The following is a 143,057-nucleotide window of genomic DNA, read 5'->3' as shown; positions in this document are numbered from 1 at the left end:
TCGTGAGTGCTTCCACGTCGGACTGGGGATGCCAAGCATGGGCGATGAACACGAGGGGGTGGACGACCGCACTCCGCTTCATCAGGGAACGGGTGATGCGACACCTTCACGCATTGTCCCCCCGACAGCACGGAATGAGAACCTTGCCCTCGGACAATTTCGACTACCGGACCTAGAACAGCTCCGTGAGCTTCAGGCCAAGGTTGAGCAAGATCAACTCCTTCTGCAACAACTCCGAACCACTCTCGAGCAGTAGTAGCAAGGCCGTAGTGACGGCAGAGGAGCCCGGCGATGGGCCCGCGACGTGCACCATCGCATCAACAACGACGAAGGGGACGATCGCCCCCCAATCTTCAATCACGCTAGCCAGAACGTCGTGGCTGCGGCGATGCTAGTGCGCGCGATGCCCGAGCCCTCCACCATGGAAGGACGATGAGTTCGCGGCGAGCTCCGGGATCTCCTTGAGACCGCCGCAGTACAGCAGGCAGAGAGTTCCGCCTCTCAGCGGCGTGGAGCCGCCTCGAACCTCCTCTCAGCACCATGCTGGCAGAATAGGGAGGCCGCGGTTCGTCCTGAGCCCGCTCAGGTGCCGGCAACCAATAGGGTCCCCCCGGTCCACGACCGCCTCGATAACCGACGCGAGGCACAGGGTGACCATGAGGTGGTCGGCCGACGACGGCGCCACGACAGTGAGGGGCCCGCCCGAGGCTACCACCCGCATCGGGGCGGCCATTATGACAGCGAGGAAGACCATAGTCCCTCTCCTGAACCACCTGGCCCTCGGGTCTTCAGTAGAGCCATCCACAACGCTCAGTTCCTAGCCCGGTTTTGCCAGCCGACCAACCTCACGAAATATAGCGGCGAGACCAACCCCGAGCTCTAGCTCGCTGATTACCACCTAGCTTGTCAGCTAGGCGGCGCGGATGATGATCTGCTCATCATCCACAACCTCCCCCTGCTCTTGTCAGACTCGGCACGTGCCTGGCTTGAGCACCTTCTCCCTCTCAGATCCACGACTGGCGCGACTTGGTTCAGATCTTCGTCGGGAATTTCCAAGGCACATACGTGCGCCCTGGAAACTCCTAGGACCTTAAGAGTTGTCGCCAGAAACCAGACGAGTCTCTCCAAGACTTCATCCGGCGCTTCTCGAAACAATGCACCAAGTTGCCTAGCGTCGGCGACTCAGAGATTGTCCAGGCTTTTCTCTCCGGCACCACCTGCCGAGACTTGGTCCGAGAACTAGGCCGAAACGTGCCGCGCTCAGCCACCGCACTCCTCGACATCGCCACCAACTTCGCCTCAGGCGAGGAGGCTGTAGGAGCCATCTTCCCCATGGACGATGCCAAGGGGAAACGGAGGGATGAGGCCCCCGAGGCCTCGGCTCCCCGCCTCCCCAAAAGAAAGAAGAAGGATCGCCAGGGGAAGCAGGCCGTCCTCGAGGCCGATATGGTCGTAGTCGTAGAATGCAAGAATCCCCGAGGCCCTAGGGGTCCCAGACCTTTCGACGACATGCTTAAGAAACCCTTCCCTTACCACCAAGGCCCGGTCAAGCATGCCCTCGAGGATTGCTCCATGTTGCGGCATTACTACACCAGGCTCGGGCCCCTCGACGATGACGCCAAGCAGAAGGGCGTCAGCGACCAGGACGATGATAAGGACGATGGGTTCCCTGAGGTACATAATGCCTTCATGATCTTCGGTGGACCCTCGGCGTGCCTTACGGCATGGCAGCAAAAGAGGGAACGCCGAGAGGTCTTCTCGGTCAAGGTGGCCACTCCCCGGTACCTCGACTGGTCTCGAGAGACGATCACCTTTGATCGAGATGACCACCTCGACCATGTTCCGAATCCCGGGTAGTACCCACTTGTTGTCGACCCCATCATCGGCAACACCCGACTCTCCAAGGTGTTGATGGACGGAGGCAGCGGCCAGAATATCCTATACGCCAACACCCTGGAGCTCTTGGAGATCGACCGATCGAGGCTCCGAGGCGACGTCGCACCCTTCCATGGCATCATGCCAGGGAAATGCACGTGACCCCTCGGGCGCATTGACCTTCCCGTCTGCTTCGGCACCCCCTCCAACTACCGCAAGGAAGTCCTTACCTTCAAGGTTGTCGGATTTGGAGGAACCTACCACACCATCCTGGGGCGGCTGTGCTACGCCAAGTTCATGGCAGTTCCCAATTATACCTACCTCAAGCTCAAGATGACAGGCCCCAGCGGTATCATCACGATTGAGTCCACGTACGAACATGCATACGACTGTGACGTCGAGTGCATCGAGTACGCCGAGGCTCTCGCCAAGGCCGAGACCCTCATCGCCAACCTCGACCAATTCAGTGGCGTGGCGCTTGACTCCAAGCGTCGCGTAGGGACATTCGAGCCCGTGGAGGCCATCAAGCTTGTCCCGGTCAACCCCGCCTGCCCCGACGACCGGGCGCTGAGGATCAGCGCCACCCTCGACATCAGATAGGAAGCTGTGCTCGTCGACTTCCTCCGTGCGAATGCCGACATATTCGCATGGAGTCCCTCAGACATGCCGGGCATACCGAGGGAAGTCGCCGAGCATGTCTTGGACATCCGGGCCAGCTCTAGACCGGTGAAGCAACGCATGTGCCGCTTCGATGAGGAAAAGCATAGGGCCATCGGTGAGGAGGTGCAGAAGCTTTTGGCGGCCGGGTTCATCAAGGAAGTGTCCCACCTGGAGTGGTTGGCTAACCCGTGTTAGTAAGGAAGAAAAATGGGAAATGGAGGATGTGTGTAGACTATACCGATTTGAACAAAGCCTATCCAAAAGTCCCCTTCCCATTACCCCGAATCGATCAGATTGTTGACTCCACTGCGGGCTGCGAGACCCTATCTTTCCTTGATGAGTACTCTGGTTATCATCAAATCAAGATGAAAGAGTCCGACCAGCTTGCGACTTCTTTCATCACCCCATTCGGCATGTACTGTTATGTGACTATGCCTTTCGGCCTCAGAAACGCAGGGGCCATGTACCAGCGGTGCATGACCTAGGTCTTTGGCGACCACATTGGGCGGACCATCGAGGCCTATGTGGATGACATCGTGGTCAAGACCAGAAAGGCCGGGGATCTCATCGATGACTTAAGGATAGCCTTCAAATGCCTTAGGGAGAAGGGCATCAAGCTCAATCCCGAGAAGTGTGTGTTCAGGGTCCCCCGAGGCATGCTCTTGGGATTCATAGTCTCCGAGCACAGCATCGAAGCCAACCCAGAAAAGGTCTTGGCCATAACTAGCATAGGACCAATCAGAGACCTCAAGGGAGTATAGAGGGTCATGGGATGCCTTGCGGCCTTGAGCCGCTTCATCTCACGCCTCGGCGAAAAAGGCTTGCCTCTGTACCGACTCTTGAGAAAATCCGAGCATTTTTCTTGGACCCCCGAGGCCGAAGAAGCCCTCGACAGACTCAAAGCACTGCTCACAAATCCTCCCGTCCTGGTACCCCTAGCCAGGGGTGAGGCCCTCTTACTCTACGTCGCCGCAACGACCCAAGTGGTCAGCGCTGCCGTAGTAGTAGAAAGGCAGGAAGAGGGGCATGCTCTACCCACCCAATGACATGTTTACTTCATCAGCGAAGTGCTCTCCGAGACCAAAACGTGTTACCCCCACATCTAGAAGCTGGTCTACGTCGTAGTCCTGGCCTGGCGCAAGCCGCGTCACTACTTCGAGTCTCACCTAGTGACCGTGGTATCGTCTTTCCCCTTGGGAGAGATAGTCCATAACCGGGAGGCCTCAGGCAGGATAGCCAAGTGGGCCATCGAGCTTATGGGGGAAACCTTGACTTTTGCGCCTTGGAAAGCGATTAAGTCTCAGGTCTTGGCCGATTTTGTGGTTGAATGGACCGACACCCAATTACCACCTGCCCAAGTCTAGATAGAATGCTGGACCATGTACTTTGATGGGTCTCTGATGAAGACCAGGGCAGGCGTGGGACTCCTCTTCGTCTCGCCCCTCGGAGTACACATGCGTTACACGATGTGGCTCCACTTCGCCGCCTCCAACAACGTGGCCGAGTACGAGGCCCTCATCAATGGCTTGCAAGTCGCCATCGAGCTCAGGGTACGGCGTCTCGACGACCGGGGTGACTCGCAGCTCGTCGTCGATCAAGTCATGAAGGAGTCGAATTGCCTCGACCCCAAAATGGAGGCTTACTACAAGTTGGTGCGTCGCCTAGAAGACAAGTTCAACGGTCTCGAACTAAACCACATCGCACGGAAGTACAACAAGGCCGCCGACGAACTAGCAAAGATAGCCTCAGCATGGGCTCTGGTCCCCCCAAACGTATTTGCCAGAGACCGTCACAAACCTTCCATTGACTACACCTTGGTAACGGAGGGGGGCCCGCCTATGGAAACCATGACGAGGCTCGATGCCCCCTCTACTGCCGAGACCCCCTCGACCGAGCCTGAGGTCATGGAAATCAACACCGAGCCTCCACAGACCGACCAGGACGCGGATTGGCAAATCCCATTCCTCGTTTGGCTTGATCAGGGGGAGCTTCCTAGCGACAGAACCGAAGCCCGACGGCTCGCGCGCCGAGCCAAGACTTACGTCCTCTGCAATGACGAATTGTACAGGCGAAGTCCCTCCGGCGTCCTCCAACGATGTATCACTGCTGAGGCAGGTCGAGCCCTGCTTTGGGACTTGCACGTAGGCGCCTACGGGCACCATGCAGCGCCTCGGATGCTCGTAGGAAATGCTTTCCGCTAAGGGTTTTACTGGTCGATGGCGGTCGCCGACGCCACCAAGCTAGTACGCTCCTGCGAGGGATGTCAGTACTATGCTCGACAAACACATCTCCCGACCCTGGCCCTCCAAACCATCCCCATTACGTGGCCGTTTGCCGTATGGGGGCTCAACATGGTCGGGCCTCTACAAAGGGCCCCCAGAGGCTACACCCATCTACTAGTATCAATCGACAAGTTCTCCAAATGGATCGAGGCTCGTTCGATCAATCGAATCAAATCTGAGCAGGCAGTGCTATTCTTCACTGACATTATCCATAGGTTTGGGGTTCCTAACACCATCATCACCGACAACGGGACATAGTTCACCGGCAAAAAGTTCCTGATGTTTTGCGACGACCACCACATCCGTGTCGCCTGGTCGGCCGTAGGACACCCAAGGACCAACGGCCAAGTAGAACGTGCCAACGGCATGATCCTACAAGGCCTCAAGCCAAGAATTTACAACTGGTTGAAAAAGTTTGGCAAGAAATCCCTCGCCCAAGATCGGAGCCGGCTGGTCCATGGCGCCGGTCTCCTCGGCGTCGACCACCTCCCGCACCCGGGAAGTATCGTCGGAGGAGATCGGATAGACCTCCGCCGCCCGGGCGCTCTCTCGTAACAACGGTGGACCCTGCACCAAGGGCACCACCGAGGCCTCTGCCACCTTCATCTCCGCCTCCTGGACAGATGGCCTCGCCGCCATCATGTTGGCCTCGATGGTCTTGGGGGTTCCGGCCTCCGCCATCGTGGCCTCGGTGGTCGCAGAAACATCAACCGCGACCACTGTGGTTTCTGTGGTCCTGGGCGCCCCGCCCTCCGTCGCCTCAGCCTCGGAGACGCCGGGGGCCTTGGAGACCAAGGGCACCCCGGCCCCATCTGACTTGTGAGCCTCGCCCTTGTAGGGCGGAAGCACTCCCTCCCCCGTCTATGTCGGGGTCGCCTCGGCGGCCCCTCCTTGGGTGGCCGGCTCCTTCGGGTCGGCCCTCGCCGACGCCGCGCCGCGTTGTATAGCGGCTTGTGCCTCCGCCACCCAGTGCGCGGAGGAGCCAGGGCTCACCTTGAGTGCCTTAAGGGGGCGCCAAGGGAAGCTCGTCCACAGGCTGCTTCCGACTAAGGAAAAAACACCTACAGGGTCAGCACAGGACCAAAGAGCGAACGGAAGGCGCTGCGACCCTACCAAAGATACACCTACCTCGAACGGGGCGGCAATCGCTTCACCACGGCGACCCTCATCCGCAAAGGTGGTGGTGGCGGCAGAGGCATCACCTCCATGTCCATCGGCGCCGGCTGGTCCTCAAAGGACCCCGGTGCCCCGTCGGTCCTCTGCGAGGGCAGTTGCGTCGCCTCTGTCGCCACTTGTACCACCATCGCCGTCGAGCCCACCGGGCTGACAGCGCGTTTGCCCAATGCCCGCGCCCCAGGCGTGTCGGCCTCGGCCCCGGAGCGGGCAATTGCCGACCCCGGGTCCGCTTCTCCTCCTCCTCCCGGCAGTGCCGGGCTGCTTGCCAACGCCTCAGGCACCACCTCCACTACGTCAGGGAGATGGTCCAGGGGACCTCGCCCCACCTCGCCCTTGTCATCCCTGTCCGAGGCCTCCATCGACAACAACGATGATGGGGATTCCTCCAACAGAAGACCGTCCTTCCTTTGTTGACGACGGTGCTTGTCCAGCTCCTCGCGCGTGAGGATCTTCTTCGTGCGCTTCGCCGCTTCGGCGTCCTTCCTCTTTTTCTGTGCATCGGCGTGTGCCCGGTTGACCACCCGCCACCTCGCGTCCTCGAGGATGGGCGGCGGAGAGGCGCGCACGTCCCTCATCCCCTACAGGAACGGCGAATGCGCATGAGAAGTAAGGAGAAACGGAGATGGCTCGGGGGCTACAGCAGCACACGACTTACCAGCGAGAGGAACCCTCGCGATGGCCGCATCGCGATGGGCGTCAGGTTGCCACCCCTTAGCTTCGCCTCTACCATCTCCCCAACTCGACGAACAATTTCCTTATCGGAAAGGGCAGAGGAGGACATCCGGATGCCCTCAATGGGCTCACCCGGCTTCATCTCGAACAGCCGCCGCCCCTGAGCCATCAGCGGTAGCACCCTCCGGTGGTGGAAGGCAGCCATGACCACAGCCACGGTAAGGCCACGGCCCCGCAGCCTCTCCAACCCCTCCAGAAGCGGCTGCAGCTTGGGCTGGTCGTCCTTCAGGATGCCGTACTTCCATCTCTCCGGGCAGCTCCCCACAATCCACCCAGTGTAGGGAGAAAGTCCTCCGTCGTCGTTACGGAGGTAGAACCAGCTCGTGTACCACCGGCAATTGGAGGACGCGAGCTGGGTCGGGATGTAGAGTTGCTGGCGGTCCTGGCGCACTTGGAGAGTGCAGCCACCGGCCCTTGTCGCCTTCCTCGTACCCGACGTGCCCGTCGGCTTAGTGGTGTGCCCCGCCCGGAATAGATGGAGCCACAACTCCCAATGGGGAGCAATCCCCAACTACCCCTCGCAGATGGCAACAAAGATAGCCGCCTATGCGATGGAGTTGGGGTTGAAGTTATGGAGCTCCATGCCATAGTAGTGCAGGAGCGCCCGCATGAACCGATCCACCGGGACGCCAAGGCCGTGCTCGTGAAAGGAGATGAAGCTCACGACATAGCCATCACGAGGCCTCGGCTCTAGCTCGCCGTATGGAGCAATCCACTCTGGCCTGGTGGGGTCCGTCACCGGACGAAGGAGTCCACCGTCGATGAGCGACTAGAGTGTCTCCACGGTGACATCGGAAGGATCCCAGGGGTCCGCCTCGACAACAACGATGTCGCCGGCCATGAGTGCGACGGAAGGATCAGATGCGGCGGTGAGTTTTTCTCTCTCTCCCACATTCTCACTTTTTCTCGCTTTTTCCTTGGCTCGCTCTTCTCCCTTCTTCTTCTCGGCACCCGCTGCTCTAGCGACGGCTCGATGGAAGTAGAACTGATGCAGGCAAGGCAAGGTGAGGAGGGGCGAGACTCTTCGAGTATTTATGCAGGGGGGAGGCGAAATGAACGGCTGATGAAATCGGGGAAGTCCCCCCCCCCGATCTGGCGCAGTTAACCATGAGCCGATTTTGCCGCCCACACGCCCACTTCATTCCCATTAATTGCGGGAACAGTTATGTCCCATCCACCATGTCACGCTCAGCCACTATGGCAGCAGGCATCGTTTCGTCTCCCTAGGAAACTGCCTCAAAAGGCGCGCCACCCATTGCTGAGCCAATGGGGAAGATATTCCCCTCGGCCAATTCCTTTCAGATGAAGGAACGAGGCTCTGAGCCTATTACGGTCCAGGGGTTCGAAGGCTGGGCCCCAAGGGGTTTCGACAGCCGCCCTAGGATAACAGAGTTAGGGACGACCGCGGGCGAGCCTATACGGGGCTGAGGCCCAAGCAAGCGAAACGCTTGGGACACCCTAAGTCATGTCCAAGACCGGCAGGAAGGTCTCTGAATGGGATCCCACCGCAGGGAGGCACCGAGCCACCGAGGCCTAGCGAACGGCCTCGACACCCACTAGAGATATCCTCCGGTACTCTTGGAGTGTGTCCCTGGACCGCTAGCCATCCCCTAGCGAACGGGGCATGGGCCTCCACTCGGACTTACCCGATAACAGCTCACCGGAAGTGCCAACGCTCGTGCCCACCGAGGGTAGCCTGGCACATTCCACCCCTCCTTCCGAGCGAAAAGGAAGCATGAGGGTCATACAAAAAAGTCAGGGGAACCCCCGACGGACCTCTCGCCCCGTGCAGAGGCTAGGGGGCTCTTCCTGCAAGCTTGCCGAGACCTAGCGACCCCGGTTCGCACTCGAGGGGGCTCGACAAAACAACCCCTCCTTCCGAGCAAAAAGGAAGCGCGAGGGTCATACAAAAAGCCAGGGGAGCTCCTGACGGCCCTCTGCTCCGTGCGGAGGCTAGGGAGCCCTCCCTGCAACCTCACCGAGACCCCACTACTAAGGCTCGCACCAATCGGATGGGGCCTCGGCAAACAAACCCTCAAGCACGAGGGGCGTATAAAAAGTCAGGGGAGCTCCCGACGGCCCTCTCGCCCCGTGTAGAGGCTAGGGGGCTCTTCCTGCAACCCTGTCGAGACCCAGCGGCTCTGGCTCGCACCCGAATGGGCTCGGCAAACAAACCCTCCATCCAAACAAAAAGGATATGACCACCCTCTTGCTCCAGGCGGAGGCTCGGGGGCTCCTCCTGCACCCTAGACAAAGACAAGCGATCTAGTCCGCGCTAGAGGTTTCGTTACAAATACGATAAAGGGCACCGAGCCCGTTACGATCCAGGGGTTTGAAGGCTGGGCCCTCAGAGGTTTTGATAGCTACCCCAGGGCAACAGAGTCAGGGACAACTTTGGGGCGAGCCTATGAATGGCTGAGGCCCGAGCAAACAATCGCTCAGGGCATCCTAAGTCATGTCCGAGACCGGCAGGGGAGTCTCTGAATGTGATCCCACTGTAGGGAGGCACCGAGCCACCGAGGCCTAGCGAACGGCCTCAGCACCCACTAGAGAAACCCTCTGGTACTCTTGGAGTGTGTCTCTAGACCGCTAGCCGTCCCCTAGCGAATGGGGCATGGGCCTCCACTCGGACTCACCCGATAACAGCTCACTAGAAGTGCCAACGCTCGTGCCCATCGAGGGTAGCCTGGCACATTCCACCCCTCCTTTCGAGCGGAAAGGAAGCCTGAGGGTCATACCAAAAGCTAGGGGAACCCCTGACGGACCTCTCGCTCCACGCGGAGGCTAGAGGGCTCTTCCTGCCACCTCGCCGAGACCCCCGCGACTCGAACTCGCACTTGTGGTCTCGGCAAATACGATGAAAACTCCTCACTCAAACATGAAAACGAAAAAAGCCCCTGGAGGAGTGACTCCACTCCTCCAGGGCCTCGGGGGCTACACCCGACGGGTGCGCTCACGCGCACCCACCGAAACCTCAAGAAACAAAATACAATCCCTACGGGAGCAACTGCAAACCAAGTCCCGATAAATCCTCAGGGAGAATGCACTCACCCTCCCTGAGGCTCAGGGGCTACTGTCGGGTACCATAAAAATGGGGTACCCCAAGCGTACACCACGAGAGGCACTAAAATCCCGTCAACGGCAAAGTTAGAGGGAAAGCCATGGGCTCATAACCAGCCCCGTCCGAACCCACCTAGATCTCTACATCACCTCTGGCCTCTCACGGGAGGTCTCGGCAAGGAGACGCAATCTCCGCCTCGCGCGAGGCCTCTTGTGGAAGGCTTCGGCAAGGAGCTCCGCCTCACGCAAGACCTCTTGTGGAAGGCCTCGGCAAGGAATTCCGCCTCGCGCGAGACCTCTTGCGGAAGGCCTCGGCAAGGAGACCAATCTCCGTCCCGCGCGAGGCCCTATCCTCCGTCTCGCGTGAGGCCGGCTTATCCGTCACCCGTCGCCCCCGCCTCGGCTGGTCTTCCCGACAGCACGTCATGTCCCATTAATACGTCAACCACTCCTGCAATCTCAGTCGGACGATGGCTCGACACCGTGGGATGGCCGACGGGACATGAGGTCGCATCAACGCCGTACCGGCTGAGACAGGGCGCGGCGGGGATTACTGGCCATTGTACTTTGACACTGTGCCCTGCGATCCCCGCCTTGAAAACAACACGACGTGGGCAGCCTAGCTGGGGTCATCACCGCCCTCGAACCAACACACCAGATCAATCGCTCTCTCCGGGCCTCGGCACTCTGCACCAAGGTCTCGGCTATCTCGGGATTCATGTCTGCCGAGACCCCCCACTACGGTGCGGCCTCGGCACCGACCGAGCCTCAGCCTTGCGCACAGTCAGTCCACAGCGACTCGCATGCTGACTGCCGCACTCACCCCAAGGTAGTCCTGGAGCTCCCATGACGCACAGGATCGGATGTGACCTACACGCCGCCCCAGTATTCCAAGAACGGACCACTCCAACGACCACGCCGCCATAGGAACAAGCTACAGGGCTCAGACACGCCGCCTCTGTTCGCACGACACCATATAGTTAGCACATGTACTATCCTTGTCCTCCCTTCAACTATAAAAGGAAAGGACCTGGGCCATTTAGAGGGAGGGGACGAAGAATAACACCCGGTAACACACACATTTCCCTGCCACCTAAGAGCAACGTCTCAAGCGACCCACTTCACTCCCCGTCGAGACCTAGGACTAGCTCCCTCTCTCACCTAGCTTGTAACCCCCTACTACAAGCACTTCGGTGCAAGGAATACAAGATCGATCTCTCAGACTGGACGTAGGGCATCGATTGCTTGAACCAGTATAAACCTTGTGTCTCTTTGCATCACCATCCGGGATTAGGGGCACGCAGTTCACATTTACTGGTTGGTTGAGGACCCCCCGGTCCGAAACACCGACAAAGAGGATCAATTAAAATTTTGAAGCACATAAGTAGGAGAAGCAAGCTCATAAACTTGATTGTTGCATTTATATGTGCATTACATATGTTTGCTTGCATGGCATAAGTTTTTTTTAATTCCATATTCATGCTGGTGTGGTGTAGCTAGATAGTAAAATGATTGATGTAATGAAAACTAGCATGCATAGGATAGCTAGACACTTGATTTGGTTTTACAAGTGGTGCTAGAGCCTTGTTTCTAATATTGATCTCACGAGGTATCTAGTGTCTTTTATTTTCAAGTGGTATCTAGCAAATCATGGTGCAAAGGATGGTGTTCAAATGGCAACTCCGATTGATATCATGCTTCAAATGTCCATTATTTACACCTTAGCATCATTTGGTAGCTATTACTCTCCCAAACTTCAAATCTATGCGTATGTGCAAGCTTTCAAATCCAAACTCTTAGCACATATGTAGGGGGAGATAATACTACCAAATTAGGTTTATGAAACTTGTCCATAACCTTTACACATGGTAATATGCTTGGGCAAGCAACATGAATCCAAGAAATTTTTATTAAACATCTTTATGAAAGGTTGTCATCAATTACCAAAAAGGAGGGATTGAAAGCCCTAGTTTGGTTTTGGATAATTGATGAAACCTATGGACTAATCCTAAGTGCTAAGTGTGTAGACTAGAGAGGATAGTCCATTCCAAGTGGTGGAGCAAGAGGATGATCATGGTGGACGGTGATGACCAAAAGATGATCAAGTGCTCTACTTGGAAAAGAAGAAAGAGAAAAACAAGAACAAAGGAGATCAAGGCAAAGGTATTTGTTAGGGTTTAAGTTTTGGTGATCAAGACACTATAGAGAGTGTGATCACATTTAGGATCGATAGCTATCCTATAAAGAGGGGAAATCTTCGGCTAAGCGGTTATCGAGTGCCAGTAGGTGACATGATTCATGCATTACATTTAGGGAACTAGTGTGCTAACTTCTAACCCTTGTAAAATGCTTTGAAAAATGCCAACACATGAGTACACAAGTTCTACACTTTGTGGTTAGCAAGTTGGAAGTAAGGGCTAAGTGGTTGTGGACTTAGAAAAAGAAAAATGGGTCACTGCACGTGACCGAACGCGTCCAATCAGTTGACCCAGGTGGCGCAACACTTGGCCGAGAAGGCCTATGTGTGACCGAATGCTGGGATCTAACACAGGCAGTGTGTCCGGTCAGCTGTCCAAAGGCGGCGAAGTGCTTGGAGGTGATCGAACACAGGCAAGAGCTCGCGACTAGACGCGTAGGGGCCGTGTCAGGTCGCAACTGATGTATGCTGGCGTCAGCACCGAGAGCACACAAAGAGAAGTGCTAGAGCGATCGGACTCACTGGCGCATCCGGTCGCCTAAGACCTGACGTGTCCAGTAATTGTTTTTGCGCTCTAGAACCTTACTGGAACAGATCGGACGCCACAGTGCGGTGCATCCGGTTACTTGTGCTATGTGTCCGGTCACTCTTTAACTTTGCGAGCGCATGGACTTGACCGTTGAAGATCGGTGGATGAGATTCAAAGTGCTTACACTTGGACGGCCGAGGGCGACCGGACGCTAGGGTGCATCCGGTCAGTGCGTCCGGTCAGCCAAGAGTGCCCAATGGCTCTTTGAGTCTTGGGGCTCTATAAATAGGAAGGTACCAGCTTGGGGCTCATTCTCTTGGCACTTTGACATACTTGACATCCTTGTGAGCCTAAGCAAACACCTCCCACTCATATCCATCATTGATTCATCATCATAGTGAGATTAGGAGTGATTCCAAGTGCATTTGCTTGAGTGATTACATCTAGTGGCACTTGGGGATCATTGTGCCTGCGGATTTCTTGTTACTCTTGGTGGTTGCCGCCACCTAGATGGCTTGGAGCAGTGGAGGAGCTTCGGCACATGTTGGTGATTGTTCGTGGCCAGCTTCGGTGATTGTGAGGGGTCTTGTACCATCTCCGGCGGAGAGCCAAAAGGTAACTCTAGTGGATTGCTTGTGTTATTGAGATACTTCACTTGTGGGTAGGTGCTTGCAGTGTCTAATTATGTGGATGAGGTTCGTGCAACACCTCTTAGCCGCCGAACCACCAAGTGTTGGTCGGCACAACGGGGACAAGCGTGTCGGCATGCACGTGAACCTCGGGAGAAAACCTTATGTCTCTTGTTTGATTGGAATTTTCCCTGTGAAGTGGTTGTCATCATATTGTGATTGGTTCATTCCTCGACACGGCGTTATAATCACCTTACTCACTCTATTACTTTCCTGCAAACTAGTTGTAGCAAGCTCTTTAGTGTAGCTAGAATTGAGAGCTTGCCTTATAGTTTAGTTTCATCTAGTGGAGCTCTTTAGTGTAGCCTTGTTGAGAGCACTTAGTGAGTAGTGACTTAGTCTCTTGTGTGACTAGAGATCATAGCAACTAGAATTCTTGGGTAGGTGACTTACAACCCTTATAGAGCTAGACCAAGTTGCTTTTCGCCGTTTGTTTTACTAATCAAATTACTCTAGTGTATTTGTAGAATTTCAAATAGGCTATTCACCTCCCCTCTAGCCATATTAGGACCTTTCAAGTGTTATCAGAGCTGCAGTCTCCTTTTGATTGAAGGCTTAACAACCCAGTGTCAAAAGATGGCTCAAGTTGTGTTCAACCATGTGAAAGGGTCGAGATGGTGACTAGAGGGGGGGTAAATAGTCCTTTTTGAAACTTAATCACGTTGGCTAACTGAAACAAGTGCGGAATGAAAACTATAGGTCTAGCCAAGACAACACCCCTCTATCTATGTTCACAAGCACCTTGCAAAGATACTAATCAAGCAACAAAGGTGCCGGGCTAGCTAGAGCTCTCCTAACCAATTCTAGAAGCAAGGTCACACAAACCTATGCCACTAGTACTTTAAGCAACAAGAGAGCTCCTACACATGCTAGTAAGCAAAAGCACAAAGCCAACTAAGCTCACTAGCAATGCTCAATAATAAGGCAACCAATGCCGAATTAGAGAGCGCAAATACTTAGCTACACAAACTAAGCAAAGTGACTAACAAGGTTACACAAACCAAATTAGCCACGCAAGGGAGCTACTTCTATGCTACACAAGCAAGAAGATAATTAGCAAGCTACACAAGCTAACTAATTATAAAAGCAACAACACAAGCTCAATGTATATAAAAGTAATTGCAAGCTTGTGTAACGGGAATGCAAACCAACGGGAAGAACAAGGTTGACACGATGATTTTTCTCCCGAGGTTCACGTGTTTGCCAACACGCTAGTCCCCATTGTGTCGACCGCTCACTTGGTGGTTCGGCGGCTAATTAGCATCACCCGCTAAGCCCGCACGTCGGGCGCCGCAAGAACCTACCTCGGAAGTGAGTGTAGCTCAATGACACGCTGTACTAAAGTTGCTCTTCGTGGCTCCCGCGGGGCGAGCACAATGCCCCTCACAAAGCACTTCTCCGGAGCGCCGCACAAGCTTCTTGAGGGCTTCCACGGAGACCACCACCAAGCCGTCTAGGAGGTGGCAACCTCCAAGAGTAACAAGCACCACCAGCTTGCAACTCGATCACCTAGTGCCACTTGATGCAACCTCACGATGCAATCGCACTAGAATCGCTCACTCACACAATCAGATGATCACTATCAAGTATGTGTGAGATGGAGGGCTCCTAAGCACTCTCAAGCATGGACACAAAGTCCCCCAAGGTGCTCAGCTCCAGCCATGGCCGAAGGCCACTTCTATTTATAGCCCCAAGGACTAAACTAGCCGTTACCCCTTCACTGGGCAACTATCGGGTCGACCGGACGCTCCGGTCGTGTTGACCGAACGCTGGACCTCAGCGTCCAGTCGCCCGATGACAGCCACGTGTCACTGCGTTCAATGGCATTCTTCCGATCTCAATGGTCATCTTCCACGTGACCAGCGTCCGGTGCACTCTATGAGACCTGGTCCTTTCTATCTAGGGTGCTGGTGGCACCGTCGGACTATCCGCACTCTATGGGAGGACACTCCGCCGGTGGAGTTACTTCACCAAGTTGATCCACATCAACTCCAACTCCATCTCCTTTGTAAATGTGCCAACACCACCAAGTGTACACCACCATGTGTATGTGTGTTAGCTTTTCACAATCATTTCCCAAAGGATGTTAGCCACTCAACTTGCCACGCCACTCGATCCTAGCGATGATGCAAAGTTAGATCACTCAAGTGGCACTAGATGACCGATATGCAAACAAGTTTGCCCCTCTTGATAGTACGGCCATCTATCCTAAACCCGGTCATCAACTTCTCTACACACCTATGACCGGTGAGATGAAATGCCCTAGGTTATACCTTTGCCTTGCACATTCCATTCCATCTCCTCCAATGTTGATGCAACACATGCACCAACATGATCAATAATGATATGATCCACTTCATATCATCACGTGATCATATTGGTTCATCGATCTTGACTTTACTTGCTCTTCACCGTTGCCATCGTCCATCGGTGCCAAGTCTTGCTCAAGCTTCACCGCCACACGGTCCATCACTCTAAAGCCTTCGACTTGCCCTTCACGCTTGCAACCGGTCCATCAAGCCAAGTCTTGTCTTGATCTTCTCCACCTTGATCACATGACTCAATGTCATGTCTCATGTACAATAAGCTCCTTCATCATCACATGTGCGAGCTTTGCAACATCTTCAAGCCATCTTCATCTTCATGGCATATGCTGCTTCACACACATGTACCTGTGGACTAATCACTTGTGTATCTCACATAAACACAATTAGTCCACCTAAGTTGTCACTCAATTACTAAAACCACACAAGGACCTTTCAATCTCCCCCTTTTTGGTAATTGATGACAACTCTACAAAGATATGGAAATTAAGCTCTTTTTGGATTCATGTTGCTTGCCCAAGCAATTTTACCTTGTGAAAATGATTTTGGACAAGTACCACGAACCTAAAATTGTAGTATTAGCTCCCCCTACATATGTGCTAGAGTGTTTGATTTGAAGCTCGCACATATGCATAGATTAAAAGTGTGGGAGAGTAAATACTACAAAATGATGCTAAGGTGTATAGAATAAACCTTTGAAGCGTGTACCAATCGGAGTTGCACTTTTAAGTTCATCCTTAGCACCATGGTTAGCTAGATATCACTTGGAAATAAAAGCACTAGATACCTTGTGAGATCAACATTAAAAGCAAGGTACTAGCATTGCTTGCAAAGCATACCAAGTGTCTAGCTATCATCCTATGCATGCTAGTTATCAAATCATCATTCAAGTTCTACGACTAGCATACACCATATAAGCATGCATATTGAATTTGAAAGTTTATGCAATGCAAGCAAGCATATGAATATGCACATATCAAATGCAATCAATCAAAGTTCATGAGCTTGCTCTCCCTACTTGTGTGCTTCTCTTGTCCAAGAATTTTGATCCATCTCTTTTCTCCAATGTTGCTCCCTCTTTGCCCATGTTCATGTCCAACCTCTATTTCTTTTATATCTCATCTCTCCCCTTGTACAATCTTAATCTCTCCCCCATTCAATCAAGCTTTCATATCTTTGTACAATCTCTCCCCCTTTGTCATCAATTTCCATAAAAGGTGTGCTTCTCATTGATGCAAAGGTATGCATTTTGGAGTAGATGGTTGAGGCTTGAATCTTGCATTTTTGATGGACATTACTTGATTGTTGGAATGACACCACTTGAAGATATCACTTGTAACTTATACCACTTGTATCTTGTGTAGGGCTTCTTGAGATACCACACATAAGTGATAGCATGGGTCATCCATTTGATACACTTGAGCTCTTGTAGGTGAGGGATGCATTCTTCATTTGATGATCACTTAAAGTTGAGGATCACTTGTGGAACCATCATCTTGCATGAATGATACTATGTATAGATACCAATTGAAAGAATCTTCTAGTATGGAACCACTTGTTTGATTTATCAATAAAGACCATTTCTTGAACATTTGCATTGTTGTCTTGTGCTTGTACTCTTATCACCATCATGAGCTTTTATGATTGACTTGAACTAAATTGATTTGCCTAAGCTTCCAAGTCTGGTTTGAACCAATGACAAGCTTCTTCACACCTCTTGCAAGGGTTATCTTGCCAATGTTGTACTTGTCACTTGTTAGCAATCTAAATTGAGTCAAGTACTTGGGTTTGCTAGCTCATGAACAAATTCATATACTAACCACTAGATCAAGTAATCATTCAAACAATAGTGGTAGGCTATGAATTTAAACATTTCATTTGTTATGCATGATCCTATGAAGCATGTACTATATGCACTAACCGCATACTAGTATGGGATGAAATGATCATGCACATTACAATGATACCTTTGCTATGTTGGAGTAGAGGATAGTCACATAGATTCCAATTCATTACTCCAATAGCAATGTGAAGTCCAATTATAAGCTTGGTGAAGACCAATAGATACCATGTTGAATTTCATTCTTCACCCATATGAGATGAATACCACTTATGATCACGTGCACTTTCTTGTTGTGGTTGACTTGCTTTATCTTTTGATTTTTTTGCTTGCATGAGAGCATCATTGTGAGAATTCCACTTGAAATATCATGACTAGCTCTCTTTTGGGTGTTGCTTGCTTTTCTTGATCAGCCCTTTTGATTGCTTCAACTAAGTATCTCAAATGTTCCTTGGATCACCACTTCTATGTTAGCCTTCCAAGTACCACACTTGGTTTACCTACACATAGGCGGCAAGCCCCCTACACTAGGGAGAAGTGACCTCTCTCCAAGAATCATTCTTGATACTCACTTGAAATGACTTGATTGATTGATCCTAGTGATGGACTTAACTTGGTGAGTAACCTTGATTCCTTCTTTAAGTCCTTTTATTTCTTCTTGTTTAAGTTTTTTTCTTTCTACCAAATGATTTCCAATAGTCACTAGAACTTAACATTCAACTTCATCTTGAGTTTGATCTTGATCTTCCGATTTGAGTACCAGATATGTGCAAAATACACTCCACAATCAAATGGCCTTGTACTCTTTTCTTGTCATGCTTCTAGATCATCTCAAAACCAAACTTAGGTACCTCAAATACTTGTAAACATGTTTCCAACTTGAGGACCTTTCAATCAAAGTGACTCTAGATCAATCCAATATTTGTCACTTTTTCTGATAGATTTTGTACTCTTCAACGAAATAAGCATATCTCTCAAAGTACAAATCCAAATACCACTAAATTTGGTGGAGATGTTCTTTACTAAGTTATTTAGCAGCTGTAAAAATTTGAACTTCATTTGACTTCTAGATTGCTTCCATATTTCAATTCTTCTACCACTGCTACATGCTGAAAACTGCTGCACTATAGCTGACAAGATCCACTCCAAAACCGAAGCATTTCTTATCCAATTTTCATGAAATTTCTATAGAATCTTATACCATAAGTCTAGAGCATGTACACCAATTTTCATGCCAGTCCAATAAGTTTTGATCACTCAAACATGGCTAAGATCACAGCTAGCTCAGATTTTGCAATTATAGGACAGATTTCAACAATTGAGCTATACTTCATCAAATGTGAATCAAACTTGATACTAACTTGTTTGAATACTTCCATAAGACATATCCATTCAAATCACTTACTAAATGTCATCTCATGAATTTATCCAACACAAATCAATCCAAACTTGATTACTAAGCAATTATCCATTTAATCATCTTATAGCAAGCAATATTGCATATTTATCCAATTCAATCAACTCATATGCACCCAAATGAAATGATCAATAAGAGATATACCTTGGTTAGCTCATGATCATCCAATTAGCAAGCTTCAACTCAAATATTTACAAGTCATCAAATATATCCAATGAATCACCAACAACTTGAAATTTTCACTTGTATGTTGTAGCATATTTGGACTTCATTCAATTTTCACTTGGCATTGGGTTTGGATGTGCACTAAGCTTCATGTCTTGACTCAACATATGATGAACAATGTGAGATCAATTAAATCAAGTCTCTAATGCCGATGGTACCTACAAACAATCATCCACTTTTTGATGGTACCCAAACAAGTTTGGGTCCTCTCAAGTTAGGAGCAACATACTTAAGCATGGCCTTAGTATGAATAGCGGGATGTTTTGCAATTGTAACCAATGAGGTACCATTGCCATCCTTCCTAAGCATTGAATCATCATCAATTGAAATAGGCTTAGGAGTGTTACCTAGGGGACATGAATGTGCCATGTGTCCCCTTTCCCGGCATGAGTAGCACTTTCTTTTTGCTTGAGCCTTCTCTTCTTTGCTCATATGGTGCTTCTCATTGCCTTGCCTCTCATGGATTGCTTGAGCCTTCTTCTCAAGCTTGGTAGGACACTTAGAGGCAAAGTGTCCTATATTTTCACACTTGAAGCACTTGATGTGAGCATAGACTTTCTTCTCATCTTCATTCTTGCTCATCATCTTGGCATCTTGAGTTTGCATTGGATGCCTTGCCTTTCCACCCCTTCTTGTTTTCTTCTTCTTTATCATCGAGTCACCACCATCTTCATGGTTGATCTTGATTTGAACTTGGGGTGTCTTCTCTTGCTCAACTTGTGGCTTTGGTTGAGGCTTCACTTGTTGCTTCACCAATTGCTTGGTTGGGCACATTGAGGTAAGATGACCCCAAGTGCGGCACTTGAAGCACTTCACATGCCTTAGCCTCTCTTCTTCTTTCTTCAACTTGAGCTTTTCTTCATTGGGGAAACCATTTGCAAGATGTCCCACTTCATGGCACTTGAAGCACATGAAATGAGAGAGCTTCTCTTGTTCTTGCTTCTTCATCTCTCTTTCATATCTTCTCTTGCCCCATCTTTTGCCCTTGATCTTGCTCTTGTTGAAGCCAATGCCACTTATGTCATTGCGGCTTTCTTGATGATTGACTTTGCTAGTCTTGAAGCCAACTCCACTCTTGTCACCAAAGTTTCTTTGAGTTTTCAACATATGCTCAAAGGTGACTTGAGAGTTGTAGCACCTCTCTAACTTATTGCTCAATTTCTTCACTTCATTTTTGAGCTCATTGTTCTCCTTCAAAAGGTTAGTCTCACAAGACATGGAAGTAGAACAAGCATCTATTTGTGAAGAGCATGGCATATCTAATAAATCATCACAAGAGGTGGATACATGCTTCTTGCCTACATCACAAGGGTTAGCAACAATTTGTGATTTATCATTTGACCCATGTGATGAGCTCTCATTATTTTTAAGTTTCTTTGTAAACACTTTAATGAGAGAGGCATGCTTTTCTAATAAATCATCATGCGATGCAAGTAGTGTCTCATGATTATCATTTAGCTCATCAAGTGAAGATTTATAAGCATTAAGTAGTTTCTTATGTTCTTCATAAGAGTTCTTTAGAAATGAGTTTTTATTTTCTAATATCAATGTTTTAGCTTTCTCATTTTCTAAAGACATGGTCATGCTAGCAAGTCTACTAATAAGCTCATCATATGAATCAATATGATCAACCACATCATCATTTGATACCTTGGTGTCACCTTATGACATGAGACAATGTGGTGATGGAGAAGAGCTTGTAGTAGCATCATCATCATGGCTTGAGCATGAACCATCATCTTCATCAAGTGTGCATGGGGTAGCATCATCACTTGCAACACTTATGGCATCATCATTAACCTTGTCAAGTGAACTTGTAGTTGATCGATCATCATCATCACTTGACAATGAGGTGGAGCAATCTTCCACAATCATCGAATTGTGGTCATGCTCAACACACTCATGTGCCTCCTTCTTAGGCTCATCATCCTTCTTGAATTTTCCATCATCCCATGTGGAGGAATCACTGAAGGTGTCCTTGATGGACTCCCATATCTCACGAGCAGTCCCCATGTAGTTTACTTGCTTCATCAAATCAAAATGTAAAGCATCCAATAGAAAACAACAAGCATGTGCATCAAATTCATAGAGGACTCTTTGAGCTTTGGTTAGAGTTCTATGATCCAAGACATGGGTGAGACCACTAGTGACAACCCACCAAAATTTAGGTCCCTTTGCACGAAAATGATCAAGCATATGATTTTTCCAAAGTGCAAAGTTAGTGCCATCAAAAATGTGATTCTCACAAACATCTAGCCCATTAGACGCCATCCTCTCGGGTCGGTAAAGACCACAAATGAGAGACCGGGCTCTGATACCAATTGAAAGGGTCGAGATGGCGACTAGAGGGGGGGTGAATAGTCCTTTTTGAAACTTAATCACGTTGGCTAACCGAAACAAGTGCGGAATAAAAACTATCAGTCTAGCCAAGACAATACCCCTCTATCTATGTTCACAAGCACCTTGCAAAGATACTAATCAAGCAACAAAGGTGCCAGGCTAGCTAGAGCTCTCCTAACCAATTCTAGAAGCAAGGTCACACAAACCTATGCCACTATTACTTTAAGCAACAAGAGAGCTCCTACACATGCTAGTAAGCAAAAGCACAAAGCCAACTAAGCTCACTAGCAATGCTCAATAATAAGGAAACCAATGCCGAATTAGAGAGCGCAAATACTTAGCTACACAAACTAAGCAAAGTGACTAACAAGGTTACACAAACCAAATTAGCCACGCAAGGGAGCTACTTCTATGCTACACAAGCAAGAAGATAATTAGCAAGCTACACAAGCTAACTAATTATTAAAGCAACAACACAAGCTCAATGTATATAAAAGTAATTGCAAGCTTGTGTAACGGGAATGCAAACCAACGGGAAGAACAAGGTTGACACGATGATTTTTCTCCCGAGGTTCACGTATTTGCCAACACGCTAGTCCCCGTTGTGTCGACCGCTCACTTGGTGGTTCGGCGGCTAATTAGCATCACCCGCTAAGCCCACACATCGGGCGCCGCAAGAACCTACCCTGGAAGTGAGGGTAGCTCAATGACACGCTCTACTAAAGTTGCTCTTCGTGGCTCCCGCGGGGCGAGCACAATGCCCCTCACAAAGCACTTCTCCGGAGCGCCACACAAGCTTCTTGCGGGCTTCCATGGAGACCACCACCAAGCCATCTAGGAGGTGGCAACCTCCAAGAGTAACAAGCACCACCGGCTTGCAACTCGATCACCTAGTGCCACTTGATGCAACCTCACGATGTAATCGCACTAGAATCACTCACTCACACAATCGGATGATCACTATCAAGTATGTATGAGATGGAGGGCTCCTAAGCACTCTCAAGCATGGACACAAAGTCCCCCAAGGTGCTCAGCTCTAGCCATGGCCGAAGGCCACTTCTATTTATAGCCCCAAGGGCTAAACTAGCCGTTACCCCTTCACTGGGCAACTGTCGGGTCGACCGGACGCTCCGGTCGTGTTGACCGAACGCTAAACCTCAGCGTCCGGTCGCCTGATGACAGCCACGTGTCACTGCGTTCAACGGCATTCTTCCAATCTCAATGGTCATCTTTTGACCGGACGCAATAGCTTCAACTGACCAGACGCAGCAACTCCAGCGTCCAGTCGTTTCCAGTAAGGTACCAGACATGATCGGACGCGTCCGATCACACATGATCGGACACAGCCTAGCGTCCGGTCACACTCCAGCTTCTGCATCACCATATGTCAGCCTGACCAGACGCACCCTGCCAGCGTCCAGTCACTTCCAGTGCCAGCGTCTGGTCGAAGACCGACACTGCATGCTCTCGGCCACCACTGACCGGACGTAGGACCCCAGCGTCTGGTCACCACGTGACCAGCGTCCGGTGCACTCTGTGAGACCCAGTCTTTTCTATCTAGGGTGCCGGTGGCACCGTTGGACTGTCCGCACTCTACGGGAGGACACTCCGCCGGTGGAGTTACTTCACCAAGTTGATCCACATCAACTCCAACTCTATCTCCTTTGTAAATGTGCCAACACCACCAAGTGTACACCACCATGTGTATGTGTGTTAGCTTTTCACAATCATTTCCTAAAGGATGTTAGCCACTCAACTTGCCACGTCACTCGATCCTAGCGATGATGCAAAGTTAGATCACTCGAGTGGCACTAGATGACCGATATGCAAACAAGTTTGCCCCTCTTGATAGTACGGCCATCTATCCTAAACCCGGTCATCAACTTCTCTACACACCTATGACCGGTGAGATGAAATGCCCTAGGTTATACCTTTGCCTTGCGCATTCCATTCCACCTCCTCCAATGTTGATGCAACACATGCACCAACATGATCAATAATGATATGATCCACTTCATATCATCACGTGATCATATTGGTTCATCAATCTTGACTTTACTTGCTCTTTGCCGTTGCCATCATCCATCGGTGCCAAGTCTTGCTCAAGCTTCACCACCATGTGGTCCATCACTCCAAAGCCTTCGACTTGCCCTTCACGCTTGCAACTAGTCCATCAAGCCAAGTCTTGTCTTGATCTTCTCCACCTTGATCACATGACTCAATGTCATGTCTCATGTACAATAAGCTCCTTCATCATCACATGTGCGAGCTTTGCAACATCTTCAAGCCATCTTCATCTTCATGGCATATGCTGCTTCACACACATGTACCTGTGGATTAATCACTTATGTATCTCATATAAACACAATTAGTCCACCTAAGTTGTCACTCAATTACCAAAACCACACAAGGACCTTTCACCATGTGGGAGGCAAACCACCGTTCTTTGATGGCACATGTTGTGATTATTGAAAGAGAAAGATGAAGATATATCTTGGTTCAATCAATGATCAAGTGTGGCATGTGACCGAGGGTGACTATGCTATTTTTGATCTCGACAATCTCACCAACCAAGACAAGACCAACAAGCAATGCAACATAATGGCTCTCAACACCATTTATAATGCCATTTATTCCAAGGTGTTTGAGCAAATCAAGGATTATGAGAGAGCTAGTGAGGTGTGGAAGAGATTGGAGGAGACCTATGAGGGCACACCAACGATGAAGAGTGCCAAGCTATACATCCTCAAGGACAAGTTGACAAGCTTCAAGATGAAGGATGATGAGAGCATTCTAGAGATGTTCCATCGATTGCAAGTGATTGTCAATTACTTGAAGGCTTTGGGTGAGAAGATCAATGATGATGATGTGTCTCATCGGTTTTTGATTTTCTTACCTCCAAGATTTGAGATGTTGAGATTGCTTATCATAAGAGGAGGATTGAAGCAACTAACCCTAACGAAGTACTATGTGATGTCATAACACAAGAGACATACCATGTGGAAAGGGAGGGGATTAACAAGGATGAGAAGAAGGAAGATGAAGACAAGAAGAAAAGTGTAGCATTCAAGGCTAGCTCATCTTCCAAGAACAAGGGCAAGTTTAAGAAAGAATCAAGTGATGATGAAGATAGTAGTGACATTAATGACGAAGCTATGGCTCTCCTTGTGCACAAGATGGGCAAATTCATGAAGAAGAATGGATATGGTGCAAGAAAGAGAAGAGGCAACTTCAAGAGCAAGGACTATGTGAGAAGATGCTACAAGTGTAAGAGCCCGGATCACATTGTAGCGGATTGTCGCTACAATAGTGACAATGATGAGGATGAGAAGAAGAAGCATAAGAAAGAAAGGAAGGAGAAGAAGGAAAATAAAATGACTTTCACAAAGAAGAAGAAGGGAAGTGGCTATGTAGTCACTTAGGATAGTGATGGCAATTCAGATGATGATGATGGCTCTAGTGATGATGACAATAAATCTATCAAGAAGGCACTAGTAAGCATCGCCATCAACAATAAGCCCTCTATCTTCGACACTCCATCGACTTGCCTCATGGCAAAGCTGTAGGGTCGAGATGGCGGACTAGAGGGGGGGTGAATAGTCATTTCTAAAATTAATCGCGTTGGCTAACCGAAACAAGTGTGGAATTAAAACTATCGGTCTAGCCAAGACTACACCCCCTCTATTTATATTCTCTAGCACCTTTCAAAGATACTAATTAAGCAACAAAGGTGCTGGGCTAGCTAGAGCTCACCTAATCAATTCTAGGAGCGAGGTCACACAAGCCTATGCCACTAGTACTTCAAGCAATGAGGGAGCTCCCACACATGCTAGTAAGCAAAAGCACAAAGCCAACTAAGCTCACTAGCAATGCTCAATAACAAGGCAACCAATGCCACATTAGAGAGCGCAGATATTTAGCTACACAAACTAAGCAATGTTACACAAACCAAATTAGCCACGCAAGGAAGCTACTTCTATGCTACATAAGCAAGAAGGTAACTAGTGAGCTACACAAGCTAACTAATTATAAGAGCAACTACACAAGCACAATGTATATGAAAGTAATTACAAGCTTGTGTAATGAAGACGCAAACCAACAGGAAGAACAAGGTTGACACGGTGATTTTTCTCCTAAGGTTCACATGCTTGCCAACATGCTAGTCTCCGTTGTGTTGACCGCTCACTTGGTGGTTCAGTGGCTAATTGGCATCACCCACCAAGCCCGCACGTCGGGCACCGTAAGAACCTACCCTAAAAATGAGGGTAGCTCAATGACACGCTCAACTAGAGTTGCTCTTCGTGGCTCCCATGAGGCGAGCACAATGCCCCTCACAAAGCTCTTCTCCAGAGTACCGCACAAGTGTCTTGTGGGCTTCGACGGAGACCACCACCAAGCCATCTAGGAGGTGGCAACCTCCAAGAGTAACAAGCACCACCGGCTTGCAACTCGATCACCTAGTGCCACTCAATGCAACCTCACGATGCAATCGCACTAGAATCGCTCTCTCACACAATCAGATGATCACTATCAAGCATATGTGAGATGGAGGGCTCCTAAGCACTCACAAGCATGGACACAAAGTCCCTCGAGGTGCTCAGCCCCAGCCATGGTCGAGGCCACCTTCTATTTATAGCCCCACAGGCTAAACTAGCCGTTACCCCTTCACTGGGCAAAACTCAGGACGACCGAATGCTCCGGTCGTATTGACCGGACGCAGGACCTCAGCGTCCAGTCAATGGATGCTCGCCACGTGTCGCCTCCATTCAACCTCAGTCACTTGATCTCAATGGTCAAGTGATGACCGAATGTAGCTGCTTAAACAGACCGGACGCAGCAACCCCAGCGTCCGATCATTTCTAGTAAGGTACCAGTAGCGACCGGACATGTCCAGTCGATCACGATCGGACGCAGCATCAGCATCCAGTCCTTCACCAACTTCTCTGCGTCGCTTACGTCACCATACGTCAGCCTGACCGGATGCACCCGCCAGCGTCTGGTCACTTTTAGCGCCAGCATCCGGTCAAAGACCGACGCCTGCGTGCTCACTGCTGCCACTAACCGGACGCAGGACCCCAACGTCCGGTCACCATGTGACCAGTGTCCGGTCCACTCTATGAGACCCTGTCTTTTATGTATAGGGCGCCGGTGGCACCATTGGACTGTCCGCACTCTACAAGCGGACACTCCGCTGGTGGAGTTTGAACCCATGCCTCCGTTCCTTCGCCGAGTTGATCCACATCAACTCCAACTTCATCTCCTTTGTAAATGTGCCAACACCACCAAGTGTACACCACCATGTGTATGTGTGTTAGCATTTTCACAAACCTTTTTCAAAGGATTAGCCACTCAACTTGCCACGCCACTCAATCCTAGCAACGATGCAAAGTTAGATCACTCGAGTGGCACTTAGATGACCAATATGCAAACAAGTTTGTCCCTCTTGATAGTACGGCCATCTATCCTAAACCCGATCATCAACTTCTCTACACACCTATGACCGGTGAAATGAAATGCCCTAGGTTATACCTTTGCCTTGCGCATTCCATTCCATCTCCTCCAATGTCGATGCAACACATGCACCAATATGATCAACAATGATATGATCCACTTCATATCATCACGTGATCATATTGGTTCATCGATCTTGACTTCACTTGCTTTTCACCGTTGCCTTCTGAAAGGTCCTAATGGCTAGAGGGGGGTGAATAGCCTATTAAAAAATTTCTACAACAACACTTAACAAACCAATTAGATAATTATGAGGCAAAGCAAGTGTTGCGCTAGCCTACTAAAAATGCAAGCCACCAACCACAGTTCTAGTTTATATAGTTTCTATCCACACAATAGCTATGACACAACACTAAGTTAGTGTGCTCTCAAAAGCTAACTAAAGAGCCACACAAACCAACCTAACAAGCTCTCACAACTGGCTACACTAAAGAGCTTGACAACTAGATTACGGTAATATAAAGAGAGTAGGCAATTTGTTTATACCACCGTGTCGAAGAAGGAGCCAATCAATCACAAGAATGAATACCAATGAAGACCAATCACCTCATAATCAAATGATGAATACAATAATTTTTACCGAGGTTCACTTGCTTGCCGACAAGCTACTCCTCGTTGTGGCGATTCACTCACTTGGAGGTTCACGCGCAAATTGGCATCATACGCCAAACCCTCGATAGGGTGCCGCACAACCAACATAAGATGAGGATCACACAAGCCACGAGCAATCCACTAGAGTTCCTTTTGGCTCTCCGCTGGGGAAAGGTCAAGAACCCCTCATAATCACCATGATTGGAGCCGGAGACAATCACCACCCTCCGCTCGACGATCCTCGCTGCTCCAAGCCATCTAGGTGGTGGCAACCACCAGGAGTAACAAGCGAATCCCACAGTGAAACACGAACACCAAGTGCCTCTAGATGCAAACACTCAAGCAATGCACTTAGATTCTCTCCCAATCTCACAATGATGATGAATCAATGATGAAGATGAGTGGGAGGGATTTGACTAAGCTCACAAGGTTGCTATGTCAATGTAAATGGCTAAGAGCGTGAGCTTGAGTTGGCCATGGGGCTTAAATAGAAGCCCCCACGAAATAGAGCTATTGTACCCCTTCACTGCGCACAACACGGGGTGACCGGACGCTCCGATCATATCGACCGGATGCTGGACCTCAGCGTCCGGTCACGCGATACGTGCCACATGTCCCCTCTCTTCAAATGTTGATTGCCCGATCTCAACGGTCAAGTGATGACCGGACGATGTAGCTCAAAGTGACCAGACGCTGAACCCTAGCGTCTGGTCGTTTCCAGTAAGCATCCAGAGACGACTTTTCATGCTCGACCGGACACACCCAGTGTCTGGTCACTCGGCGACTCCTCTATGCATGACCATGTCAGTGTGACCGGACGTAGCCAGCCAGTGTCCGGTCATTTTAGCGTCAGCATCTGGTCGATGACCGACGCTACGCTTCTTCAGCTGCTACTGACCGGACACGCCAGTCCTACAGAGACCAGCGTCCGGTCACTTACAGTGACCTCCATCTTTTCTATCTAGGGCATCGGTGAAGTTCCTAACCCTTGCTCAAATGTGTCAACCACCAAGAGTATCACCTTGTGCACATGTGTTTGCATATTTTCACAAACATTTTCAAGGGTGTTAGCACTCCACTAGATCCTAAATGCATATGCAATGAGTTAGAGCATCTAGTGGCACTTTGATAACTGCATTTCGATACGAGTTTCACCCCTCTTAATAGTACAACTATCGATCCTAAATGTGATCACACTCACTAAGTGTCTCGATCACCAAAACAAAATGGCTCCTACCATTTATACCTTTGCCTTGAGCTTTTTGTTTTTCTCTTTCTTCTTTTCAAGTCCAAGCGCTTGATCATCACCATGGCATCGCCATCATCATGTCATGATCTTCATTTGCTTCGCCACTTGGAATATGCTACCTATGTCATGATCACTTGATAAACTAGGTTAGAACTTAGGGTTTCATCAATTCACCACAACCAAACTAGAGCTTTCACCTTCGTCCATTGACGCCAAGTCTTGCTTAAGCTTCACTGCCACGCGGTCCATCGCTCCAAAGCCTCTGACTTGCCCTTCATGCTTGCAACCGGTCCATCAAGCCAAGTCTTATCTTGATCTTCTCCACCTTGATCACATGACTCAATGTCATGTCTCATGTGCATTGAGCTCCTTCATCATCACATGTGTGAGCTTTGCAACATCTCCAAGCTATTTTCACCTTCATGGCATATGTTGCTCACACATATATACCTGTGGACTAATCACATGTATATCTCACATAAACACAATTAGTCCACCAAGGTTGTCACTCAATTACCAAAACCACACAAGGACTTTTCAAAAGCCAAGGTAAAATATGATGTGAGTGATGATGATTGTGAAAGTAATGATTGTAGGAGTGATGATGATGAGGAGTACACCAAGGAGGAGCTCTTGGACATATGTAAGCAAGTACACACTTGCTTTGAGATGAAGAGAAAGGAGTGCAAAGAATTACGTAAGAAGGTCAAATCTCTTGAGCAATCCTTTGATGAGCTCAATGCCACTCATGAGAGGCTAATAAAAGCCCATGAGAAGCTTGTCAAAGCTCACTCCAATCTTGAAAAGGCTCACTCCTCTCTCCTCGAGCAAGTCAAGAAGGAAGAAGCCAAGAAGGAGCAAGTGATGTTGCTTCCACTAACCCTTCATGTGATGTGGGACTAACATATGATATTCTTGACGAATCATTTTATAAGTCCATTGTTGTTGCTTCCACTAACCCTTCTTGTAGCACTGCCACTTCTACTTCGCCTTTAAGTGATTGTTTCACTTGTGATACCTCCAAGAAGGAGCAAGTGATTGTGTCATGTGATATGGGACTAACATGTGATATTCTTGATGAATCATTTTATAAGTCCATTGTTGTTGCTTCCACTAACCCTTCTTGTAGCACTACCAATTCTACTTCACCTTTGAGTGATGGCTTCACTTGTGATGCCTCACTAATGGTGGAGAATGAGACCCTCAAGAAGGAGGTGAATGAGCTCACTCGTGCCTTAGGCAATGCCTATGGTGAAGATGCCGCTTGCTAAAGTACTTGGGTAGCCAAAGGTTTTCTCTCAACAAAGAGGGATTATGTTATACCCCTAAGAAAGGTAAGGCGGCCTTTGTCTCTCCCAAAGCTAGCTTTGTGAAGGGTAATGATTGGTTTTGTAATAGATGCAAGCAAGTTGGACATATAGAGCAATATTGCAAGACTAACAAGAATAAGAAACCTAATGTATCATCAATTAGATTTGATTCTTGTTACATGCTTGTTAAGGGTGCCAATGATGTGAACGCTAAGTTCATTGATACACCAATTGTGGGCCTAAAGAAGAAGGGCATTTGGGTACCAAAGACCTTAGTAATTAACCTTCAAGAACCCAAGCAAGTTTGGGTACCTAAAAAGAATTGATCTTTTTTTGTAGGTCAATTAAAAAGCCAGAGAAAGGCATTGGATGCTTGATAGTAGGTGCACACAACACATGATCGGTGATTTAAGAATGTTCAATTCAATCAACACAAATGATAGCAATGGGGTTGATAGTACCATATTTGGTGACAATGGCAAATGCAAGGTCAAGAGGCTTTGTAAGATTAGAATATCCAATGACTTGCATTCCAATGTGCTACTAGTAGAGAGCTTGAACTTCAACCTTTTGTCGGTAGCTCAATTATGTGATCTTGGTTTCAAGTGCATATTTGGTGTGGATGATGTAGAGATCATAAGTGTAGATGGCTCTAACTTGATATTTAAAGGATTTAGATATGAGAATCTATACTTGGTTGATTTCAATGCTAGAGAAGCTCAATTGTCAATATATTTGCTCACTAAGTCTAGCATGGGTTGGTTATGGCATAGAAGGCTTGGTCATGTTGGAATAAAATAATCAAACAAGTTGATTAAGCATGACTTAGTTAGAGGCTTAAAAGATGTCACATTTAAGAAGGATAAGCTATGTAGTGCATGTCAAGCCGGAAAGCAAGTTAGTAACACATATCCTAAGAAGAGCATGATGAGTACATCTAATCCATTTAAGTTGTTGCACATGTATTTGTTTGGACTAACCATTTACACTAGCATTGGTGGAAACAAATATGGATTTTTGATTATGGATGATTTCACTAGATATACATGGGTGTTCTTTCTTGTTGACAAGAGTGATGTGTTTGTAACCTTTAAGACATTCATTAAGAGAATTCACAATGAGTTTAAAACAACCATCAAGAAAGTGAGAAGTAACAATTGAAGTGAATTCAAGAATACAAGAGTTGATGATTTGTGTAATGAGTTTGAGATTAGACATCAATTCTCGATCAAGTACACTCCATAATCAAATGGCCTAGTTGAGAGGAAGAATAGAACCTTAATTGACATGACAAGATCAATGTTGAGTAAGTACAATGTGAGTCATTCTTTTTGGGCCAAAGCAATCAACACGGCTTGCTACTATAACAACCGACTCTATTGTCACCCATTGAAGGAGAAGACACCTTATGAGCTCTTGAATAGTAGAAAGCCCAATATTGCACATTTTTAGGTTTTTAGGTGCAAATGCTATATATTGAAGAAAGACACTAGATTGAGCAAGTTTGAGAAGAAACGTGATGAAGGTTTTTGTAGCACCCGGTTTTAAGAACAAAATCAGATACGCACCATATGTGAGCCTAGGAAGTCAATTCTCACATATAACTACAAATAAGCGTAATATCGAAAGACAATGCTCAATAAATAGCATACTTAGTATAAAGGATATAACCTTAGACAACAAACAGCGAAAAGATAACTCTGGTCTTTGGGTGAAGACTCCAATTCCACATGGACAACTGACTGATTGATTACAAGCCTAATTCCTCCAAACTCTAGCAATCTGGTACTCATCCAGGATTTTTATCCAAATATTTGAAAAATAAAGCAAGCGTAAGTACATGTCGTACTCAATAAATATAACATGGGGTTCATGAGGCTCAAAAGGTTGACACTAGTTTAACTGCGATTATCTTTTAATTGTCACAATTTTAACATAGGAGTAGCAACAAGTTTATCACAAGCCCATATAAACACATGATCAGGTAAATATAAATAATGAATAGCATAAACAATAATCATTAGTGAGCATCTTTATCATTAGTATCATCGGTGTTTATCATCTATTCCGTAAGGGTTCCAAGACCGCTCGTGACCGTGAGCACGACTGATATACCAGTTTTATACTCTGCAGAGGTTGTACACTTTCACTGTGAGTCGTGATTTATCCTTTCGCCCGAGATAGCTAATCTCTTAACCCACTTCCAAGGAAGATCGGCAGGGTTCACTATGAAGCCTTTCAAAGGTTCGTCTAACAAGTTAGGGTTATTAGATTCACTTGGCAAACAGATATAGAGCACTCCTTCCCGATGGCATAATGACACGCAGCCTATACACAAGGGGACAGAGGCCGCACTATACCCGATTCGGCAAGCCATTCTTACGCCAATAAAGTTAACCACTAACAAGCTAGAAAATGTCCTTATACTGAGCTAAAGTCAGAGTCATACAACCCTCACAGATGTACTGTAAGTCCCGAATGTTCGCTTACAGATAAGTCCCTAGAGAGAGGAATCTAGAGCACCATAAAAATAGCCCAATGCTCTAGCCCCCTTGTTTCATGTTGGTAAAAAACATCTTTTAATGTTTATTGCATATACCATTAGGTTATAAGATCATGGTCTTTAATTGAGCACTAGCATCGTACTACCCAATGCAATACTCCATAGGTAATAAGGTATAAGTTCAATTCTAGGAAATCCCTATCAAGGTGACACATGCAATATGAATTAAATGTATTAAAGTTGATAAGAAACAAGGATGATTCCACGCTATACTTGCCTTAAACTCTGATTCTTCTTCAAGTCCAAAACTTCAAAGGAACTCTTCTTGATTGACACGTAAAGCTCACCGACTGGACATGATCATAAAGCACCACACAAGCATCCATGCAATCATACACGAAGCAAATAATAGATCTAAATTAGAACAGTACACCAGACAATAAAAAGATTTGAAAACTAATCTACTCATTGCTACGAGAACACAGACATGAAAAGCACTCTAATCGGAGCTACGATGCAAAAGAAACAACTACCAAAAGATTTACTTCATAAAGAAAAAGAAACAACTACAAGCTTGATTTATTTTAGTTAAATAAACAAAATCATGGAGAAGTTATTAATTCAGATTAAACAAATCATAATTTAATTTAAAAGCCAAATTAAATCTAGTCATATTTTACTTATAAATATTGTTGTATATTTAAGCAAATTAAACACTAACTTTGCCAAATAAAAGGATAGGTGAAACACCTTTATTGCTTTTAATTATAAAGACGGTTGCATTAACATTAATCAATTTTAATTTTTAGCTTAGAAACATTTAGCATAGTAATCATCATTACTAACAGATAGATCACGTTGACCCACAACTCACGCAATTTGAATGGAACAAAACGTAATTCAAACGAATAAACCGTGAAGGATTAAAGCCATAGACATTATGAAAAGTAGATACGTACTGTACTTGCCAAATGGGAGCCTGTTGTCCTCTGGCCACTCACGTGCTAATGTGGATGCTATTTGCTTGTATAACTCAACAACGGAGCTAGCTGATGATTATTGGTGATGATGGTCAACAGGGCAGAACGCAGGATTGGCATCAGGCAGCTGACTCTGCACCAACAGTGGAGAAACACAGAAGAAGGTGCTGGAGTCAGGCGGTGACAAATGTACATGGAGAAGGTAACCGTACCGTGGTCTTTGGGCCTTGCCGTGAAGCCACCGGATAAGTTCTTGATGACGAAGACCAGAAGACAGCCGATGAGAAGTTCGACGGGGCAGAGTTCTATGCGGAGAGATGGAGACGACGTAGCAAGAAAGAAGAAAATATATAATTTACTATCTAGAGATTTTCAAACTAGGGGCTTCTCTTATGATAGTTTTAGTGTGCTTTACCTAAGAGGTTGATACATATTTAAAGGGAGAAAAACTCCCCACATCTATATTAACTAGTAATATGGTACTAATTGATATTGCACAGTTCACATTTATTAATGGACCTAAATAATTATTAAAGTCCATTAGTAAATAAATGCATGGGCCTTTAAGATTTATTATAATTATTGCACATGGGCTTTGAGAGTTGGTTGTAAAATGAGATATATTATTTATTTTCGAAATTAATTAATTTCACGAATAAAATAATTCTAGAAAAGTCCATAATTGATATTTATGTCACGAAAAATACTCTAAAACCTTTAAAAATTTGGGAAAAATTCCCAGAGACACTTTAGAACATGATGGACCCAAATAAAGTATTTGGAGCTCATGGAAAGATTGTTGGGAACTTAGAACATAAAGATTAAGTTGAAGGAGGTAGTAATTAAATTCCAGAAAAAAGCTGAAAATTCCTAGAGATAGATATTCGTCTCCTAAACGTATTTAAAAAAATACATTTTGCACATAGAAACATAAGGTGTGACCGGCATGAATGCAACAAACACGTTTCTAGCTTAAGATAAATTTTAATCTAATGAAAATTTATTATTTCCCCATGTTTTTCTGAGTATAAAAATACAAAATTAAATCATTTTAGCTCTATTTCAAGCGAAGCAAATTTTAGGGTGTTACAGTTTCTTGCTTGGTTACTCAACTACTAGCAAGGCTTATAGAGTTTGAAATTTGGCTAGTGGTACTCTTGAGGAGGTTCATGGTGTGGAATTTGATGAAACCAGTGGTTCCCAAGAGGAAGATGAGAATATAGATGATGTGAGAGACACTCAATTGGTCAATGCAATAAAGAATATGGATATTGGTGACATAAAGCCTAAAGAGGTGATTGATGTTGAAGATGACAAGAATCAAGTGCTCTCTAACTCAAATGTGCGACCTACTAGTTCTCATGATCAAAATCAAGCTAGTGCAAGTGATGATAAAGTGCAAGATCAACAACAAGTGGCTAGTTCATCATCTCAACCAAATAAGCAATTAAATGCAAGCAATCAAGTTCAAGTGCTTCAACCAACCAATGTTGCAAGAGATCATTCTTTGGACTCTATAATTGGTGATATGTCAAGAGATGTGCAAACAAGATTAAGATTGGCATTATTTTGTGAACACTTCATTGGTGATATCTCAAGAGGTGTGCAAACAAGATCAAGATTGACATCATTTTATGAACACTTCTCATTTGTGTCATCCATTGAACCAAAGAAGATAAATAAAACTTTATTAGATGTTGATTGGGTGAATGCTATGCATAAAGAGCTAAACAACTTCACTAGAAATCAAGTGTGTGAGTTAGTTAAGAGGCCTAAGGATCATAATATGATTAAAACCAAGTAGGTCTTTCAAAACAAGCAAGATCAAGATGGGATAGTTGTAAGGAACAAAGCAAAATTAGTGGCTCAAGGTTACACTCAAGTTAAAGGTCTTGACTTTGGAGAAACATATGCCCAAGTTATAAGATTGGAAGCAATTAGGATCTTGTTAGCATATACTTGTGCCCACAACATCAAGTTGTACCAAATGGATGTGAATAGTGCATTTCTTAATGGGTACATCAATGAGCTTGTGTATGTTGAGCAACCTCTCGGTTTTAAAGATGAAAAGAAACCCAACAATGTCTATAAGTTGAGAAAGGCTTTGTATGGATTGAAACAAGCACCAAGAGCATGGTATGAGAGATTGAGGGATTTCCTACTCTCTAAGGGATTCAAGATGGGTAAGGTTGACACCACTCTCTTCACCATGAAGCTAGGTAATGACTTGTTTGTGTTGTAAATCTATGTTGATGACATTATCTTTGGATCAACCAATCAAGATTTTTGTGAGGTGTTTAGAAAGATGATGGCAAGTGAATTTGAGATGTCCATGATTGAAGAGCTTAGTTATATCCTTGGTCTTCAAATCAAGCAAATGAAGAATAACACTTTTGTGAGTCAAGGCAAGTACATCAAAGACATGCTCAAGAGGTTTGGCATGGATGAGAGCAAAACTATTAGTACACCAATGGGGATAAATGTAAGCTTAGATAGTGATGCTAGTGGCAACATTGTGGATTAAAAGATGTATCAATCTATGATTGGAAGCCTACTCTATGTGACCGCATCAAGGCCGAATGTGATGTTTAGTGTATGCATGTGTGCTAGATTCTAAGCCTCACCAAGAGAGAGTCATTTGAAGGTAATGAAGAGAATATTGAGGTTCTTGAAGCATACACAAGATGTTGGATTGTGGTATCCCAAAGAAGCAAGATTTGAGTTGATTGGATATTCGGACTCCGATTATGCAGGATGCAAAGTTGAGAGAAAGAGCACATCAGACACATGTTAACTATTGAGAAGATCACTTATGTCTTGGTCATCAAATAAGCAAAATAGTGTAGCACTTTCAACCGATGAAGCAGAGTATATTTCGGTCGGTAGTTGTTGTGCTCAATTACTTTAGATGAAGGCTACTTTGAGTGACTTTAGAATCAAATTCAAACAAGTGCCATTGCTTTGTGACAATGAGAGTGCCGTGAAGCTCACCAACAACCCGGTTCAACATTCAAGAACAAAGCACATAGATGTCCACCATCATTTCATTAGAGATCACCAATAAAAAGAGGATATTTGCATTGAGAGTGTGGCCACCGATGATCAACTTGCCGATATATTCACCAAGCCACTTGATGAGAAGAGGTTTTGCAAGCTAATGAATGAATTGAACATACTTGACTTCTCAAATATGTGTTGATTCACCCCATTGTATGACATGCCTCTCCTTCGAGCAAAGCAAGGTAAAGTTGATTGACATGTCATTCATCCTTTGCTAAGGACTTGTTTAGTGCATCTAGTCATTCCTCACATGTCTTAGGCTCATTCATAAAAATCAAATGAATTTGATGCTTGTATGGTATCACTGTTGCTTGCTTAATTGAAATGATCTAGTGGTAGCATATGATATATTTGTGGGCTTGTGAACCTATTGTTTGATCTAGAAAATAAGCTATAAATGCTTAACTCAACATAGTACAAGATAGCTTTTATTTGGAGGTGTGAAGAATCTTGTCCTTAGATCAAACCGAGTTAAAAATCTTTTGCAAGTGATCTAGATTGAACCATATATGGGAAAAAGATCCTCACTTCACATGGTTTCATCCTAACATATCTAAAATTTAAGCTCACCTTTTGTGGTCATAGATGACAAAGGGGGAGAAGTAATTCACAAAGATAGTAAGAGATAGGGGGAGCAAACAAATGAAATAACAAAGTAAGGGGATCAATTAAAATTTTGAAGCACACAAGTAGGGGAAACAAGCTCATAAACTTGATTGTTTCATTTATATATGCATTACATATGTTTGCTTGCATGACATAAGTTTTTTTAATTCTATATTCATGCTTGTGTGGTGTATGCTAGATAGTAAAATGATTGATGTAATGAAAACTAGCATGCATAGGATAGCTAGACACTTGAATTGGTTTTACAAGTGGTGCTAGAGCCTTGTTTCTAATGTTGATCTCACGAGGTATCTAGTGTCTATTATTTTCAAGTGGTATCTAGCAAAATATGGTGCTAAGGATGGTGTTCAAATAGCAACTCCGATTGGTATCACGCTTCAAAGGTCCATTCTTTACACCTTAGCATAATTTGGTAGCTATTACTCTCCCAAACTTCAAATCCATGCATATGTGCAAGTTTTCAAATCCAACCTCTTAGCACATATGTAGGGGGAGCTAATTCTACCAAATTTGGTTTATGAAACTTGTTCATAACCTTTACACGTGGTAATATGTTTGGGCAAGCAACATGAATCCAAGAAATTTTTATTAAACATCTTTATAAAAGGTTGTCATCAATTATCAAAAAGGGGAAGATTGAAAGCCCTAGTTTGATTTTGGATAATTGATGAAACCTATGAACTAATCCTAAGTGCTAAGTGTGTAGACTAGAGAGGATAGTCCACTCCAAGTGGTGGAGCAAGAGGATGATCATGGTGGACGGTGATGACCAAAAGATGATCAAGTGCTCAACTTGGAAAAGAAGAAAGAGAAAAATAAAAACCAAGGAGATCAAGGCAAAGGTATTGGTTAGGGTTTAAGTTTTGATGATCAAGACACTATAGAGAGTGTGATCACATTTAGGATCGATAGTCGTCCTATAAAGAGGGGAAATCTTCGGTTAAGCGGTTATCGAGTGCCACTATGTGACATGATTCATGTATTACATTTAGGGAACTAGTGTGCTAACTTCTAACCCTTGTAAAATGCTTTGAAAAATGCCAACACACGAGCACACAAGTTCTACACTTTGTGGTTAGCAAGTTGGAAGCAAGGGCTAAGTGGTTGCAGACTTAGAAAAGGAAAAAGGGGTCACTGCATGTGACCGGACGCTGGTCTCGGCTTGACCAGACGCATTCGGTCAGTTGACCCAAGTGGCACAGCACTTAGCCGAGAAGGCCTATGTGCGACCGGACGCTGGGATTTGATGTAGGCGGTGTGTCTAGTCAGCTGTCCAGAGGCAGCGAAGTGCTTGGAGGCGATCGGTCGTAAGCGAGAGCTCACGACCGGACGCGCAGGAGCCATGTCAGGTCACGACTAACGTACGCTGGCGTCAGCACTGAGAGCACACAAGAGAAGTGCTGGAGCGACCGGACTCCCTGGCGTGTCCGGTCGCCCAAGACCTGACGCGTTCGGTCATTGTTTTTGTGCTCTGGAACCTTACTGGAATGGATCGGACGTCGCGGTGCGATGCGTCTAGTCACTTGTGCTGTGCGTCCGGTTACTCTTTAACTTCGCAAGCGCATGAACTTAACCATTGAAGATCGGTGGACAAGATTCAAAGCGCTGGGTGACCAGACGCTAGGGTGCGTCCGGTCAGTCCGATAGTGCCCAACGGCTATTTGAGTCTTGGGGCTCTATAAATTGGAAGGTACTAGCTTGGGGCTCACTCTCTTGGCACCTTGATATACTTAACATTCTTGTAAGCCTAAGCAAACACCTCCCACTCATCTTCATCATTGACATCATCATAGTGAGATTGGGAGTGATTCTAAGTGCATTTACTTGAGTGATTGCATCTAGTGGCTCTTGGGGATCGTTGTGGCTGTGGATTTCTTGTTACTCTTGGTGGTTGCCACCACCAAGACGGCTTAGAGCAGCGGATGAGCTTTAGCATATGTTGGTGATTGTTCTTAGCCGGCTCAAGTGATTTTGAGAGGTCTTGTATCTTCCCCAGCGGAGAACCGAAAGGTAACTCTAGTGGATTGCGTGTGTCATTGATTTACCTCACTTGTGGGTAGGTTCTTACGATGTTCAATTGTGTGAACGAGGTTCGTACAACACCTCTTAGCCGTTGAACCACCAAGTGTTGGTCGATACAACGGGGACTAGAGTGTCGGCAAGCACGTGAACCTTGTGAGAAAATCTTGTGTCTCTTGTTTGCTTGAAATTCTTCCGGTGAATTGGTTGTCATCATATTGTGATTGGTTCATTCCTCGACGCGGCGGTATAATCACCTTACTCACTCTATTACTTTCCCGTAAACTAGTTGTAGCAAGTTTTTTAGTGTAGCTAGAATGGAGAGCTGTCTTGTAGTTTAGTTTCATCTAGTAGAGTTTTTTAGTGAAGCCTTGTTAAGAGGTCTTAGTGAGTAGTGACTTAGTCTCTTGTGTGACTAGAGATTATAGCAATTAGAATTATTGGGTAGGTGGCTTGCAACCCTTGTAGAGCTAGAGCAAGTTGTTTTTCGCCGTTTGTTTTATTAATCAAATTGATCTAGTGTATTTGTAGAATTTCAAATAGGCTATTCACCCTCTTCCTCTAGCCTTATTAGGACATTTCAGCCGGCGGCAACGCTCCACCAGAGGACACGCTGGCGTACGCGGCCCTGGAGTGGGTCCTTATCGCGCTACTCTTGATCAACAGCCTGCTCGTGCCATCGTCGTCGCGTGGGAGCCATCACGGCATGGTGACACGGGCGCGACGAGCGAGCTCTCGTATTACGTGGGCACGACAGACGCGCGGGGAACAGGACGGAGCTCGACAGGTGTGTTGAACAGGAGCTGCATCCGGACGCGGACCAAGGTGCGAACGTCTTGGCGCTAGCGTACAGTTTATTTTTCTATGGCCATCGACTTATGCAAATCTGTATTGCTAATAATACGACCAAATCTGACATACACATACTAGTTAATGGTGTATTAAACACTTTACAATGTTGCATAATAATCTCTACGAGGAACCAAACATGAAATAATTGCTTGCACGACTCTTTTTTTTTAAGAAAAAATAATTGCACGATTGATCCAGGCTAACAAACACGAAATAATAATTGTACTACGCACGAGTCAAGACTGGCTCTAGGTTAATAATACAGCAGCACAACAGGCCTAACAAATTCCTTATTCTCCAGGCCCAACCCAAGAAATCTGTAGGCCCAATGGGCCAGTCTCACCTAACCCACTAAGCTAAAGATCCCCACAGGTCTCATCCGGAGTCGTCCCCCCCACTCCCTCGCCCAGCCACCGCGATGGCGCAGATCATCGACGGCAAGGCCATCGCCGCCGACGTCCGCCGCGAGGTCGCCGTCGATGTGGCCGCACTCTCCTCGGCCCACGGACTCGTAAGCACCCCGCTCTCCTCTGTCCGCCGCCTGGGAGTTCTTGGATCGGGGCGCCACGCTCGGGACTGTGTGCTGACGACGCCGTGCTGTCTCTCTCGCTCGCAGGTGCCGGGGCTGGCCGTGGTCATCGTGGGGAGCAGGAAGGACTCGCAGACGTACGTGAACATGAAGCGCAAGGCGTGCGCCGAGGTCGGCATCTGCTCCATCGACGTCGACCTCCCCGAGGACATCTCCGAGCCCGCGCTCGTCGCCGAGGTTCATCGCCTCAACGCCGACCCCGCCGTGCACGGTACCGCCTCCATTTCTTTTTTTTCCCCTTCCTTCGCCTTGCTTGCTCTTGGTCACTTGGTTGGTTGTCAGGCGTCCAGCATGGTACTCTGATTGTGTTGCGAATGTAGTAATCTCCCAGCATGGTACAGTATATATGTGTTATCTTTTGGAGCTGTCACTCACTACGTTGGGCATCACAACTTATGTATTCCCCCAGTTGGAAATTTGCACGGATAAGTAAGGGGAACAAATGGCAAAAATAAATATCACTCTAATGTTTTGTTTTGGTGTGATTTATTTCTTACCTGATGCTACAGCATTCTCCCATGAACTCGATTTGCTGAGCTTTTTTTTGATTTGCCGAGCTTTCAGTTTGTGTTCTCATTCTATTACACAACACATGAGACTTTGGTTGGCCAGTTCAGATACAATATTAGTTTCGTGCATGGAGAGCTCAAACATTGCATTATTTCGATTGTAAATGAGAATCCATAAGCTTAATGGTTTCCACAAAACTTGAACTTTGAGCTCTGTACATTGTCGATCAGATCGTCTTTTCATAGCTATGTAGACGAGTGTCATGCCATATGGAGAGGGGTTCTAAAATGAACTTTCCTACCTCCCCATTGGATTGATATATAGAATGGCAACAAGTTCAGTTTGCTGATGCTTGTATGAGGCAGTTCTGTTTCATTTGATTCATGCTTTGTTCTAGTTTCTTGAAATACTGACTATTTGATCATCATGGTTTCGTAGAATCCAAATCCTTGTTCCAAATTATGATGGAAAGCTAATTCAGTTTGTTTTCAGGAATCCTCGTCCAGCTTCCACTGCCTAAGCATATCAATGAAGAAAAGATACTGAGTGAGATCAGCATTGAGAAAGACGTCGATGGGTTTCATCCTCTCAATATTGGCAAGCTTGCAATGAAAGGCAGAGAGCCACTGTTCGTACCATGTACGCCAAAGGTATTGGAACAATTGGCACACCATTTCTCTACCCTTCAATCAACAACAACGACAACAACAAAGCCTTTAAGTCCCAAACAAGTTGTGGTAGGTTAGAGTTGAAATCCAGCAGAAGCAATCAAGGTTCAGACATGTGAATAGTTGTTTTCCAAGCACTCCTATCTAAGGCTAAGTCTTTGAGTATATTCCATCCTTTCAAGTCTCCTTTTATTGTCTCTACCTAAGTCAACTTTAGTCTTCTTCTGGCTCTCTTCACGTTACTATCCTGGCTTAGGATTCCACTACGCACCGGTGTCTCTGGAGGTCTCCGTTGGACATATCCAAACCATCTCAACCGGTGTTGGACAAGTTTTTCTTCAATTGGTGCTACCCCTAATCTATCACGTATATTATCGTTTCGAACTCAATCCCTTCTTGTATGATTGCAACATACGCATTTCCGCGACACTTATTGTTGAACATATCGTTTTTTTTGTAGGCCAACATTCTGCACCATACAACATAGCAGGTCTAATCGTCGTCCTATAAAACTTGTCTTTTAGCTTCTGTGGTACCCTTTTGTCACATAGGACATCAGATGCTTGGCGCCACTTCATCCACCCTGCTTTGATTCTATGGCTAACATCTTCATCATTATCCCCGTCTCTCTGTAACATTGATCCTAAATATCGAAAGGTATCCTTCCTAGGCACTATTTGACCTTCCAAACTAATATCTTCCTCCTCCCGAGTAGTAGCGCCGAAGTCACATCTCATATACTCAGTTTTAGTTCTATTGAGTCTAAAACCTTTGGACTTCAAAGTCGTCCGCCATAACTCCAGTTTCTGATTCACTCCTGTCCGGCTTTCATGAACTAGCACTGCATCGTCCGCGAAAAGCATACACCAAGGGATGTTCTCTTTTACGTCCCTTGTGACCTCATCCATCAATAAGGCAAACAGATAAGGGCTAAAAACTGACCCTTGATGTAGTCCTATCCTAATCGGGAAGTCATCTATGTCTCCATCACTTGTTCGAACACTAGTCACAACATTGTTGTACATGTCCTTAATGAGCCCGACGTACTTTGTTGGGACTTTATGTTTGTCCAAAGCCCACCACATAACATTCCTTAGTATTTTATCATAAACCTTCTCCAAGTCAATAAAAATCATGTCTAGGTCCTTCTTCTCCATATAACGTTCTATAACTTGTCTTATTAAGAAAATTGCTTCCATGGTTGACCTTTCGGACATGAAACCAAATTGATTCATAGAGACCCATGTTATTGCTCTCAAGCGATGCTCGATAACTCTCTCCCATAACTTCATAGTATGACTCATCAACTTAATTATCTGGTAATTAGTACAACTTTGAATATCCTCTTTATTTTTGTAGATCGGTACCAATATACTTCACTCGTCAGGCATCTTGTTCGATCGAAAAATATGGTTGAACAGCTTGGTTAGTCATACTATAGCTATGTCCCCAAGGCATCTCCACACCTTGATGGGATACCATCCGGTCCCATCGCCTTACCTTCTTTCATCATTTTCAACGCCTCTCTGACTTCAGATTCTTGAATTCTCCACACAAAGCGCCTATTGGTGTCACCAAAAGAGTCATCCAACTGAAAAGTTATGTCCGTATTCTCACCATTGAATAATTTGTCAAAATACTCTTGTCATCGATGTCGGATCTCATCCTTATTCACCAAGAGATGCTCCCTTTCATCCTTAATGTACTTAACTTGGTTGAAGTCCCTTGTCTTTCTCTCACGAAGCCTAACCATCCTATAAATGTCTTTCTCTCCTTCCTTCGTACTTAAATATTGAAGTCCCTTGTCTTTCTATACCCTTCAATAGAACACTTAATTTGTGTTGCTGTTTTCACTTGCGGTTACTAATCTTAGTATCGGTTTTTTTCCTAAAAAAAATCTTAGTACCGGTTTTTCCTTTGAAGGGATGCATGGAGCTCTTGTCAAGGAGCGGAGTCTCTGTTAAAGGTAAACGGGCAGTTGTGGTTGGTCGCAGCAACATTGTCGGGCTACCTGTATCCCTGCTCCTTCTGAAGGCAGATGCGACTGTATCTATTGTGCACTCACGGACCCCGGATCCAGAAAGCATTGTGCGCGAAGCTGACATAGTCATTGCAGCAGCTGGTCAGGCTATGATGGTATGTAGCTACCGCAACAAATTCTCACACTAAGATGCAATATCCAGCCATCCATTGCCCATTGCTCACTGAGTCACTGTGCTGTTTTATTGGTTGTCAGATCAAAGGGGATTGGATCAAGCCAGGTGCTGCGGTTATCGATGTTGGGACAAACTCTGTTGATGACCCTACCCGGAAGTCTGGGTACCGACTCGTCGGTGATGTAGATTTTGCAGCGGTGAGCAAGGTTGCTGGTTACCTAACTCCAGTTCCAGGAGGTGTTGGCCCAATGACGGTTGCAATGCTGCTGAAGAACACGGTGGATGGGGCAAAGCGGGGAATAGTCGAGTAGGGCTTTCATCTCAGTTCTCATTGCTGTACGACCTGTATTGCAAGGATGTGAACTGACTCAGAAAGTGTGTGTTGATGTAGCAATTTGTTCCTCATTTTGGCTGTTTCAACTACCCAAGAATAAGAATAATAGTCATAGCTGCTTTCCTGTTTAATAAATGCAATGGAAAAAAGTTTGCCGGCTTTGCTGCTGCTCCAAATTACAGGTGACACAAAGCTTATGATTTGAAGTTGAAGGGAGGAATGGCCAATAGGGTGGTGGGGGTGTTTATAAATGTAGGAGAAACACATGAAAAATGTCAGGATTCCAATTTCTAAGGATTTCGTTCCTTTGGTTCGCAGGAAAAGGGCAAAAGGCACAAGAAAACTAAAGGAAAAAATCATTTCCCTTTGATTCCATCCACTTGTACCTCATGGGAAATATCATGTACACAAGGAACAAGGACAAGCAAGGGATTAAGAGCTGCAGTTGACCACCTATACCTTAGAGCATCTGCAAGAGGACCCTATTTCCCTTCCTTAATCCTTGGTTTTTGGCAAGATGAGAAAAAATCTCTCTTCAACAACTCCTAATCCTTTCTCCTAAAATTTACGCACTTTACGCGGAGTCGCAGTCGTGCGGATACACGCGTATTCATCGATCAATTAAGGGCGAAAAAAGAATAAATAGTATGAAAGGGTTCTAGATGCAAATGTACAAGAGAGAAAGAATATATAAAATTGGTTAAAATAATTTAGAAATAGTATATGATTTCTGATATAAAATTGTCCTCTATATTTTAGGAGTGAATTATTGAAAACTATTGGAGATGACATTTTTTTTCTCCTAATATATTTTTAGGAGTTAGAAAACATAGACTTTTTAGGAGAAAAATTTAGGATACTCTTGGAAATGTTGTTATTAGGACAGGATACCTAAGTTCAATAAAGAAGTAACACACGGATTTTGTTCTTATGATTCCTGTACAATTCCTTAGATACCCAGCCAAACACATAGTCTTATATGATTCCTATGTTTTCAATTCCTTAGGTATGCATATGCATTCCTATCATATTTCTATGATTTTTCTATTTCTGTGTTTTCTCATTCCTACATCCTGCATTCAAAAAAAGCCTAAGTTAATATTTTTTTAACAAACAAACTAGAAGAGGCCAACAGTGGAAGGTAGGGAAACCGCCGCCCGTACCTGACTCCAGCAGCGAAAGGTCTCAGGCCTTCCTCCCACAAGATCCCAATGCTAGCATTAAGGTTTCTACAATTTCCAGAAGAAGACGACAATCAAAGTCAGCCTGTTCGGCTGGTATTAAAGCCGGCTACAACTGTTTTGTTGTGAGAGAAAAATACTAGCCGGCTACAGCTGTTTTGTTGTGAGAGAAAAATACTGTAGATTACAGCTGATAAGCCAGCTGATAAATTCAAGTGAACAGACCCTTTGTCCCCATGGACTATCACCTTCTATCACGGACTCTAAAACCAGACAAACTGTCTTCCGAAACTCTTAAAACTATTTAAATGACCTCTTTCCTTGAGTTAGAAGTGATTTTAAGGTGATTTCATCATTTTTAATTAAACAATTCTAGTAAACATCGGATAAGGTTTTTAAACTAAAAACTATTTCTAAGCTTCTAAAAGTTTAGAAAGATCCTAAAAATATGTTAGGACATGAGAAAGCCAAATAAAATATTTAGAGTTTGTGAAAATATATCAAGAAGTTTCTAGAAATTAGATTTAAAACTAGGAAAATAGAAAATATCCAAAAAATATATAGCAATTTCCAAAACATTCTAATCAATGCCTTACTGTGTTTAAAAAGCTTCCCACAAAAAAATGGGATGCAACCGGCATGAATTCATTCAACGGTGGTGTAAGTTGCATTCAATCTAGTTGCATCTCATTTTCTTTGTTGTGGAAAGTTTTAAAAATGCACTTATACATTGTTTAGAATTTTTTTAGAAATTTTCTAGATACTTTTGCATATCTTTCCTAGTTTTTTAGACCTAAATTTATTTTTTTGAACCTTCTAGACATATTTTCACGAGATTTAAATATTTCATCAAGGTTTCTCCTCTCCCAATATATTTCTAAGATCTTTCTTGAAATTTTTAGAAGCTTAGAAATATTTTTTCATGGTTTAAAATCTTATTAGGCATTTACTAGATTTTGTTATTGACATGATGAAATCACCTTGAAAACCACTTCTAATCAGGGTAGGAAGATAATTTTAATGGTTTTGAGAGTTGAGAAAGACGATTTATCAATTTTAGAGTTAAGAAGAAAACTTGAGCTACGACGATAACTCAGAGAGGCAAAAACAGACTTTTTTTTTTGACAACATACCCTTTTTCCCTTAAACCAGCCGCAGGACTCAAGAGGACGAGAGGAGTAAAAGCCAAGCCTAATAGCACAATAGCGGAATAGCCCAATGCCGGTGATGATCCTGCAGAACTAAAAAGGAATTGACCCGAGGACCGAGCGTAGCTCGGGTGGCTCGCTCGCCAGGTGTGCCAGCGGCCGGACGTGAGTTCCCCGGGATCGATAGTTGCGTGCTTCACGGGGTTTTTCTAATAGTAAATTTGTATGTCTTGTGTATCTGTAGCCTTACGTGTGGATGCATCACAATGGTCAGAGTGACGTATCCGTCACGTGCGAAGCCTGGAAGACTTCGAATATCTCTCAGCCACGTGCGGCCTCTTCGTATAGGTGTAGGTCTAGCTTGCGCACTAGGGTAGATGTATGTGAGTTTGTGTGTGTGGTGGTGTGAGTTGTGTGTGAGTTTAGATACTATGACTTGTATTTGAAGAGTTGAGGCATAAAAAAAAAGAATGGACCTCTTTGCGCAACCACATAGGGATTTTTTTAACGAGGAAACACAACCACATAGGTCCGTCCATCGTCGGGCATGAAATGTGCCGTGTAGTAGGCAGGCTTAAAATAGGTCATGCCCAATGTTTGGATTAACTTTTTTTTTCCATCGCAGCCCATTGTTTGTTTTATGATTTTTCGGCCCAAATATTTATTGTGTACATCTCAGAAATATTCAATGTAGCCCAGTCCGTTCACATGTATTTATGTTGGCCCATCACATACTAGACCAAGCTCATTAGTCACAATATGATCCGACAAAATTAGCAATGACCAAGCCCATATAAACAATCACCGCAACTTGTACAATTCACACACCCCAACCAATCATTATCACAAATTGATGATGATACATAATTTTTTCTAGCAGCCTAGCACAGCCTCACTGCCCGACCAAGGATTCTACTCCCTCCGTTCCACGTTATAAAATATTTTTTAACTGTATATGTAGAGGTAGCGTATGTCTAAATATATAACCAAAGCTAAGTATTAAAAAAAGCCAAAACGCCTCGTAATTTGGAACGTGGGAAGTAGAACATGGACTTCGGTCGAGCATTGAAGCTCCTACCAAATGCAAGAGCAGTATATTTTTCGCAGCTAGTAGAGGCTATCTCCTTAGCAAAACAGCCCGACCATTTAGTTGCAAGTGAAAAGGGCACACAGTATATCAAATTAACATCGAAGTGACTCCATTACTCAACAAGAGGCAAATGTTATTGGAATTCAGTTCGACAATGGGGCAACATACGTACGATTTTGATCCAACTAATTTCGGTAATGCTTCTTATAGGTCGTCTGTCCAGATGGACGGACGGACCCGTATAAGTCGCCCGCTCGCTTTGCGCCTCGCCAACGCCGTCCCCGCCCACGTCGCTTGCTCGCTCAGTGCACTACGCGCCTCTGCTCTAGGACAGACCCTGCCCTTAGCCGCGCCGCCCCGCCTCCTGCCCGCGCCGCGTGCCCCCGCTGGGCTCGTGCCTCCCATTGTGGCCGCGCTCCATCTGCCTGCCCCTGCCCCTGCCGAGGTCCGTGCCGCCACCGAGGTCCACACCAGCGTCGAGCTCCGTGTTGACGAGCCTCCATTCGTCCGAGCAGCAAGCAGATGTTACGCTGAAAGCACATGTTGCAATAGTATGTTTTAAGTGTATGTTGCAAGTATGGTATATCAATGTTGTAAAAGTAGATCGGGATGTTGCACATGTTGTAATGGCTATACACGTATGTTCCAAGTGTTTCATCTGGACGAATATTGCAAGCGTTTTATCTGGATGTTATATATACATGCATGTTGTAAACATATGTTTCAAAGTGTTTTCAGGTTTTTCATACGTATGTTTGCGAGTGTTTCTTCTGGATGTTGCAAATGTTTGCAATATTTTTTAAATGTTTTGCAGACGTTTTCGCAAGTGTTTCAGACGTTTATTTCAAGTGTTTCATTTGTCTTCTTTTGTATGTTGCAACTGCTGCATCTGGATGTTTCAAAAATAGATCAGGTGTTGCATATGGGATGCGCGTGGAAAGTAGCTAGCAGCGTGGATGATGTTCGGGGCGGCGTGGGCAACGTCCAGAGCAGCACGGACCCACAGCTGATGCGCTCCCTCGTAAGCCCGGTGCACTATATACTCGTCTAGAAGTCCGAATTAATTTTGAAGACCGCTCAACTAACCTGCTGCCCATGAGGTGCACGAGGTCTTCATCCCTTCAGTCTTGCGGTTGTTTCTTTATTTCTTTCTCATAAATAATAAATAATATAACGGGTGCGCCCTGTTTGCTGCTTTACAGTATTTTTTCTCTTAAGTATACTTTTTTGTTTTTCTTCCCAGTCAACAATCTCTTACGATATATCTTGTTGTAAAAAAAAAACAATCTCTTACGATAGATCGCTGATATTTTTTCAAACAAAAAACTAAAACGTGTACCATTTTTTAAAGTTATCTCTAGGATCAACTGACAAGAATTGAAGGTGGCGGTAACGTGGCTCTCGCCTCTCTAAACTCAGTCAGGTATGTCAGGTGTGATTGCCAAGGTCTCCCTTCTCGAGGCATCTATCGTCGATCGTCGTCGTCACTCTCGCTCACTTGCCGCCGAGACCACGATGGCGCAGGTCATCGACGGCGAGGCCATCGCCGCCGACATCCGCCGCGAGGTCACGGCCGAGGTCGCCGCGCTGTCCTCCGCCCACAGCATCGTAAGCCTCCTCTTCCCTCCTGCCGTCGGTGCGTTCTGTCTTCTTGACCTTGCATCGGGGAGTGACGACGCGGAGATGGCCGGTGCTCTGCTCGTGTCGCTCACTCCGTCACTCGCAGGTGCCGGGGCTGGCGGTGGTGACCGTGGGGAGCTGGAAGGACTCGCGGACCTACGCCGACATGAAGTGCAACGCCTGCGCCGACGTCGGCATCCGCTCGCTCCTCGTCGACCTCCCCGAGGACACCTCCGAGGCCGCGCTCGTCGCCGAGGTCCACCGCCTCAACGCCGACCCCGCCGTCCACGGTATGCGCATGCCGCCTCTCCTCCTTGCTTGATTTCTCTTCTTCTCCTCTGTTGCTGGAAGTGGCACTGTCTGGGTAGCATGCAGAAGAACACATATTCGGATGCTCCCATTGTATGCTTAATTAACGGCCTGAGGATAGTCGCCACAAAGCTCCCGGATCGATGGGTTCCAGAAACCGACACGAGTTCTTTTCTATTTTTTAGAAAACCATGCGGCGCATTTTATTGATTGGTCTTGTTCGCTGGTCTGGTTCAGCGAACCAGCCGGCTGGTTCTCCTCCGAAGATTCAGCCAGTTTGAGCCGCTACAGTGTTTTTCTCTCACAATAAATCAGTCGGAATAGTGTTTTTTAGCTAAGTTTCAGATCAGCGAACGGGACCCGAGCAAAATTACATCGTTCACTAATTTTTGAAAAATAATAAAACTAGGGGGCTCATCGAGGGTTCGCCGACACGAGTTCTTCTGTGTGCCTGGATTATTAGGGAGGGACCATGTTCCATTCAAATCCATTGAGCTGCAGAGGTACTCCCTCCATCCTTAAATAACTATCGTTTTTATTTTTCGAGAAATAACTTTGACTAAGTATATAAAAAATATTAATATTTAGGGTACAAAATTAATATCATTAGATAGATCGTTGAATTTATTTTTATAATAAATTTATTTAGAAATACAAATGTTACACGTATTTTCTCTAAATATAGTTAAATTTACGATACTAAAAATGACCGTTATTTAGGAATGGAGAGATCAGTCATTTTTGCTTACGGGTCTTGCCTACAAATCTACAGTTGATGGACATGGATAGAGTTCCGTGTCTCGAAAGAGAAGAGACGAATGAATGATGAGATGCTTAGATGGTCACTTCACACGGGGTGTAGTACAGTACTGTTCATGATGCTAGGGGCTGCAGTGTGATTTCTCTTGCTTCGACATCTAGTATCCTTGCACCTCGACCTCCAGGTCAGTCCAGTGGATTTGGTCCATCGTGTCATTGCCGAATAGGATTTTGGCCGAATGGGTAAGAAGTTGGATCACGTACAAGAGAGTAGGGGCCACGTTTGAACCCAGCTTGCTAGCTAATTATTAGCAACAGTAGACCCAAACATTTTTCTTCACAAAAAAAACTGGAGCTAATTGTTAGCTGACCGGGTGTTTTGGACTATTCCACAAACTCCACCGTAGAGCAGCTTCACAAAAAATTAAAGTTTGTGGAGTACCTCTTTAGGTGCTATCACAGCTCCATTCTTCTTCGAACAGAGTGCATGGAGCTGAAAGCGTTTGGCTAAAAAACATGGACCCAAACACCCCCTACTAATTAGCTAGCTAAAGTTTAGTCCTTGCTGTTTGGATCCAAGGGACTAATAGATAGTACAATTCCCACATAAAGACGTTTATGCCCCTTGGTCCCTAGCACACGAGGGAGGGACGTTTTAGACTTTTCCGGAAATGGTTGCTCCTATTAGTCCCAATTAGTTGGGTTTGGCCAACTAATAGACTGACAACTAGTCGGAGGCTTGAATAACAAAAAAAATAGCCTAGCTATTAGGCTACTTGTTTGGATCCTTGGAGTCTAAAAATTATTCAGCTACTTGTTAGTCATATGGATCCAAACATGGTCTCACAAGTGTTAAAAATTAATAGATCAAAATATGAAAGAACCTAAATGATGCCTAGAGTGGGGTGAATAGGCTATTTACGAAAATTCGACATGCAAAAATACAAAGCAATTGCAAATGGGCACTGCATAACCGATCTAGCCGGTTCGGCTGCTTGCTGTGCTAGAACCGGCCTAGCCGGTTTGGCTGCTTGCTGTGTAGAACCGGGCTGGCCGGTTTCCTCGGGGACCCTACAGCAAATATGTTAGATGCTGATTTTTGCCTCCTTTTCTTCCCCTCAAGTAAAACCAAGTGTTGAGGGATATGTTTGGTACAAGTTTGCCTTGCACAATATGTTTCTACAACCAAAAACACAACAACCGAGTAGACACAAATGGTGGCCCACAAGATAGGAGATAAATATAATGAAAAATGAGAGTGAGACAAATTAACCAAACAAAGGAGACGTGGCGATTTGTTTGACCCAAGTTTGGGCCTCACCAAAGTGAGCATTGTGGAAGCTGGTGAGGACCCGACAAAGGTCAACTCGTGGTCGGGTCCAAAACGACCTCTTTCCAACTAAGGAGTCTTGTTTCCTTTTTCGGTGGGAAGACTAGCCCTTACAAACTTCCGGTCGTGCACCACACTTGGTGACTCACCGGTGACTACTAAGGCCGCTTAGGAGCAAAGCTTCAAGAGTAACAAATGCCTCACATGAACTAGCTGTCATCGAAAGTGCTCAAGGGTTGCTCAACTCAGATTTTGCCCACACACACAATCTCACAAGGCTCAATTTGCTCTCCAATTCAATGGATGTGTCTAAATGCACTCGAATCCCACAAAGGGTGAATTAGGAGATCTATGTAGGCTTTGCTAGTTGTTATGGATGTGGAAAAGCTTAAGCAACTAGCCCAAGGTAGTGGGAGAGAGTTTAAATAGGAAACTTCCAAAAACTAGCCGTTGGGTTGTCTGGTCAGTCAAAACCGGCCTGGCCAATGTGGGAACCGGCCTGGCTAGTTCTACAGACCAACTAGCCGTTGGAGGACAGCCAAACTGGCCTGGACGGTTTAGGAACCGGCCTGGCCGGTTCTACAGCACTGCACACCTCCAAAACTCTCTCTCTCTCTCTCCAAAATTTAGGTTTTTTGCCTTGGGTTTGTTTTGAGCACTTCTAGGTTATAATATATTGTGTTGCATCCCTCTTGATAGTATGGCGTGCCTAAAGTTAAGAAATAGAAATTGATAATTAATCCCACTTGAGTTTGTCATCCTTCGAATAAATGCCGCTTCCATAATTTTGATCATTTGAGGGCTTCCAACACCATCCATGTATCGAGTTGAGTTTCCTTGAGGTGTGACTCTAAATTAATCAAACCATTTGATCAAGATTCCATATATCAATCAAAGTCACTCTTTTCAATTATTTGATCCTTCACATCAACATGACCTCCAAAGCTTGATTAGTACCTCGACTAAATGCAAGTACTTTCTTCTTCACCTTAGCTAGGTTCTTCGGCCGCCAAGCCGTCGCTTGCCCTTCATCTTTGCTTAGTACCTCGAAGCCTTTCCTTACTATCTTTACCTTCTCAAGTCATCAAGTCACATCTTGCTTTGAATCAACAATTAAGCTCATAATATATCTATTTCATTTGTATTGATGTCTTCATCATTTTGATTTTGATTGATCAAGCTTCAAGAGTGAGACCATTCCATATGCAAACCTCTATGTCTCATTTATAATTGATGCATATAAGCTTGTCAAATTATTTTGATAATATGCCTCGGGCTCATTTCTGATTTGTATGCCATGTGCTATATTTGAGCCCAAATATAATACAACACACTTAGGACTAAATACCTATGAATACCTACAAGTCTCATGTAACACATTAGTCCCTTAATTGTGTTGCCATTCAATCCACCAAAATCCACTTAGAGGCTAGATGCGCTTTCAAAATAGGACATAGGCGAGTAGTAAATGGGTGCCGCTAGGCTAAGCGTGGTGTCCGATGGTTTAGTGGATTAGCTCGGCGTGTAAGTTTTGGAACTACTTTGGATGTGAGTTTTGGTGATAATAACCACATAATTAGAGGACTAATGAGATTTATCAAGTTGTCAAACAGATAAGCAATCAATGAGGATACTAAGTGATTTGGTGGAGCCCCCAATTACAAAAGGATGTGGTTGTAGACTCAATGGATGTTTAAATTCATTTTATATTTTGAAATTGAGCTAGTTCATTAGCTTGTTTTTCCATAACCATCAATAGACGAGTATTATCCATTGTGGAGTAGTTTTTTTAGAAATGAAGTTGTGTCTAGCTCCTCTTGGGTTCCTAGAAAGTCAACTAGTTAAGTTCCCCTTCAGTTCCTTGAAAGCCTACATCATTAGTTTGCAATGATGTTAGTACAAGCCACATGCATCTCGTTTCGATTGACTGATTCGTGTCTATTCTACCTATATTTAATACTTATTGTTTGAATGCAAAAGAATCAAATCCTTGTTCCAAATTATGAAGGAAACTTATTGACTTTTGCAACTATGTGCTATCATTCCAGGCATCTTTGTCCAACTTCCATTGCCTAAGCATATCAATGATCAGAAGATACTAAATGAGATCCGTGTTGAGAAAGATGTTGAAGGGTTTCATCCTCTCAATATTGGCAAGCTTGCAATGAAAGGCAGAGAACCGCTATTCATACCATGTATAGCAAAGGTATATTGCTATTATTATTAATGAAGGCCCCAAACAGAGTCGTCCACGTAAATCCACAAGAAACATGCTAGAAACAAATCTTAGCAATTTTCATAGAAATCAGAAACATCAACAGCTATCAAGGTAGTCTCAAATATGATTGACAAAAACAATGATTCAATCCATTTGTTTTCTATAAAAATGCACATATTTTGCCATTATGAAAAATAATATAAAGCAACACCCTATATCTACATCTAAATTACTCACCGGTGTCACTATGAAAGATAAATTAGGCCCTAAATTCACATGTAAATTGTATGTCATTATAAAAGATAATATAAAGTAGGGGTAAGTCCTACTTTGGTCATCAAATTATTGATTGAGTTTATTTTCCTCATAAAACTCCAAAACTAGGAATCTTGGGCAAACAAAGTAGCAAAAAAGGACAAATCTGACATCTAGCTAGTTTCAAAGGTATTTCCATTTCCTAAATATCGACAATAAAATCTGGTTTGATCTCTAAAATTTCACAAGTGAAATTCACTTTAAATTATAAAACTAGTACCAGATTTTTTTTTCTTAAGATATAATTTATTGTCAGTGCTCTATTTGCATAATCTTACTTGTTTCTATTTCTAGTGTTTTGTTGCTCGCAGTTATGCCTATTATTTATTTAAATCGTCATTTCATCATTTCCTTTATGTTGTTTGCATCATTAGTTGATGGAAATATGTTTGAGCCCCTTGTTGTTATGAAACCTATTACCTAATCATATGATGAACATAAAATTAGTCTCTAACCATGAAAATTCTTAAATGGGATCTTCATGAATGGAGCATGCCATCAGGGAGGTTGGTGTCGTCTTCTAGATTTTCTATGCACTCAGCCATCCATAGGATTCTCTTAGATGATCTTAGGGTCTAATATAACGCAGAAAAGATAATTGAATTAAATAAAAAGCACAATTACAAGCAATAAAATACTAGGAACACGAACAAATAAGACACAAATAATTCCAAGTAAAGATGAACATGTAGATAATAGTTTTTTAGAAAAAAAATGTCATTTCCATATTTGTTTTGATTTAAACAAGTCACTTATGAATATTCGAGAGGAAACCAGATATTTTTTATTTCCAGAAAACGAAAAACCCACCTTTGAACTAGTTCGATGGCCAAATTTGTCTAGTTTTGATAATTCGATAGCCAAATGTTTCTGGTTTTGAAGTTTCAAGGACGGAAACAAACTCGAAATATAGTCGGATGACCAAAAATAGCCTTCTCACTACAAAGTAAGCTCCCTGAATTTGCATCTAGCATCTCAACCATTCTAAAACATAATGTAAACTATTCACCTCTGCTATTACAAAATATGATCTAAGCAACCTTGTAAATCCACGTCTAAATTACCAATTCTCTAGCATTATTAAAATATAAACTAAAATGTCTGATCAAATTTACTTCTAAATCATCTAATATTATGGTAAATCAAATAACCATAAAGTACGCCATTTTTTTTTCTGATTCCATTTGCGATTAGAATCGATTTTTTTTCTCCTTTGAAGGCATGCGTGGAGCTCCTGTCACGGGGCGGGGTCAGTGTCAGAGGCAAAATCGCAGCTGTGGTTGGCCGCAGCAACATCGTCGGCCTGCCTGTGTCTCTGCTCCTTCTCAAGGCCGATGCGACTGTATCCATTATGCACTCACGGACCCCTGACCCAAGAAGCATTGTACGCCAAGCTGACATAGTCATTGCAGCCGCTGGGCAGCCTATGATGGTATGTGCTATGTATGTACCTGCCCACAATTTGATGCTCGCAACATCCTGTAATGAGTCTTCTCTGCAGTCGAGTCACTGGTAAGTGGGTCTGATTTGGCAGAGGAGCCGGCATTGCTCACGGTTTCATGTTCTTGGTTTGTCATCAGATCAAAGGGGATTGGATCAAGCCAGGTGCCGCGGTCATCGATGTTGGGCACATAGTGACTGCAGCAGCTGAGCAGGATGTGATGGTATGTATATTGTCATAGTTTCGGTGCAATCCATCTCCCAGTGCTTACTGAAATACTGAGTCACTTGCTCTGTGTGCTCTTTTCTTGGCTGTTTTCAGATCAACGGCAACGGAGATCTGATCAAGCCAGGTGCTGTCGTCATCCATGATGCTGACACCGACTCTGTTGACGATGACCCTGCCGAACCTGTCGGCGATGTAGATTTCGCAGAGGTGAGCAAGGTCGCGGGTTTCCTGACTCCAGTTCCAGGAGGCGCTGGCCCCATGATGGTGGCGATGCTGCTCAAGAACACGGTGGATGCCGCAAAGCCGGGAACATGCAAGGACGATGCCAAGTGACTCATAAACTGTGTTGGTGTAACATTTTCTTACTGTTCCCTATTTTGGTTGTTTCAACTTAGCCAAGGATAAGAACAGTAGCCACACTGATGTCCTGGACTCCTGGTTAATAAATGCAATTGTAAAAAAAAAAGGGTTGCTGTTTTTGTTTTTTTTATTTCAATTACAAAAAGAATATAATTCACAACATGTTGCGGCCTGATTCATCAGCATATAACAAGGGATTCCAATGACCGTAGCAAGTGGTTGTCTGCCAACCCGACTGAAACATTCCCAGTTTATAAACTATGCTGCAATGTCATTCTCCCCCTAATTGATTTTTGCCTCAAATGGACGTCAAAAGATGATATCAACGCCTAAAAAAACTTTTGATTTCAATCAAGCATCAAAAAAATATAATTCACAATATGCCACGGCCTGATTCCTCAACATAATGCATTGGGATTCAGGGATTCGACTGTAACAAGTGGCTCCCTGCCAACCCGGCTGCAGTCTAAACTATAATGCTGCAATGCCATTCGCTTCCCCTAATTGATTTTGCCTCAAATGGGTGTCAAAAGATGATATCAGAGCAAGAAATTTCCCTTTTAGGGTTTAACTCAATCTCCTCTTCAGCTCTTGCACAAAATCCTTCCTATCAACCTCGTATTCCTGGTTGGCTTCAACATCCTTCAACTTCACAGTTCCTTTCTGCAGCTCAGACTCGCCGACCAGCACCATCCACGGAATGCCCGATTGCAAGGCATACTTGATGTGGTTCGCCACCCTGGTAGTGAGCTTGAACTCTGCCTTTATCCCAGCACTCCACAGCTCGCTCACGAGCTCGGCAGCTAGTGTAAGGTCCTTTCCCAGAATTGACACCAGCACCTCTGTCTCTGTAGGCCGGATCTTCTACAATTGAAGACAATTTTATTAAGTTGCTACATGTCCACTTGAAAGAAGGATAAAATGATAGAGCGCTCAACTACCTCATTTCTTTCTTTCTCCTGTTGCTCCATGATTGCAAAGACTCTTTCAATTCCAAGGCTCACACCAACAGCAGGGATTTGCTTTCCGCTAAACATACCCACGAGGTTGTCATACCGACCACCAGCCGCGATGGAGCCAACCTGTTGCCAAATATGATTAGTACAGGAATCAACTAAAATGGTCTTCAGCTCTGTGAAAGTTAGAAAAAGGGTGTGCGTAACTGCGTATGCGATGACAAATAGTAAAAAGACATCAAATGTTGAATACATCAATTGCCAATAGATATTTTTTTTTAAAAAAAACTATGTATGGAGTTGATGAATAATAACACTATGCTTTAAGAAAATCCAGAGTACTGAAGAATTAACTTGAACATCAATGTGCAGTGATAAGTAATTATTTCTAACCTGAGCTGCACCCTTGAAAACGGCTTCATATATGACACCTGTGTAGTAATCAAGGCCCCTGGCCAAACTTAAATCAAAAACTATCTTGTCTATTGCATTTGCTTTATCCAGAGCCTTGAATAATATCTCTAGCTCATTCAGTGCAGCAACAGACCCTTCATTATTCATAAACTTGCTGCCCTCCTTTCTCAACTCCGTCAAAACTTCCAACGGGGGTCCTCTAGTCTTCACTAAATTGCCAATTTCGTCTGCAGTTTCATTTGATATACCTTTCTCATCCACCTAATTTGAACACGAAAAACAGTTAGGACTATGGTCAACATATCTACAACTCATTAAGGCGGCATGATAAAATAAAAATATAATTAACCCTCAGCCAAAACCAATTAATTCAGATGCTTACCAGTTCCTTCTTCACCTGTTCGAATGTTTGTTTGTCCAGCTTGTCAATACTCGAGCAAACTGTTCTGAACTTTTGAGGAGGCACACCGCAAATCTCCAACATTCCATCAAGCAACTTTCTGTGATTTAATTTTATCTCATATGTGCCTATATCCAGCTGATTCAACAATTCAGTCAAAACTTTGATGACCTCAAAATCCGGTTCCATAGGTTCATATACACCAGCAATGTCGAAATCACATTGGTAGAATTCTCGGTACCTTCCCTTAGATGGATTATCTCTCCTATATACTTTCGCTATCTGGTATCTCTTCAGTGCACTTATGCTATTCATGGCAACATACCGGGCAAATGGAACAGTCAGATCATACCGCAAAGAGCAAAGCTCACCACCCTGCATGTTATTTTAACAGTAAGACATCAAACCATAATTATGAGGGCACCATCTAAGGAAAACACTGCAACAAATGAATAGGCTGAGTGCCCCGATACTGGCAATGATATCATTAGCCTTCTGCATAATCTATAGAATATAAAACAAGTGCATGACAAATCAAAGCACGAATATGAATTTTCTGCCAAGTAACACCTGTTCACCAAGCTAAAATGTGAGAGGACACCGAAACAATACCTGATCAGCCAGGTCATATATCAACTTTGAGTCTTCACCATACTTGCCCATAAGGGTTTCTCTCAGCTCAAATACTGGTGTATCAAGTGCAGTAGCACCATGCATCTTGAATACACTAGTTATAATTGAAAATGCTCGCTCCCTTATCGCCATTTGCTCTTTCCCAAAGTCACGTGTACCCTAACAGGAGTAAGCATAAACATTTAGAAAAATGAGGAAAGGGAACAACATTACAATCTGAATACTACTAATCAGACCATACAAATAAAACAGCACTATCTGCGAATAGTATGATTCTCACCTTTGGAATTTTAGGCAATCTCCTGACTTCATTGCTCTCAACAATCTCCTTCACCTTCTCCACAAGGGACTCCAATCCGGAACATTTGGGATCAAAAAGCGATGAGAGAGAGGTTGCCCACTCTGCAACCAACACAGAATTTACAGAAGCAACAGTACTTCCATTTGTCACATGGTCCCTAAGCAGCATCAGCACAGCAGAAGTACCCTTCCCCAAAGTTTTCTTCTTCTTGCTCTTCTTGTCACCCTTTGCTTTGTCCCCACCAGCCTGTGGCTTCTCAGTTGAACTGGCTGCTTCATTCTCAGCAGCAGCTTGTGGCTTCTCAATTGAACTGTCTGCTCCAATTACTGCCATGGCCACAGCTGCTTCCCAGGCAAGATAGTCCCTGAATTTGAGCAAGTGGTTGTACACCCCCTTCAAGACCGACACAGCATCTGAATCAATCAAAACCTTGTCAAGCATTCCCTTCAAATCATCCACGCTAACGCCACCAGTAAGCTTCTCCCGAAGCTCGGCATCAGCAATGCTCTCCGCACAGAGCCTTGCCCGGGCAACGCTCAGCTTGCACAGTGCCTGCACAGCTCTAGCGAGCTGCGTGGCCAGCACCACCAGTGCCTCCTCCTTTCCCTCACCGGTTTCACCGGCGTCCCTCTTCCCCAATTTCACGGGTGCGTTGAGCTCGATGCGTACTAAGGTGTGCAGCGCCCGCACCGCCTGGCGGAAGATCCCGTTCAGGGCGGGCACCTTGGCGAACGTGGCGGCGGCGGGGGCGCCCCCGGCGGCAGCGCCGACAAGCTTGGAGCCGAAGACGAGGACCTTGATGTCGGCGGCGACGTCGGCCTCATCCTTGGAGGAGAGCCCGTCGCCGGAGGCCGGCACGTCGAAGGCCGCGGCGGCGTCCCCGCGCGCGGCCTCGCACGACAGCGCGGCGACGGCGTCGGCGACGCGGGCCAGCGGCGCGGCGCAGCAGTCGATCAGCGCCGCGAGCGCGACGGCGGCGGGCGCGGACGCCGCGGCCACCGCGGCCTCGTCGCGGGATCCCAGCGGCAGCGCGGCGGCGAGGTCGAGCGAGCCCGCAAGGCGGGCGGCCGTGGCGGCGGTGACGAGCGCGGAGGCGGAGTCGGACGACGTGAGGACCAGCTTGTTCAGCAGCACCGCCGCGGCGGCGCGGGACTCGGTGGGCGCCAGCGACGCGATGGCGGCGGCGAGCGGCGCGGGGGTCTCCTGCGGCGAGGCCGCGCGGGTCGAGAGCGACTTTTGCGCGGAAGGGTCGATGCCCGGGGCGGCGAGGCCGAGGGACAGCGCGTAGACGGCGGCCGGCGACAGGGTGGCGCCCTTGCCGCCGAGCATGACGGTGGCGGCGGCGGCGGAGGTGGACGCCATTGTGGGCCGATGCTAAACCCTAGGGGAATTCCTTACCTGTCATTAAAAAAAAATGTCTTTTTTTTTTTTTTTTTTTTTTTTTTTTTTTTTGCCCTCCATGCCACTGCCGTTTGGGCTCTAACGCCGTCAAACTGCATGTGTGAAAAGTCGAAAATACCCTTAAGTCTAAATATGTCATTATTTTTTTAGCATCTTAACTACTTCAAATGAAAAAACTCAAAACTAGAAAGTTGTAGATCTCGTCGAGATCTATAATTTTCATATAAAAATTATCTTCATTTAATTCCAAAAAAAAATATGATTTGATATGATTAATATATTTTAGAAAAATCATATTTTTTTGCGAAATTAAATAAAAATATTTTTTATATAAAAATTATATATCTCGACGAGATCTACAACTTTCTAGTTTTAGTTTTTTCATTTGAAGTCGTTAAGATGCTCAAAAAAAATTAATGACATATTTAGACTTAAGGGTATTTTTGATTTTTCACACCTGCAGTTTGACGGCGTTAGAGCCCAAACTAACTGCAGTGGCATGGAGGACACAAAAAAAGTTAGAGTAGTGGCGCTGAAGACCGTTGAACTTTTCCAAGGACATACAGGGCATTGCGATCTTTTTTAATGACACACGAGGAATTCCCCCTGAACCCTAGTGCGGGAGGAGAAAAGGGAATCACGATCTGATCGGATGGACGGCATGGATGTGCTGTCTTGTTAAACTCTAGAGAGTGGAAAAACGTCACTCTTGCAGAATTACGTGGTGTCCAAGCTACCTGTTGCAGTTGTTGTTGTTGCTTTTAAAAAAAACTAGGTAGAAATTCCTTTGGTTGGCTTTCGATTCTTGCCCAACCAAAATCATGTCAAGACAAAAATTTTAGTCATTAATTAGTTTATTGCTCAAAAATTGACACACCAATATTTATGGCTACAGTTTTGGCAAATATCTAGGAACTTCTTATAAATCCTATAAGAGAGAAAAATGTTTTCCTATTGTTGTTACAGCACTCAACCAAATGCACACCTATCTAGCTTTGGCAAGTCTAAGTTTTGGCTTGTAGTTGGGCAAAAATTAATAGCAAGCAGGTCCTCTGTTACATGACAAATCTGCGCCGCGACCAGGAGGGAGCTCATAATTTGCTCATTCTCTTGCACACACTCATACCCACGGGCAGCTATTTCGTGAGCCACTCTATTACATAATATGGAAGTACTTGCGACAGGCTACACAGTGCGCGGAGCTTGGATGAACAAATAGGGGGGCTAACATGAAGCTAATACTAGTTCAACATGGTTGATTACATAAAGAAATGCTATAGCTCCTTGGTTCCCAGAAAACTCATTTTCTTGCCATACTTTACATTCACATGTATCGTACACGTAACAGGATCCTGATGAGAACCCACAACTATAATAACTAGAGCATGACTAGATTAACTACACTGTGACTAATGAGATGGTCTGGCAAAATCAACAATGCTCCTTTCCTGCCATAGAAGGAGCCCGCAACAAGCTTCCTAGCATCGTAGCATGAAAAAAAAAAGTAGAAGACACAAATTAAAATATTGTGAAATATGAAAGGAACATAAGTAATTGAAAAGGAGAAAAGGAAAAAATGTAAATGATAACACAAACACATATGCGCTCAAATGTAAGGTCCATCTTGTTCCCAACTGAAGACTCCGTAAAAAGCATAGCATACACAACATTGCTAGCTCCCAGATATTTATTTCGATTGATAGCATACTTCCTCCGTCCCAGAAAGGAAGACGTTATATGAGGTTAAATTTTCTCAACTTTGACTAGATTTATAGAAAATACATGCAACATTTATATCTTAAAATAAGTTTATTACGAAAGTATATTCAACGATCTATGTAATGATACTAATTATATATTATAAATAATTCTTTTATATATAATTGGTCAAAGCTAAAAAAAAAAAGTTGACTTTTCAGCAAGTGGGACAGAGGGAGTACAGATGATGGATCGTCAACGTAACCACTTCAACATGGCCTAGTCACTCCTTGGGTCCTTCCCTATGTCGCAAAGCAAAACACTACACCAATGGTTGTTGCAGCACCACCACACACCGCCATTACCTTTGCATGGTGCCACCAACATGAGAGGGAGGGGGGAGAGAATGAGACATAAAAAAACTCTTACCATAAAACTAAAGTCCTCACATTAATTTTATCATAACAACATGAAAGATGATACAATCTCCGTAATAGAATATAGTGTAAGCAGGACGGCCACCCTAGTGTGGCTATGCAGGAAGGTGGGCAAGCGGTGCACCCAGAGCTTCAACTCGTAGTGGACCGTTGCTCGGAGGTTTAGCGTGGGGATTTCGATCCCATGTTGGTTGAGGTGGAGGCATGCCTGGCCAAAGGACCACCTCAGGCAGGTCTCATGAGCCAGGCCGTGTCGGAGGTGGCCCAGGCGGTGGACCTATGCCTTTCAGGCCCAGACGAGTGCGGCTCAGGGCCAAACCTCACCAAGGCCCTAACTCTTGGAGCCGGAGCAGGCTGGGGGATCCCCACCCCCGGTCCAGGTCGACTTCCCCGCCATCCAGGAAGGGGCAGACGGAGGCGGCCCTGCCATTCCGGCTGCTGTTGGCACAACGCCTGACGCGACGGCCGTGACGTCGACCGAGGACTTCATCGCTGCATTCAAGAAGGCGCTCACGATGCTTGTCTTGTCGTCGCCTCCACGACTGCGGCTAACCCGGGTGGCCAGAGCGCGGGCGGGGGAGCTGGACGACTCGGAGCTCGTCCCCAAGAGGAGCGCTAGGCTTGCCGCCAAGATCAGGCATAGGGAACATAAGTCGGAGGCTCAGGCGTGGAAGGTGATGATGAAACGTTTGGGGCTCGAGGAGGTGGAGACTGTGCTACCTGACGAAACCTCCTTTGAGGAATTCCAAACTGCCTTCGCCCTCCCCTTGTTGTCGTCGACGCGGGAAGCCATGCAAGTTCTCTTCCTGGGCAGGAACCAACGGGCATAGTCGCTCGCTTTTTGTGTTGCCGATTTGGTCGCAAAGCACATTTCCTATGTAATTTCTCTTAGTTAATCCAGTAGCCAGGTGGCAAGGTGTGTGTTGTGTCACGCGCACGGTTGTACTGTTAACTGTTTTTCTCTTAATGAAAAATGGGTGAATGGCCCGATCGCGAAAAACATCCAAGTTAAAGCCCTTCTTTGCAACATTCGACTTTGTTGTACTGTAACGTGAGAAATCATCTATTTTAAACACTCAAATTCACCAATTGAAGCATTACAATATCAAATATTGCAACGGGAAGAAACAATGTATTTTGTAGATATATGAACATACATGAACAAATAAGAAATATAGAACAAATGGTAATAGTTACCAAAATAAATAAAAATAATTAATTCAACAGTGCAAGCGTTGCACACAATACTCACACGCGATCGATAAACTTGTAGCAACATTGTATATTTCTTGAAAATAGTATTAAGGCAAAAAAAAGCTCCCGCAACATAGAAAATGTGGTCAAAACAAGTTCTAAAATATATTTGCAATATGCATGCCATAGAATCTGCACACTTCTTGTAGACCTTTCTCGTCTCTATGTTGCGCCAACGGATCCTACACCTTCCGTTATCTGCGTCACGTGTGGTCACTGTCCCCTGTTTCCCCTCCTCTTGCCGTGCTCATTGCTCCGTGCTCATCGTTCGTATGCCTCTAATGGCTCCTTAGTGATGAGGAATCGCCACAACTAGATAGAGGTTCGCCGGATAACACCTATTATCTTTTAGATATAGGAAGAGTTAGAGAAAGTTCAAGCTCTTCCACTGGGAGGGAAGACTGGTGCAGAGAGACTGCACAAGAAACTAGAAATCGTGCGTGTGGTGGCGGCAAACATGCAGCGATGCACTGCGTCCCTAGAGGCAGGAGCTCCATGATTTTGGGGCTAGAGCAGTATAGGAGAAAGTATGGAGAAGTGGAAGAAAGACAACCAGTGGTAAGTAAATGAGGGACTATGAATGGATAAGTTTTTTATAGAGGCAGGCCAACGGACACCCGAATCCCAATATTATATATTAAAGTTTTGTAGCTTCGACTAGAAAAATCACTAAAATTATGTTATCCTACATAAATGAACTATATATTTAGAAAGTATTGCTCATAATGATTTAATTGTGAGGTTAATATGTATAAAATGTTAAATATTTATGGCCACGTTAAGAAAAATTTTGACCTAGAACAAATCTAAAATGCCTTTAATTTTCCTATTGGAGTACAGGACATTATCAATATATACTTGTGCTGGGCACAACACAAATCCATGCTTTGCTATGCTCGTGTAGCATTACCACTCTACTAATGGAATGTCTTAACAAGTTTGTGGTAGGCATCACAGTGTTTCTTTTTATATGCACGAGTGCAAGTATCTTACTTGGTACGTGATCAGTAAAAATAGGTTCCAGCACTTAACAATAAGTAATGTATCTTAGTCTAGTGAGATTAAGAAAAGAGCTGAATATCTACCGTGGCTCATGGCACAAAAATCCAGAAAGCAGAAAGTGACTCACGGCACAAGAATTCAAAGAGAAGAAAGAGGCCACCAAAACTATACAGGAGAAAAAAAAAAGTAAAGCCATAACGACATAACCGTGTGTATGGAACGCCCGCCTGCAAACATTTCCGTTACAAAAAAAAGGGGATATAATCATATAAATAAGGGTGTGCTTTGCCATATAAGCTGCTGGATACTCCGTAGGTTACATTGATTTAGGAAAGTTATATGCATGATCAAATTTTAACAATGTGGCGCAGTAATGCTGTGGATCGCAGAAATCCTAGCCTGAATTCTTTCATACTGACATTCAAGCAAGACATCATACTGCAGGGACATGCTAATATCTCTGTTGGTTTCATAATGATGTGAGGTTGGCACGGATATTCTAATTATTCGTGTCAGTTTTATATATATAAACCTCGGTATAAATGTGGCCACCTGTGTGTGCTTAACCATCACGATTGTTTATTTTTCATTGAACCGGATCTTTTCCTTCCACGCATGTGAGCATGTGGTGTAACAAAGGGCAAGGTAAACAGGATTAAAGAGAGTAGTAGTGCTTGACGACATTTTCTTTTACTAAAGTGTAGAACATATCTCCTCTCACAGAGTCACAGGTAGCGGTCCTTCAGTTTTTCTACTTTGATTTGATGCTTTGGGCTTTCATCAACCACGAGGTTTTTTTTTATTTTGTTCTTTTTGATAAATTCAGCAGCCACGAGGTTGGGTGTCGGATACCTTACTTGGAAGGATGATATGCTTACATCCTGGAAGAAGGACCAACCAGCTGCTCCAGACCTCAAACATACACCGACCATCTGTAGTGACTTTTGTTTCTCTGCTCCGATCCAAATTTAAACATTGATTCCAGCAAATGCCTGTAGCCTGATTGAGCGGAGAAGAGCAGCGAGAAGCAAGCATGGCACAACCAGCCACGGCGGCGGCGGCACCAGCACCGGCACTGGCACCGGGTCCAAGCCCAAGGAGAACAATACTCGAAGTCGAAGCCTTCGTGGCAGTAGCAACTACCCTGTTGGTTTTGCAGCTCATCTTTGGGTTCTGCAGGCGGCGGTCAAGCAGCATGTGGATCCAAGGACCTGTGTGGCTGGCTTACACACTCACCTTCCCCCTTGTCACCTACACATTCGGCCTCATGCAGTCGTCTTCGGCGAAGAGCCAGCTGTACCCCGTCTGGGCCATCGCCTTGTTCCTAGCTTCCGGGTGCACCAACTCCGTCACTGCCTATGATCTTGACGAGACCAAGCAGTGGAAGAAGCAACTCTTTGAGCTGGGTCAGCAGTACGTCTACTCTGGCCTCATCTTTCTGCTGCTCCATCCTAGCCGCATTTCTGTCCTCAATGAGCTCATATGGAATCCTGAAAAGTTCGATCCTATTTACGAGTATTGCTACATCCTTCTCGCCGCCATCATGATCACTAATCTGTTCAGAGTCATCGCCTGCTGGATGGCTACCTCCTCTGATCCCAGCAAAGTAGTCGCCGACTACATGAGGGACCTGCATGTTGATTCGGGAGGCTCTCGGTCTGAGTCTCAGCTGCTGCAGGGGTCCAGGACCAGGTCCGAGTCTGAGTCTGACCCTATCAGGATGGAAGGCGGCAGGTACCTTGTTCGGTGGTATGGCTACTTCCTCAACACTCACGGTGCCACAGGCCATGGTTACACAACTAAGCTATCTGAGGAGGATATCATCACCGTCGACATGATCTGGGAGAAGTGCAGTGATATGCTGCCCTTCGATCCAAGCGGCGGCTCGCAGTCGAAAGATGTGTGCCTCTCATTTGCCTTGTTTCACCTGCTCAAGCGTCGGTACTTTGGGATCAACTGCTATGAGGCCGGTCTCCAGAAGACGCGCGACTTCGTACTCAATGGGCTCCTGGCGTCAGAGGATGGCAAGAGAGCATTCAGGATCATTGAGGTAGAGCTGGCCTTCATGCACGATTTCTTCTTCACCAAGTATGCATGTGTCTACGAGAACGAGATTTTCTTCTTCGTTGTGTTCATCATGAAGGCCATACTAATCCCCATCCTTGGAGTATTTGTGCACCAGAACTTCTTAAGTCTCAAGACACAGAGCAAGATCATACCAGTGGGGACCACAAAAGCTGATACCATGATCACACTTGCCATTCTGGGGGCACTACTCATTGTGGAGGTATTGCAAGCCATGCTGTATTTGGCATCAGACTGGTCCTTGGTATCAATGGCATGCTACCATGTGAGAAAAGGACCATGCCAAGCTATGTACTCCCTTCTCCGTAAGCCGGTATATATGCTTAGAAAGCGAAGTTTATTCAAGTATTGGCAAGACAAGATAGGCCAGTACTCAGTAATTGAAGGCAGCCGTTGGCATAAACCTTCCCCGCCACAAGGGCAGCTACCCAAAGTAAATGTGCTTCTCTTCTTCATTGTTGCCAAGATTTATATGCTACTCACTGAAATTTCATGGAAGATTTGGACATGCCAGTACTGCCGTAGCATTGTGCAGGATGTGAAGCTGCCTGATACCGTGAAGCGTGAGATTGCTTCATCCCTCAAGTCCATTGCCGCCACTGGTCATCATCTAACAAACGGAGAAGCATCGTTGCGGCGGAATGAACTGTTCATCACCCCATTCAAGGAGACACTGAGAAGGGATGACTGGGACCTAACAGACACCATGCTGATATGGCACATCGCGACCAACTACTGTGAAACTGCAGCGGAGATCTCTAGCCATGGTAAACTCAGGCACTACCGCGAGGTTGCCACCACCTTATCCAGGTACTATGCATACCTCATGGCCTCTGTCCCGGAACTGCTCCCTGGTAACCCTACAGATATGAGCTTCACATTTGACAAGGTGATGCAAGAAGCAACAGTGGCTCTGTACCAAGGGCAGGAGGATATTCGCGAGCGTGCAATAGCAAACAGAGACATGCTGACAGAGGCTCTCAACCGCTCAAGACCATCAGACCAGGAGGATCACAATGACACTATATTCCTCAGAGGACTGAAGCTTGGGAAGGAGCTGGAGGACCACATAGATAACGAGGAGATCCGTTGGAAGGTGCTAGCCGAGTTCTGGGCAGAGATTATCCTCTACGTTGCACCATCTGACAATGTAAGAGGGCACGTCGAGCGGCTTGCTAATGGTGGAGAGTTCATAACCCACATCTGGGCGCTTCTCTCTCATGCAGGCATCCTGACCCGCCATCTCAGGCAACAGGAGTCATCCCAGCGATTCACTAGTTAACAGTCAGCTGAAGCTGCTTTCTTCTGACTGAAGAACAAAAGAAGATGGTGCCAGCATGAGTCCACTCTGAATCTTACTATGATGCATGTGTCCATTGTTGTGTGGGGTGTGTGTGCTTCCCGTGTGATTGCAGCAGGCTAGATTGTAGCTTCTCAGTGTTAGCTCTTTCAGTTGTGTGCTTCTGATTAATTATTCATTCACCTGGACTTGTCTTGTCTACGTAGTAAGAGTGGTGTTGGTTTTTGCCTTTGGATTGAAACCTTTTTGCCGTACCTCAAAATGCCTACAGTAGCTTGGAAGGCACGTGGAAAGTGGAAACCCCCTTGTTTCCCTGGGTTGTGAATCCCTGTGTTGCTGTTTGGGCAAAGGAACGGAAATCCTGGATATACCACAAAAGATTGTTTAATAAAAGTCAATAAAAAATCAGGAAAATTTGATACAATGAGAAACTTATTGCAAGGAACTTACTTCAACACAAAAGAAAATCAGTAAAATTCAATACTATGAGAGATTCATGAACATATTTGACATCAGATCATTATGCAAGAATCTTAAGTACATATAAAATGTAAAATGAGAAACTTATTGTAAGATAAGAAATCCATTGCAAGAAAATTATATGTGCTGAAGCCTTGGGCTCAGAAGTACCTACAGCACATATAAAACAGAGATCCTTCCTACTGTCACTAAAATGTCACTTTGTAAGCTACTATAACTTAATTCACACAACTAAAGTATGGAATTGAAGAGCACAGGTAGAGAAGTATAATTCGGTAGCATACTAGAAAAACTGGCGCGGCAAAGCCGCGCGCCAGCTTGGAGTGTGCCAGTGGTTGAATCACGTTTTGTTGGGTTAGTATACCTTCTTTATGTATCCCAGCAATGTTACTTTATAAGGGTAAATTTATAGGTCATAGTAATCCAAGTTGCATTATATCGATTAAAAACTGGCAATCGTAAACCAAGATTTTCTTTTGCCTATTGCCTCTTGGTAGAAGTGCAGCATTTGTGTCTTTTGAAGATATAAAGGGAAATTATTCTTTGATTGAGGGACTAAAATTTGTGTATCTTGTGAAGATTTAGGGACCTTATAGAGTTATAGTTTTTGTCATATTTTTCAGACTGAACAAGTTATGGATCTATTTTTTGCTGGAAAAACAAATATTCGAGTCTATAATTTGACTAAGCATAAAAATGAAGGATATACTAGTTATAAGTGTGTAAATCATGATGAGTACACCAAATGTGTGCAAACATACAGCATAATGGATGTTGAAGGCAGTGTGACAATGATCTTGTTGACTCCTATGTTCAAAACTATGAAATTACGTAAAAAAAGAAAATTATAGCATGATCTTTGAGTCCAATTCTTGCCCTTTTTTATGTACAGGTCCGGGTAGCTTAAGAACTTGCTTTCTGTATCTTTTGGGATCATGCCCAGATGAAAGGATAATTATGCATTGATGAGTGATGATATGAAACGAAAATTATGATAATGGAAAGTAAAATGAAAATCGTGATATGAAATCATAAATCGCTGGGCCTGATGAGTGATAATAAGACTGAGCAAGATACATATTCCTGCACCATCTTCGAGCTGACGGTCGTGATTTTGCATGGGTTTCATCTCTCGGGTGAAATTTTACCGAGGAAAACAACTGTCCGTAGCCCAATTTTTGAGCTTGCTTTTTAGATGATCAATTCGAGAAAACTTTTGTTCAATGCATTGATCTCTGAGGTTCTGCAATGTGAAGCAGAAGAACAAAGTGATGTGTGCCACTTAAATGAGATGTATTTTGCTGGAATCTTCATTTAACAAGGAATCTTTTTTCATACAGAACTATGCAAAAAGTATTGAAAAGGAGTACCAAGGGTTTCTTTCTTGTCTTTTAATATATGCATCGCCTACAACATTTCTGTTTCTGTTTTTGTGCAACAATGAAATATGATATATCTTGAATAGATTAGATGTTGTTTGGTCTGATGATTTAGTCTTTTATTTAACTTTAAGTGAGTGGGTGAACAGAATACATTTCAAGCGGTGCAAGATGTTAGCTGTTCTCCTAAAGAATAATATGGGGTTATGCAAAAAATAGTTCATCTAGGACTCTTTTCACAATGTAAACTGTTGCTGGTTCTGTCACTTAATCGAGGCATACTGAATTGGAAACACGAACCTGGAAAAGAATTAGTAACTCCTCAGGGGAAATACCTAATATAACAGGATTGATTTAAAATTAAAAAAGAAAAGAAAAGGGCATGCTTAGTGTCGAGATCACAGTGATAAGACTGGTAGTAATAAAACGAGATACATATGGGTACTTTTGTTCACAATAGATATTGCCTCATAATGTCATGTTCTGTTGTTTTCTGATAAATGCTTTTGTCCAATAGCAGTATTTCTTGGACCTCAATTTGGGCAATCAGGTCATGCGCGTGAGCTAATTCAGTTGTAGCCAGTGTCGATCTTGTCAGGGTTCAAGAGCTTTAGATGTTAATTGATCAAATTTTTTATGTAAGGATACAAATCTCACAGTTGGTTTTTCAACATCATTAGATCTTAACCCTTATATTTGATCAATAAAAATCAATGTCTTCATGAGAAAGTTTCTTACTGGGTTTAGTATGTGCAGTGTTGCCTGTACATAGACCACAATCTGTCTCAGCATCAACCTTAAGAAGAAATGTAAGAAAGAGTAATGGAGTTGTCATTTAAGCTGTAGAGGCAACCTAAGATAGTAGTAGGTCTTTTTTTTTTGCTATTTGCTGAAATCCAAAGAAAAGCAACAGTTAACCGTAGTCTGGAGGATAATACTGCACTCACTACGGACAGCATGCAACAAAATAATAGGGCCTGCACATGCATGTGTCAACTATGAATTTAGATCCACTAAAGTCATATACAAGAGCCTATTTTGGAAAGCATGGGCGCCGCCAAAATGTTAAATCTTCGCTTGGTTGGTCATACAAAACAGAATATAAACGTCAGATAGGTTGGCACATCGAGGATGGCCTCATAGCTAGGTTTGTGCCCTCTGCCGAAGTGAGCCTGAGACAGCTCATCACCTTGTAGCTAAATGTCGATGTTCTAAACGTATTTGGATACTCGTGGCCTCCTGGACTTCATACGCTCAGCTTTCCCAAGAGAATTGGAAAGGCGCCAACAACGTACATGATTGGTTTATGGAAAAGACAGTGTCAGCATATGAATATTTCCTTTTATTAGGATTTTTTTTGCGAAGGTATTAGGAATTTGGTTTATGGAAAGCAAAACAGAAATAACTCTGAGAAACATTCAGTCAAAAAAGTTGTTTGTGTGCAATTTCTCACCCATCGTAAACCAAGCACATTTGCTTGAGACATGTTTATTTGCCATTGGTCTTCTGCTAAGAAAGGACGCTGAATTCAAATAATTGAATATGTCAAATACACAAACAAAACTCGTTCTTCTGCAAAGCCATCTGTGTGCACATAATTTTTAGGTTCAAACTGGACAATCATCTCATAGAGACAAAGCATCAAACACTGCTATGCACATGTGCTTTGAATAGACAAGGTGGGTAGCAGGGGATGTACCTCGCAGTGTGCCGTCGTTCCTTGCCTGCATGTAGCAAGAAGGTTGTAGCAGCCGGAGACAGGCGCTGGAGGGGAGGAGACGCCAGTAGCATCGGTGAGGCGAGGGGCGACCGGCGCCAGTTCGTCGCGGAGGCAGTGAACGCAGGTGAGAACTCGGTGGCATCTCCTCCAGCGCCACGGCTGCGACCGACGTCTTCGCGCCGCTCTCCTCCAGTACCGCGGCCGCGCCCGAGCGGCGGAGGCGCAGCCCTCGTCTTGTCCCACGGCCGCCGCTGCGCGCCGGGATGGCCTGGACTAGAGTGGCCAGGGCCGCCGCGCCAGGGCCGCTGGGGCCTCCACCGGCGCTGGGAGGATCGAGGTGCGGGGGTCGCCCGCGAGCGGTCTCCTCCTCACCGGCTACCGCCGCCGCCAAACTGCGCGGGCACAGCCGGCGGAGCCCGTGGTCGCGCGGGTGCGCGAGGGCCCTAGCCAGGCTCCATCGCCACCAGCCGCTCTTCCCCTGGCGGAAATCGGCAGTGCCGAGCGCGTGCTCTTCTCTGCTCCCGTGGGGAAGAAGGGGAAAATCTCGTTGGTGCGAGGGTCGCACGGACGCACGCCAGACGGGCCGTGCGCATGGCCGGCGGCACGTGTCCGAGTTGACGGCTTAGCGGGACAGCCGGGGTTGACGGTGCCCGCACCCCGCCCACGCTGGGGCCGCTGGCCGGCGCCCGTGCCGGGAGGATGGAGGTGCGGAGGAGGCGGACTGCGGTGGGAGGACTGGAGAGAGACGCGCCACGGACAGACCGAGAAGGCGTCCACGAGCGGGTTCGCGACCGTTGACGGCTTAACGGGTGTGAGACCCGCTGCAACCCAGATCGAACGGTCCATATGGCGTCTTGGCTGGATCTGACGGCTAGAGGGTTTGCGGGTGACGTGGCCCGATCCGCAAGCCTGCTTTTAGAGGCAGTATTCCTATATACAGATGGGAAAATTTGGTGGCTCCAGTTGACATAAATAGCTGAAAAAATGGTTTGCATATTTTCTTTCTTCTGCACACCTGAGTTCAAGCTTATGTTCTCCTAATAGCAATTATGGTCCCTGAGATATCTGCGATTAAGATAAATTGACATACAAATTAACATAGTCTGATAAGATGTATTCAGATCTTAAACTTGAGAAACATATCCAAGGCGTTCGGCTGGTAAGGTCCCGGCTTATTTCAGCTTGTTTCAGCTTATTCTCTCTCACAGAATACTATTTAATCATTCAAAACCATCCAAAATGTACTGTTCAACTCACCATCCGAACACCCTCATCAATCCAACATATTTAGGTATGCATTGGAGTACATTGAACAATAACTTGAGCTTTACAGCTGCAGTTCAGAACTGCAACTTCAGTACAGTTTGCATTGCACAGCAGCAAGAAATGCAAGAGCGGACTGCTGATAGATCAATGGATGGCGGAGCCCACCATTCAACAGTTTGGTTAAAAGGGTACAGAAGAAGGCCAGAACTCCATATGGTTATCTGACTTTGAAGTACTGGAATGAATGCCTGCTCAGAGCTTTATGCATCCCTCTATATAGATTTCAATGAATCTGGGAGTTGTTCGCCTGGCAGCAGCATGACCAAGAAATATGTGAAATCCAGGAATGAATCAGCAACCAGAGTGGAGAAAAGAGCGATCCGTCAATGCCTTCGGCACGTGAGAGAATAAATGTAATCCAGTAATTTGCACACATATATTGCAGTTGATGAAAACCAACAGCACTTAACTGCAAAGCATCTTGTACCTGTGAAGAAGTATGATAGCAGAGATTTTGTTAGATTCACACAACACCAATATGGAAGCACCACAACCCAAAGATATTTTGTGAGTACTGCTGAAAAAAAAATATTGTGACCATGTGCAATGCAATGCAGCGCTACATGCCTCACCACATTTCTGAAATTCAAAGACTGGTCCATCACTTCTTGCCAAACTTTTGTAAATAACCACCATACCATGTGTGTCCACCACCTTTTGTATGTGCAGAACCTTGAGATGTTTGAACACACGGCAGCACCACAATGTCTGTACCAGTACTTCTGTTATGGAAACAACAAGCATCACTGGCAGTGATTTCTTCAAGACTTCAAGTGCGCAGCAGTTGCATAACTGCAGAAAGATGGGCAAGGAATTGGCCCGAGAATCCATCGCCCTTGATCACAAATGGCGCATGTGGTGTCCAAGTTCAACTGTCCATGGTCCTGTGTCAGGCAAGACTTTATGAGCATCATGTGCAACGGTGGCAAGACATGGCAAAACACCAACGATGACCATGTACCTGCGCTGCACGCGGTCGAGCGAGCAACCATTGTTGATGTCCAGTGGGAAGTCAGCTGTGTGTACTGAGCCGACGTTGCAGTAGGACTGCTTGCTGATGTGGTCAGCGTGGCAGTGAAGTGGTTGGGGCCATGCATCGAACACCTGGTGGATGAGTCGGTTGGGACACTGTCCTTGAAGCAGGAGAACGAGGTTGGCCGCCGGGTTTTGCTGGCATGACCCAAAGTAAAAGACTTGGGCCAACACACACTTGGGCTCGGCCCAATATGAAACGGGCACGCAGGCCTAAAGACAAACTCACTGCGCTATTCCTAATACTGGCCCATGGCCCTCTAATCGGTGTAGTAATGGCGTTCGTTCCTCAGACAGTTGGGAGGTGGACTTCATCGACGTCGAGGACGCCGACGCGTATGTATGGGCAATGTGTTCAGTGTCAAGTCATCAACAAGCCGCTCCAAATTTTACACTTCTCAAGCAAGAAGGTTTCAAAAGAATTATGGTTTTTTTATACCATAGGTAAATCACAGTTCTTGGAACTTGTAAGTTGGAACTACTATCAGCTTGTCTTGTCTCCAAGATACAACACTATATGATGTTATAGAATTTTTGCTGAATCTATGCGAGCTGGAAGAAGCCTCTGGCGATGGTGCCATTGGCTCCCCTGGGGAGGAACCCACCGGGGATCTGCTCGTTGCTCGAGCCGTAGAGGATACGGAGCACCTCCGCGGGCGTGCGCTGGAACCCGAGCGAGTCCTCGCCGGCGCCGAGGATGTTGCTGATGGTGCGCCGCTCCGCGCCCTGCTTCCGGTCCAGCACCTTGACCCCTTCGTCCTTGGCGCCGCACCCGGACATCCGGTTGCGCCAGTCGGAGATCCGGCGCGTGAAGTCGGCGATGGTGTGGCCCTGGTACGGCGGGACAGCCTCATCAGCGCGCTGGTACAGCAGCAGCCGGATCACCGCGTCCTGTCCGGCCTCCACCGCCAGGATGCTGGCCTGGAGGCGCTTGGAGGCGTAGCCCATCAGGGTGGGGCCGATGCCCATGGCGGCGGCGGCGGTGAAGTGCGGGAACACGTAGGAGGCGAGGAGGAAGTTGACGGGCCCCGCGTACGCGTCGAACGGCGGGTCGAGGCGGACGCCCATGGCGAAGCGGTCGGGGGCGAGGTCGATGGGCGGGCGCGGGAACCCGCCCACCGCCTGCCTGATGGCGAGGATGTGGCCCACCTCCTGGTACCCGAGCTCGGCGGCCACCTCGGTGGTCGGCTTTCCTGGCTCCCGACGGCCGTGGCCCGCCACCGGACAGGTTGCGGTCCAGGAAGTCCACGCCCCGGCCCAGCGCCGCGTGCAGGAACCACTCCGCCTCCACGAACTTGGCGTTCAGCAGGAACTGCAGCTGCTCCATGTCGCTCGGGTACACCGCCATCGTGCGGCACCGCGGGTCCTCGGGGGCGGCGGCCGCCGGAACGCTCGGCGCCGGCACCACGGTGGCCTCAGCCACAACGGCGAGAAGTAGGAGTGCGCCCGCTGCCAGGAGGAGGCGGTGGAGGGCGGCGTCGCGCGCGCGCGCCATGGCTGCCTGGTTCAGTGCTGTGGTTTGGCTTGCTGCTGCCTGCTGGGCTGGCTGGGCCTGGGCGAGGGAGGCCAGCTCGGGAGAGTAGATCATTTGTAGTGTGGGCCTGTCACCTGTGAGGTGGAAGTTAGTTAATTTTAGTTAGTGTGGGTTTAGGAGGGGAGTCGGGGTAGATTGCGTTCTGGCAGGCCATGAAATGCTTGTGTGGAGATTGTTAGGTAGAACCACATATGAAAAAATCTACGAAAATTTCGTCATATCGATGATCGATCTTTCAAAAAAAAACATCAAATCTAATACAGAGTAACAGAGTGGTGTTTAGTTGGAAACTTGCAACCATGCACTAGACCATTTTCGTTTTCCTCAAAAAACTTCCCACCGACGGGATTTCTTTTTTTTTTTCTTTTGTTTTATTTTTTCCCTGTTAGAACTTGCAGTGTAAATCAAGTTAATTCCCTTGGTGTGACTTGGGAGGATTTTATGCTTATATAGACACTTTTGGGCACTGGTGTGACGTGTCATTGCGTCGTAAAAAAATGGTGCAAGTGCTAGTTCTCTGTACCACGCCTTGTCTTTTTTGCAAACCTTTCTTGATCCTATTTCGTAGGAACTCGTTTTTGAAAATTACATGCTATTACTTCTTTTGATCATTAAAAAAATATAATTCTAGCATGGCAAAATCTACTGTTGGACATGTCAAGTGATGGCTCTTTGCTGGCGGACATCTATTTTCGAGCCTTTTGCCAGGAGACACGCTGGTTTCTAGAAATTTGGCCACTGGACACCGCGCCCTAGTTTAAGCCAGTTTTGGTGAGAGAAAATTTCGTTTTGGACATCGGGTGTCCTTGAGCCACACTTGGGTCCGTCCCCAACCTGGTCTGGCTGGACCAGGTTATAACGGTCGCCCCGAACCCGTCGGTTAGGTCAGGGTTTACTCGCGCGCCACTTTCCCCAATCTCGCCGCCGCCCACTCGACTCCGGTGCTCGCCGTGCCGCCGTCCACTCCAGTGCCCGCCGCCGCTGACACCTCGAGCCTCGGCCGTCATCCACCATGGGGGCTGAGGATCTGGAGCACCCCCGCGACCCGAAGATGAAGTCCCCCAGCACGAAGAACGTGCAGTGCCCTGGGTCTCCGCCTAGGGTTCATCAATTCAAATGGCTTAAGAAAGGGTGAGTTTTTTGAACCCATACTCTTTGGATTTATATGCCTGCGGATGCGTTAGAAAGCTTGCGGTTTGAAATCATTTAGTCTAGTTCTTTTCCTTTGTTTTGATTTAGGATGGATTCGATGTCCGCGTGTAGACTGGCGATTAGAGTACCTGCCTATGTAGAGCAAAGACCAGATGGGCTCGATGATTACCATGTAACTGCTAACTACATGCGTGTGGTAGACAAGGATAAATTCAATTGGATGGGGTTTCATGAGTTGCTTGGTGAGGAGATAGTCCATGGGGTGGATCAAAGAACTGCAGGTCACCTTCTTTGACAAAACCAAGGATGAGACAGTGCGCATAGACTCTGATTCTGCTCTGTTACATGCATTTGATGTGTATTGGGATAGTAGGAAGGTGCCACTGACAGTACATGTTGTTGACACTGGTCCTCGTTTGCTACAGTCTCAGTGTTCTAATGCCAATGCCTCTCAGTGTTCTAATACTCAGTCTCTTATTAGCACATAGGAGAGTCAGGTTAATTGTCTGCCACTAGCTATGATTTTGCCTGATGATAATGTAGTGCCTAATCCAGTAGATGATCCCAATGGTGAAGCTGTTGATAATCCAGAATATGTCAGTCATCCTGATCTTGCCGCTAATCTTGATGGTGATGGTAATTCTGAGGTTGATGCTAATCCTGATGTGGCTCCTAATCCACAAGGTGTTGCTAATCCTGATGTGGCTCCTAATCTTGATGATGATGGTAATCCTGAGGTTGATGGTGATGATGCTAAAGAGGATCATGCTAATGCTGATGATGACTGGGGACAAGCTGATGAAGTGGAGTATATAGTGTAACAAAACCGACCAATTATACGAGATTAAGTAAGAAAATCATCCGCCAGAGCAGACGATTTAGCAAACTTAAGCCCGTATAACCCGGTAGTCCGTGAAATCACGAAGGATTTCAAACCAACTCACATAACAGCCAAGATCGTAATAAGTTTAGCGGTTACCATCACATATTACATAAAAGTTTGCATCACCGGTACATCAGAGTTTAAACATAATTATTACAAAACGAGTTCAAATAGAAGTAGCGGAAGCCATTTGTTCAAAACCACACACACTCACACGGAGTTCAAATACTGTGTCCGCTAATGATCATCTCCAACAAAAGCATCAGACGAGATGAAAGGAATGACCATGCCCATGGTCCTAAGCATCACCCATCGCAGGATAAAGGCAGTTGATACAGTAGCCGTAATACATCAGCCCATCTGCAACAAGTGGGAATAAAACCCTGAGTACGAGAAGGTACTCAGCTAGACTTACCCGACATAACCAAAAATAAAGTGACACCAAGGATTATGAAGGGCTTTATAGTAGGGTAGCTGACTCATTTGCAAAAAGAGGTATTTTTTTAGTATTTCAAGAACCTTTCCAAAAGCATTAGTGTCAAGTTAATTATTATTAACCTGTCGACTACATTTGCACCTATACTAGAGCAAGCATGTGATTAAGCAAATAATGATAACCAATGATCATTAACAACTTTCATAATGTCATATTCATTATAACTGTCCAAGTGTTCCATCAACATTACTACGATGAAGTCACTCAAGTCAAGTGCTCACTATCCAGGAGCGATGGTGATTCATATCGATTCCTAACCAGCTGGTAATTTATTCCTTACACAAACCTCACTCACCCGCTAAAGTGAGGTATCGGTCACCGAGTCAACTATTTAGGAAAATCTTGAGTTTGCTAGGAACCACATGTACCCGGGGGCCGACCGACTGCCTTTCGGTCTTATCATCGCGCCCTCGTGTCCTACCACACCAGCTCTGGTACAGTGCGCTGCGGACAATCTACTCGGCCCGAATAATCTCCCAGCTTCACGGTCGAAAGGTACTTTATTCGGCCAGCTAAATGTAAGACATGCGTTCAACATGACTCGAGGCCCAACAACGATCGGTCCTTAATCGATACAGACAGAAAGCACTACAGTCCAAAACCTTGTAAGTCTCCGTCCGGTCTTAACTTCAAATTAACACTTAGTTATACCATGACTACATAGTTATCCAAGCAGATACAGGTAACCACCTATAGCTCGTAGGTGACAGAAAATCACCCGACTTCTACCGATCTAAACCAGCTAAGCATTGACTCGACTGCGGATACTAGGGTAACAAGGATATAGTAGAACAAAGGTAGATAAGGTATAATGCAGCAACGGTTGCAAACAACTCCTGAACGTAATGCATCAATTAAAATAAAGCATTAATTAATAATCGCAAACCGGGGAGAAAAATGCTCCGGGGCTTGCCTCTCTCGAAGGAGCTCGGGCGGTGATCGGGGCACTTCGGAAGTTCCTCAATGTCCTCCTCGTCCGCTTCGGTCACTTCCTGCGGCTGCACCTCGAGCTGCTCCTTGGGCTCCTCGGGTATGATGACCAGACTCTCGGTTTGCGATCCTGTATGATACAGGTGCGTAAGTGCTCATGCAAAAGGTGCATCGGAGGAAATGAACACAATGAATATGCTTGCATGCAAGGTAGTCAACATCATCAAAGAACATGTACTACAAGCACATGTCATCTACTGCATTCTCTTCTACTACTAAGATGCTAAGTCAACACATCTCATTAAATGCTTCAAAGATACACCAAAGCTTCACTAATTTCTTAATCATGCATAAAGCAACATTTGATTAAACCCTAATTAATAATAGGTTTGAATAGCAACATCTATTTTTATAGCTTAGAAAAATCTTAGAAAATTACCATAGCACAGTACTACCCTAAGTAGTCTACCATCAGATTTTTATGGCATTTGGATAAGTAGAATAGCCTACACAAAAATGACAAGCTTGGACCTAATTATGAACATGAAAATACTTTGTATTATGAAAAGTGTCAAACAACAGATCTAATATTTTTCCTATATTCTACACAGTAAATAATCACTGCACAAAAATTATCACATCCATGTTTTATACAAATTTTGCTCTCTAGCAAAAATAACAAAAATCAGCCATTAAAGGCACTTGAACTATACCTCATAATTTTTCTACAGGACATGCATGGCATATATTTTTCCTAGAAAGTCCATTACACAAGAAGAGTAACAAACTTAGAAATCATATTTTTCTGATCTTTCTATGATTTATTATGCCTTTTTCAAGAAAATGACAATTTCAATGATTAAATAAAACTCCATAGAAAAGTGTCACCAAACTGACATGCAATAATTTTAAACCCTAGATCTAGTCATGAGGATCACAACAAAATTTATTTCACCATTTTTGGAGCAAAAATGAGTACACAAACATTTTCCAAAGTATTTCTTTTCCCAAATAATAAAAGAAAAACCGAAAACATTTTTCCTATTACTACTGGGCCGGCCCATGAGAACGACTGGCCCACGGCCGCTTTTGGCCTGAGTAACCGAGCGAAGGGAAGGGGCGACGGCCCGGCTCGGGGCTCTGGCCCAAGGCCGACCTGGCCTAGCAAGGGCCGAGGCGAGACGGCCACGCCACGCCACGACACGCCGGCGCTGCAGGCGCCATGGTAGTGCGGCGGCTACCAGCGGGCCGACGGCCGTTGTCGGCCATGACCGGGCAAGGAGGAGCACACGCTGGGTCCACAAGAAGATGGCAAACATGAGAAAGTGACTCGAGAGGATAGAGAAGGAACGGAGAAGCCCTTTCCACGGCGAGGTTACGTGCGGCGGCGCCATGACCGACGGCGGCGAAACCGCTCAAGGTAGCCTTACCTTGCTCAAACGGTGACCCTGCAGCGAGCATCGGGTGTCGGAGAGCGAGGCGGAGTGACGTGCATGCGATTGTGGGCGACGATGGACCACCGATGGCCAATTTCGCCAGCGGAGCTGCGGTGGCGAGGGTGGCACGAGCAGAGCTCGGTGCGGGGCGAGGTAGAGATGCAGCGCGGGAGAGGAAAATGAGGAATGCTGGGAGAAGCGGAGCTACTGGGGCTTAAAAACAGGCAAGGCGCATGCTCGCGGGGGCCACGGGATGCCACTCGGCCGGCGTCGCCGGCATGCGCTCGCCACGCGGCGCGGCATGCCTGACGCGGTCGGACACGTCCGCGCGCGGGGGGGGGGGGGGGGGGGGAAGAAGACAGCGCGCGGGCGTGGGCTGGGCCGAGGCGAAGGCACGAGCGCGGTGAGGAGCGCTGGGCCGGCTTCAGCTGATGGGCCAAAAGTGAGGCGGCGGCCCGTTAAAAGAGATAAACAATTTTTCTAATTCCATTTTCAATGAATTTTCAAATATCAGTTTTCAAGTACCATTTTGAGCAAGAAAATGACTTCTTTTGAAAATGGCCCAAAAATAAAAGTTGCTTAGAATTTAATCCTCTACAACTTTGCTTTAGGGACCAACTAAAAATTTTGCATAGATTTTGAATTGGGAAGCAAAAGCTAAATAGAGAGGATTTTTTACCCTTTCCAATAATAATTTCAAAAGCATATTTTGTCAAAAGTTTGAATACAAACTTTGCTCCAAAAATTGTGCTAAATAATTCTAGATGATTTACAATTATAGCCAAACATGTTTTATTAACCTAGCAAGCATAATTAGGGCAAAAATAACTCTAAACAAGTGTATGCAACATTCATGTTTCACGAGCATATTTCATATGTTTCAAAGCATTGTTTCAGTTATTATTTACATGATTAGGTATGTATGATTAGGATGCTTGATGATGCATAATATGCATGATTTGTAGTGCCTAAATGCTTGCATAACACTGGGGTGTTACATATAGGAGTAGATGATGAGAATGAGAAGTAGAAGGATGTGCTCAATGATGATGGTGATGCTGACTGTGATTACTATCCTGACACTGACCTAGAAGATGATGACCCACTAGTTGTGGATGATGAGAGGGACTATGAGGGTGTGGTTCATGTCACTGACATAGATAACCCTAAGATAGCTCTTGGTGTTACTTTTGAAGATGGTTTCTGCTTTAAGAGATGTATCAGACAATATGCTGTGCTTAATGAAGTTGAACTTGCAGTTCCTTATAGTGAGTCATGGTGGTACAGAGCATATTGTAAGGCCAAGAGGTGTAGGTGGAGGATTCATGCATCTCAGTGTGCAGATGGCAAGACATGGCAGATATGTGTTCATTTTAGTGCTTATTTTAGATTTGGAAGTAGTGTTCAATTGTTGTATGCTAACTGTTCACACTTGTTTATTGATGGGTGCAGATTAAGAAGTTACCACACAAGCATAACTGTGCCAGCACAAGCAAAGTCAAGAAGAATTGCATGGCTAACAATCACTGGGTCAAGGATAGAGTGATAAACTAGCTTAGGGAAGATCCAACTCTTGGTGCTAAAGTTTTGAAGGACAAGTTGGAGGAGAAGTATTGTATCAAGGTGAGCTACTACGTTGTTTGGGATGGCAAGCAAATGGCCTTAGATGAGGTAATGGGTGGCTGGCAGGATAACTTTATACATGTGTTTTCTTGGAAGAGGGAGATTGAGAAGAGGAGTCCTAGTAGTGTTGTAGAGATTGAGTGGGAGGTTGTGAATAAGAAGAGAAGATTCAGTGGATGTTTGTAGCACTGAAGCCATGTATAGATGGCTTCCTCCAAGGTTGCAGACCTTATTTAGGCATTGATTCCATAGTTTTGATAGCAAGGTGGAAGAGGTAGTTAGCAGCTGTTGTAGGGATTGATGGCCACATCTGGATGTTCCCAGTGGCCTATGGAGTATTTGGCAGTGAAACCAAGGAGAATTGGGAATGGTTCATGAAGATGCTGCACAAGGCTATTGGTTTCCCACCTGGTCTTATTATTTCAACTAATGTGGGTATGTTTCTAGAAGTGATACATGAACTATTTCATTCAGTGTTACATTATCTGTTTCATTTAGTGCAGCCCTGACATTGTTTCTTTGGTTACTAACTGCAGGTAAAGGAATAGATAAGGCAGTTACCAAAGTCTTCACAAATGGTGTAGAGCATAGAGATTGCATGAGGCATATTGTCAAGATTTTCCAGAAGAGATTTAGGGGAGAAGTGTTTGAAAGGAACTTGTGGCCTGCATCAAGGTGCTACAAATAGACAACCCATGATAGGCACTGGAACGAGATGCACAAGGCATGCCCAAAGGCAACTGCATGGCTGTTGGACAATCACAAACAGCTATGGGCAAGGTCAAAGTTTAGCATAACAAGCAAATGTGACTATCACCAACAACATAGCTGAGACCTTCAACAGTTGGATCAGGGAGGAGAAGTTCTTACCAGTTGTAGAACTCATGGACAAGATAAGGCAGCTGATCATGGAGAGGTTTTGCACAAGGAGACAACTGGCATCCAAGTTGTCTGGCTTTAAGATTTTGCCTCATGTCATGAAGGAACTGCACAACAAGAGCAGAAATCTGAGGTACACCATTCACAAGAGTGGCCTAAAGGTGGGAGAAGTAGGAGTCAATAAGGACCTAGTCCCTTGGAGGTTCATTGTTGATCTAGACAAGAAAGAGTGCACCTATAGAGGCTGGCAATTAACTGGTCTGCCATGTGTGCATGTCATAGCTTTCATTGGCACAATAAGGGTTGATTTGGAGGACTATGTTGACCATTACTATTCCGTAGAAATGTTCAAAGCAGCTTATGCAAGTGTTGTGCCTCCTATGCCAAGCAAGGATGAATGGGAACAGGTGGATATTGGCTTCAAGCTCCTTCCTCCTAAATGCAACAGAGCAGCAGGAAGGCCAAGGAAGAGAAGGATAGTTGGAGTTGAAGAAGGTGGGTCAACCAGCAAGGGCAAGAGAAGGTGTAAAAGGTGTGGTGGATTTGGACACCTGCAGAAAAACCTACAATGAAACTGTTGCAGACCCTGATGCACCACCACCTACACATCCAAAGAAGAGAAGGACCTACAAGCCAAAAGTGGTTGAGATTATAGAAACCACAGATGATGCATCTAAGAAGAATAGGAAGGCCTCCTCCAAGGGGAAACAACCCAACAAGAAGAATAAGAAGACAACTCCTGCTGAGCCTACACCTCCTAAGCAATATGTGCAGTAAGTGATCCATCTGTTGCCATCATTTTTCTTAGTTTAAAGCCATGTGTAGTTCACAACATGTTCACATCTGTTATCTTGCAGGGTTCCAAGCTCCCCGGTCACTAGGAGGTAGGCCAAATAGCAAGTGGCAGGTAGCCTAAGGGCACTGACTAGGAGTCAGGCTTCCTCAATGCAGACATCCAGTCCAAGCGCCTACACTAGGAGCAAGAGGGGAGGGTCCTGATGCAATAGGAGCAACAACTAGACATAATAAAGCTTTTGACTTCTGTCCTTTTGAGCCACCTATGCTTTGGTGTCTTTCTGTGTGCTTTTGAGCCACTAGTGCTTTTGTGTGATTCTGTGAACTTGGCAAAACTTGGTATTGTAATGTGGCATATGAACTTGGCCTGCACTTGGTATTGTAATCTGGCATGTGAACTTAGCAGATGTTGGTGATGTACTGAACTTGGTATGATATTCTAGTGAACAGTTGAAGACTATTGTCAATTTAAGGCTGTTGTTATTGCCTGTATTCAAGTTTGTCATGCTCAAAATTAAACTGTTTGTCATGCTAAAAGTTCAAGACTTGGTAATGTATTCAAGTTTGTCATGCTAAAAATTTAACAGGGCAACAGAAACATAACTGCATTTCCTTCATTTCACAAACATTACAAAGCAAAGTTCATGCTTGGTTATACAATACCATGCACAAAGCAACAAAGCAAACAACACCTACAAACACACTGGCCCTAATCATCATCCTAACAACTCTCTACTCTCCACCTATTCTAGTCACAACATGCCTTTGAGCACATACAATATTGTTCAGGTTCAACAGAGAATTCTCCAAAGCCTTCAACGTGGCCATCAGTGGTGCAGCACCTATGCCATCTCTAGCGCTCACTGGCTTCCACATGAAGAAACTACAGTTCTCGCTGCCCTGTTCATGTCGAAGACCACAACAATAGGATGAACCCTAGATCCAATTTCAAAATGCCAAAATGGACCAACAAGAAATGCAAAAAACTCACCCAGTCACAATTCCTGCAAGTGTAGAACTGCTTGTTTGGGTTGTTTTAGGTTCTCGACGTGCGCTCCACCACCGTCGCCATGCGGCAGAAAGGGCACATCGGCAGAAAAGCACTAGTTTAGTTTTGGTGAATTGATGAAACTCTAACTACTAACCTATGTGTTCTAAGTGTATGTGAGATAGGTTGGTAGATATTCCTAGTGGTGGAGCAAATGAATGAAAATCATGGTGGTGATGGCCTTGGTGATAAAATGCTCGGCTTGGAAAAGAAGAAAGAGAAAAACAAAAAGCTCAAGGTAGAGGTATAAGTGGTGGGAGCTTTTTGGTTTGGTGATCGAGACACTTAGTGAGTGTGATCACATTTAGGATTGATAGCCATACTATTAAGAAGGGTAAAACTCGTATCGAAATGCGGTTGTCAAAGTGTCACTAGATGCTCTAACTCATTGCATATGCATTAGGATCTAGTGGAGTGCTAACACCCTTGAAAATGTTTGTGAAAATATGCTAACACACGTGCACAATGTGATACACTTGGTGGTTAGCACTTTTGAGCAAGGGTGGAGAAGTCGGTGAAGTGAAGGAGGTGATTGTCACTGGAAAATAGTGACTGAACGCTTCACTCGGTGTAACCGGACTCGAGGTCCCTACGTCCGATCATTATGGCAGAGAAGGGGCAGTTCGATCGTCGCGACCGGATGCTACATAGTAAAAGTGCCCGAACGTAGCATAGTAAAAGTGACCGGACGCGCAGGGCCTGCGTCCGGTCAGTGGCTGACGTACGCTGACGCGAGCATCAGAGCGAGGCAGAGGTGACTAGACTCATCGGCGCGTCTGGTCATACGTGACATGACGCGTCCGATCGAGTTTTATTGGCTCTGGATGCTTACTAGAGTCGTCCTGACACTGCACTGTGGTGGCGAGGAGCGCGTCCGGTGATTGTGTGTGCGTGCGCGAGGCTGAGCGGCACCGGCGCGTTCGGTCCTTGATGACGGCGCGTCCAGTCAGACTTTAACTGCGTGGGAAGCTAGCCATTAGAAATCAGCGACTGAGGTTTGATCGCGGGGACACGTGGCGCAAATCATGTGACCGGACGCTGGGGCTGGTGCGTCTAGTCGATCGGATATGTGTGTTCAGTTGTCCCGAATCAGCAGCAGTGAGGAGCCCAATGGCTCTATTTCGTGGGGGCTTCTATTTAATCCCCATGGACGACTCTTGCTCTCTCTCTTAGCCATTTTGCATTGACATAGCAACCTTGTGAGCTTAGCCAAATCCTTTCTACTCATCTCCATCATTGATTCATCATCTTTGTGAGATTAGGAGAGAATCCAAGTGCTTTGCTTGAGTGTTTGCATCTAGAGGCACTTGGTGTTCGTATTTCACTATGGGATTCGCTTGTTACTCTTGGTGGTTGCCGCCACCTAGACGGCTTGGAGCAGCAAGGATCGTTGAGTAGAGGTTGGTGATTGTCTTGGCTCCGATCGTGGTGATTGTGAGTGGTTCTTGACCTTTCCCCGGCGGAGAACCAAAAGGTACTCTAGTGGATTGCTCGTGGCTTGTGTGATCCTCATCTTGTGTTGGTTGTAGCGGCACCCTATTGAGGGTTTGGCGTGTGATGCCAATTAGCGCGTGAACCTCCTAAGTGAAGTGAATCACCACAACGAGGACTAGCTTGCCGGTAAGCAAGTGAACCTCGGTAAAAAATCATTGCGTCATCTTTGTCCAAGGATTTCATTGGTTGTCTTGTGATTGATTGATTGGCTTCATCATCTTGTGATTGGCTCATACCTCTACATGTCGGTATAATCATCGCCATCCTCTCTTGTATTACATTCCTAGTGTGTAAGCTAAACTCTTTAGTGTAATTAGTTTTGAGAGCTAGCTTTCGTCAAGTCTAGTGGTTAGTGAGGCTCTTTAGTTAGCTTTTGAGAGCTCACTAGCTTAGTGTATTGACTTAGCAAATTGTTTGCTTAGTGATCATAGTTACTAGAATTGTGTTAGGTGGCTTGCTCTTTTTAGTAGGCTAGAGCAACACTCGCTTTGCCGTTTAATTGTCTAACATATTTGCTGAGTGTTGTTGTAGAAATTTTCAATAGGCTATTCACCCCCCTCTAGCCATTAGGACCTTTCAGTCGCGCACGCACCCCCCGCCCGAATGACCGCCGCCGCCTCCGCCGCCGCAACCTTTACCGTGGAGATGGGGAAGGAGAAAGAGACTATTGGAGAGTGCCGTCGGTCTGAGGCGGTCGTTATAACCTAGTCCAACCAGACCAGGTTGGGGGTGGACCCAAGTGTGGCTCAGGGGCACCCGATGTCCAAAATGAAATTTTCTCTCTCCAAAACCGGCTGAAACTGGGGTGTGGTGTCCAGTGGCCAAATTTCTAGAAACCAGAGTATCTCCTGGCAAAAGGCTCGAAAATGGGTGTCCGCCAGCAAAGAGCCATCACTTGGCATGTCCAATAGCAAATTTTGCCTTCTAGCATAGTACCATATTAAAGTAACTTAAGTTTAACTAACTATACACAAAAATATATCAATATATGTATCATTAGACTTATATCGAGATTCAATTTCATATTATACTTACTATGTGTCATAAGCCACTACACCACAACACTAATATAGCGTCACATGTGTGTCGTTATAAATATACTATTACCGTTGAACTGTTGGTCGGTATAGCTGGTCCATGGATCAAGTGTCGGTAAATGTACATTTTGCGATAAACTATCGATCGGTATAGATACTTACCTATACAGTCGAAACTTATGATCGGGATAGATGAGTAAAGAGGACGAACTATCGGTCGCTATGAGCGGGTGCCACTGGCGCGCTCTGAAAATGAAAAAGGGCCTGTCGCGGGAAACTGAAAGTGAAACTGGCCTGTTCGCGGCCAAAGTTGTTCGGCCCAAATAGCCCTCTCCAAACCCTAAACACTTCGTCGCCTGCTCAATCTCCAGCTTTCCAGCCCCCGTCGCCTCCATTCGCTAAAAAAAGAAATCGCGCCTCCGTCGCCTACTACCGCCGCGACCTGGAAACTCCGTCCGCCGCCTCCAAGCTCCGCCGCAGCCGCCACATCAGCTCTAGGTATCCCACCCTCTGCCCCTCCCGGATCCCGCTCCCTGCAGCTAGCATTAATATTTTTATCTATGGGCGTGTTTGGATGGCGTCCAACACCCGCCACAGATCGCCGCGCCGCAATCATGACATGCCACTCTCGCCAAAAACCCATGCCACACATCGCCAAAGGTTCGGCAGCGCCCACACCGGCTAGTTTATTTTCGGTGCTCAACCTCGCCAACACCAACTATATCTAGTGGAGGAGGAAACGCCCGCCGCACTCGCTGCGCGGGCACAACTGTGGCGTGTGCGGTTGTGGCGGGAAGCAAACACGCCCTATATATTTGGTCAAACTTTAGATACAATAACAAAAAAAATTCACCTTAGAATTGCATTCTTCCTTGGACAGAGGTTTAGTTATTCAAGTGATCCAAATGAGCAGAGAGCAACTTTTTTATTCCCTCTAACAATTTCAATAATTGCTTGCTAAAACAAATCAAAACCAGGGAGGAACCGCATGTTACTGAGAAAAACGAGGGGATAAAGAGCGCCTAACAATGCTGATATGTGTTTCTGTAAAAAAAATGCTGATATGTGCGAAGTCACATGCGTCTCCAAGAGTTTTTTAATTTCTAAACTTAATTATTGCATGTAAATCCTTATATAGAGTACATTCTAACAAAGAATCCTCTATAAATATTTCTCTTCTTCAACATTTACCCTATCGCAGATAATATATAGGGTGGACAACATGACATTTCAAATTTGAGAGAAGGAGAGAGAGAGAGAGAGAGAGAGGATAATTTAGGATAGCACTAAAGCATAGGATGTTGAATAGGGGGACTGTTGGAGGGTGTTTATTTTTATTACACAAATCATAATTTTAGCTCTACGGAGATGAACAAAAAAAACTCTTGTTACGTTGTTAAATCTTTCTATAAAAGCTGGGTTTACTTCTATAAAAAAAATAGAAAAACTCTTAAAAATGCTCTAAGCACAAATGTTTGGAGAGGTCTACAGGGCTTTCACCGATGTACTCGAACGATATCAAGTTGTATGGTGGAGTGAAGAAAGGGAGGCAACCAAGGAGCTAAAGCGCTAACCAAGTCTCCTGCGGATGACGCGAAGGCCGTTTCTTGATGTTTATATGAATCATGATTCCCTTAATTCAACGTTACTCCCTTTGCTTATTGTATTTGATCTCGTGTTTGTGTAAATTTTGGTCAAATTACCTTCTCTATCTTTTATAAACGAATTGTAATGAATAACTTTTTTTTGAGGAATAATGAATAGCTGACTTGGCAATTGGGTGCAGTCAGTGACTTGGACAGGACGTTTTCTTCAATAGTGTTTCGGGGAAAAAAAATATCGTGAAGAGCAGATGCACCTCAACAGCACTGGGCCTAAATCTACTGCTGACCCAATCCACTGGGAGTCGTCGCTGCCGTGCATTCCAAGTCAAGTTTGGGCCTTTAGCTGTTGGACCCACCATCGAAGGCATCAGCATCAGCATCCATCCACCACGCCTCCGCCGCCGCCGTCGCTCCGGAGCCCGGACTGACCGCTAGGTTCTTCCTCCTCCTGCCGCCGCCGCCGCCTCCCAGACCGTTTCCTCCTCCGCCGCAGCCGCGATGCCGACAGTGAGCGTCGGCCGGGACCGTCTCTTCGCCGCCCTGGGTCGTACCTACAGTAAGTTTGACTTCCTCTGCTCAGTTCCTCCCCCAAAACCCCAGTTCTCTCCCCTCCGCGACAGCTCGTAACCAATCCTGCTGGCTGCAGCGCAGGAGGAGTTCGAGGCGCTCTGCTTCGAGTTCGGCATCGAGCTGGACGATGTGGTGAGCATATCTCTCCGCCATTTCCCGTCCGCTGTGCTGGCAGTGGCGTTGTCTGAATTTTGAGGGTTTTGGGGGTGTGCGTGTGCAGACGACGGAGAAGGCTATTATCAGGAAGGAGAAGCACCTCGAGGACGACGGCGAGGTGGACGGCGATGACGAGGTCATCTACAAGATAGAGGTCGCCGCCAACAGGTCAGCCGGTTTTGTTTTTCGAAATTGAATCAATGGTGTACTGTGTATCCAGGATTATGGTAACCGAACATAAATATCGGTCAATTACACCATTCTTGTGTACCAATTGAACATGTGTTATGCAATTTGAGACACCTAAAAATATCAGCTAAGAATCTGTAGCAGAGAAGCTGCATTACTCTAGTGTCGGCAATAGTATCCTCATGTGATGATTTAAATTTTACCTTTTGAATATTATTGGTTGCTGTAGTCTGTATAGTGATACATAGGTAATAGTTCCATTGTGGTTCTGTTCCCTACTGCTCTTCTGTGAATGGCGTATTTGAATGTAAGCATCAAATAGACTACACAATTTTACATAAATGCACAAAAGTAAGTCAAAGAAAACAGGTGCGGAAGCTGTTTTTGCCGCATTTGGCTGTAAGCAAACATCAAGAGGTATCTATTTGGTAGCTATTTTTTTGCCGCACTGTTGATCTGTTCTTTTAGTTCAAGTTGTTTGGTTCATGGAGATTTTAGTAACCGGGAAAGTTTTATCGATGTAGTGAGCTAAATATGAACCAATTTTTGTTTTGCTCTGTTTCTGCTGATTCGTTATTTCCTTGAGTTTGAAATCTAGTCCAATAAGCTTAATGTTGTATAAGGACCTGCACATAGTATAAAGTTGAGTTGAATTTGGACTTGAAATAGTTGAACTTCAGTAAAGCACATTGCATTCAGCATGCCAGTTTGCATGGATGGAACTTCCATCTACACAGAGAGTCTCTTGTCTGGCTTTTTTCTACCAGTCACCTCATTCTTCACTAATCTTTCACTTCCTGAACCGTTACCTTGTGTTAGTGGATGAGCTCTTAGTTTCAAAGTACATATTGAGATCTCAGCTTCATGTGTTTAATGCTCATTGCCAATGTATGCAGATATGATTTGCTATGTCTTGAAGGATTAGCAAGAGCTCTTCGTGTTTTCACGGGGACTGAAGCAAGCCCTGTATTCCAAGTTTCATCTACCCCTCGTGGTTCAATTCTTCAGATGCATGTTAAACCAGAGGTAGGTTCATGTTCTTTGGACTCGCAGTGCATTTCAAATAATGTCCTAGAAGAAAAACTAGATTTCTTCAGTTTTCCATTTCTAAGTAGTGCATTATGGGTAGGCTGTAGAGAAAATTGTACAGCGGCACTGTTTGGTGTATGTTATAACCTGGCAATGCTCTTGAATGCTCTTGAACCAGTTGATTCTTTTTGGATTTTTGGATATGGAATATTATGTCTCAGGAGTAATGGAGATATGATGTGTGAAACTGCCATTTTTATAAGGGGAAAAAAGAAGCAATTCGCTACTTGCATTTTCCATGCCATTAAATATGTATATATTTTTTTGGTGCACGCTCTTTGTAATGTTTTATTATTGTCCTGAAAACGATTATAGCTTGAAGCTGGGGCTGAAATGTCAAGACATTAACATATTCATGATTTTGATATTTGCCTGTTATTACTAATTCTAGAATCTATGTATTAACGGATTAGTGTTGTATTTGCTAATGTTGACGCTGATCGTATTCTCCAGAATGGTATTATTTATGTTCTTATTTTCTTCCAATGTAAGCCTTGATTTGCTGGGTTTTTTTTGTCAGACTTCAAAAATTAGACCATACGTAGTTTGTGCTGTCCTAAGAGGGGTAACTTTTGATGAAGCAAGATACAACAGCTTCATTGATCTTCAAGACAAACTCCACCAAAATATCTGCCGGTATAGCTTATCTTATTGCTTTTTTGCTTTTCATTGTATTGATATCAAGATTGTACTCAATACAATGATTAATTAACTCAGACTACTCCATGATGGATAACAGGAAGAGAACTCTCGTTGCTATTGGCACCCATGATCTGGACACTCTGCAAGGACCCTTCTCATATGAGGTAAAATTATCACAGTGCTGCAATAAGCTAATTTTGCAGCTCAATGTTGGGTATTATCTTATTCGCCCTGCGTTCATGGTAATCTCTGTCATGGACTTGCACACTGTTCCTATGTTTATGTGTTCCATGGATTTTTTTGTGCATCCAATTTCCCCCCTTTTGATGGGGCAAATGATTATGTCTCATGATATGTGCTTGTGGCCTTGCACTATCAAGGGAGCTAACTGCAATTACTTTTATACCATCGTATGGAAAGATAAATGCAAGGACATGCTTGGTGCCTGTTTCGTTTATTTTATTCTTTCTCCATTGAGGTGTAGAAGCTCCCTTCCACTGGTTTTGAATCTTATTTTTGCGAAATTTGAGTTTGTCTAAAGTCATTTGGCAGATTAAAGTTCGCCAAGTGTGTTGCCATCTTGGGGGGAATTTTAGAGTAAATCTTGGACTGTAATGTGTTCTATGATCTTAGTTGCAGAAAAGAGCCATCCTTTTTTCACCAGTCGAAGTTGACATGATACCTTATGGTCATAAGGTCTCTCAAAAGCCTAAATCAATCAAATCTTATTTTGTTTTGCTGCCTTTTTTCTTTGAAAGGAAATACAGCAGGTGAGGCTCCTACTACAAATTTTATTAAAATAACAGAGGCACAAATATACTGAACAAAAGGACGAAGCTAAAAGCGAGAACAAACGGAGCAGGGAACTAAACAAGCTCCTCTCAGGGGAGGACAGGGAAGGGAGTTAGGAAAGTGACTGGATCCAGTTTAGGAACATAAGCTAGTTGTCGTCATTTAGTCTATGAGATTGGAGTCTTCATCATCTGCGAAGTCCTTGTTTTGCTGCCTTGTTGGGGCAGATTCCTCATCGGGGAGTGGATCAGTGAGTGAGTGCCCCACTGAATTTGTCTACAGTGGGGCTTCAGGAATCATTTATGGCCATATCTGAGTTTTAGTGCCACTAGCCAAAAACATGTATTTTCCTTGAATTTTAATCAAAAGTCGGCTTCAAGCCCCTTTTTGTATGGATAATAGAAAACTCATCTTGGCCAGCTTATGAGAAGACAATTTGGAGGAAGTTTAAGCACTACTCCCTATGCTTTCGAGTTCATATTTGTTCTGAATGCATGGCAGCATGTACACATGAAGAGTAGTATTAACTAGTTTTTCACATAAAAGTGATAAGAGACTGTTATTTTAATAACATTTTGACTAGGAGAAGTAATAACCATTGGTGTATACTGCAGTCTGAATATCCAAACCAACTATTATAAAGAAACTATTTTTTAGCTTCTAGCATGGAGGAACCTTAAACAGTTTTAACTGAAGATTTGCGGCTTTATAACTAGCTTACAGCTGAATAATCTATTTACATTGGTCAATATTTTTGGTGGAGAAGATAGACTTAGGAATTGGTTGACTATGTTATATTTCATGCCATGCATATATGAACAAGCCTCTTAATTATAACATTTTTCGTTGTTAACCAAAGATATAACCATTGCTGACATGTGGCTGTATAAATACCACTGGTGTTTTCTCTCATTCTTTATATCTGACATTTGATTTTGTTTCTCTCCCTAGGCTCTACCACCACATGAAATCAACTTTGTCCCATTAAAGCAGGTAAAAGTAATTGATTTAGTTCAATCAGATGATTTTTATGTTATATTACTCGTTGTTTTCTGATCATTATTACATTTTTAGTAAGTTGCTGAGACGGCAACATTTTTGGACTCACTGTTCTAACTTTTGTCTGGTTCAGGAGAAAAGCTTCAGAGCTGATAAACTGATGGAATTCTATAAAGTAAGTAGCTACATCAGAGTGTTTGTTGTGTCATTGTGCACTAAATTGGGCCATGTATCAGGATGGAAAATGTTAATTTTTCTAGTTTTACACTTAATATCATAGGTTCTAGATGTTAATACTATTCTTTGGGTGCTCTGTGCCTTGTACTCCCTCCGTCCCTAAAAAAGAGTCGCTATGGGAATCGTGCTGGTCAAACTTTCTTAACTTTGACTAGGTTTGTAGAAAATGCGTGCAACATTTATATCTCCAAATAAGTTTATTATGAAAGTATATTCAACGATCTACCTAATGATACTAATTATGTACCATAAATATTAATGTTTTGTTAAATATATTTGGTCAAAGTTAAAAGTTGTTGGACTTTTTGGGAAGCGAGAATGACCCTTTTTTAGGGACAGAGGGAGTATATTTTTATTACTGACATCTCTTGCTTTGTGGCAGTCAGACATGAAACTGAAGAAGTTCTTGCATATAATTGAGAATTCTCCAGTGTACCCAGTTATCTATGATAGCAACAGGTAAAACAATGCCATGCTCTTATCATTTCATTTGTTGACCTCTTTCTTTCAAGGCCTATGATCTTTTCTAAAAGACTAATAATTACTAGAGAGGACAACAATAATTAAATCGAAAGATTCTGTTGGCACAGCTCTCTGAAAATTTGTCTATCTAGTTAAACTTCAAAAAACATTGTTCATTTTTCAAGGAAAAGCTGTCCTCTTAAATATATTCATTTTACTGATAAAGTGGCCCATGTTCTGTCATGAGTACCATGCTTTCTTTAACGTTTATGGTATAGAAACTGTTAATACTGGTGTCGCTGCATAGTTGACATTGCAATACTTTGCAGGACTGTATTATCATTACCTCCTATCATCAATGGTGCACATTCAGCTATCACCCTTGCAACAAGTAATGTCTTTATTGAGTGTACAGCTACTGACCTTACCAAAGCAAATATAGTGCTGAATACAATGGTGGGTGATGTTATGCTGTATTTTAGATGGGAACATGTCCTCTTTAAGAAGTTTAAACTTATTGTATTGACGTGCTTGTTACTTATATTTCTAGGTTACCATGTTCTCTGAGTATTGTGAGACTAAATTTGAAGTGGAACCTGTTGAAGTGATACATCATGATGGCAGGAAAACAGTTTACCCTGATCTTTCATGTTACAAAATGGATGTTTCATTATCTGACATTCTTGGGCCTATTGGCATCTCCCAGGACGAGAAACAGGTTCCTGCAAGTTCCTGAAAGTTTTAGCAAGGATGTTTTCAATCTGGATTAATAACTGTGCATCTGAAACTGTAGGTTGTCTGTCTTTTGAATAAAATGCAACTGCAAGCTGAAAGTCACTCATTGAAGGGGGAGCCTCGCATTTCAGTGTCTGTTCCTCCAACAAGAAGTGATATTCTGCATGCCCGTGATTTGTCGGAGGTATATCTGCTATTATCTAGCTGTTTCAACTGTTTTTGTAGGTATTTGTTTGCCGGCATTGTTAACTGGTATAATTTCTGTTTGGCTTCTACAAAGGACGTTGCTATAGCTTATGGATTCAACAATGTGCCAAAATCAAAGCCGAAGTGTATGACAATAGGAGGAAGGCAACCATTAAACAGGTTCTCAGATAAAATTCGTGCCGAGGTACTTTAGGTATTCGATATGTCTTTGTGGCATCTTGCTGATATTTGATGTCTTTGTGTTTCTTTTTCTTGTGTTTTTATCTGTTCATCAGTTGATCTTTACTGGAAAATCCTTTGTGGCCAGGTTGCAAGAGCTGGTTATATGGAGGTGCTCACATTTATCTTGTCTTCACACGAAGAAAACTTTGACATGTTAAACAGAACAGATGACAAAAGCAAAGCAGTCATTATCGCAAACCCTCGCACTTCTGAATTCGAGGTAAACTTTCCCTGTTTTTATCGTCATCCACCCTGGTGCTGGGTGCAGCCATCAGTCAGCTCTCCTATTTGCTGTCAATTGACTATAGTGCAAAGAATAGTGTAAATTTTTGGTTGATTGATGTGTTTCTTGCAAAACAAAAAAAGTTACGGGTGCGAAGGGTAACGAAGCTAGTCGAACCAATTAGGATCCGTTTAGGTAGCTGGAACGTAGGGTCTCTTATGGGTAAGTTAAGAGAAGTTAGTTGATACAGCGGTTAGGAGGCGGGTAAATATCTTGTGTGTCCAAGAGACTAAATGGAAGGGACAGAAGGCGAAGGACGGTGGACAATACTGGCTTCAAGCTTTGGTACACAGGGACATCTTCAAATATAAATGGAGTAGGAGTTTTGATTGATAAGAGCCTCAAGGATGGGGTGGTGGAGGTGAGAAGGCAAGGGGATAGGATCATATTAGTCAAACTTGTCGTTAGTGATATGGTCTTGAACGTAATTAGTGCTTATGCCCCCCAAGTAGGCCATGATGAGTGTGCTAAGAGGCAATTTTGGGAAGACTTGGACTGGCTTGGTTAGAGCGGTACCTAGTAGCGAGAAGCTCTTCATAGGAGGGGACCTTAATGGCCATATCGGTTCAACAAGTGCAGGTTTTGAGGCGGTTCATGGAGGTTTCGGTTATGTTAGTAGGAACCAGGAGGGAGAGGAGATCTTAGCCTTTGCTACGACTTTTGATCTGATGATAACCAACACTTTCTTTAGGAAGAGAGTCCCACTTAGTGACCTATAGGAGCAGGACATTCCTCTAGTCAGATCGACTTTGTTCTTACAAGAAGGGGGGATAAACGCGCTTGCGTGGATTGTAAGGTGTTGCCAGGTGAATGCGTGGTTTCTCAGCACCAGCTAGTGCTGGCTGACCGCTGTTTCCTGGTACGAGCTCGTAGGGTTAAACAAGCCAAGATTGCAAGAACAAAGTGGTGGAAATTAGAAGGGGAGGCATCAAAGGTCTTCAAGGAAAGAGTTATTAAAGAGGGCCCGTGGGAGGACGAAGGCGATGCAAACAACATGTGGGAGAAGATGGCAACATGCATTCGGAAGGTTGGGGCAGAGGTACTTGGAGCGACCTAAGGAAGGGGATGCGACTTGAAAGACGCTTGGTGGTGAAACGAAGAGGTGCAAAAGGCTATTAAGGAAAAGAAGGAATGCTATAAGCGCTTGTACCAGGACCGGTGTGCAGACAACATAGAGAAGTACAAGGTGGCAAAGAAGACTGCAAAACGAGCGGTGGGAGAGGCGAACGGGCGGGCCTACGAGGGTCTTTATCAACGTCTGAATACGAAGGAAGGAGAGAAGGACATCTATAGGATGGCTAGGGCTCGCGATAGAAAGACGAGGGACTTCAACCAAGTCAAGTGCATTAAGGATGAGAGGGAGCAGCTCTTGGTGAAGGAGGATGAGATCAGACATAGATGGTAAGAGTATTTTGATAAGCTGTTCAATGTGGAGAATGAGAACTCCACCGTTTGCTTGGACGACTCGTTTGATGACACCAATAGGCGCTTTGTGCGTAGAATCCAAGAGCAGGAGGTTAGAGAAGCTCTGAAAAGGATGAAAGTGGGTAAAGCGATGTGACCTGATGGTATTCCGATCAAGGTGTGGAGGTGTCTCGGGGATTTAGGTATAGTATGGCTCTCGAAGATGTTCAACAAAATATATCGATCGAACAAGATGTCGGAAGAGTGGAGAAGAAGCATATTGGTACCAATCTACAAGAACAAGGGAGACATCCAAAGTTGCACTAATTATAGGGGAATTAAGTTGATGAGCCACACAATGAAGCTGTGGGAGAGAGTTATAGAGCATCGACTGCGAGGAACGACGCGGGTATCTACGAACCAATTCGGTTTCATGCCCGGAAGGTCAACCATAGAAGCAATTTTCCTAATAAGATAAGTTATGGAGCGGTTCAGGGAGCAGAAGAAGGACCTACACATGGTTTTCATTGACTTGGAGAAGGCCTATGACAAAATACCAAGGAATGTTATGTGGTGGGCGTTAGACAAACATAAAGTCCCAACGAAATATGTTACCCTCATTAAGGACATGTACAACAATGCCGTGACTAGTGTCCGAACAAATGATGGTAACATAGATTACTTCCCTCATCAAGGGTCAGCCTTGAGCCCGTATCTCTTTGCCTTGGTAATGGATGAAGTGACGAGGGACATTCAAGGGGATATCCCTTGGTGTATGCTTTTTGCAGACGATGTAGTGCTAGTTGATGAAAGCCAGGCAGGAGTAAATAGGAAACTAGAGTTGTAGCGGCAGACCCTAGAGTTCAAAGGTTTTAGAGTAAGTCGAACTGAAACAGAATACATGAGATGCGACTTTAGCAACGCTGCACATGAGGAGGGAGAGGTGCGGTTGGAAGGTCAAGTGGTGCCTAAGAAGGATACCTTCTGTTATCTAGGATCGATGCTACAGAAGGATGGAGATATTGATGCAGACGTTTGCCATAGGATCAAAGCAGGGTGGATGAAGTGGCGCTAAGCATCTGGCTTTCTCTGTGACAAGAGGGTACCGCAAAAGCTTAAAGGCAAGTTTTATAGAATGGCGATTAGACCCACTATGTTGTATGGAGCAGAATGTTGGCCTACAAAAAGACGACATGTCCAGTTAATTTCACTTCCTAATAACAGCCGGCTGCCGATGATTGATTGATGTGCATGTTGTTCGCGCGCCAATGAGCTGTTTTCTGGTAGGACGGATGCCAATCCCTACGTGCTAGGGTTCGGTTCTCCAACATTCTAGTAAAGGTTGTATTTAATGAGTTACCATAAGGAGACCACAGTGCATTGCTGGAACCCCTTTTCCTTTGCTGAGCTGTGCAATAAAGCGTTGGTTCTTTCTGCACGTGTTAGGACTTAGAACGCTGATGTGATCAATGCAAATACGACTTCTTTTGTGGAGACTCTCCATGAAGCTTGTGGTGGATTAATAGCCTGTAGTTGCTCCAAAGTTTAAATTGCCTTGAAGGAGTGCATCAAAGGCTCAGAGCATTGTGGCCTTCGTAACGTGAAGAGAGGCAGAGGAAGACCGAAATTGACTTGGGTAGAGGCAATAAAAGGAGACTTGAAAGGATGGAATATACCCAAAGACTTAGCCTTAGATAGGAGTGCCTGGAAAACAGCTATTCACGTGCCTGAACCTTGATTGCTTCTGCTGGGTTTCAACTCTAGCCTACCCCAACTTGTTTGAGACTTAAAGGCTTTGTTGTTGTTGTCCAACAACTGAGTGTCGCGGAAATGCGTATGTTGCGCTGGATTTGCGGTCACATAAGGATGGACCGAGTTCGGAATGATGATATACGTGATCACGTAGGGGTAGCACCAATCGAAGAAAAGCTTGTCCAACATCGATTGAGGTGGTTTGGCCATGTCCAAAGGAGACCTTCAGAGGCACCAGTGCATTGTGGAGTCCTATGTCGAGATACCAACGTGAGGAGAGGTAGAGAAAGACCGAAGTTGACGTGGGAGGAAGCAATAAAAAGAGATCTGAAAGGATGGGATATACCTAGAGATCTCTGTTTGTTTAGGAATGCTTGGAAAAGCAGCTATTGACGTGCCTGAATCGTGACTAGGGGCTCATGTTGGGTTTCAACTCTAGCCTACCCCAACTTGCTTGGAACTAAAAGGCTTTGTTGTTGTTGTTGTCATAAACTAATTGCAGGATAATCATCTTTGCTGCGTTTATTTACTGATGCATCTTGCTGTTGTATCATGATTCTGCGTTTTCTGTTATTCTACGACTTCTAGGTGTAATTAGCCGTACATTATTGTAATCCTATCATTTAACTTTTGACTGTTCCTCCTTATCTGACTTCTCTGCCTTACCTTTCATTTAGTTCTGCATGTTCTACACAGGCAACTAGGGCCGGCATAATTAACCAAACCTGAGAAACAGAACCGAACTAACCCAGACCGAATCCGAAATCACAGAAACTGATTTTTTTGTCTTTATTTCGGCCTCAAGAACTAACTAAATGAATTAAGTCCCCGGTTTATTCGGTCTTAACCCGGTAACTGAAGAACCTGAAAAAAAAGCACTGCACATAGAAGCTGAGTAATGCATTCGGCCTAGCCCAATAACCCTCCCTTCCCAACCCTCTCTCTATAAGAGATATCTCACTCTGATTGCTCACCGCTTGCCCCCAATCCGTCCACTTCCTCCTGGTCACCCACAACACCCCACCTGTCCTCTCTAGCATCGTGGCACATAGGGACGAGTCAGAGGCGCCCGCACAGCTACGCCCCCCTCCTCCTGACTCGACTACTCGGTAGTGGCTCAGCGGGTCTGCCTTCTCCTGCCTGTGGCCCGCGCCTTCTTCTCTCACATATGTAGAGCTGTTGATAGGCGGCTGACTAGGGAGGCGACCTCCTCCCCAGTCCCCGAGGACCAAGCCAGTGATCATGTCTAGCTGCCGCTGGCCGAGGCAGCCACCTGATGTCAAACCTAGCTGACGGCAATGGCTTCTCCCTGCCGTCGGCAGATGATCTGTGCTTCATCCTTTGTTGATCTGTGTTTCATCATGCTCATTTGTGTTCACTTGCAAAATCTACTATTACATTACATAGGTGATTTTGTGATTTCTTTTTCGATGTGTGTATTGCTAGCTTGGTTAGTTCAGTCATGGCCGAGACCAAACCGAACTAGCTGAGACCAAATTTGCTTCATCTTGATAATTTTTAGAACCAATAGGTACCCAGTTTTTAATACCTGAAATTTGAGGAAAACAGATGAACCGAACCCATTGATTTGGTCTGACCGAATGTCCACCTACTGACAACTTATGTTTTCTCTCCATATTTGATTGCCAAGGAAATAAACATTGTTCTACAATGTCATTCATTTGCTATAATCATTCTTTTACTTGTTATCTTGTTGGTTTGTTATAATAATTCTTTTCCTTGTTACCTTGCAGGTTGTTAGAACTAGCCTGATGTCGTGTTTATTGAAAACACTGAAACATAATATAGACCATCCAAGACCTATAAAGGTACCTTTTGAAACGAAGCAATATTTATATTTGCTATATAAGTGATAAGGATATTGTCTATGGAATGTTGTGTCACACATAAAATGCCAACTAAAGAAGAAACAAGAAAAAAACTTCAAATTTCTCTTGCTGTCAGTAGTGTCATTTTGCCTGTTGTTTTCCTTTCCTTTCCTTCTTAACTGTACTCTCCTTCAAATACTACATTTCAACCATAGTATAAGCCCATTTAGGATTTCTTGATCAAACCTTTTAAATATAGACAATGAATATCTAAAAAATCAAGTAGTTTGGTAACATAAGTTTTGTGTTGCTAGATTAGTTATAAAAAATACTTTTTATAATGTATAGCTCTTTTTATTTGGAACATGTTATTTAGAATATTACCTGTCAAAGTGTCATTGGAGACCATGTGTCAGTGTTAATGGATTTTGGGATTAGAGAAAGTAACTATCTAGTCCTTCATTTTTACCCATGTCGACTTTAATTTATCAATACATAATCAATTTTAAATGGAAGAACTTTAATACAGCTTCTAGTGTTGGATATGCCCAAACAGTTACTGTTGCCATGGTTACGATCTTCCTTCTAGATGGAAATGTTCCCATGATTTTGATCTTTCAAATATTTACCATTGTAGATTTTTGAAGTTGGTGATGTTGTGATGCTGGACTCGTCACGTGATGTTGGTGCCTCTAATAATCGCAGGCTTGCAGCTTTGTACTGCAATAGGGTTTCTGGATTTGAGGTATACGCTTAAGGAAAAAACATCTGTATAGGCATGTATTTACATAGCTTCTATGTAGGCCTATGCTAACTTGATTAAATTGTCCAGGAGATTATGGGATTGGTGGATAGTATTGTCAAAGTTGTCAGAGCTCCGCATGTCAACTTTGGCGAGAATTACTATGTACCTACAGATGTAAGCATAACTTCATAAATTGTCTTGTATTTTGCTGTTGTCAACATTTATATACTGATTTCATTTCTTTAGGAACCTGAGTTCTTCCCGAAAAGACAATGTAAGATTGTTACAAGTGATGGTAAGCAAGTTGGCTACTTAGGAATTGTCCATGCTGAGGTACTTACTCTGCCTCGCTTTTGAATGCTGTTGTAACCTGTGCTGCTTAAGTACCATTAGTTTAGCTGCCATAGGAAGATTTCTAGGATGAAATGAATAAAGTTAGCACCATATTATATATTTCTTTTTGTTAGGTAGCACAATCTTATATGCTTGAATTATGAGCTACTCCAATTCCATAATTGATTTATACTAAGATTAAGAGATGGTACTGGCGAAATAAGAACTTAGGAACACAGTGATATTATCTGAGAATAAGAAAATATCATAACGTGGATACACATTGTGATTTGTTTTGCCAAATGTAGTAGCACTATTTTCCTAAATAAAAAGTGTAATAGCACTATTCCTTGAGTGCTAGTCATACTCTGCGTTTCTTGCAGGTGCTAAGGAAATTTGGCATTCCGGATCCCTGCACTTTCGTTGAGATGGACCTCGAAGCACTGTTGTAATGTCGTCAACCTAAAACAAAGGAATGCTTGAAGCTGATACCTGCGACATATTTGTTTTGTTAAGTAAACATGGATGTAGTACCAGCAAGAAGTGCATATTACCCAAGCTGGAATATCACAATGTACTTCTCAATTGCATTGGATTTTGCTACGGGAAATACCCTGCCTAATTTTTGTGTTAGGGACTATTTTCACTATGTATCCATTGTAAGAGTCCATTCCTGTCGAACATTCTATAAAAAAATGTACCTTATATCCTTTTGTAAACCATCGGATGTCCAAAAGTTATTTCTGCAACTCTTTGCACCTCTGCACATGAGATCACCATGATGTAAAGTAAAAAAAACTCGCCCTACGGTGGGCAGACAGCCCCGCAACTTTGTGCTTAAGGAAAGAAGACCCTCTCACGTAGGCCGAGAAAACCCCCGAACACCGTGTCCTGCCCTTACACAGGGGCCCGTTACCCTGTGAGTGGGTCGGTCCGTTGCCTGTGCTTTGGAAAAGTCGAGACAGACGAGGAGGTTTTTTTTGGTGGGTACCGGAAATTCTGTCCACAGCGGGCCTTGAACTCCGGTCGGTAGGCAGAGGCCTTAAGCCTCACCTTCTGGCCAGTCGAGCCGAAGCTCGTCTCCCACCATGATGTAAAGTAGCCTCAGAATATTAGACTTGTAGTATCTCCTGGTTGAAACACATTGGACAAGGTTCCCGTGAAAACTCTCTTGTGATTGTGAACGACATTAAAGTTTGACATTGTGTGTTTACATTGCAACTTTTCACGAATCCATGAGTGCTGATATTTTTTTGTCGCCCCCAGAGTCGGTCGAGTGAGGAAATGGGACACGTTTGTCCAGTATTTATCATAGAACTTTATGGTGCGTTTTTTTTTGTAAATACCCGAGCTTTCACAACATCAAATTAGTTTTTTATTGAATCCAATTGATGCGAACTCGAATTTTAAATGTTTATTTTCTGTTCAAGTGAAAAGTTGCCCACATGGTTCCTCCAATTGGCTGGGCGGCTTGGAGCAGGAGGAGAGTAGCCGTCTCCGCTCGTCCTAGTCACCTCCAACTCCAGAAGCTCCCTCTCATCACTCCAGACTCCAGAGCCCAGTCACCTGGCCTGGAAGCTCCATAGTTTAGACGCACCCCTCTGACACGTGTCACCTTCCCGCCACACGTGTCCACACGCGAGCAAGCCTCGCACGTATTTAGAACGCGTCTTGCGACGATCCTCCGGGCCGTCTGAGAGATCGATCGACTCGATCATCGCACCACCACCAAGCAACCCTCACCACTCTCATCGTGATCGTGTCAGCCATGGCGGCCGCCGCGCACGAAGCAGGCATCACCCAGCGCGTCGCCGCCAGTGGCAGCAGGGACGACGGCGCCAGCGACAGAGCGGCGGCGGTCTCGGGTCCCAACAAGAAGCCTGGCGGTGGCGGCCGCGCCAGCAGCAGCAGGCGCGGGCTCCGCTCGCTCGCCGCCGCGGTGTCCCTCTCCGCGGCGCTCACGGCGCTGTCCTTCTTCGCCGCGAGCCACTCCTCGCCGTCGCCCAAGGCCGCCACGGCATCAACGGTGGCGGTGGTGCGGGCGGGGTCGGTGGCGTCGGAGGCGGTGCTGGCGCTGGCGGCGTGGATGGCGTGGGCGGAGGGCGGGGTGCACGCGCGCCCGGCCTCCACGCTGCTCCCCTACGCCGCGCAGCTGGGCGCGGCCCTGGCGTGGGCGCTGCTCGTGGTGGGCCATGGCGCGACGCGCGCCGGCCTCGCCTGCTGCGCCGCCATGGCCGCGGCCGCCGTGGCGTGCGCGCGCGGGTTCGGCGCCGTGAACCCTGTCGCTGGTGACCTCGCCAAGCCCGCCGTCGCCTGGGCCGTCATCCTCGCCGTCGTCAACTACAAGATGCTCTGAGCTCTCTCTCGATCGAGAACTTGCGTGCGTTGTTCATGTCCGATCCATCTTGTGCAGCAGGCCTCCGCACCCTCTTCTTCTTGTTCTTGTATACTGTGTGACGCTTTCCAGCTACTTGCTCTACTACAAATGTACTCTTCTTGCCGTGTGTTAACATTACATATCCTCTGTTCCTTACTCTTGTGTGCATTACGATTGTGGTTTATATATATTTGGAAGAGATGGATGTATGCTGCTGACAAGCCATTCGATCAACGCAAGAATACAGCAGGACTGGAATCGCATCAGGTTGAAACATTGTCTCTTTATCGTCAGAAGAATCAGAGGGAGAGAGATACACAGACAGAGAGAGAGGCGATGGATCTGACATCTGAGCAAATTGGCAGCAGGCACACTACAGAAACAGAACAGAGGTCGGCCTCCGGTGCATGAGCATCGCCACATCAGAATGCAATGCATATCAGCGCACCAAAGCACGAATACAATGATAGTATGAATGTATGATACAAAACCCCAGTTCATCTTAGCTTTCGAGATCACACGACACACTGATCCACATGTACCTGGACCTTTTTTTTAGACTTTGGTCGTCAGCTATTTGGGATTTCGTTGTCAACATCTTATTTGCAGTATTTAAGTCAGGGACGCCAACAAACGAAACATATTTGAGGTATGATGTTCTTTTTCTTTGCTTGGTCCATCGAAACAAAAAATTGTCTATCTCCATCCAATCCAACATGTAAAAGTATTAAGTAGCTACTCATAAAACATTCATCTCTCTTAAATGTAGAAGATCCATCCCCTCTCCTATCCAAGATTTCAACCTCTCCTATATAATCTTATGAAGAGTATCCACTTATGAAGAGTATTATTAATAATCTTTTGGAGTACCCATAATAGAATAATATCACCTACTCCATAATAATACAAGATCTTCCAACCATTATAAAACTTCACTTAAATTATATGTAAATCTACTGCATTAAAATTTCACTTAAAAGTATTAAGTAACTACTCAAAACACGTACGGCTTGTTGCCAAGCTGCATCTGCATGACAATAACTATCCTGAAGATCCTGTAGAGCGTGGACCACCAAGCTGAAGCATGAAGAAGTCGACCAAGTCCATCTCGTAGGGTACAGCCGTCCGGTTCATTTGATCCTTGAACAGTGGCAGGAAGCAGTCCATGACCTTCTCCATGGTCTTGCTGTGGAGGTCGACGATGGAGACGGCGCTGCTCCTGTAGAGCAAGAGCATGGACCCCTTGCTCAAGTGAAACCACTTCTCCTTTGGCTGCCAGAGCGGGGGTACGTCTGGGTACGGCACCGCCGCTGGTATCGTCAAGGCGGTGCTGCGCTCCCACTCCCACGCCTCCTTGTTGGCCTCCGCATGGCCATGGCCATGGCCGGCTTGCTGTTGCGGACGATAAGTGGAAACAGCCACGTGCGAGATGTACACGCAGACGACCGCAAGGTTGCCGTCTCCGGTGACGCAGAGGAGCGGGTTGCCTCCGCCGCGGACGGGGATCCTTGTAAAGGCAAAGCAGACGCGCCCTCCTGCTCCTCCTGCTGCTGCTCCCAGCGGCACGCTGAGCTTGTACAGGCTGCTGCCATCATCTCGTCGGGGTCGGGCTCTAGCTCCCGGCCGCAGGGCGCGGTCGCCATCATCGCCACCCGCGGTGTCGTTGTCGTCGTACCCAGTGGCGGAGCCAGGATTTCACGGCTGGCTATTCCATGTATGAAAAATTTCCAATGCATATATGCAATAGTAATAAGGGGCAAAACCAGTACAAAATTGATCCTGATGCGCTGCTCAAGTGGTTTATATAATTTTTAGAATATATGTTGGGTAAAATATATTTGGAAAAATTGGTTTCATAGCATCCAAAGATGATGAGATTTGAAAAATACCACTCAAATATCACGGCCACGTGAAATACCACCGAAAAACAATATCTTACCTGAAACTACCATTCTGTCACGATTTGAGCTAACGACGTGAATCCACCGTTGCTCCTCCCTTATTCCCACGTGAGCACCAATGGAAATCCCACCCCTTTCGTCTTCCTCAGCTCTGGCGTAGGTCACGCTGAAAAAAACGCTTGCACGAGCAGCCGCTGAGTCAATCCGCACCACAAATTCCATGGTGGGTACCCCACTGGGTCAACAGGCCAGAAGGACATCTGCCCAAGGCTGTTTCTTTGCCTCGTTTCCATAGCGTCTTCTTTGAGTCCATGCTGCGCGGATTCAACTGTGGATTCAGGATGCCTAATCTTCGTGAGTGATTTTGCTCACGCTCGGCTGCCGCTGCTCGCGCCCAACCTGCTCGAGCTGCCGCGCGCTTATGCGCGAGCAGCCCGCCAGGCCACCCTGCTCGAGCCGCCGCGCACCGGAGCACGAGTAGCCGCCCGACCGCCCTGCTCGAGTTGCCGCACGCCTGTGCGCGAACCTCCGCTGGGCCACGCTACTCGAGCCACTGCGCGCCCACAAGCGAGACGCCGTCGGCGGCCACGCACATGAAGCGCCGTCGCAATGCACTGCTCGAGCTGCCGAGATGCCCTCCTCGATGCGGACCGCCCCGCACGCGCCAGCTGCTGCCGCCCCGCATCTTCCATGTCCGGCTCGAGTAACTGGGAGTTGGATTTTTTTGCCTTTATTAGATGGATGGGAATCGACGGTGTTGACGCTGTTACCTTCAAACCGGACGAAATGCTAGTTTCGGATAACGGTTCCATCTTTCAGTGGTATTTTACGTAACAGAGTTCTTTCAGTGGTATTTTCTGAATCTCGTGATCTTTCAATGCTATGAAACCAATTTTCCCAATATATTTTTACTCTGGTAACAAGGCACCAGGCAAAGTGAACCTGGTGTCGCCCCCGGTAATAATCAACGTTGCAAGAACCAATGCAACATTTCTTTAAAAAAAACACAATGCAATAAAAAATAGAAAACAAAACCTTCAATTCTTAAGAATCAAGAATGGATCTGGGGTCTTTTGTGTTCGCCATGCTATTGCATCAAGCCGGAGATGAGAAAAGTGCCGAGGGGGAGGGCCGGACGCCGAAGCCGAGGGGGAGCCTGCAAAGACCCCTAACCGCCGCCGCTGCCAGAGGAGTGCCGGGCGCAAGGCGCTGCCGCATTGGTTGTCGAGGCCCGACTACCGGAGGGCTCAGGGGGCGACCAAGCGAGGGCTGAAGGGCCGAGGGGGAGAGCCGACCTGCCGTGTCGTTGTGCCGCCGCCCTCCGGTCGATGCGAGCGACGGACGGGAGTAAGAGACAGGGACGGGAATACGGTCGATGTGTTTGTCTTTTTGAGTTCGTGGGCTGCTGCTACTAGTTGTTCTACTGGGCTTTTGGGCTACATATTTGAAACATTCAACAAACTAACATATTGTATCATTACACATGTATACGTATATTGGTGTTTGTCACAAAAATCATGGGTATTCCATGGAATACAGGGGCATACCCCTAGCGCCGCCCATGGTCGTACCGCCAGAGCCAGTGTGCCGCGCCGTGGTGAACGACGGCGGATCTCTGGCCCACCAGGGAGAATCTACAGCCGTTGACCAGGTTTAGGGTGGCGGGCGCGCTCCAGCTGCGCGTGGCGGCGGAGTACGAGTGGAGGGGCACCGCCCAGTTGGAGGTGGAGAGTTCCACGGTGGCGACGAGCAGCTGCGAGAAGGTGTAGCGGCTAGCGGTGGCGTTGTGGGCGTCGGCGGCTGTGATGATGGCGTAGCAACAGATGTCCATGTCAGTAGGGTTCGTGTCCAGAGGTGCTAGGAGGTGGCGTTGGCCCGTGACAGGGTTGTAGACGCCAAGGAGGAGGTGGGTGTCGTGGCGGCGGGGGACACGCTGCATGAGGACGATGCCGCGGCGCGCCGCCAGGGGCACGACGTAGTCGAAGGAGGAGGTGAGGGCACGAGCCATGGTGCCAGCGTCAAGCCCGAGCGGCGGCGACCGGCCACGGCCGGGCGCTGCCGGTAGGAAGGAGCAGGCCGAGGCGAGCTCCTGGGCGTCCTACAAGAAGAAGCCGAGGAGGCCCTGGGTTGGAGACGCTGGACACAGGAGGTCGCGGAGGAAGGTCCGATCGGTGAAGCGGGCAAGCCAGCGGCAGCATGTCGCGACGAACATGAACAGGTCCTTGACGGTGCCCACGCGGGACGAGACCTCTTCACTACTAGAAACAAACAGAGACTTTGCCAAGTGCAAAATTCTTTGCCGAGTGTTAAAAATCGGGCACTCGGCAAACAAGGACACTCAGCAAAGGACTTCTGAGTGCCACTCTCGGCAAAATCTCTACACTCGGCATAGGTTGCCCGTGAAACGGTGTTCGATCACGGCCTTCTTTGCCGAGTGCCTGCTGTTAGCCACTCGGCAAAGATTTGATTTTTTTTTAAAAAAATTCTTTGCCGAGTGCCCCTGGAACGGCACTCGGCAAAGATTTATTTTTTTTAATTTCTTTGCCGAGTGCTCCTTTGGATGCACTCGACAAAGAGGAGATTTTTAAAAAAAATCTAAAACCCTCTTTGCCGAGTGCCTTATGCCTGGCACTCGGCAAAGACACCCTTTGCCGAGTGCCATGCCCCGGCACTCGGCAAAGGTTTTTTTTGTTTTTTGTTTTTGGCCTCCAATTTTTTTGTGTAGCTCTTTTAAAGCACCAGGAACTTCTAGTTACAATTTGGGGATTTTTTGTGGCTTTTTGATATATTTAGTTACTTTATTTCGTTTACTTGAATTTTTCCGAAAAATAGAAATTTGAATTGCACGTGGTACGAATAATGGAATTTAATGATTCAAAAATTGATAGTCATGTTAGTGAGTGTTGTGAGAGGTCGTATCCAGGAACGGACCTGAAATTTCGGACATCTTGTTCACGAAACATGTCCGCGAAATTGCGTGTGAAGTGTTTTTAAATTCTATAAAAAGCAAACGAAGTCCGAAAATCATGAAACTTGTTGAGATGTCATGATATCATATGTGGAGGCTATGATAAAAATTTCAGAAGATTTCGTGCACGTTGTCACGTACGATGCTTACAAACCAGGACATCTCTACATGCGCGCCGTGCCCCCGGCCGGCCCTTCCCCCGGCCGCGCCGCCTGCTGCCCGCGCGCCCGGCCGCCCGCGCTGCCCGCGTGCCCTGCCGCCGGCCACGCCGTGCCCCCGGCCAGCCCTTCCCCCGACCGCGCCGCCCTGACCACGGCCTGCCCTGCGCCCCGGCCGCGCCCTTTTCCTGGCCGCGCCCTACCCCCAGCCGCGCCCCGTGGACCGCCCGCCCCGACGCCGTCCGTGCCCGACCCCGTCCCCGACTCCGGCGACCCCGACTCCGCCCGATCCTGACGCCGCCCGCCCCTACCCCGGCGCCCGTCAGGTATGCCTTCTCTCTTATTGTTATCGAGGTAGTGGTAGTTGTAGTAGTATTAGTTGTACTAGTGGTAGTAGTAGTACAACTAGTGGTAGTATTAGTAGTAGAATTAGTGGTAGTAGTAGTAGAAGTAGTGGTAGTAGTAGTACAACTAATGGTAGTAGTTGTAGCAATAGTGGTAGTAGTAGTATTAGAACCAATGGTAGTAGTAGTAGCAATAGTGGAAGTAGTAGTACAAGTAGTGGTACTACTTGGATATATTCTTCTGCATGGATTGATATCCAAACTACATGGCTTCTCTTGAGACATATGTGCTTGTCGGCCATCGTGCCGTTGTTTTTTGTAGGTTTTGGAAACCTCACCGTGCAGGGGAGGTTCTGCCGAATTTTTTTGTAAATGACAGTATTTTGTTCCATTTTTGTAGAGAAGAGCCCATCGGAGTTGAGTCAGAGTTCTCGCCACCGTGCCGGTCTACCTGCACCGCGTCGTCTCGCCACTGCACCGACCCGCCACGGCCCTGCTAGCCTGACTCCGCCGCCACCCTAGGTATAACCCCTCTTTTCGTATCATGGTCGTAGATCGCGTAACCCAGTTAGGCGTCTCCTGTTTGAAAGAGATACGGTTGGAGGTATGCAGATCTTTGCATATCTATAACCGTATCTATTTCAGATTGTCCACGCTTTTTGGACAGCCCGCGGATGCGTAGATGGGTTAGTTCCCATGTTTTGCTCTGGTCCAAGACAGAGTTTCGGCATCACCTCCCTGTTGTTCTCCAGATACGCACTCTTCTTTGGTAGGACGTGTATCTGGAGAACAGCGGGGAGGTGCTGTCGAAATTCTGTCTCGGATAGGAGTAGAGCATGGAAACTAACTTCATCTACGCATCTGCGGGTGAGATTAGGACCTATCCTCACCTATTAGACAGTAGGAACACCATGTAGATGCAATTGATGGTTACATTACTTGCTGATACATATGTTAGAGGATGGATGACCGTCAGTGGATGTACACGGGCTGGAGAAGTCAGAGTGATTACACCACGGAATGGATGAACAAGACCGATGCTTTCTTGAACAGTGCATTTGGCAACGCTGCTAAAGGACATTGCCTAGTTTTGTGTCCCTGCAGCAAATGTGGAAACAGGAGAAGGGTAAACAAGGTGGAAATGGGTAAACATCTTGTGAAGAATGGATTTACGCCGGACTACACCCGGTGGGTCCACCATGGTGAAGCCCATCGTATGAGAGAGGAGGTGGTGAGACCACGGGTGGAGGCTTTTGATGCTGATGCTAGGGTAGCAGACATGTTAGATGACTTTCACCAAGGACAGTTCGATGAGGGATGTGAGAAGGAGGAGATGGAGGCAGCCGCATAGGCGTTCTACGACATGATGGACTCGGCACAGAAACCCCTTCACGATCGGTCAACGGTGTCTCAACTGGATGCCATTGGACGCTTAATGGGGTTGAAGTCCGAGTTAAACTTGAGTCGACCTGGCTTCGATAAGATGTTGGCCATGATTGGCACCCTGCTTTCAGAGGGCCACATTCTACCAAAGAGCATGTACGAGTCACAAAAACTCCTTCGAGCACTTAAGATGCCGTATGAGCAAATACATGCTTGTCCGAAAGGGTGCGTCCTATTTAGGAAAGAACACGAGCATGCAAAGTTCTATCCAAAGTGTAAATCCTCTAGGTACCTAGAGGTAGACTCTGATGATGGCCAGAAGAGGAAACTTACGATCCCCATGAAAATCCTACGGTACCTTCCGTTCCTACCGAGGATCCAACGGCTATACATGACCGAGGAATCCGCGAAACAGATGACATGGCATAAAAATGGCAAACGGTACAATCCTAACAAGATGGTACATCCATCCGATGGTGAAGCTTGGATCCGCTTTAATGACAAACATCGTGACAAAGCAGATGAGGCTCGTAATGTACGTGTCACGTTGGCAACAGATGGGTTCAATCCTTATGGAATGATGGCTACCCCATACACATTTTGGCCCGTCTTCGTTATCCCCCTTAATCTCCCCCCTGGTGTCTCCTTTCAACGACATAACGTATTCTTGTCATTGATAATTCCTGAACACCCAGGGAGTAATATGGGTGTGTTCATGGAGCCCGTGTTTGAAAAATGAAGAGTGGCGCAGTATCATGCTATATGTGTTGACCAACCTTGTCGAGGTGCAACCATTCATTGGGTAAGTTCTGAATGAACTTGTTTCATTTCGCCGTATGTCCTTGTTTCTTCGTCCAACCCCCTTGTTTCTCGTTGGTACAGGGAATTTCTTCGTCAATCCTGACATGGATCAAGGCAACCTACCCCGCAAGAAAATGATACCCTTCTTTCAAGGGGTGCGGGAATAGGGAGCCCCGATTTCATTTGTTGGTTCAAACAGAAAGCCCAAACTGATGCGCCTATAAGTGATGAGTTGAGACAGGTTGCAAACGGCTGTGCCGTTAGGGTCAAGTCATTTACCGATTATGACGTGAATGGATATCATTTTCACACAGCAAGCTATGAGCAGAGTCGGCCCAATCGACAAACCACAAACAGCGGAGTTGTTACGCCCGACACTGATGGACTCGACTATTATGGAAGAATTGAAGAAATCTACGAACTATCTTTTTATGGTTCCAAACCTCTTACTCCTGTCATATTCAAATGCCACTGGTTTCATCCTGGTGTAACGAGACGGACCCCTAAGCTTGGGCTAGTCGAGATTCGACAGGATTCCGTCTATCTAGGAAAAGATGTCTACATTGTGGCTCAACAGGCCATCCAGGTTTATTATACGTCATACGCGTGCAAAGACACCGAGCATCTTAAGGGTTGGTCTATTGTGCACAAGGTATCACCATACGGTAAACTACCTATCCCAAACGATGAAGATTACAACTTCAATCCAAACACATATGATGGAGAGTTCTATCAAGAAGAGGGGCTACAAGGGAGGTTTGACATAGGCTTAACCGAAGAGATAGGAATGGAAGTAGACAATGAAAGGGATGATGACGAGGACGCTGGAGACGAGGTGCGAAATCTGAAGGACATACAAATGCTTGAGCGATTACATTTAGGCAATGACAATGAAGACAACATTCCTCCTTCGGATAGTGTTGATGAGTTGGACAATGTTGATAGTGATGACAAGACCTATGATCCAGCTAATCTCAATCATGAAGATTATTTCTAATACATGTAATACTATGTTTTTTGTAATTATGTTTTGTTCATTTTTGCACCTATTTCTAATTACGTCTTGTTTTTCTTTTTTATTGCAGGTGATTGAACAAAGATGGCGGGCGACCATCATAGGTCCGTGAACTCGATTTACCAAAGACCACGCCGACCGTAGGAGGGGGCGGAGGGGGCGGCAGAGGGATCGGGCAGGAGGAGGAGGAGGACCGCTAGCTGCAGGAGGGGGCCGTCTCCTCCCACGCCACGTGAGGAGGACCGCCAGCCACAGGAGGAGGTGGCACCCATGGACGAGTCAGACGAGGAGCTGGTTCGGCAGACGGAGGAGGAGGAGGAGGCGGAGGAGGAGGGGGAGGCGGCAGGCACGAGTTCCGCTTCCTCCAACTCCTCTTTGAGTGTCTACTTGCGAGGTCCTGCGAGCCTCCCACAGGTTCCGCTTCCTCACCAACGCCTAGTGATTCGCCCCAAAGGACAAAAGTAAGTAACTGTATATGTTATCACCACTACTTCATATGATATGATGAAAAAAACTAATAATTTTTCTTAATCACTTGTGCAGGAACTGGGTGGTTGTGTCGGGTGGTAGCGCACGGCTAGTCAACGACGTCCTAGGTCTTCTGTGTAGGCAACACTTCCCCGACATTGTCACGTACGCATCAAAGATGGAGCCGGCCTACTCGTTTGACCACTACGTCGTCGCCTTCGATGTGGAGTACCCCAACAAGGCAACGCGGGTGAAGGTAGAGTTTTGGGTAAGTCTCTCTCGCACAACATTGCTCAATACGTCGCATTCATTAGACTTTTCTTAAAATAATGAATGGATACATTGATTTTGTATGCAGACTTATTACAGATGCGAGGAGGGATTTGAGGCCAGGGCAGAGCAGGTGACTACCAAAGCCTGTAAAAAACTCATCACCAACATGCATCACGAGGTGCGCATCTAGGCCATCATAACCTACTACGGGTCAAAGCTTGGTGAGAGGAAAACCAAGAAAGACACAAGAGAGATGCAGCTGACCTAGGAGCAGTACCTTGAGGTAAATAAAGAACATCAATATTGATTCGTTTTGAGATTAAGTTGGTTTAATTTGATCTTCTTATATGTCCAATACTTGATGACGTGTAGATGATTCCCTGGTGGTGCCAAGCGTATCCCGAGTGCTGGGCGATGATGGTGGAGAGGTGGTTCATGGAGGAGTACCTCAAGATGCATAGGGATGCCTGGGACCATCGTTTGCTGATGCAAGGTCCAGCACACCATCAAGGCAGCCGCAACCTCGCCGGATACAAACAAGCATGGGTACGCGAATTGATTTATCTATTGTCACGCTCAGTTTTGCCTAATTTCTAATCATCGTCCTGTCTTTCTCGTAGTTGGCGTCACATAGTGGCCAGGCTTGCTCGAACTTCTAAGCATGGTGTATGGTCCACAAGGGCAAGGCGACATCCAACGTCTCCTTCAACCTGGAGGACCCGCTCGAGGCATACACGAACCCGAGCGTCCACTCCTGCATTAGTGAGTACACTGAGGTGGCGAGGTCGCTCCATGGGTCAAACCACGATCCGAGCACCTAGGACTTTGATGGAGAGGCCGTCATGAGGGCGGGGCAAGGCAAAAAGCATGGGCGGTTCTGGCTTGGCGACGGCGTCATCGACACGGCCTCTACTCCCTCTCTCTCATAGATCCAAGCACGGAGCATGAGCGAGAGCCCGGCCATTCGCACACGACCGACCGCTGCACAACACCGGGTCGACGCACTCGAGGTTATTCCTGTTTTACTAGTCATACATTGATCTTTATGCACCTTAATTAGCTTTGTATTACTGAAACATTAGAGTGAAATATTGCAGGCCCGGCTAGAACAAGAAATGAAGGAACGTCAGGAGCTGGGGGCCCAGCTAGAGGCCGAGCAGGCCGAGCGGCAGGCCCAGGCGCAGAGGCTGATGGACATTACGGATTTCCTACAAGGGCTTGGGCAACGTATGGGCTTGTCTCTGCCACCTGGGCTGTTGGTTCCACCTCCGCCTCCGCGTCCTGCAGCTGTAGCTACTCCTATGAGTATCAAAGTTTTTTACTTTCGCTTGTGCTTTGCTTGTATGGCCTCTATCATCCTAGATTAGCTATCAAAATAATCTTGTCTCACATGCAATCTTTTCTTCTTTGTGCAGTCTCCATCTGACGGTGGTTCAAATAATCCACCTCATGCACCTCCGAATGATGCATCTGGGCCTTCACCACAGTCGCAGTGGCCGAGATGAGTGCATGTTGTATTTTTTACATTTGTTGTTCATTTGGTGATAGACTTGTGATATACTTGTGATGCACTTGTGGACTTTGATGGACTTGTGGATTTATTTGGATGGACTTGAGCACTTATTATTATATATGTGATATATATTGTGATGGATGTGATATGGGCGGATGGATGTGTGGATGGATGAGATATATATGTGATGTATGAGATATATATGTGATATATGTTTATATGAATTTATTTGTCACGATGGAATGTAAAAAAAATTTAAAATTTGCCGTTTTGGGTCACTTTGCCGAGTGTTGCACTCGGTAAAGGACCCCTTTGCCGAGTGCAATGGTCACAGCACTCGACAAAGCTGGAAAAATGGGCGACCAGAAAACAGATTTTCTAGCTTTGCCGAGTGTTGTGACCATAACACTCGGCAAAGATTTTTTTTTAAAAAAAATTCAAACTTTGCCGAGTGCCGGCCATAGGGCACTCGACAAAGAAATTTTTTTTTAAAAAAAAATCAAAACTTTGCCGAGTGCCATCCATAGGGCACTCGGTAAAGAATTTTTTTTAAAAAATAAAACATCTTTACCGAGTGCCTTCCGGGTTGACACTCGGCAAAAAAATTTTGAAAAAAAAATAAAAAATATTTGCCGAGTGCCCTATGGCTGGCACTCGGCAAAGAATTTTTTTAAAAAAATAAAAAATCTTTGCCGAGTGCCTTCCGGGTTGACACTCGGCAAAGAAATTTTTTAAAAAAAGTAAAAAACATTTGCCGAGTGCCCTATGGCTAGCACTCGGCAAAGAATTTTTTTTAAAAAAAATAAAAACACTTTGCCGAGTGCCTGCAGGGTTGGCACTCGGCAAAGAAAATTTTCAAAAAAAATAAAAGCTCTTTGCCGAGTGCCTTCCGGGTTGGCACTCGGCAAAGAGTTTTTTTTTTTTAAAAAATCTTTGCCGAGTGCCTTACGGGTTGGCACTCGGCAAAGAAATTTTTTTTTAAAAAAATAAAAAATCTTTGCCGAGTGCCTGCTGGGTTGGCACTCGGTAAAGTGACCGTCAACGGGACCGGCACCGTGACGGCCGCTTTTCTTTGCCGAGTGTCCCCGGGGTACTCGTCAAAGCCTTTGTCGAGTGCCCAATAAAAGACACTCGGCAAAGAGGGCTTTGCCGATCAAATTTTTGCCCTGTGTTCTTTGCCGAGTGCCGCACTCGGCAAAGCCTTTGCCGAGTGCAATTTGGCCTTTACCGAGTGCCTCAGGCACTCGGCAAAGAACCTGCATCCAGTTGTGCTTGGAGGACGTGCTCCGGCAAAGCCGACATCATGTCCCTGCCCCCGCCCGGGCACCATCGTCGTCGTCTCTTTGCAGCAGCAACCGCATCCTCCGCCATGCCTCCTGCTCTCGCTATGTATGTTACTGCTATAGCTGTACGTACGGACGTGCAATGGTGCAGGCGGCGCTTATGGCCGCCTGGAGAAAGAACAAACAACTTTGCGTTCGTTTCGTTGTCGAGGGACGACGACGAGCTAGGTTTATATACACACACACACCAAGGACGGGAGCCGGCGGCGGCTGGGAATCTCAAGATTTTTCGAGATCGAGTCTCAGTCAAAGTTGGATTGGATGGACGGACCCGGGAAAAAAAATTCTGCCCGCATACTAATGGTCACCCGGGCGCGCGATGGCATCCACGTGCCCAACCCGAAGTATGCTCACGTTGCCGCGGTGCCGCCGCCCGCCCACCTCTCCTCCGAGCTCAGTTGGTGCCGCCCTTCGCGATCCGGACTGGCTTGCGGCGATGCAAGCTGAGTTTGACGCGCTACAAGCCAACGGGGACATGGACTCTTGTTCCATGGCCGCCACACGCCAACGTGATCACCGCATCGGCAAGTGGATTTTTAAGAACAAGCTTCACCCCAACGGCTCACTGGAGCTGCGAAAGGCACGGTGGGTTGTGCGCGGCTTCTCGCAATGACTGCGCGTTGATTTCTACCAAACATTGTCCCCAGTGGTCAAGCCGACGTCCATCCACACCATGCTCCACCTTGCCACATCGCGCCAGTGCGCCACTGGCCGGTACACCAGCTCGACGTCAAGAACGCCTTCCTCTATGACAACTTGGTGGAACACGTAGTCTATTGTCAACAACCGGCGGGCTTCGTCGACGACACTCGGCCAGACCACGTTTGCCTCCTCGTCAAGTCCCTCTATGGCCTCAAGCAAGCACTGCGGGCGTAGTTTCAACGCCTGGAGGTGCACCTTCGCTCCGTCGGCTTCCTCCCCACTGGCTTCGGACTCATGGTTGTCACTACTATAGAAAGGCTTTGTAGCAACGGGATGTTTTTTGTAGAGGCAGCTCCATCACCAGCTGCTCCTACAGTGGGCGTGCCTGGGTCCCGCTGGACCAGCCGCCCCTACAAATCAAACAGTAGGGGCGGCTAGTGATATGAGCCGCCCCTACAGTAGGCGTGCTCGGGTCCCGTTGGACCAGCTGCCCCTACAAATCAAACAGTAGGGGCGACTGGTGATACGAGCCGCCCCTACAAATGGGTGGATTTATAGGGGCGGCTCACTCACCAGCTGCCCCCACTGTTTGATTTGTAGGGGTGGCTCAATCACCAGCCGCTCCTATAAATGCTCCACGTATAAATGACTGCAACCCTCTTCTTCCTCCTAGGGTCACTTACTCTTACACGAAAAAAGGTTAGGGAGACCTTGGGCATCTCTAAAAAATTGCTCTACTAAGGGGGAGGTTTTTGTCTCAAATCTTTTGGTGAAGAGATTGTAGAAGGTAAGAAAATGCTATTCCGGACTTTTTTTTTAAAGTTTTAGTGGTTGGTTAGTGAGTAATTAGTGTTTTGCTTTCCTATCTCTTCTATGGTGCTTGAGCCATGTATGAAGGAAATTAGATCAAAGTTTTTAAGGTTCTAGGGTAAATTAGTTAGTTAGTAAAATAAGATTACACCCTTATTTAGTGGATTTTGCTTTATTTTAGTGGACTATTAGTTAGTTTTATGGATGTTTCATATACATCTAGATCTAGAGCTAGGGTTTGATTTTTTTATTATTAATTACATTTTTGCATGAAGGATAGTGTGTAAAATATTAACTGTTGCTAACCGTTGTCTTTAAAATTGTTTGTTATTGTAACTAAGAAATTAAAGTGGAGAATTAAATATATATTTTTAATTATTTATGGCTAAATAGGTCATTAATTATTCTCTAGAATGTTTTTTCATGAAACCGCTAGTTATATTTGTTCAAGTAATTATTAATTTGATTCATGTATATATATATTTGTGAATAATTAGTCCTTTATTTATTTTTCTTTGTTTGATGTCCTAAAAGATAGAGTACATGAAGTCTCAGATGTATGGTTCATTAAGGTACAAGGTAGGTTTCGTGAAGAAGTAGATAAATTTCTTGAAGCCGTAGAGAAGCATGCAAAGACATTGACACAGAATAAAAATTCAATTATTATTTGTCTGTGTAGCGATTGCAAGAACCATCTCGCATTCAAAGATGTGACGATCATTAGATCACACTTGATTATACGAGGATTTGTTAAGAACTACACAGTGTAGATTCATCATGGTGAAACGGTTGTTGACGATGTTGATCTAGAAGAAGATGACGCCAAAACTCTAGATTACCTGGACCAATATGTAGCAGCGCTTGGTGCACAAATGGCTAATGATTACCATGAGCAAGGTGGCCATGCTAGTGGTTGGGATGGTAACGGCAAAGGTGGTGCCAATAATGATGGTGGAGGACATGTCAGTGATGAAGATGATTTTGATTATTTGGAGGACATGCTTCGGTCTATTAGACCAGAGATTTTACTAAAGAGCCTGAAAGGTCTAGAAAATTTGGAAATGGTGAAAAAAGCATCGAATGAGACTATGTATGGTGTTGAAAAGGGTTGTTCGACACACTGGACAGTTCTACAATCTGTGCTTGAGCTACTCATCCTGAAGGCTAAATATGGCTGGTTAGACTGTAGTTTCAATGATCTATTGCGTCTCCTGTGATGGTTGCTCCCACAACCAAACTCAGTTCCCGCCAACACATACCAAGCGAAGAAGGTTATAAATCCATTGACAATGGGGGTTGAAAAAAATCCATGCATGCCTCAACCATTGTATCCTTTTTTATGGCGATACGTTCAAGTCACTAGATAAATGTCCCAGGTGTGGAGTCAGTCGGTACAAGAACAACGGCGTTTACGATAGGAAAGAAGTCTCAAGCAGAAGAAGGGTGGGAAAAAGGTGGTACAAGATTCTCAACCCCTAGAGGACACTCTATTAGGCAACGATGCAAAGCAGAGAAGAATTCTTACCTTGGTCATGTGGTACCTGCCAGTGCTCGACCTGCTTGAGGCGTATCTTTCTAAACCCTAAGGAAGCTATACTCATGACATGGTGGGATGATAAGCGCAAGGTGGGTGATGATGTGAATTGCACACCCGGCCAATGGTACTCAGTGGGAATGCTTCAATGCAAAACATAGAGAATTTAGTGAAGACTCAAGGAATGTACGGTTCGGCTTGAGCACCGATGGAATGAATCCGTTCAATGAGAGGACCAGCGACCACAGCACATGGCCAGTGATCTTGACCACTGTACAATATCCCAACGTGGCTGTGTTCAGAAGAGAAAGTACCTTCTCATCACTAATCTCATTCAAGGTCCGAAACAACCAGGCATTGACATAGATGTGTTGCTCGAGCCTTTGATGCAAGAAATGCAGAGGCTATGGAGGCATGGGGAGCCGATGTATGATGCGTTTAGAAAGGAGGACTTCATACGTAGAGCCATGGATCTTTGTTACTATAAATGATTACCCCGCGCTGTTTGCTTTGTCCGAATAGATCAAAGGGAAGACGGGATGCTTAGTACACTTGGATGGTATTACATGGGTGTACCTAGATGCATCCAAGAAGACAGTTTACCTAAGGTACCGATGCTTCTTAAAGGCAACTCACAAATACCGCAAGCAAGATATACTTCAGATTTTATGACAACAACCCGGAGAATGAACCTCCTCTAGAGAGATGTCAAAACGGGCTACACATATTCGAAATGGTGAAAACATACACTGTCGTCCTCGGAAAGAAGAATCCGGATGGGACGAACAAAGATAGAAGCACACCTCCTGTCACCGACGTACCTTTTAAGAAATAGTCGATCTTCTTTCAGTATTTGCCTTATTGGCTAGACTTGGAGGTCCCCATGCCATTGATGCTATGCACGTGCAGAAGAATATCTTTGAGAGTCTTATTGCTACCTTGATGGACACAGGCAAGACAAAGGATGGTATGAAATCATGGAAAGACATGGTGCAGCTAAATGTGAAGCCAGAGCTTCACTCGGTACTTGAGGGTAATAGGAAATACACTCTACCTGCTGGCTAGTTTTAACCTAACCCTGAAAGAGAGGAGGGCGATGTGCACTTTCTTGAGAGGGGTCAAAGTTTCCGACTAGGTTTTCAGTAAATGTGAAGTGGCTAGTTTCGATGAAGGACCTATCAATAACATGCTTCAAGGCTCACGATTGTCATGTCATGCTGACAGTGTTCCTACCTCTTGCAATCAGAGCTATAAAGCCAGAGTTTCTGAAAATGGCCATCACCCGTATGTGCTAATTGTTTTTGAAGATATCACATAAGACTGATTGGTAAAAAAGAGCTAAGTGACCTACATGATTTCAGTGGTGGAGACCCAAAACCAATTTGAGACAGTGTTTATCTCTCGCTTTTTTTGATATAATGCCACATCTCATCATTCACATGGTTCATCAGATAGAGGCGCTAGGCTCTTAGTACTTGCATAAAATGTGGTCCTACGAGCGGTTCATGTCGGTTCTTAATTGATACATGCATAATCGAGCATACCCAGAGGGCTCCATGATAGAGGGCTATAGTACTGAAGAAGTCATCAAGTGCTATCAATAGTACCTAAAAGGGTAGAAAGGGAATTGGTAAACCTGATTCTCGTTACAAGGGTAGGCTGGCTGGGAAGGGCACGAGGGGGAGAAAAGTGTTCATCGCTGAGGATTACAAAGAAGTGAGTCGGGCGCATTACAATGTCATGCAGAGTATAGAACTGATCGAACCAGTACATTGATGAATACTTGGATATCATTAGGGAGAAGAGTAATGGCCGCATAGACGAGTGGGTCATGAAACATCACAAGCAATGATTCACTACATGGTTGAAGGACCAAAACCTACCAAATGAAGAAACCACAAATGATATTACCATCAGTAGGTTGGCGAGGGGGCCATTGAGACAAGTCATATCTTGGCAAGCTTACGACATCAATGGGTACACGTACTATACCCACGCAAAGGATAGTACATGTGTGAACCAAAACAACGACGTTTCGAATAGAAGGTCTCGACAGATTGGGGCGAAAGATCCCATTCTTTGGCATCATTGATGACATATGGCAACTTGACTATGGAATGGGTATACGAATGGCCCTATTTCGATGCCACTGGATCAAACAACACCAAGCCAACGAGATCAGGTTGATAGTCGTGGACCTCGACAATCTAGACTACCAAGATGACCCTTGGGTGCTCGTTTCACGTGTGACACAAGTTTTCTATTTACCTGACCCGCAAACTAACCTCCCCCAAAGAAGAAGACAAAGCATGTGGCTGTCTCCGAGAAACAACACATTATTGAAGTTGGTGGCGTGGATGATGTTGAAGAGTACAATAACTACGCTAAAATGCAGCTATTCACAGACTTTTCTAAGAAGATCACTGCTGTGGAAAAGAACCTGCCCAAAGATAAATTGCCATGGGAATGAAAATGTGTCAACGGGAAAGTTGTTATAGGCTAAGATGGAGTGGACGATGTTTGTGTAAGTGTGTGAGACTATATTTATATATGTGTGTGAAACTATATTTATGTATGTGTGTGACTATCTATGTATATGTTGGATGAAGAAATGTTGTTTAAAGTAGTCATTTCTTGAAATTCAAATTTTGAAATATTCAAACAAAGTCACATGGACAAATGACCAATATAAAACTTGTAGATCTTGATGAGCTCCACAACTTTTATGTTCATGATTTTTTCAGGTGAAATCATATGCTCTTTCAATACGTTGTTTCAAGTTTCCACATTTTTGAATTTAAAATTTGAATTTTTCAAACAAAGTCAAATGACAAGATGACCAAAATAAATTGATAGAGCATGATTTTAGAAAAATTTAGGCAAAAAATCATTAAATTTGGAGTTAGTACGAGGGAGAAAGACCGGTTACAAGTTTTAGGCAGAGATTAAAAAAAGAAAACACACTTGTTCATGACACTTGTGATGAACAAGTGTGATTTTTTTTTAATCTCTGTCTAAACCTTGTATGTAGTGTTTCTCTCTCATACTAACTCCAAATGTGATGATTTTTTCTCTAAAATTTTCTAAAATCATGCTCTATCCAGTTATTGTGTTCTTACTACTATTATTTTGGCACTCTTTTCATGTGACTTCGTTTGAACAATTTAAAATTTTAATTTCAAGAAATGACAGGTTCAAACAGATTTTGAGACACAAATGATTTGAACTCAAAAAGTCATAAAAATAAAAGTTGTAGAACTCATCAAGATCTACAACTTTTATTTTGATCATTTGTTCATCGGACAAAGTGTTAATAAATATTGTTTACAAATCCATAAATCTCACATAGTTTATGAAACTATACGAGGGATATGTTGATTCGTGAACAATGTTTACTAACACTTTGTCGGATGAAGGAATGATCAAAACAAAAGTTATAAATCTCGATGAGTTCTACAACTTTTAGTTCATGACTTTTTGAGTTTAAAATATTTGGTGTCTAAAAATTTTGTTTGAAGTTGACATTTATTGAAATTTAAATTTTAAATTGTTCAAACGAAGTCACATGAAAAGATGACCAAAACAAAAGTTGTACATATGGATGAATTCTACAACTTTGATGTTTACAACATTTTCATTTTAGATCATTTACTGTCCTAAAATTCTATTCGAAGTTTTGAAATTCAAATTTTCAATTTTTCAAATATATTTTTATTTTTGGTAAAAGAGCCACGGTAAATTGAAAATTAAACTGAGTGGTGGCGCCAATGAAAAGACAAATGCATTGGTCGCTGAGTTTTGAATTTTGGCTGCCAGAATTTTCGTCTGATTACGGTCGCTAATGGAGTTTTTATCCTCAGTTTACAGGCGCGGGAAAGAATTCTGGGGGCGGCCGCGATTAGGAAGGAACGCGCGGATTAGAACAGGCGCGCGGATTAGGAAGGAGCGCGCGATCAGGCACTCCCAATGCAGAAACCACTATAGTTTCTATGGGCATTAATTATATTGTCACCTAAACATTTTGCTGATGTGGCAAGGTAGTTATTGAAGAGAGAGAACAAAAATCATAGAAACCGGGTCTAAGTTAGAAACCATGTCTACACGAGAACCAAGACACGAAGGGATGCGATTGGTAGCGAATGGAGAGAGAGTATATGTGATTGGATAAAAAGTTGTTCTGTAGAAACTATCCATTGGAACCATGGTTTCTATACATAGTGTCTATGAAAATTAATAGGTATAGAAACTATACGTAGTTTCTAGCATTGGGACTGCCCTCACAGCGTTAGACGGAGATTTACTCGGGGAAACAAATCGACGCTCGCACATTAACCATAATAATAAGGAAAAGCCCGTGGGCCATCAGCGCTCCTGGGTCTCTGCACGCAACGCTTAGGCCAGTCTCAATGGAGATGTCATGGGAGTGTCATGCAAATTAATTAGGGTGACACATCAGCAGAGGAACACTTTTTGTATGAAATGGTGAGGAGAGAGAACAAGTTCGTTTCATGGCCACGACACTCGCCAGCTCTGTTTCCAAGCTCTCGGTAACCCCACGACACCCACATTGAGAGGGGAGAGTTTCATCCCACATAATCAATCGATGCATATGATCCAATCATTATACAGTAATTAAATGCTTTACTTAGTTTTGGAATTGGTGAAATGAAACACTGCATTGTGAAGGCTAATTTCATTCATTGTTTTATCCCGCTCAAGCTGATGTGGCGTTTTGAAAATCGTGTAGTGAAACTAAGCATTGAGACTGGCCTTAGAGCAAGGCTAATAATACAGCCAGCTTGCTGGCGGTAAGGTTCTTTACAGCCTTCTCTCAGCCCACTCATATAGTAGCTAGCTCTTTACAGTTAATACATGGTCCACTTGTTTCTCTCACAGATTTTCTTGGTTCTTGTGCCTAAGAGCAAGTATAATAGCAGGCTGTAAGCCGACTAAATGCTGAGGTGGATGAGAGAGGGGAGAAGAGAGATGAGAAGCGAGATGTAAGCTTACCGCCGGCTTGGGCACAAAAACCAAGAAAGTCTGTGAGAGAGATAAGTAGGTCATGTATTAACTGTAAAGAGCCGACTACTATATGAGTGGGCTGAGAGAAGGCTATAAGGAATTTTACAGCCAACAAGCCGGCTATATTATTAGCCTTACTCTAAGCCGGCTGTAAGCTTACAGCCCGCTTCTCCTCTCTCTCCTCTCCTCTCTCCTCCACTTTAGCATTTAGTAAGCTTACAGCCTGCTATTATACTTGCTCTTAGGCGACGGATGCTTTTGAACGGAGGGCCTGCTGCTCTTAGGCGACGGATGCTTTTGAACGGAGGGAGTATCTGTCGGCAGCATTTTAGCATCTCCCTTAATTGCAATCGAAATGGTAGTTAATGATGCATTAAAATGCCTTGTGCAGCCCGCCAGTGCAGTGCTGTACGACCGATTAGTTCTCTGGACTCCTTTTTTTTTAATGTAATTAGTCAAACTGCATGATACGCGCGCCATGTGCTTCTCAAGATCGAGATCAGGATAGTTTAGAAGATCACGTGTCAGTGAAATCTACGATCTCATGGAACACGTTGCATTGTAGGGGTAGAAATAGAACCAAACGCTTAGGCACCACCTCAACAAGGTTGAATACAGACAGTGAAGTGTCCATGGCGCCGCTAACCACAGCATTAGCAGCAGTGGCTCTACTAGTGTCGGTGACGTCATCGCAGGTCACGGCCGCGGCATCACCGGCGGCGGCGATAGGGTTGCCGGGCTGCGCCACCAGCTGCGGCAACGTGAGCGTGCCGTACCCCTTTGGCATCGGCCCCGCCCACTGCTCCTGGCCGGGCTTCAACCTCACATGCAACACCACGGCTGGTCCCGGCGGCCCACGGCTGCTCATCGGCTGCGGCTGCATGGTCACGGAGATCTCCACCCACGACTCCACCCTGCGCATCCTCCGCGACGACTACATCAACAACACCTTGCCCGACGCAGTCAACAACACTGGCGGGTCCTACAAGGTGTCGGCAAGGAACGAGTTCACCTTCTACGGCTGCGACATGGAGGCGACGCTCGTCGGCGTCCTGGACAACACCTCCAGGGAGAGCGTCATCAGCAGATGCGCCACCACCTGCAGCGAATCGGGGCAGCAAGCCATATACGACGCCGATGCCAAAGCCGGCAAGCTGTCCAAGTTCTGCAACGGCATCGGCTGCTGCGCGGCGCCCATTGCCGGCGACAGCATGCCGACGAGGATGCACTTCACTCGGATCCAAGTCCAACAACCGATCAACACCAGCATCCAACAACCTCCGCCGGCCGTGCCCATATCTGCCTACATCGCCGAGGAGGGGTGGACCGAGGCGGTCCTAGGGCGCAAGATGCCCATAAGCGAACTGTGGCTGGGGTACCCCGTCGTTCCTGCGGTGGGCGGTCAAGCAGGGCCTCCCGGCGGTGGCAGCCGCTGTCGGCAGCAAGATATGCCCCGGGGATGTCGCCGGCCGCCTCTGCAAGAGCGAGTTCAGTGACTGCCGGCGGGAGAACCCGAGCGGCTACACCTGCCACTGCAAGAGCGGCTATGACGGCAACCCTTACATCACCGGCGGGTGTCAAGGTTAGCAACCGATTCTGTTACTGCAATGTTAAAAAATGGGATCATAAAGTTGATCCTGTTTAGTAACTCCCTCTCAAAGTAGAAGCACCTAACTAGTAGATAAGACTATTCAGCAAGATTCTACTAGTTTAACACAGCTATTTAGTGGAGAACACTATATATATACAGGACCGGTAAAGCTGAAAGAAAGCATGTTTTGGTCTTTGTTCTTTCCTTGCACCATTTATCCATGGTTTTCGTAGGGCACTGTCGTCTAGCTAGGTGTTACACGAATGACCACACATCTGATTTTCCCCCTTTTGAACCTTGTCGACTTGTGGTACCCGGTGCATTTGCCGCCAAATCCTCCACATCATCCTCACCTCGCTTATCCGTCTCTTTCTTGATGACCCTGCCACAAACCACGTATGTTCCCTGCCACCAAGCCTAACGGTGCCCCCGCTGCATTACAACCAACCTCCTCCACAGCCGGGTCAGCCTGATCATAGCCACCATCTCCCTAAACATGACACTAGTACATAATGTGACATTAGCCACGGAGTCATTGGCGATGTACTCTAAATGTCCGTCGTCAATGACGTCAAAGGTGATGGACAATTATACGCCCCGTCACTTATGACATGTCCTGCGGGGCCAAGGCAAGGCCATAGGCGACGGACAATAGGAGCATCCGTCGCAAATGTGTGCCCCCAACATTGGCGACGACCGACACCAGAAAATGTCGCCGCTTTTTCCCATTATTGGCGACGGTGGTAGCAACCACCTGTTGCCCTTTTTTCCGTGGGCACGTGCGCGTTCCCGAAAACTTTGAGTGGACAGGGCGCGCTCCCCATGTGCGTGGGGCCCACCGTTACTCCTATCCTTATCCTCCGTCTTCCAGTACCCCCTTTGCCTCCTCCTCCTCCTCCTCCTCTCTCTCTCACGGCAGGAGCCAAGGCGGCGACGGCGGTAGGGTGGCGGCGTCGCCTCCTCCGCCTAAATCTGGCGGCGGGCGGAGGGGGCGGGAGGCAAGGTGGCGGCGGTGGGGGTGGGAGGCAGGGCGGCAGGGCCGCCTTCTCCTCCCTGATTTGGCGGGGCCGCCTCCTCTACCCGGATCTAAGGGCGAGAGGTGGGTCGGCGGTGGCGGGAGGCAGGGTGGCGGCGGAGGGTGGCAGACCAGCGGCGGGAGGCGGAGCGGAGGCATTGCCTCCTCAGCCCAGATCTGGCGGGAGGCGGGGCGGTGGCGGCGGAGGTAGAGCGGTGGCGTCGCCTCCTTCTCCCATATCTGGTGAGAGGTGGGGCGGCGGCGTCGCCTCCACCCAAATCTGGCGGGAGGCAAAGCGACGGCAGAAGGCGGGGCAGATGCGGGAGGCTGGAGGTGGCAGCAGAGGCAGAGCTGCGGAGGCAAGGGCGGCGGGAAGCGGAGCAGCCACTGGAGGGAGAGCAAAAAAATGATTTTTTAATTTGAAATTCATCTTTGGCGACAGGCGTTGTCAATGTTCATCGCTATTAAGTGGGTCATTAACGACGGGCACATGCTCGTCGCTCGTCGCCAATGACTTGGTCATTAGCGACGAAAATTTAGCGACGACCATAATACCCGTCGCCAATGAGCCTTAGCGGCCGTCACTATTGACCTGTTCTGCACTAGTGCGGTACATTAAGGAGAAGGGAAGAGAGGAGGAAAAGGGGGAAAATATTAGATAGAAACCAAAGTTTTTGTGAATTGTGAAAGCAGTCATAAAAAGCATGTATAGAGGTATAAAATTCACAAATTGTGAAGTAAAAGATATGCAATGTCTTTGTCTTTTTGCTACTTCTTCATTTGACATTTGTTAATTTTTATCTCATAAACCAAGTTGGATTTGATCTTGAAATTTCACATATTTGTTCACTACCACCGCTTTCTACATGTAAAATTTTCAGAATTTTTTAAATTTCTAAACTTTGTAAGGGTTTTCATGAATCCACCGAAGAGCTGGTTTTACAAAAAAAATGAGGAGGGAGGGGTTGGGGAAAGGAAGGGCTAAAACACTCTAGTAAATGTTAGCAAATCAGTTTTTTCTTCTCTTTGAGATAGTGTCAAATTTGCAAGCGTTGGAAATTTCATTATTGTTGAATTCTCAATTTTTAAACGTTAACATCCAATAATTTTGCATTGAGTGTTGCAAGTTTTAGAGTATATATTTAAAGGGATTGGGAGAGAAGTTCCATGCAACTTTTTAATAGGGATATTTTTCTAATCAAATGTTCAACATTTGCCTGTTCTTATTGTTGGTTACAGATATCAACGAGTGCGAATTACCAGAGGTAAAAGGCGCTTGCTTTGGCGAGTGCAAGAATTTGGCTGGATCATACGAGTGCCGGTGTCCACGAGGAACCCATGGCAATCACACCCTGCCCAATGGCTGCGTCAAGTCGATCACATGTGAGATCAACCGTGACTTTTCATTTCGGAGTTCTTTTTCGTTTTCTTCTTGTGCTCTGGTTGACTCGAGGCCTGAATTAGCAAAGAGCCTAAATACATACTATCTCATATAATCCTATAATCCCAAAAAAAAGTGTATGAACGCTTTTTTTTTTCGGACAAAAATATATGAACGCTTTTTTTTCCGGGACGAAGGGAATACCTTATAGCCTGTTTCAGTTGCCTTCAGCTAGAACCCTCCAAACTATCTTCAAATCTTTCCGGAATTAATATCTAGATCGCCACTACAAATTATCGTCCAAAATTATCTACATTTAACTGTACTGTCCATCCGAGAAGTTCAATCATATCATTTATTATTTCCTCATTGTGGTATATCTAGATTCCATCGTAAACTACATAATTTAACTGAAAAGGCATCCTAGTGCTCTGGAGGGTGAAATTCATACTCTCTCCGTCCAAAAACAAAATCCATCTATTTTTGTCCTAAGTCAAACACATCAAGTTTGACCAATGGTATAGAGAAAAGCAATAACATTTACGACACCAAATAAGTACATTATAAAAATATATTTTATAATAAATCTAATGGTAATTATTTGGCGTCGTAAATATTAATAATCTTTTCTATAAAGTTGGTCAAACTTGAGGTGATTTGACTTAGGATATAAATAGATGGACATTTTTTTTCGACCGAGGGAGTATTATTGAAGGTGGCAGAGAAAGCGATTAACTTTGAGCCTTTTACCTATGTACCATTATGAAAGATGATCCTGACCTATAGACCACTAAAAAGTTTGAACGCACCTTGGTGCCTGTCGATGTTTCACCACCGATAGCCTGCCACGGGGTCCCCGGGGCAGTTGTTCGGGCCTCGGCGTATGCAGAACTCGACGGTTCACGCAAGAGACAGACGATTTATCCTGGTTCGGGCCCTCGACCGTGATCGAGTAATAGCCCTACGTCCGGTCAGCGTTAGCCTTTGCGTTCGATTGATTGAAATGTGTCCAATTGTTCTCCTCTGGGACCTTCTCCTACCTTGCCCTACCGATCTAAGGAGCCTTGCCTTCCTTTATATAGTCCAAGAGGCAAGAGTCCTAGTCGGCTTACAATGTAGGGTCCTAGTAGGATTACAGGGTAGTATTACTACTAGGATTATATGGGAAGAATCCTAGTTAGACTAGATCTTCTCCCTTCCTTGCGGGGTATCCCGTGGGTCCCGCATCGACAGTGCCACGACGCTAAACTTTCTTGCCTTCCACGCCATTCCGTCCATATTTGCCTCTAACGGTGTCAAACCACAGCGGAAAAAGTCTAAAATGCCCTCCGGAATTTATTTTCTCATTTCTTTTCTTCCTCACTTATTTTATTTTCTCCCTCTCCTCTATCCGATCGGATGGGCAGCTTCTGCATAGGTCCGCGTGCCTCCGTGCTGTCGTGTGTCCGTGAACTGGTCAGCGCCCATGGGCCACGCTAGCATGGCCACCCCGGCGGCGGCCACATCTAGTTCCGAGTTCTAGCCCACGGCGCGGTAGCGTAGCACCTCCACCTACGGCGCCCACCCGCGGATCACCAGCCCGCGCGACGCCGTGCCCGCCTCGAACCCGCCCGGCACCGCGGTGCCCGTCCTCGCCGCCCACACGAACGCCACCGAGCTCCATGCCAACGCGTTCGGCGATAGCTCCGCAGAGCCCACGCGAACGCAGTAGCTCCACCACGGACGCCGCCTACGCCGGTGATAGCGCCCGCTGTGTCCCGAAGCTGACGTACACCACGGAGTCGTCCGGGAACGCGTCCAGCAACACGGCCACCCACGCCACCGCCACCGCGGGCTTCCCACCGCGGTCACCCCCAGACGACGTGGCCACGCCGCCGGCATCCGATAGCAGGCCCACCGCGAACACTTCGTCGCCAGGGCTACACAGAGGGCGTGCGACATGGCGAGGTGGAGCACATAGGAGGGGGAGAAGGTGACGTGTGGCACTGCGCGGACCAGCGGCACGAGCAGCGCGGCGTTGTCGGATGGGACGGCGACGGTGACCGCGAGGCCGCGCGCGGCGAGCAGCTCCTGGGCGGCGCTGACGCAGCCGAAGAGCTGACCGGTGAGGGCGTTGAACACCCAGAACCTCTGCTCCTTCCACCACATCCGTAACGTGATCCTCCGCTTGTTAGCCTGCTGCCAACGCTATGGTGCGCGACCACCAGGGCACCCGCACGCGCCGCGCGGTGGCTCTCGGCGGCAGTGGCCCGTGGCGGCGACCACAACTCGGGGAACGGAGCGGCACACGCGCAGTGAGGCGGGCTAGGTGGTCGGCGCAGACGGCAGGGCAGAGACGGCGTAGAGCGGGCTCGCCACAGGCTTCCTCGTGCAGCGGCTGGAGCTCTGCTCGAGCACGGCCATGGCGGGCACGTGCGCGCAGCAGCGAACGATGGAGGACGGCTTCGGCTAGCAAGCGCTTGGCGAAGAGGAGAAGAAGGCGGAGCCGACAGCGGTTTTGGTTGGGGCCGAGGACGGCTACAGGCAGTGGAACACGGCGGCGCTGCGAGGTCTGCTCGCCGGCCATGGTGGTTGCGGCGGCGTTCTGTCGATCTCTATCCCTGAGCTATAATCGACCAAGGTAGGTAGTCCATCGGAACCCCCTTGCCCTCCTCTCCCTCCCCATGGTCTTGGATTAGAAAACGGTGAAGCTCTAGAGAGCTGCCATGGTGGTTGCGGTGGCGCTGCCATGCCCTGTGACTCTGCTCTCTCTCCTCTCCCTGTTGCGCGGCGGCGTGGTCACGGCGGCTTCACTCGCTCGCTCGTCTAGACTGGCCGGAGCACACGGTGGTGGGGGCACGCAGCCGGCGGCGGGGCGCACGGCTGAGGCGCCACAACCGCGGCGGAGATGGGCGAGGTCTGTGGCGAAGTCCACGTGGGCTCTTGTGGCGTGGTCGCGCGGGCAGCGGGCTCCGACAGCGGGGCGCGTAGGGGCACGACTGGAGCCGAGGAGCCACACACGGCCGGCGGCGAGCTACGCGCGTCCAGCATCGGGCTCGGGGTGGACTCGTCTCGCCGCGCACATCCGTCGCTGCCCTCGAGGTCGGCCACGTGCCGACGCTCGCGCAGGCCACGCCTGCCGAGCCACCGTCGTAGGCCTGTTTTTGGATAAGATGAAGGTAGAGGAAGATGACAGTATGAGGAGGAAGACGGTGACTAGGTCACTTACGGCTTCGCCCCACCGGCTAGAGAAAGAAGGGTATTGTAGGCATCATCAATGGTTGGGCCCGCATGTCAGGGCTAACGGTGGAAACCTAACAAAAGATGGATGGAATGGCGTGGAAGGCAAGAAAGTTTAGCGTCATGGCACCAGGATGCATTCAAACTTTTTAGTGGCTTGTAGGCCTGGAGCATCTTTCATAATGGCACACAGGTAAAAGGCTCATTAACTTTGATACCTCTGTCCAAGCATATCACATATATAATTCATTCCATCTCAGGAAATTCCTGAGATGCCTTCAAAATTTTAACAATTTCCGTTTATGCCATCAAAAATTTTCTTTTCCCTTCTATGCCATCAACTTAAATTTTCCTTCCTCTATATTCCATTATGTGTGTTTAGTTGTTAGTTCAATGCTACTCACTCCGTCCATTTATCTCCTTCATCTAAGCAAAAATATTTTTTCCAAAAGTCTCCTTCGTATTAGTCTGGGACCACTGGTTTGGCTTCTCGTACGTGCTGCGCATTTGGTGCTCATTGGCTGCTTCTTGTCTGCATTTATTGCTCCTTTGCTGTTTATTGGCTGCGACTCCTTGGCTGCTCCTTGCCTTAAATGCAAATCGGCGTTGTTTACTGCTCCTTGGTCATTGCGGATGGAGTATTTTAGTGAGGAAAAGACACTTTTACCCTGGAATATATATTGTTGGCTTATTTCCTTATATGCCATTAGATTTCGTGCATGCTAGGTAGTTGGAACTAAAGAAACACATACGCATCTCTATGTGAATAATTAGACTTGAATAGTTAATTTTCATACATCAATAATCAGACTTCATTAACTACAATAATAATAAAATAGTCGGTCCATATAGATTACGCAAAGCAAAATTAAGGGGGCCTCATAATGCATTTCCCATTTGGTTAACACGATGGCAATGAAAGTTGACCACATGTTTAGGTTACATATTCATACATACTGGACCTAAGCAATCAAGAGCTCCCACCGCATCACGCAACTGGAGCGCTTGACAGCCCCATGCGCCGACCGCTCACCCAAACCTTAGACCGCCGCCATCTGCTTGATTTCCTCAACTCAATTTATCTGTCGTCCTCACTGATTGGAGAAAAATTGATCGTTTTGGGTCGGATGTTAGAAGGACAAGCAGCCGCAAGGAGGACAAGTCAGCCATAGGCTGTGAATGAGGGCAAAACGAGAAAAAAATAACTTCTGGGTTGAATCTAATGGCGTTGTTTGTAGCAGAATGGAATTGAGTGGCATACAGGAGAAGATCTAAATTTGAGTTGATGGCATAAGGAAAATGATTTTTTTTATGGCATACAAGGGAATGGTCAAATTTTTGATGGCATTGAAAGTATTTCCTTCACGGCTGCCAGACAGCACTAAAGAACATAAAAAACTATCATAGTTATTACTGCTGCCAACCACCAGCGCTAAAGAACATCAAGAACTTCGGAATAGTTACTTGTTATATCTTAACACAACTCTGCCACATCAGGCAGTTATATTATGTGCACAAATAGTAGTCATCGAATTAATTAATTATCTATGCATAAATCGTTTACTCATATGAATGAAATAAAGAATTATGTCCGTTGAAACAACATTTTACCTTTTCAACTTATGATGAGCTAGCACATATCAAACTATTATTTTTCTAAGAAAAATCAGAGTATGGAAAATGTTTATGCGTGACCAAAAGAGGTGAAAATGTTTATATTGTGTGACCACATATAAAGTTTGCTGTAATTTTTTTGGCATAAATTTGTGGCATTTATCTAAATTTGATTAGTGGAAGTAAGTAATAGCAAATATTGCCTAAACATTTTCAGGTCTAAGCATTGGCATTGGGATTGGTAGTGGGGCATCCCTCATAGTTTTGGTTGCCATTTCGATATTCATGGCACATAAGTTGAAACATAGGCGGAAAGTGATGTTAAAACGTAAGTTTTTCAAGCAAAATCGTGGACAATTGTTGCAACAATTGGTATCCCAACAAGCAGATATTGCAGAAAGAATGATAATAACAGTGGATGAGCTAGCAAAGGCAACAAACAACTTTGACAAAGCTCGTGAGCTTGGTGGTGGAGGGCATGGTATAGTCTACAAAGGAATTTTATCAGACTTGCATGTAGTAGCCATCAAGAAGTCCAAAATAGCAGTTCAAAAAGAAATAGATGAGTTTATAAATGAGGTAGCTATTTTATCGCAGATCAATCATAGGAATGTTGTTAAACTTCTTGGTTGTTGCTTGGAGACAGAGGTTCCATTATTGGTTTATGAGTTTATTTCCAATGGAACACTTTATCACCATCTTCATGTCGACGAACCAAGATCAATATCTTGGGCCATCCGGTTGAGGATCGCAACTGAAATTGCTATTGCACTTGCCTATCTTCACTCGTCAGTTTTGGTCCCAGTAATCCACAGGGATATCAAGTCTAGTAACATACTTCTTGATGACACTCTGACATCGAAGGTATCAGACTTTGGATCTTCTAGGTACATCCCAACAGATAGAACAGGGTTAACAACAAGGGTTCAGGGGACTATAGGATACTTGGACCCTATGTACTTCTACACAGGTCGTCTTACCGAGAAAAGTGATGTGTACAGCTATGGTGTCATTCTTGTGGAGTTACTCACTAGGAAGAAACCATTTTCATATTTATCCTCTAAAGGTGATGGTCTCGTTGCACATTTTGTCAGTCTACTTGTTGAAGGAAATCTGGCGGAATTACTAGATCCCCAAGTTGTAGAGGAGGGGGGCGAAGAAGTGCATGAAGTTGCAATGCTTGCAGCATCATGTATCAAATTAGGAGGTGAGGACCGCCCTACAATGAGACAAGTGGAACATGTCCTTGAAGGCCTCCTTGCAACCAAGACGTATGGCAAGGATAATATGATTGTAGGCACAAACGAGGAGAATTGTATTTCTATGATGAAACAGACTAGTGAAGGACAAAGCACGGAGGAAACGAGCAGAAGCTATACTATGGAACGAGAGTTCGTGGATTCTGCAAGGTACCCTCGGTAGGAAGCTATGTGCACATACAAATATTATCGGACGTTTATTTGTGTCTTTTTTTTTAATGAGAAGTTTAAATCTTTCTTTCAAGGAACAAAAACAAGACAATAAGATATGTATTATTAATTAGCTTGCCGGTATGTTTGTGTGTGTTGTTTGCTTCGACTGTAACCTTTTTTTAATCATCATTGCAAGACTTTACGTGACAGATCAAAGTTGCCATCAAAGCTAACTTGTTGAATGTTACCCGCTTCCTAGTTAGGGTTTAGGTCCGTTCCAGGTGGCGGGATGCGGACTCTTAACACTTGTTCGGATTGATGTGTTCATGCCATGCTTGTTAGACTTGAAATGAACTAGTTACGAAATTCCTATTACCATCATGCTTTGTTTTTTCAAACTAGCTACCGAGCCTGAGCACTTTGCATTTGTAGGATGGTCAGCAACTTTTGCCACGTTTGTTGTGATTGGCTTTGTTCATCAGATCTATTGCTTCTTCTTTTAGTTGCATCTTCGACACACTGCACGAATCAATTATTAGTTGCTAATTGTACCACGTTGTTCTCCTTTGTGTTGTCTGTTGCCTCAGGTCTGTGGTACTAAATCTCCGTGCAAGGTGTTTATGCGCTGCCGCTGAACATTGCCCACACTGGCAGCGTCGTCCACATCTTCGTGCTCTCCACCTGAAGCCAGGCACTACAACCTCCGTTCAAAACGCCGCAAGCGTTTCGGAAAGGCAAGTCCCATTTTCCTTCCACAATCGTTTGTTTTTGCACTGCTACTACCATATTCTTTCCCATTTGTATTCCAACCATGTAAATAATTCCACGGAATTTCGTACATTGCATTAGATGTCAAAACAGCGAGCGTCCTGGGATGACCCAACCTGCACCTTGTTTCTTGACCTAGTCCAAAAACAGAAAGACCTATGTCACTGGGGCCATAACACCCCATCCACTATCGGGTGGTCTACCGTGCGTGACTTCAACAGGGCCACACACTGCGGGTATGACAAGAAGACGCTTCAGAACAAGTACAATGACCTGAAATGGGTGTATTTTAATTAGCGCGACGGTCAGACCCATACTAGCCTAGGCTGTGACCCGGTTACTGGTGAGGTGACTGCTGATCCTGCTTGGTATGGAGAAGGACCCGGGGTACTAACTTAACCCTTTTGGTAGCCTCTTTTCTAACCGGCTAGGTTCTCACTAACTCATTACTAACATGGCTATCACTGTATCACGTGCAGGAAAGTAGCCAAAAGGCTCGTGAGAGGTTCAAACGTCCACAATGATGTCAGCAACTGATCATGATTCTGGGACGCACCCCACGTGACAGAGGGGAGTTGTTTGCTGCAGGTGGCCATGAACCTGACCATACCCCCCCTAGTGAGAGCCCTCAGACTCCTCAAGACTTGTCGAACGAGCCCGTACATCCCCGTAGTGTTGGTCAGTCCTCCAAAAGATTCACTAGGGACCATTCCGTCGACAGTCCACGCAAGAAGAGTAGCAAGACTCATTCCATTGATGACACCATTGATGGCCTGAACGACGTTATCAGGAGTGCTAGGAAGCGCCAGGGCCGTGAAGACACACTGTACGTAGAGGAGATGGCCCAAGTAAAGGAGATTTTGGCGGCAGATGGTTACATCGAGCATGATGTAGTCTTCTTGCAAGTCCTGAATCTTTGCCTGAACAAGCATTGTCGTCGTGCGTTTCTGGCTGAACTGGGTGAAGGTGTCCTGGGACTTTGCTGCCCTCAACTCGAAGTGATGCTGATCATTTAGTTTGTAATGTTTGTTGTAATAAGAACCTTTGTCGAGAACTATTTTTTTGTTCTATGTTTGCGGTTGGAACAAACTGTGTGTGTGCAGATTGGAACCAAATCTATGTATTGGTTTCATGGAATGTCCTGTTCTGTTGTTGGACCTAAGGATGACAACTATTTCATTGTGCAGATTGGAACCAAATCAACATTATATTCATTAGGAGCTCATCCAAGGTGCCAATTGTGTCGAAGGTACGTTATGTTCAGTTGTTGGTGATTGATGTTTGTTAGTTCGCTTTGAAATATATGGTCTCATTTCGTTCTTGTTTCTATGGTTTGAGAACTTGCAGATGAGCAGTTCTGAGGACTCTTCAACTAGCGACAGTTCATTTCAGGGAAAGGAGTTGCTGGACTGGGTGTCCGCAGCTGCACTGCTGACAAAATTGAAGTACTTGCTGGAGAATCAAAGTGTTCTGATAAATCCTCCTTGCCCCATACCGAAGCTTACACGCGCACAATGGATGCAACAGATTCTGCATAACCCAACTACATGCAAGGACAACTTTCGCATGTCACGTGATGCATTCATGCAGTTGCATAACATGTTGCTTCCATATGGCCTGCCTAGTACAGCTAAGTGTGATTCTGTTGAAGCTTTAGGTATGTATGTCTGGACTTGTGCCCACCAGTCTGCAGCTAGAGAATGCAAATATAGATTTGAACGGTCCTTAGATACAGTTAGTAGAAAGATAACTGCAGTAGCAAATGTTATGTATAAGTGGGCACAAACAATTCTAGTTCCAGCAGATGGGAACTATGGACGAGTGAGCCAGACACTTAAGAAACATGAACTATGGTTTGATGGATGCATAGGTGCTATAGATGGCACTCATGTAGAAGTTGAGGTTAACCATGAAGCAAAAGCTGACTTCTTTAATAGGAACGGAGAAACATCAATAAATATTTGCGCCATTGTGGATATGGATGGCCGCTTCACCTTTGTTGGTGCCGGGAAGGCAGGGGCGTGTCATGACATGGCGGTACTATAGGAATGTCAGAGAGATGCACGGTTCCCACATCCACCACTAGGTTTGTGATGACTTCCAAATGAAATTCATGCTGCATGTGTGTAGGAAGTTGGCTGCACCTTGTTGCCAGTAAATGTTTAATGGCTTCAATTGATGTAGGTCGATACTACCTGGCAGACTCGGGATACATGTTGGAGGCAGGATACATGATGCCATTCCGTAACACAAGGTACCATCAGGATGAGTTTAGGGTACTAAACTTGAGTACGTTAGGCCATGAGGAGAAATTTAACTACATTCATGCGGGGCTGCGCAATATCATTGAACGTAGATTTAGGGTTTTGAAAGAAAGGTGACATATTCTGGAAAAGGTGTCGTACTTCAGAAGGGATAAGCAAGCGATGATTATCATATCATGCTTTGCAATGGATAATTACTTGTGGCTGCGTATGCATGGAGCTCATCCACCGATGTATCCTATGTCGTAGTGGGTGGAGGCGAATCGTGAAACTGCGATTGGTGTAGTGAGGGATTGGATCTCAACGGTTATGTGGGGTGCAGCATTACCTGCCTAAAGGTGAAGTAATGAACTTAGTTGAGTCTATCAATTGAAGTTAGGTTTGTCTAGTATGCAGTTGGTTTGACACTTGTACTGCCTGCAGGATGATGGACCAAGGCGGACGGTGTATGTGCAGCTGCGGATTGCACGTATCTGTGAAGTTTGCTTAGTGGCTTCTACGAAGTGCACTAGTTTTGTATATGTTACATATATGCCTAATTTGCTAACGCATTAGCTCTGTTGTATTCTTTTGTTGTAAAGAGTGGACAATGGACTGTCATGAGTTGTTTGTATGTAGGGAGAAGTGAAGGTTCATGCAATGTTTGCTATGAACTACAAATGGACTGTAAGTTGTTGTATGCATGTAGGGACTAGTTAAGGTTAATGAACTGCTAGGTAACTACTTGTGAGTTGAGTGTTATTACCATGTCACATGCATGGTTTTATTTGTATTGTGATTGCAATTGTGTTTTGAAGTACCAAAACTGCTTTGTGGGTTGGCGCCATGGTCGAATGGATGTTGTTGTTGGCGCCATTTTTTTATTTTGAATGAGCCGCTGCTGTTAAAACAATTCGAATTGGCTGGGTGCTGGCCGGTTCTTACTTATTTTGGACATAATTTCTGTAGGATTCTTCCTGTCCAAAATTTGCATTAATCTTTGTTCATTGATCTTTACAGATATTGGCAATCCGAGCACAAGTGGAAGAGATTGATATCGATGAAGAAAGTCTTGCTTATTTAGGCGAGATCGGACAACAGACATCTTTGAGGTTAGATTTTTGTGTTGTTCTTTGGTATGTTCCACGCATTCCATGGATTAGTTTTCAAATATGAGTTCAAAGACGCAAGTCCTTGGAAGTTAGGCATGTATCTCATTGATCTGCAGCCTGTTCGGCAGGGCTGGATTTTCTGGCTGGCGCTGGTGCTGGACCAGCCAGCCAAGCCGTTCATCCAGCAGCCAGCTAGCCTCAGCCATTTTAAATCGGCTGATTAGCTATTTCAAATTCAAACATAAAAAATGACGCCAACAACAACAATTCATACTATGGCTCCAAACTACAAGCCAATTCTGGTTCTTTACATCACATAATGAATCCTAACAACAAATAACAGCCTCCTACAGGCTAATACCAGTCCATGGCTAGTTCATAACTATCAATTCTCAAGCCTTCACTTGTCCTTACGTACATACAACAAATGCTAGTCCAATTGTGCAGTCCATACAACAACAGATTACAACATAGCACTACGGTTAACAAATTAGGCATATATGCAACATATACAAAACTTGTGGACTTCATCAAGCCACTAACCAAACTGCACACATATGTGCAATCTGCAGCTGCACATACACCGTTCGTCTTCATCCAACTCCTGCAAGCAGTACAAGTGTCACACAAACTGCATATACTAGAAACACCTAGCTTCAATTGAAGTACTCAAGTAGGTTAATTGCATCACCTTTCGACAGTCATCATGCACTCCACACAATAGTTGATATCCAATCTCTCACTAGACCAATATCAGTGTCACGATTGCCATCCACCCACTCCGACATAGGATACGACGGTGGATCAGCTCCATGCGTACGCAGCCACAAATAATTATCCATTGCAAAGCATGATATGATAATCATCGCTTGCTTTTACCTTTTGAAGTATGGAACCTTTTCCAGAATATGCCACCTTTCTTTCACAACCCCAAATCTACGATCAATGATATTGCGCAGCCCCGCATGAATGAAGTTAAATTTCTCCTCGCGGCCTAACCTCCTCAAGTTTACTCCCCTAAACTCGTTCTGATGGTACCTGCTCCATGTATCCCGCGTCTTCCAGGTAGTATCGACCTACAACAATTCAAGCAATTACACATTTAGTGCCAACAATATCCAGCCAAGTACCTACGCACATGCTGCATCAATTTTAATTGGAAGTCATCATGAACCTGCTAGTGGATGTGGGAACCGTGCATGTTTCTGACAGCCCTTTAGGACCGCCATGTCATGACACGCCCCCGCCTTCCCGACACCAACAAAGGTGAAGCGGCCATTCATATCCATAATGGCGCAAACATTTATTGATGTTTCTCCTTTCCTATTAATGAAGTCAGCTTTGGCTTCGTGGTTAACCTCCACCTCTATGTGAGTGCCATCTATAGCACCTATGCATCCATCAAACCATGGTGCATGTTTCTTAAGTGTCTGGCTCACTCGTCCATAGTGCCTATCTGCTGGAACTAGAATAGTTTATGCCCACCTATACATAACATGTGCTACTTCAGTTACATTTCTACTAACTGTATCTAAGGACCATTTAAATCTATATTTGCATTCCCTAGCAGTAGACTGGTGTGACAGAACCGCCCAATTTATACAAGATCAAGTACGGTTGTCCCCGCTAACACGTTGACACACCCATACTTTCACTCATATAAACCCGGTAGTCCGCCGAGTGTCCCGAAAGACCTCGGTAAATCAACATCACAACCAAGATCGCGTGATTAAGCAAATACACATCACATACATCGGGTTGCAGCGGAAATAATATTACAAAGGGGTTAACAAATAATAGTACAAGTTTGGGTTTCAAAACCGCTTAGTGAAAACAACATAGCTTTCAAATGATTACATTAATATAAGTTCCAAATATATTGCTAGCATAGTGACATTATCCGATAAAAGCATATAGATGAGAAGTAAGTATGGAATCACCGAGCCCACCGGTGGTTAGCCACCATCATCAACAGGTCGAGAACATCACCTGCAACAAGGTGGGATAAACCCTGAGTACTCGAATGTACTCAGCCAGACTTACCCGTCGGAAACCAAAACAAATGACACCAAGGATCATGCAAGGCTTTCTTTAGTGGGCTAGCTGACTTGTTTGCAAAAAGCATAAGCTATCATGAAGAAACCATTTTAAGTACTTTGCATCATCTTTATTATGGCCTATCCATCTAGGTAAGCACCTGTACTATAGCAATCACTTGATTAACCAATAACATCCAGTTACCAATTTAGATTTAGCATATCTCATACCATCCAGATAACCATCATTGTTCCATAATAATTACTACGATGCAGTAACTCGAGTCAAGTGCTCACTATCCAGGAGCGATGGCGATTTGAATCGATTCCTAACCAGCTGGTGATTTATTCCTTACACAAACCTCACTCACCCGCTAAAGTGAGATATTGATCACCGAGTCAACTTTCCAGGAATCTCGAGTTTGCCAGGAACCACATGTACCCGGGGGCCGACCGACTGCACTTTGGCCTTATCATCCCGCCCCCATGTCCTACCACACCTGCTCCGGCACAGTGCGTTGCGGGCAATCTACTCGCCCCGAAAAATCTCCCAGCTTCGCGGTCGGAAGGTACTTTATCCGGCCAGCTAAATGTAAGGCATGCGTTCAACATGACTCGAGGCCCAACAACGGTCGGTCCTTAATCGACACAGACGGAAACTAACAGCACCCCAGAACCCTGTCTGGTTGCCTCCAACTTTTTCCGTCCGGTCTCCAATTATCCATCACACATGGTTAATTCCAGGATATCATTCTTTCCATAGCTAAATTCTTCCAGTAACCACCTATAATGTAGGTGACCGGATATCACCGATCGCTACCGGTCTAAGCAAGGCTAAGCAGTTATTCGATCCTGACCTAACAGGGTAAAAAGGTAATAAGGTAGGCAAGGATAGTAATAAATGCATCAACGGTTTCAATTAACTCCTACAACTTAATGCAACAATATATAACTCATATATAGAAAGAATTGCTTTTATAAATTAGGAGACTTATAATGCTCCGGGGCTTGCCTGGGAGCCGACACAAGTCAGTTCAGTTAGCTTGCACCATCCTGGTGACATCTCAGATCCTAGCACTCGCTTAGTCCTTCCATCTTCGGGACAGATCCATCGAACACCGTCTTCGGGTTTGGCTCCAACATCACGTCCTTCACGTGGTTCACCTAGCGTACCTAGATGAGATGCAATATGCAAGTGCATAAATATGAAAAATAGTACCATGAGACACATCACAAAATAGCAAGCAAGACAAGCATAGTTTACACTAACACACTTAAGTACTTTGCGATGCTTAACTTAAACATCACACAATCTATCATGCTAAGATGGCAAAGAAGACGACAACACGAATCATGACACAAGTTTCCTAAGATCTCAAGTGCTCTAACTCAGTCATCATTTAAGGCCTAAGTCACACTTAACAATATACAAGCAAACACTATAATTGGAATATGCCAATTTCTGGACATGCAAATAGCAGCTACAAGATTTAGCTATAACTGGAGTTACACAAATCCAAATGACTTGCAAGAAGACATTATGGAAAGCTTATGAAATTTTCTACAATTCATCTTTAATCATCTTAGCATGATTCTCAAGTTAACTAAGTCAAATATATTCATTTACAGAAACTGGTCTACAATTGACAGAAAGCAGCCATTTCTGAAACCCAACTTTAAACAGCTATAACTCTTAAACTACTTGGCCAAATGACACCAATTTTTAATAGAAGCTAGATACATGAATTATCTACAACTTTTGTATAAACAAGTTTCACAACAAAGCACATTATCATGAAGAACTTTGCTAAGTTCCCAGATCTGTCCATAAACCACATCGGCAAGAAAATAATTATTAACTTATGTTGCAAATACATAATTAGGCAAAACCAACTTTACCAACATGTCACACATGACTAAAGAACACCATAAAACCTAGTGTCCATGACCAAATAAATTCTTTTAATGCATTTCTTAATTTATTTTAGATAATAAGGTGACTTAATGAACATATACCAAAAGTGCACAATAACTTCTACAAAAATTACAGTGGCTCACATATCCTCTCAATAGTCTACTGTACAAATTTCACTCCATTTGGATATGTATAGCAACCTCTATGAAAAAGACAAGTTGCTAAAGCAAGAATTCATGTGAGAGCAAGATAAACCAATAACTCACTCATACTTCATCCAATACTCATGAAATTTTTACCACACATCAACTATCACATGAGTAGCATGCCACAAAAATTTCACTTCATTTGGAGCCCTAGATCTACAGTTATGAAAAATAACAAATTCAACTAGCATTACAACCTTACTGCACAAATCTATTTTTACCGCAAAATATTTAAACTAAAACATGACATATTATAGATCCACTGCATAGACAATTTCACAAGGATTCCAAAAAGTCCTCATTTACTATTTACG

The 143,057-nt window shown here is 45.5% G+C and overlaps 8 protein-coding genes, 1 long non-coding RNA gene and 2 pseudogenes across 10 annotated transcripts; 7 read left to right on the top strand and 4 right to left on the bottom strand.

Annotated features, from left to right (window-relative positions):
* The first annotated feature begins 40,406 nt into the window (after positions 1-40,406).
* On the top strand, positions 40,407-44,467 carry LOC136512360 (bifunctional protein FolD 2-like). The gene is made up of 5 exons (XM_066506328.1): positions 40,407-40,559; positions 40,665-40,848; positions 41,640-41,797; positions 43,739-43,951; positions 44,052-44,467. The coding sequence occupies exons 1-5, from the start codon at positions 40,467-40,469 to the stop codon at positions 44,280-44,282; spliced, it is 879 nt and encodes a 292-aa protein (XP_066362425.1). The 5' UTR covers positions 40,407-40,466; the 3' UTR covers positions 44,283-44,467.
* A 4,772-nt stretch (positions 44,468-49,239) lies between these two features.
* On the top strand, positions 49,240-56,277 carry LOC136510203 (bifunctional protein FolD 2-like). Its single transcript, XM_066504743.1, has 6 exons — positions 49,240-49,332; positions 49,451-49,634; positions 53,791-53,948; positions 55,495-55,707; positions 55,856-55,902; positions 56,094-56,277. Exons 1-6 carry the CDS (start codon positions 49,240-49,242, stop codon positions 56,275-56,277), a joined length of 879 nt encoding a protein of 292 aa, XP_066360840.1.
* Positions 56,278-56,621: 344 nt separating this feature from the next.
* Positions 56,622-60,387, bottom strand: LOC136511708 (histidine--tRNA ligase, cytoplasmic-like). Of its 2 annotated transcripts, none has more exons than XM_066505744.1 (6): positions 58,988-60,387; positions 58,687-58,866; positions 58,057-58,449; positions 57,654-57,935; positions 57,246-57,386; positions 56,622-57,168 (listed from the first exon to the last, which is right to left on the bottom strand). In XM_066505744.1, the coding sequence occupies exons 1-6, from the start codon at positions 60,368-60,370 to the stop codon at positions 56,872-56,874; spliced, it is 2,676 nt and encodes an 891-aa protein (XP_066361841.1). In that variant the 5' UTR covers positions 60,371-60,387; the 3' UTR covers positions 56,622-56,871. The 2 variants fall into 2 exon arrangements, with proteins under 2 accessions (XP_066361841.1, XP_066361842.1); XM_066505745.1 differs by having other exon boundaries at positions 56,622-57,165.
* Positions 60,388-65,833: 5,446 nt separating this feature from the next.
* Positions 65,834-68,167, top strand: LOC136510202 (uncharacterized). The gene has a single exon (XM_066504742.1). The coding sequence runs from the start codon at positions 65,834-65,836 to the stop codon at positions 68,165-68,167; it is 2,334 nt and encodes a 777-aa protein (XP_066360839.1).
* A 3,204-nt stretch (positions 68,168-71,371) lies between these two features.
* Positions 71,372-72,523, bottom strand: LOC136512591 (uncharacterized). Its single transcript, XR_010773157.1, has 2 exons — positions 71,744-72,523; positions 71,372-71,628 (listed from the first exon to the last, which is right to left on the bottom strand). It is a non-coding gene; the product is annotated as an uncharacterized lncRNA (long non-coding RNA).
* A 2,142-nt stretch (positions 72,524-74,665) lies between these two features.
* On the bottom strand, positions 74,666-75,617 carry LOC136511801 (ferritin-like catalase Nec2; annotated as a pseudogene).
* A 1,448-nt stretch (positions 75,618-77,065) lies between these two features.
* LOC136510200 (uncharacterized) lies at positions 77,066-84,778 on the top strand (annotated as a pseudogene).
* A 4,584-nt stretch (positions 84,779-89,362) lies between these two features.
* LOC136512890 (phenylalanine--tRNA ligase beta subunit, cytoplasmic-like) lies at positions 89,363-102,399 on the top strand. Its single transcript, XM_066506897.1, has 19 exons — positions 89,363-89,589; positions 89,680-89,735; positions 89,824-89,927; positions 90,845-90,974; positions 91,558-91,673; positions 91,777-91,843; positions 93,423-93,464; positions 93,604-93,645; positions 94,090-94,166; positions 94,499-94,625; positions 94,720-94,887; positions 94,963-95,088; positions 95,185-95,295; positions 95,419-95,553; positions 100,527-100,601; positions 101,239-101,346; positions 101,434-101,520; positions 101,593-101,679; positions 102,063-102,399. The coding sequence occupies exons 1-19, from the start codon at positions 89,532-89,534 to the stop codon at positions 102,129-102,131; spliced, it is 1,785 nt and encodes a 594-aa protein (XP_066362994.1). The 5' UTR covers positions 89,363-89,531; the 3' UTR covers positions 102,132-102,399.
* Positions 102,400-103,341: 942 nt separating this feature from the next.
* On the top strand, positions 103,342-104,207 carry LOC136514387 (translocator protein homolog). The gene has a single exon (XM_066508352.1). The coding sequence runs from the start codon at positions 103,448-103,450 to the stop codon at positions 104,033-104,035; it is 588 nt and encodes a 195-aa protein (XP_066364449.1). The 5' UTR covers positions 103,342-103,447; the 3' UTR covers positions 104,036-104,207.
* An 890-nt stretch (positions 104,208-105,097) lies between these two features.
* On the bottom strand, positions 105,098-106,179 carry LOC136510199 (uncharacterized). The gene is made up of 2 exons (XM_066504741.1): positions 105,996-106,179; positions 105,098-105,750 (listed from the first exon to the last, which is right to left on the bottom strand). Exons 1-2 carry the CDS (start codon positions 106,177-106,179, stop codon positions 105,098-105,100), a joined length of 837 nt encoding a protein of 278 aa, XP_066360838.1.
* Positions 106,180-125,112: 18,933 nt separating this feature from the next.
* Positions 125,113-134,473, top strand: LOC136510198 (putative wall-associated receptor kinase-like 16). Its single transcript, XM_066504740.1, has 4 exons — positions 125,113-125,565; positions 125,642-125,813; positions 128,077-128,220; positions 133,269-134,473. Exons 1-4 carry the CDS (start codon positions 125,113-125,115, stop codon positions 134,471-134,473), a joined length of 1,974 nt encoding a protein of 657 aa, XP_066360837.1.
* Positions 134,474-143,057: the final 8,584 nt, after the last annotated feature.

Source organism: Miscanthus floridulus, chromosome 16 (genome assembly GCF_019320115.1).
Source record: "Miscanthus floridulus cultivar M001 chromosome 16, ASM1932011v1, whole genome shotgun sequence".
NCBI lineage: Eukaryota > Viridiplantae > Streptophyta > Magnoliopsida > Poales > Poaceae > Miscanthus > Miscanthus floridulus.
Note: the sequence above shows the minus strand (reverse complement) of the source record. Positions and strands in the feature narration are given on the sequence as shown.

Bases quoted from the DNA above. Each gene is read 5' to 3' on its own strand.
- LOC136512360 (XM_066506328.1), top strand. From the start codon at position 40,467: ATGGCGCAGATCATCGACGGCAAGGCCATCGCCGCCGACGTCCGCCGC. The intron at 41,798-43,738 runs GTATTGGAACAA...TTTCCTTTGAAG, and splicing joins TCGTACCATGTACGCCAAAG to GGATGCATGGAGCTCTTGTC. The intron at 43,952-44,051 runs GTATGTAGCTAC...ATTGGTTGTCAG, and splicing joins CAGCTGGTCAGGCTATGATG to ATCAAAGGGGATTGGATCAA.
- LOC136510203 (XM_066504743.1), top strand. From the start codon at position 49,240: ATGGCGCAGGTCATCGACGGCGAGGCCATCGCCGCCGACATCCGCCGC. The intron at 49,635-53,790 runs GTATGCGCATGC...CTATCATTCCAG, and splicing joins CGCCGACCCCGCCGTCCACG to GCATCTTTGTCCAACTTCCA. The intron at 55,903-56,093 runs GCACATAGTGAC...CCATGATGCTGA, and splicing joins GCCGCGGTCATCGATGTTGG to CACCGACTCTGTTGACGATG.
- LOC136511708 (XM_066505744.1), bottom strand. From the start codon at position 60,370: ATGGCGTCCACCTCCGCCGCCGCCGCCACCGTCATGCTCGGCGGCAAG. The intron at 58,867-58,987 runs GTGAGAATCATA...TACTCCTGTTAG, and splicing joins GATTGCCTAAAATTCCAAAG to GGTACACGTGACTTTGGGAA. The intron at 57,387-57,653 runs GTTAGAAATAAT...ATTTGGCAACAG, and splicing joins TTTTCAAGGGTGCAGCTCAG to GTTGGCTCCATCGCGGCTGG.
- LOC136510202 (XM_066504742.1), top strand. From the start codon at position 65,834: ATGGCACAACCAGCCACGGCGGCGGCGGCACCAGCACCGGCACTGGCA.
- LOC136512890 (XM_066506897.1), top strand. From the start codon at position 89,532: ATGCCGACAGTGAGCGTCGGCCGGGACCGTCTCTTCGCCGCCCTGGGT. The intron at 93,465-93,603 runs GTAAAAGTAATT...TGTCTGGTTCAG, and splicing joins ACTTTGTCCCATTAAAGCAG to GAGAAAAGCTTCAGAGCTGA. The intron at 95,554-100,526 runs GTAAACTTTCCC...GTTACCTTGCAG, and splicing joins CTCGCACTTCTGAATTCGAG to GTTGTTAGAACTAGCCTGAT.
- LOC136514387 (XM_066508352.1), top strand. From the start codon at position 103,448: ATGGCGGCCGCCGCGCACGAAGCAGGCATCACCCAGCGCGTCGCCGCC.
- LOC136510199 (XM_066504741.1), bottom strand. From the start codon at position 106,179: ATGGAATTTGTGGTGCGGATTGACTCAGCGGCTGCTCGTGCAAGCGTT. The intron at 105,751-105,995 runs GTAAGATATTGT...GCCAGCCGTGAA, and splicing joins TGACAGAATGGTAGTTTCAG to ATCCTGGCTCCGCCACTGGG.
- LOC136510198 (XM_066504740.1), top strand. From the start codon at position 125,113: ATGGTCACGGAGATCTCCACCCACGACTCCACCCTGCGCATCCTCCGC. The intron at 125,566-125,641 runs GTCCTAGGGCGC...GCGGTCAAGCAG, and splicing joins AGGAGGGGTGGACCGAGGCG to GGCCTCCCGGCGGTGGCAGC. The intron at 125,814-128,076 runs GTTAGCAACCGA...TGTTGGTTACAG, and splicing joins CATCACCGGCGGGTGTCAAG to ATATCAACGAGTGCGAATTA.